The sequence below is a fragment of the Cornus florida genome, unplaced genomic scaffold (genome assembly GCF_030987335.1).
Source record: "Cornus florida cultivar Cherokee Brave unplaced genomic scaffold, ASM3098733v1 CherokeeBrave_3.0.0_Hap2_Chr02, whole genome shotgun sequence".
Lineage (NCBI taxonomy): Eukaryota > Viridiplantae > Streptophyta > Magnoliopsida > Cornales > Cornaceae > Cornus > Cornus florida.
In genome coordinates this window covers 22,946,067-23,090,245 of record NW_026775572.1, presented here as the reverse complement: position 1 = coordinate 23,090,245, position 144,179 = coordinate 22,946,067, and the positions used below count along the sequence as shown (strand labels likewise).

The following is a 144,179-nucleotide window of genomic DNA, read 5'->3' as shown; positions in this document are numbered from 1 at the left end:
TGCTCTAACCTACTATACATAGGTACATATTTTTGGTATATACATATAATTTTATGGTAATTTTAAATAGCGCCCCCCTTCAAAATTTCAAATTCTTCTAATTTCCTTTTGAAAGAAATTTTTTTTATATATATATATCCCTTCTTCAAGTATACAATATATTTTTCCTTTTCTAATTTTTGTTTCCTTTTTCAAAAAAATTCTTTTTTTACTTGTGTATAATTATGTATTTTTCTATTTTTTTTAACTTATTTCTTTTTATCGATGACATTTGTGATTGTATTTAATTAAAATATTATTAATTAATATTTTGATTCTTATATTTGTAACTATATTTTTTTTACAATATTTATTTAGCATATTATTTTAAAACTATTTTTTTTTTATTTGCCTTTTTGATTTAAAAAAATTATACTCCCTATTTGTCAAATTTATTAATTTTTTTTTTCCCAACAAGTGCATTGTGCCTCATCTGAACTAAAATCCTGGCTCCGCCTCTGCTTTCACATGAGAATTTCTTTTCTTTTTTTTTCCCCTGATTTGAACTTGTGACATTGGGATCACAATAAAGCAATTCATATATATATACCAGCCAAGGCATCAAGAAGTGTTGATTTGCCACATCCGGAAGGACCCTTTATAGCCAAGACCTCCCCGGGGCGAGCGTAGCCAGTGAGACCTTGAAGGATCGATCTGTTGCCATTTTTAACGTCGGCAACCATAACCCACAGGTCCTCCCATGTCAAGAAAACCCCGTTATCCTCCATATTGGTTTCAAAACTAGGGTTTTGCACTAAAACAGTACTACTACTTTCTACCTCTAGTGGGTTCCTCCTAATTTCTAAGCTAGTTTTCATAGATCTTGAGCTTATGCACTGCAGTTTACAGTTGCTAACATATTTTGGTCATGCATTGCATTTGCATGTCAAGATTGGCAAGGTTAGAGCATCTCCAATGGTAAAATGCTAAATTGAATGCCAAATCTATATTTTGACAGTGCTACAATGTCAAAATGCTACATTTTAGCAATTCTGCTCCAATGGTGCATTTCCTGCAAAATGCTATTTTTTGACACAACCACTATTCTTTTTCAACTACCATTCCCACCATTCATATTTACATCAATAATATTAATATTAGTCGCATTTCAAGTCAAGTTGTAGACATTAGAAAGAAATTAAAATTAAATCTAATTAAAAAGAAGTACAAATCTAAAATATCTGGTCAAAAAAGGAACCTAATTAATTTTTTTATAAATTTTTTTTTTTCTTTTTTGGAAATTTATAGATATATATATGTATATTATATATATTTGATTATATAATTATTAAAAATATGTATATTTTTAGGGCAAATCATTTCAGCCTCCCCAATTGCCTCCATCTCGTTCTAAAAAATTTTACTAGTTTACTCTCTTTCTCTCTCATCTTCAATTCTCATTCGCCGGCGTCAATTAAAGAAAGCTCTCATACGACTCACATCAATTTTTCGATACTATTCTCAATTTCGCAACTTCAAATGGAAACCCCATCATCAACCACAAGGGTCACAAGATCACAAGCCTTGGCTTCTGCAAACAGTAACAACAACATACCCATGTCGAGTAAGTGGTTCTCAATACTCTTTTTCTTTCAAAGATCAATAATAATCTTTACACACACAAACACATTACTTTGGATTGAAATTTTGAAGGGAAAATTGTAGAATATGAAAGGGTGTTTCAAAATCTCTCTCTCTCTCTCTCTCTCACACACACACACACACACAAATGAACTTTTGTATTGATTGAAAACTTTGGGTTGAAATTTTGAAGGGAAAATTGAAGAATCTAGGGTGTTTCAATATCATTCTCTCTCTTTCACACACACATATGAACTTCTTGTATTGATTGAAAACTTTGGGTTGAAATTTTGTAGGGAAAATCGAAGAATCTGAAAAGGGTGTTTCAAAATCAAGACAGAGAAGTTTGTAACAACCTGCTTTGATTGATATAACAAATGATTCGTCCATTGTTGGGCTTGCAATGGGAAGAAAAGCCCAGAAATTGCAAATATAGAAAGAGAGAGGGAGAGCAGAGGACGTCAGTACAGCTGTAAGAGAGCTACCAAAAAAATTTGGCAGCTGTTACATTTAAGAGGAAAATTGAGAATGTCAAAATTTGAGGGTTCAAATGAGAGTCCATTGGAGAGTTTTTTTTTTTTTACCCCCTCTCATATTTTAAGTTTAACAGCCCAATATAAAAGATCATTGGAGTTGCTCTTATATATATACTTTTTAAGTGCAAATGAAAATATATGAAGTTCATGTGAATGAAGGTGAGGCAAGAGAAAAGTGTGTCTGACGCCTGACAAGTAATTAAAGTGATGTGGATAAGACACTAATTATGTGAGAAATTGTACTGGTGTCAGATGATTGGTCTCCATCACTAAGGCCATCCAGTGAAGGCATCAAATTTGCCATCTCGTGTCATGGTCATGGTCTTGGAGCCTTGTTGCTGTTATGTGTGGGTCCCACTTCAGTTTTCTCTCTTCCCCTCTCTTTTATCGCGGGTCCTATACATTCTTTTTTGACTAACGGAGAATTAGGTGAATTCCAAAATCATGCAAGCCAGAAAGGAGAATCAAGCAACATGTGAACAATTGAAAAAAAAAAAAAAAAAAAAAAAAAAAAGTCATGAATATGAAGCATTCAATTCATTTCACATCAATAACTAAGAAAATTAACATGGTTCAGACACAAACATATATAAATAATTATTATTGCATTTTTACAATATTTCGAGTATACATGCATGCGAGTATCACAACATGCGTGATATATTATAGTTGATTCAGTTTAATGTACTACGACACTTTTTCTAAAATTATTGAAGCACAATACAAATTGTTAGGGCACAATTAAGAAAGTTTGTTTGAGTCGGGCTAGAAATGACACTTGTATTTAAGGTTAATGGAAAGAACCTTTGATTCAAACTCAAATTGGCAATTAAACTTGAATTGAAATTCATACTTAATTGACGAATAATAATAATCGTGTCAAGTTTAAATTTGATGAATGATAATTGTGTCGAGTTTAAATAGTCTTATCTTGACTTGAATGGAGTTCAATTTCAGGTGAATTGATTAGTTTAACTAATTTCAAGACCAACCTTGAAGGCTTTAACACATTTTTTTAGTTTAGATCAAGATTAATAAAGTGAAATAGTAATTATATATAAATCCAAACATTTTTAATATATATAAAAGAGTCAAGGTCACAAGTCAAGTCAATGGTTGTTGGAGCTCAACTTGTATACTAAACAAGCTTAAGAAACAAATTAATCATTTGTATAATTGTATTACTAGTATATTTTTCACTTTATGAATTAATTTTTTTATTAATTTGAATAAATATCGCATCAATTTGTAATCAAGTACTTCAATATCGACTACAAAATAGAGAGTAATCAAAAACGGAAACCCTCAATATCGACTATAAAATTGTATCACTACTAGATATTGAGGTTGGTAATCAAAGAATTTTGTAGTCGATATTGAGGTTGGTAAGCTAATGTCTGAAATTTGTGAGATAAGGTCGGAAATTGGTGTACTAAGGTCTGAGATTGGTGAGACAATGTGTGAAATTTGTGAGATAAGGTCTCAATTTGCAATGTTTGAAAAACCCCTTGGATTCATGAAGCTGCTTATCAATGCAAGTTTGTTTCTTGCATTTTTCTCAGTTGTATTCATTTTTTTGTCAGTTGTATATTGAAGGTGGTATGCCTTCAGTAATTATGTTTTGTAATGAATGATGTTCAGTTCTTAATGGAGTTATTAATGAATGATGGAGTTCTTTTGTAATGAATGAAGCTGCTATATGTTTTGCATTGACAAACTCTGCATTGACAAACTGCATTGACAAAAAATTCAGACCTATATGACAAACAACCCATAAATATGAACAATTTATACAAACAACCAATTGTCCACAAAACATACCTTATAAACAACCGAGTTACCCATACACATACCATATCATTTACCAATAAAATTCAGAGTTGTCCAAAAGTTATACCAAAAGTCAGTTGTCCAAAAGATATACCAAAAGCTATACCATATATCTGTCTATTCTTTTTGCACAACTGAGTTACCCACAAAGTAGTTAAACAACAAAAGTTTCATAAATTGTCCACAAAAAAAATATAGTTAACTGTATTATGGCTGTATCTTCAACTGCCTTCTTCTCCATCTTCAAGTGTCCCTTCCAGATTGGCTACTTCTTCCAGTACCTCTTCGAACTGCAAATTTGACTGCATTGGGTCTTCTTGGTTGATTTGATGTTACAGAGCCTTGTCTAGGTTGGTTGGTGCTTGCAATGCCTTTTCCTGCTTGATTTGACCTTGAGCTTGCATACCCTCTTCCAGCTTGGTTGGTGCTTTTTGATTGATTTGAGGTTGCACACTCTCTTCCAACTTGGTTGGTACTTGCAGTGGCTTTTCTACCTATATTCCTCATTGAGCTTTGACACCCAAATTGAGTAGCTGATGTAGGCCTCATCATCTGTGATTACAATTAAAATAAACTTAGTCTATTTAAGAAAAATAGAAATAAAGTTAAACCTCTTTTTTTAAAAAAAAAGTTATACCCCTCTGTTAAACTGGTAAAACTTGAACTTCCACTTCCAACTTGATTGCTTCTTGGTGTACTTGTATGTCCCTGCAAGTTCTTATATAGTGTCAAATAATGTCACAAGTTAAAGGGCATTAACTCTTCAGTTAATATTAAAAAAATTATAAGTGATTTACCTAGTTGGGTTGACCTACTTTGCATGTTCTCTTGTTGTGCCCAAATTCTTCACAGTGTGAGCATTGTAGGGATTTGCTCTTTCTAGCATCACTAGTTGTAGCTGCAGGCTCATCTGCATCTCTAGTCCTGGCTTTTTTTGGTCTGCCAGGCTTTTTCCTTGGAACTAGAGGTTCCACAGGGTTACAATGCACAGGAGTCCACATTCTCTGATCAGGTATTGGGTGAATCATACTAGAATGAGTTCTCATGTATGTTTCATTATAGAAATATGGATCACAGTACTGTTCAATATATGTTCTTTTGTGTGTTATGGCTACAGTTGCATGTTTGCATGGGAGGCCAGAAATCTGCCATCCTCTACAATCACATGACCTTGATCTAAGCTTCACTATATGTTTTCCTTCCTCATTTATGACTTCATACTCATCTTGCCCTGCTGGGGTAACATTACATGATCTAGACTCATCAATCAACTTATTAAATTTTTCCCTAATGTTTAGGGTCACCAATCCTACCCAAGTACTGGCCTTTTCAGCCCCCATTAGGAGTCTGCTCATCAATTTGCTCCTACTACCATCAAGCAGCACTAAAATATGTTTATACCTAAGCTTCCCAACCCAATTGTTGAATGACTCACTAAAATTATTAGTGACATGGTTACTCTTCACCTGGTCAGAAAATGCATGCCTTGACCACTTGTACACATCTATTCTTAAGACCCAATTATAAGCCTCTCTTGACACCTCCCTCATTTGCCTCATTGCCTCATTAAATGTGTAATCATTATAGGCTCTAGCTGCCTTCCAGAAAAAAGACTGCAAAAGCAATCATGGATACTTCTTTTTGAAGTTGTTATATAGATGTCTGCAACATAGCCTATGGGTTGCATATGGGAAAACAATCCTCATTGCTTGTTCAAGACCCTAAGCACAAGTAAAGCATAAATTAGATATATAAATTTCATGTAATTTATTAGATATAGAAATTACATGTAATAAATGAAGTTTTTATCTTTTGCTGATCTGACATGAAGCAGATATGTCTATCTTGACCAAGTTCAACAAATGTTTGCAACTCTTGAAGGAAGGATTTCCAATTTTCTTTCCCTTCATTCTCCACCACAGCCATAGCCAGTGGAAAATGGCCATTATTCCCATCAAGGGCTATAGCAAACAAGAGCACACCACCATAAAGGGTCTTTAGGTGACAACCATCCAATCCAATGAACCCCCTGCAACCATTCTTGAATCCATATTGCATAGCTTCTAAAGACATAAAAATTCTTTTAAATGTCATACTAGGCAAGTCCCTCTCAAGCTTCATGATACTACCAGGATTAGATTTGAAAATTTCATTAGCATACTTAGGAAGCAAAATGTATGCTTCTCCATGGTTTCCCTCTAACTCATCCATAACTTTCCTTTTAGCTCTGTATAGTTGCATGGGTCTTGCATCAACTTTGAATTGGCTCATCACTGTTGCATATAATGCATCAAGTGGAACCCCTGGATTGTCTTTTATACTCTACCCAAGCTTTTTACCAATCCATGTGGATGTTGCATCCCTCACAGTGCCACTCCTCACACAATTGTGTGGACCTCTAATTGTCTTGACTTGATAAGTTACTCTATCTACCAGACGGGAAGCATGTACCCTCCATAGACACCCCTCAACTGCACATCTTACAGTGACTTTTTGCTTCTCATTATTTACTCTTTTTATGTTACATCCCTCTTGGATACAAAAATTAACCAAAGTATCCCTAAAATGGTTCACATTAACAAATAGATGACCTTCTTCTAACTTAATCTTTCCATCCACACCTCTCTTAAATAGAATTCCCTTTAAACAGCTTGCATAGCACCTACCCCTTGTTGTTTCAGTTTTCTGTTGTTCAACATTTATCTCACACTCTTCTTCTTCCACATACATGTCATTATCAGATTCAGTACCAGGTTTATCTCCTGATTCATAGTCTGACATACCATCCTCACTGTGGTTCTTTTCTTCCTCCACATTCTTATTCACATCATCATTGTGAACTGGATTCTTACCCTTCCCACTATTTTCCCATTCCTCATCTTCAGAACTAAACCCAAATACATCACTATCATCTTCCAAATCATACTCATCCTCAGGCTGTCCTCCATTGTTCTCATTTACATTGGTCTCATTGTCTCTGACATTAGTGTCATTATTGTCATTAACATTACTGTCATCATTGTCATTCACATTACTGTCATCAAATGTCCTATCATCAAACTCCCTATCATCAAACTCCATGCTCTCAATTGAGGCAAATTCAGGACTTACAACAGTTACAGCCTTATCAATATACAAGTCTATCAATCTCTTACCAGCATTTACTTTAAACATCTCTAGCACATCTTTATCACTATCCACATTCATTCTAGCAGAAGACCTAGGAACAGCACAAGACAAAAACAGAGACAAAGGGACAGTAGTTGGAATATGAGATAAAGCTACTGCTGTTATATCTTTAACAAGATCAATAATGCTATAAAAATCCGGATCCACACCAGTTATAAAAGTTAAGTTCCACTTGTAGTGAACAGTAATATCATGAATTGATTCCATCGCTGTAACAATTAAAATTATAACAAAAATATAAATTATAAACACAAATTAACTAAATTTAACACAATCAATACAATGGAACAACTACTCCCAAATTACACATAATTTCAATTATAAAAGCCCTATTTACCTATATAGAGTTAACAATAAATAGAAAACAAAACCCTAAACAAATATATATAGAGTAATCAAAAACATATACTCTAAACTAAATACAGAATTATTCAAAAATACACACCCAAAAAACAGAGTATAAATTTTAACATAACCTAAACTAAATAGAGAGTAATCAAAAACAGAAACCCTCAATATCGACTACAAAATTCTTTTTACATACCTCAGACCACTTCAGATTCACATATGCGCAAACCCTAACTCGTTCTTTGCAAATACGAACTTGGATTTGTTGCCAAATATGGAAAGCGAACTCCTATGTTGATGCGATCTTTGGTTAATCCTTCACATGCAACAACCCTTACCCTTTGTTTTTTCGTTCTCTCTCTCTATCTCTCTCAGAGTGTTCACAATACACGGCACCACTTTGGTAAGGCAGATGAAAAGACCTGCGTTGGGAAACAGGCACAATTAATGCAAGTTTTCCCTCCAAATGAATCAATAGTCGTGTAACTGAGAAGCTGATGTCATGGGAGGGTAGTTTCGTCATTTCAGATGGCAAGGAGAGGGTATTTCAGTAATTTCGACAGCTCTGTTAGTCGATTTAACGGTCCGTCACAGATAAGGGAGGTCCGTGTAGGATATTTTAAAAAGTAGGGGAGGTCCGAGTAATTTCTGGAACAGGAAGGGTGCCGCCTGTAATTGTGGCAAACCATAGGGGAGGTCTGTGTAGGATATTTTAAATGCACCATTTCGACTACATCTACATGCCCACTTCTCCCACCAAAAAATAAAAAATAATAATGTCCGTGTTTGAGTTCTCTTTCTTTAATTTGTTCGGAAAAAATTAACCTACTTGATCAAGCAAATTAGAGTGAAAAAAAATTCAAATACAGACACATTTATTAAGAGAGCTGAACCCTCTAGTAAGTAGCCATTACCATACTGAAATTGTGGCATATAAGAATTTGGGACCTACTGGCACAAGATTCATGGGACATGACTGTAATACTAGAAGAACAAAATATAGATTAAACTTAGCCAATCTTCAAAGGATTGTGGCCCCTACTGAATGTGGACTAAGTACCTTTTTTTGTACATACATGATTTTCTATTTTTTAAATTAAAGTATCTTGGCTGCTAGACGGATCCAGAAAATAAGGTAAGGGGGCAATAATGAATTTTTTTAGTAACTTCAGGGGGCTAATAGTAATATTTTAAGGGTATATAGCTGAAAAAGAGTAAATTAGTAGGGTATATTAGTAATAAAAAAAAAAATCAGGGGTGGCAATTGATGTAGGTCCGTCCCTAGCTGCTACTACGTATGAATAATTTTTTCTTCTTTTTTTTTTTTTTTTTTTTTTTTTAAACACTTAATTGACACATTTTGAACATTCAACTAATATTTTTAGGATATTTGCTCAACACATTCTGCACATTTTACATAAAGATGGCAACAGAGTAGTTTGGAGTGGAGAATGCCATCTCCATGCCATCCCTTTTTAAAATAACTATTTTCATCCCAGTTCAAAACCAATTTGTTAAACTTGACGGAGGTAGGGCATAAAATATTTTCGTAATTGTATTATAAATCTAACGAAAGTAAATAATGAAAATAAAATTTTAAAACCAACTTCTGCGGAATGCACGATGACAATAGGAGCAAGTTTACACAATTGCGGAATGCATGCATTAGTTGGTGGAAATTAAGAATACATGAGTTTCTTGTTTTAAATTTAAGAAAAATGTTTTCAAAACATGACTAATGATGCAACATTTTAAAAAAAGAGATGTATCTGGTCAACATTGAATGTATACAATGAATAAATTTTTCTATATTATTTTTCAAAATTAAAAAAGATTTGCATATTCAATTATTAATTTGTCATTGGTGGCAAATATCACTTGTTGTCCTTGTCGAGTGATTAGTTATTACCAGCATGACTGTACATAATAACTGCAATCGTACTTAACTGTACACATGAGTCTAAGTTTCCAACTCTAGACTTTACTTGGTATTTGTGATGTGTCCGCCTCCCCGTCCTCCAGATTAATATCCTTGAGTTGCAGGTATGCAACTCGTTTCACCTGTTTCACCGGAAATTGTGATATGATAGCTTCCAGTATCGGTTTCCTTGCCGTTATTTCTGCTGTCTAAGAAGTTTGCTGAATTCTTTGGGCTGGGTTTGCCCTATTTGGGCTTGTATCCCCGTTTGGGTCGATTTTTGGCCAAAGAATTGGTTGTAATATCCTCTTATATATATATATATATATATATATATATATATATATATATATATATTCAATTGCTTTATTTTCCACACAAAAAAAAAAAAAAAAAAAAAAAAAACCACCTTATGGGGCTAAGCTTAAAAGCCTTAATTGCACCATTTTCACTTCATCAACGTGCCCACCTCTGATCAAAAAAAAAAATTTGTGTTCAAGTTCTCTTCCTTTAATTTGTTAGAACATACAAATTAAAGAGAAAAAGATTTAAATGTAGACACATTTATTATGAGCTCAACGCTCGACTTTTTAACAAAAAAAAAAAAAAAAAAAACTCAACGCTTGTAGGTGCAAAATTTCGCTCAACCAATAATGATTGAGAAAAATAAAACAACTCACTCAAAAACAACAGAAATAAATAAGAATAATGTATAGAGAAGTGTGGAATTGCTTGATCCTTTATTGGAGGTCTTAGCCTCTATTTATATACAAAAGATTGCAAAATTATGGTAGGACCCGCGTTGCTTGCCCTCCAATTCTTTCTATATAGCCATTCTTTTCTAATAGAGTTCTTTCCATTGTCGAATCTTCCATACATAGAAATTGCCTTGTACAGAACTTCCTATCCGAATTTTCCTTCTACAGTAAATCCTTCAAATGGTAGGATTTGTGCATTCTTGGGCTGAATATATTTTTGTCCGGCTGGGCTTGAATAACAGGCCGGATGGTAAATACTCATAAGCTGGGCTGATACTTCTTCTTGATTCGGCCTTGACGGAAGTTGGAGGACAAATTATAATGGTCTTGGGCTGTAAGTATGCTCAAATTGGGCTTGAACATGTTGGGCCTTAAATGGCCTTGGAATGTAGACATGTGTGGTGGTGATGTGTGCATTTTTTATTGGAGGGAGTTTTTTTCTCTCCACAACGCTCGACTAATTATGTTACCGAATAATTACTATTAAAAAAATGTGACATATAAGAATTTGGGACCTACATGCACAATTCATGGGACATGACCATAACACAAGAAGTTTACAGTGTTACGTTATCATACTGAAAATGTAGCATATAGAATTTGGGACCTACAGCCACCAGATTCATGGGACATGACTGTAATCCTAGGTGCACAAAATTTATCTTAAACTTTGCGAACCTTGGAAGGGTCGTGGACCCTATTGAATGTGGACTAAACACCTCCTTTTTTTTTGTTCATACATGATTTTTTATTTTTTAAATTAAAGTCCCTCGGCTGCTACCAAGTATGGTTAAATTTTTTTTTTTTTTTTTTAGAGACTTGATTGACGCATTTTGTTCAACACATTTTGCACACTTTATGTAAATATGGCAACAGTGTAATTTGGAGTGGAGAATACCATCTGCATACCATCCCTTTTTGAAATAACTATTCGCATCCCAGTACAAAACCAGTTTGTTAAACGAGAGGGAAGTGGGACATAAAATATTTTCGTAAGTGTATTATAAATCTAACAAAAATAATAAAAATAAAATTTTAACTACGATAATAATTCTTTTTTGTGTTATGTGAATAAAAACAAGATCCAAAATTTTAATTGAAACTTAAGACTTAATATTATTATCGGAACATCAATATATTATATAAAAAAGTTCTCAAATAAGAATAATACAAAAAAATATTTAGTGATTGAAATATAAAAATCATAAATATAAAAGAATATTTAGTGATTGAAATATAAAAAACTATAATTTGCTTAATATATAGCTAATATTATTGAGTATAAAATAAATATAAAAATAAAATTATAATTTATCACTATAAATAAGATAAGATAGGAGTTGCGTCACGTTTCCTCATCCCGGCAAGTTTTTAATCCCATCCCTAATTCTCAAAAATTATTTTATTTACTACCCTAGCAACCAAATAATTACACCGATATTTTTTTTTTTTGGGACATGGAAAAGATGTATCCTGTCATATAGTGGTTGGACTTTTCCAAATAATATGGAAAAGATGTGGTCCTTATAGATCGAGTTGTTGGCCTTTAATCGGTGTGCCCTTGCGTTTCAGTATGGCATACAAGGATTTAAGGCCCACCTGCCCACCATATTCATGGAGACATCATCACCCATATTAATGTAATGGTGTGATATTGTTTTTTTTTTTTTTTAGATAAAAATGGTGTGATATTGTTGCTAAGTGACAAAGGCTGGGTGTTTAGTGTCCCCACCCTATTGTTACAGAATTTACTTCCCTTCTCCTCTAATGTAACGTGTGAACGCCAATGCTTTTACCTAAAAATTTAAACCGTCGAGTAATTTTGTATATCACTTATTTATATTCAATTACTTTCTTATTTAGATATACGTCACGACTTTTTAAATCAGTCACTTGGCGTGACACCGAATCAAGGATTGAATTTGACTTTAATACCAACTGTAACGACTGGCTACTTGACCATTTATCCAAAAACTTAAGTGTTGTATACCCCTCCATTTATATTTAATCATTCTTCCATCTAAATTCAATGTAGGACAAATCTCTCCTTGTAACACCTAACTACTAACTTATTAACTATTGCCAGGATAAAATAAAAAAAATTATAAATAAAAAAAAAAAATTAGTGTTATTGTGATGAAGAAATTTTACATTATACTTTTTAAGGAACAAGTGTAAAAAATATTCCGAATCTTTTCACATTGTACAAAAATTAAAGGTGTTTTTTACACTTGACCCAACTAATTAACCCAGGCATATAAAAATTACATTATAATTCAGCTTTTTTGGTTCATGACTACCACTAGTTCTATTTCGGGAGAAAAACAAGCATGACATCTCATTAACCTTTTAAACCTGCTTAATTTAGGACCCACATCCTCCATAATCATGCCGACTATAGTACTATATATATCTTTCAACACTTCTCTTTACGTATATCTTTCAACATATCTCTTCACGTGTATATGTAATATTATGTCATAATTATCTAAAAACATTTAAAATTTTCTTCTTCGTTTAATCTCTTTACGCATGTATGCATTACCATGTCATTATTATATAGAAGGCATTTAAAATTTTCTTACTTTTTGAATTAGAAAATCAAACATATACATAGGAGTGTATGTATTTCTTGTCAAGGTATACATATAAAATTTAAAAAAAAATAAAAATTGTGCATTGCAAAGTACCAAACCTCCTCAAATTGTCAACATATATTTGTGTACTTGAAAGAAAAAAAGATAAATAAAAGAAGATAAATTACAATGACTTTTTCTGAACTTCTGGAGGGCGACATCTTAAATTTAGAATTAGAAAAAATTCAATTCAAATCTTGAATTGAATTTTTTCTAATTCCAAATTTAAATTAAACTGAATTTATTTTAATTTAAAATTTAAAGCATTCATTTCGTATTCCCAAATCCTTGAATTGAATTTTTTCTAATTCCAAATTTAAATTAAACTGAATTTATTTTAATTTAAAATTTAAAGCATTCATTTCGTATTCCCAAAATACAACATGAATTTCTTATTTTAAGTTTTAACATATTTGAAAGAAACATATTCTTCAAATCATGGCTAATCGTGCAACATTGAAAAGAGTGGTTGGGCTTTACTCTTCGTTTGAGTCCACTGGCCCAGTATACGGCCTATATGCCATATGAGAATCCCAGTATAACAATTTAAGGCTCACCTCCTCCCTACTAACTCACAACACAAACTCAAATCTGATTTACATCTCAAAGAACTAACATAAGCAAATATACCCATTTGCCCCTCAACAATAATTTCACACTATACCTAATTACATTAGAATTTGGGAAAACTTTGTGTACACTTGACATTGTAATTAGCATTTATTTATTTATTTATTATTATTATTATTATTATTTTTAGGTTAAATGATAATGGAACAGAGTTTGAGCTTTGACTAGTTAACTTGTTAAGTTAAAAAGCCAAACAAAGTTAAGCTCCAACTTATTAACATACTAACAGGTCAGTAGTCTAGCAATATCAGATTCTTATTTTTTAAAGAAAACTTAATGGTTCGAGTTTCGATAAAAGTATGTGTGTGTGAGTACCACCAACTAAGGAAAAATAAAATAAAATAAACAAATAAACAGAGATCATCAAATTCAGTTGACGGGTTATAGCAATTGCGCCTATTAATTCAACTAAAAAAGTTATTGAAATGAGTTCAAATGGAAGAAAAAAATCTGTTGATAACTGAATCCCAGTTTGTTGACTATTATTTATCAAATCTTGTTCTAGAATCTATTTTGATATTGTAGTCCATATAATTCCGTTCTATGACATATTTAGAATAATAGTAATCAGTGAAACAAAAATACTTGTACAAACCATTGAAACCGGACAGGGTCAAATAAAAATAATGAGATACTCGATTTAATTTTGCTTGACTAGAATAAAACTAATTAGATACTCGATTTGATTCGGCTTGACTAGATTCATTACAACATACCACAATTATCCTTGATCGTTGAAGTCTTAATCATACTATTCATTGAAGACAAAATTTTGGAAATTAGTCAACAATTCCACCGAACAAATTGAATTCCATCATGCAAAAAAGAGTGACTGCTTTTCACAAGGCTTGGAGCTTCCATAAAACATCAGTAACAAGATAGTTGAGTGAAATAGAATATCATAAAACATCAAATTTTAGCTACTTCCAACAAAAATCTAATTAACACTTACACATTGACAATCCGAGAAAAAAAAAATCACATTACAATTCAACTATATTTTCTTCATGTAGAGGTGTAAAATAGGATTTTTTTTTTTTTTTTTTTTTTTTTTTTTTTTTTTTTTTTTTGGAATGAAAAATTTGAAGTTTTTAAAAATTTTCATTTCACATTTTATTTCTTTTCTTACTATTTTCATATAACCAACGGAGTCTAAATCGCTTATTTTAAATTTAAATATTCTTTCCATTCTATAAAAAGTGCCGCTTTTAAAAAATTATGACTCTTACAAATTGAATTGACACAATTTTTTCGTTAGCCATATTTTTTTTTTTGAACCAAAGTAGTATGTTTTTAAGAAAAAATGTTTAGTCAAATCACGCGATTAATCGAAAAGATGTTATATTGTCTTTTCGTTTTAAGTCCCTGGGTCTAGGCCTAAATGCACGACTTCAGCATACCCCTAAGAAGAAAATTGACATTAAACTTTGTAAAGGAGTTGTGGGCCCACCTAAATATGGACTCATTCCACCGTGGTTGTCCATTAATTTCATGATTTTAAATTAAAGTCCATACTGACTCATTTAATTTTGTCGTCTACGTGAAAGTTAAATACCATATCATTAGCTTTATAATAGTCACAAATTTTCTCCAAAATTGAAGGGAGATTGATGGAATGTTCTTTCTCAAACTTAATAAAAATTGGATTTATGGAGAAAACAAAACTTAATAAAAAATGGTAGTTGATAATTGGTAGTACTACTAAATGAATTTAGTTTATTTACTAACAAAATTTTGGGATATTTGATATTTAAATCTTTTATGAGGATTATATTTTTGACCACTGATGTGGACTATTAAGGCAATAACAAATGAATACGGTCTTTTTTTATTATTATTATCAAATTAGAGATGGTGTGATAAGTGAATATGTACTTTATCATCTTTAATTCGATATTGCCAAAAAAAAAAAAAAATCTTTAATTCGATAAATAAATAGAATATATTCATTTATTATTGGTTAATATTATGCTTTGATCATCGAATAACTTTATAATATTTGTGTTTGTGTGGTCTAAGAAGCACTTTCGCACAACATTTGATGTTTCTCAAATGCACTCTCATACCTGGTAGGTTTGTTTGGTTTCCCTTTTTGTAGTATAAATTATAATACTTTATTGAGTAATACTATTGTGAGAGTGCTATCGCAAAAAGTCAAAAGAGCTCCCGCTTATAAGGCACACGATTCCTTTTTTAGGGATTTGGGAGAAAGGATTAATTAAGAAAGAATTTTTTGCAATAAGAAAACAAATACTAATAATTTTTTCTCTCTCTTTTTTCTCCACACACACACTCTCTCTCTCTCTCGGTTAACAACCTCAATCAATCCATCTCTCCTCTCTTGGTTAACCCTCAAAGAATCCGTCTCTTTCTCTCTCATAGTTAACCCTTTTTTTCTGTCAAAGAGTCTCTCCACCTGCATTCTATCCTTGGTTTCTCTCTCTATGCCAGTGAAGGTTTGATTTTCTCTAAGCTATGAATCAAAAGATTCTTAAACAGATTGACTTGTTTCCATTATCTCTTGATGAAGAAGAAGTTACAATGGATATGAAGGAGAGTGTGGAATGGTGTTTTTGTTGTCTTCTTGAGAAAGAGATAGGGAACGGATCCTGGCCGCGGTGTGCCGCACCACCGTCAAGCTTAAAGAGAGTGTGTGCATTTTAAAGCGAGGGCCAAGCCTTTTACATTTATAGAAGCCACCACTACCTTCACTAAAAATATAGCTAGGGCGAGTACGGATCGTCCCAAGGGATTGTGAGGATCGAACAAGGTCGTGGAATCGCTATTAGGGTTAGTAGGTCGAATGATCAAACAATCGATTGGTTGGTTGATTAGAGAGCAACTAGATTGAATTAAGTGATAATAAAAGAATGCAATTAAGAGTAAGTAAGAGAGAGAGAGAGATCTTGGGGTTTAGAGATCACCACCAAGCAATGCATTTCTATACAATTGAAAATGACTAATGAGGGCAAATGGTGTGTTGCAATATTGGTGTGTGTGTGTGTGTTTGGTTGATTCAACAAGTAAGGATGACTAGTTAAGCATGTATTGTCTAAATATCATGTGAATGACACAATATATCTAAGCAATAAAGCATATATTGTCTAAACAACATGTGAAAGGCACAATAGATCAAAACAAGTCATTAATCCTTTCATTAAGCTCACAATCCAAATACAACATAAGGATACAGACATATGCTACTTGCATTCAAAAGCTTGGATCATCAAACAACAAGTATGGATTGTCCTCCCATTTAACACTACACTACAACTACACTACTTGCATGAAAATAAACTAGGGGAGAGGCACAATCCATCAAGGAATAAGTATGAACCATCAAGAAAATCACAAGAGCATTACATTAAGCACTATGTTTTGACAATCTCTAAATCTATAGCATCAATACACATAGACATGCATCAATAACACAAAATCTAGAAATAAGCACATGAACATCTATTCTAGCATACATAGACATATGGATAGGATGAAATGATCAATTGGAAGCATTAAACCACATAAATCATTGAATAAACAAGATCTATATATGTCAAAGTGCCAAAATATCAATTACAACACTAATCCCTCAATAATACACAAGATTACGATATAGAAAGCATGCTAGGGGCGAACTCTAACCCCAAGAGGATGTCTAGCCACTCACGGTGATGTTGCTCCAACCTTCAAGAGCTAACTCCATGGAAGAGATTTACTCCTTGGTTGATGAAAAGTCTCCAATGGTGTCTCTAGCCTCTTCCTCTAAGCTTGCTCTCCAAGAGATGATATGATAATGATATTGGCTTTCTTTGTAAAAAGCAATCCTTATCCTTATATAGGTAGGTCAAATGACACCCAAAATGAGCTAGGTTCATGCACACAATATTCCCTAATGATTGGATAAAGGACAACTTTCAATGAGATGGAAATTTAACTTTTTCGCACTGGAGTAAGTTCGATCGATCGAACCTTGGACTTGGATCGATCGAACTGGCTAAGATCCATCGAACTTAGGCTAGATCGATCCAACTAGTTGAGCTTTTTGGGAATAGACAAAATCCGAGATATTTTGGGAAAATATTTTTGGGAAAAGGACAAAAGTGGTTAGTTGGTGATACAGTTGTGGATAAGATCAATCATTTGAATAAGAACAAAAGTGTTCGATCGATCGAAGGGTGGTGTTGGATCGATCGAACTTTTGGACTTTATGCTTTTGGGCCAATGGTTGGATCTCTCTTGAAGTACTGAGATCGATCATTATTTGATCGATCGAACCTTGAAGTTGGATCGATCGAACTTTGCTGCTTCCCACCTATGGCTTCATTTGCTTTCTTCTTTCTCCACTTTGCTCATTTCTTTGTTTAATCCCAGAATTGCTTCAATTAAGCTCTTATTTAGCAAAGTTAGCTTATTTTCAGGATAAGTGCCTGAAAATGGAAATAATACGAAATCAATCTAAAACGGTAAAGTAAGATAGATAAAGGTACTAGAATGCCTAAGCTTAAGGGGTTTAAATACGCACTTTTCAGTGCTCATCACACCCCTAAACTTAAATATTGCTAGTCCCTAGCAATAAACTAGAAAGTAGAGGAATGAAATGAACAACTATATAAGTATGAGTTTAGAAAACAATCAATGGATAACGCCACTTTCATAGGGAACACGATTGCACTTAGCATATGCAACAAGCCTTTTAAACCCCTAGGTTACCCCTAGTAGACGAGTGAAGTCTTGTGAGGGTTTCCAGAAATGGTACCCATAAACATTAAGCTCATTATTTCAAAAGAGGTACCAATATTGCAAACAAGCATTAGAGAAAACTACCTCAAGTATGCAATTTTTCAAACATTTCCAAGCAATCTCTCAAAATCTCAACATCAAGAAGCAAGTATGGTCCTCCACACATCAAGAAAATGATCATGCAAATCAAAACAACTCTAGAATTCTTTTGAGTGGACCGGCATCAAATGTGTTGCTATCTAAGCCAACTAAAGAATTAATCACATCCTTACCCTCAAGCTAGCACACAAATCTAGTACCGATCATCAAGACAAAAAATGGACCTTTTATTAAAGCTTTATTGTTCTAGGTGCGCTTATTCTTTTCACTCATATATATATATATATATATATATATATATATATATATATATATATATATATATATATATATATATCTAAGGATCAAAGATGGATGCATAGTGCAATGTGTTGATCTGTTAAGCTTTCTAGCGATTCATGAGGTCGAGCGTTAGGTCAATGACTCCCAAACCAGACGGCTTTAGGGAATTAGGCATTCAAATACCCCTACAGACTTACAAGCTCAAATCAACTAGGCTACAAATCAAGACAACAACCATCTAATCATTTCCCACTTCTCATCTTTTGGGAGAAGTTCTCACTTTTTTATTGCTTTTGCTTTTTCTTTTTTCTTTTTTTTTTTTCTTTTTTTTTTTAATTTTTAGCAAGTTCAATTATTAACCTAGAGTTTGGGCCCTCCACCTTCGGCACGAGAAGTTTAGTGCTTGATGAGGTTAGAATCCTGGCTTCTTAGTGAAAGGGGTTGTTATCCACTTTTATCAAGAATGAAAGCTTTCAATACACTACTAGCCCAATTGGGATATAACCAATTCAATAATTAACAAAGCATGTACCCCACAAATGAATGCTAGTGTGCGCCGGTGCTAGTGTAGAATCCTAGAATGAATCTCAAAGCAATTACAAAATCAAGATGATGTGGACCACAAGCACAAGTAAGATATCAATCTTTCGAAAAATTTACTCCTAAATGGCATTCATAAGACATACAATGAGTATTGGACTCTCAAGTCAAGCAATTTTTAAATTTTAAGCAATATAGTCCTCAAAAGATCAAAATCATAGGTAGATATGGACCAATCATAGAAATATCCCTCAAATACACAAGTCATGCTCAAAATTTTAAAATTAAAACTAACACTGCAAAACACCATTCCCCCCAAACTTAAATGGCACAATGTCCTCAATGTGCAAGAGAACAAGGGGAAGAGTATACCAGTGCAACTAAGGCATAGAATGATCGGGACTGAAGTATCTGAAGTGGGTGGCATGGCCCCCCCAAACTTGGGATGAACTGTGGTCCTGAAAATTGGCACTTGGATAAACTCATCAGATAACAAAATGGGATAATTAGTGCACAGTGGACATGCAAGTATAAATGGGATAAATAGATAAATAAATAAAAGAGGTATAAGGGTGGTCCTGAAAATTGGGTAGTACTCTCTCACTGAAGTCACTGTGATGCACCTGATGGAGTCAAATATACAGATATGAGAATATAATCATATGACATCCATAGCAAAAATAGATATATAAAATAGATAAAGTACAGGAACAACAAAAATATCAAAGCCCACAGACCGGCTGTAAAAATAATAATGTACAGTGACAAAAGTAAAGTATCAACAGGAGAGAGGGATTATGAGATAGAAGGAACTGGGAACTCAGGAGGATGAGGTAGGACAGGCAGGTCGGGCTCTGCGGATATCTCTGGATAGATCTTGGAACATGGTCGCGACATCCGTGCGGAAAGCAGCAAAATCAGCTCTGTGGGCTGTGAGATCAGCTCATATGGCAACAATAGTATCCTCAAGCGTCTGCAGACGCACTCCAAAGCCGGGGGTCAGATCTGGAGCCTTAGGCATAGAAGAGTCAGAAGAAAACTTCTGAGTCTGCTCCTGGTCGTGAATGGGCGACCTGGCTGAAGAGTACTGCTCTGCGTCGTCTGCAGGGCGCTCTAAGTCAATATCTATATGATCGGCAGCTGGATCGACTGGTGCGTCGTCCGCTGCGGGATCTGCTGCTGCCTGTGCCTGTGCCTGGGCCTCTGTCTGTGCCTCCTCCTAACATATTCAATGGTGTGGCCTTCCGATGAGGAATGGGTTTCCACAACACATTGTTGCTTAGGTGGGACATTAATAGGCATCTTTCCCTTCTCTCTTGCATTGAGAGTGCTTGCTATTTGCCCTACTTGGGTTTTTAACTTCGCAATAGATTGAGAGTGAGAATGAAGCAATTGAGTGTTAGCCTCTGAAGTGCCCAAAGCATTTAAAACTTTTTCTTCAAAGGCGGGACATCTAGTATTACCTTGGGAATAAGATTGGTTGGGAAAATAAGAATTAACAAATTAATTCCCTTGTGATTGATAAGGTCTATAACCTTGGGATCCTTTGTTTTAAAGTGGAGGTGGAATGTACTTCCCTTGAAAACCGCCTTGGGAAGGATTTGAGCCCTCTCCTTGGTTTTTCCAAGAGAAATTCGGATGATTCCTCCAACTTAGATTATAGTGAGTACCATAAGGATTGTTCCCTTAGTTCACAAAAGCTGTATTGACTTGTTCATTAGGTTCATTTTGCACTTGTTCATGAGGACAATGAGAAGTAGAATGAAGAACACTAGAACAAGTCATACATGTTTCATTTGATGCACGATGAGAATGGTTAGGGAAGGAAGATACTTGGTTAGTCGAGTTTTGGTTAATAAAAAATTGATCAAACCTTTGAGATAAAGACTTCATTTCGGCGGCTATTTCATTTGAATGGTCGACTTGACGTAAGCCAACACTCTTTATACCTTGTGAATTTCTACCATTGTTGGATGATAGTGTTCTATGCAAATAATTTTCACTCATGCTCTCATAAAGACGCCACACGTCATCCTCATGCCTATCAATGTATGAGCCACCCATGGAAGCATCAACCATACCCTTATAGTTGTCCGATAAGCTCTTAAAGAAGTATTGAACTAATTGCTATTTGGGCATATCATGATGTGGACACTTCCTAAGTAATTCATTGAAGCGTTCCTATACCTCATGAAACGTTTCTCCATCCCCATGTAAAAATTCTCGAATTGAGGTTCTCATGGCATTGGTCTTAGAAACCGGATAGTACTTCTTCAAGAACTCTTGTTGTATTTTTGCCCAAGAAATGATTGAAAAAGGCCTAAGATTGTTAAACCAATACTTTGCCTTATCTTTTAAGGTGAATAGAAAAAGTTTGAGTCTTAAAATGTAATACCCCTAATTTCAAAAGGATAGTCCTGGTATTTAATTTTTCAATTTATGTTTTTAATTGACTTATTTTTGAATTATTTGACGTACTTAACTTATTGGTATTATTTGAATTAATTCTTTGGTTTACTTGTTTTCTTTGATTTATTAAATTGTTGAATTCTCAGATTTATTTAGCTTACATTAAGTGCTATATCTTTGTGACTGATTTTATTATTTGTTTAATTGTTAATATTGCTTAAATTGTTTATTTAATTTTGTTGTTTTTTAATTGATTTATTTGTAATTGGTTTAATTATTTTAGAGGCAACTTAACTGTTTTTAATTATTAGGTTTTTGTTAATTTCATCGTGTTTTATTCTGAGCCGACCTGTGGGTGGTTTAGGATTAAGGTTAGGGTTTCAACTTAAGCCTATAAATACATATGTTTACGTCTGCCAAGGGTTTTTGTAAACCCTATTCACCATAGTCACGTATACAGTGATACAGAGGGTTGTGAGGGCAGAGAAACAGAGAGTGAGTAATTTACAGTCACGTATACAGTGGTACAGAGGGTTGTAAGGGCAGAGAAACAGAGAGTGAGTAATTTATAGAGAGGGCTTAGGAAGGCAGAGTAAGGAAAACTAAAACTCAGAGACGTGGATTCAGTGTTTCAACTTTGAAAGTTAAGGCAAGTCTCTGTTCTTGCTCTATCCCTTTAATTTGTGTTCTGTGCATGCTTAGGAAGACTCCAGGGATTAAACTAAGTTTTAATTACATCTTTTAAACATGTTTAATCAGAATATTGAAGCATTGAATAAATCCAGTTTCAATTGTTTTAACAGTTCAGTGTTGAACCTTATTATCGTTGCTTTAAAAGTTGATGTTTAATTAAATTCTAAGTTGTAGAATTCTACCTTGTGATTAATCTGGGATGAGGATGGAACCTTAATACATATAAAATAACTGTATTAAAGGTCTGGAAACCACCGGGGTCGGAGAAGACAAGCAATACAGGGGAAACGGCTCTAAAAGGAGTGAGAGACGGCTCTCAAAAGGAGGGAGCCGCCTCCCACAAAGCTAGAGCCGGCTCTCTAGGGTTGAGAGCCGGCTCTCAACAGCCTAGAGCGGGCTCCCAAGGGTGGGGAGCCGGCTCCCCTTGAATGGAGAAGGCTCTCCAAGTTTCAGAGCTTTCTCTCTCTTTTGTTTTTGCGCGTACTGAGTTTTAATGGACTGTTTGGCTGAGACTGAGTTTCTGAAACTATTTCAAGGCTACTGAATGATGTAATACACTGCTTAAGACTTATATATGAATTGAGAAGCAAGCTTATATCCAAGAATTTGGGATGGAATTAGCCTAGGTTTTAAAATAAACCTGTACGGGGTAAGGTTTGACATAAATTGATAATTACTCAATGTTTTAGTAAGTTGGTTTCTCTGCATGTCTTGGAGTTATAAATCATGTTTTGCAGCTGTGTTATAAGCATACTGTTGTTTAATAATATGCATGCTTAGTGGGGATTAACTGATGATTAAATCTATTATAAATTGTATCTACTATGACACTGTTTGGAGGAGTTGAGTGTATAGTTTTATTTTGCCATATTAGTGGACGGTAATTGGGATTCAAATTCTTATATTGGATGCATAATTTAGTTATACACATGTTAAACTGTAATTATGCAACTTTTGGAGTATGGTTGATTAGTATCTGATACTGTTTTCATCAACTGTGTTATCTGGAGGAGCTAAATGTAAAGTCTTTTTATTTATAACAAGAACTGTGATGGGATATCTAAATGTGATATTGGATGCATATATTGGTTGTGTACATGCTAAACTATATTTATGTTTATTCTGGGATGTGGTTAATAAGTAATTATACTGTGTTATTAACTACGGAAACTGGAGGATGGTATGCGCCGGTATGGGACGGTGTCATACTAGGTACGGATTAGTTCAGACACTAAGCCCTACCTAAATTTGGATTAAGGTATGGATTAATCATAAAGATTAAGTCCATCACCAACATATGTCATATCAATTGTGAATTGAATGATCCACTATGGTTTCAGGATGGATTTGTTATACATATATCAGACCACTACACAGGTGGATGGTATTATGTATTAGGAGGAGTACGGACTTTATATATATATTATATGGTGCCGTAGTATGAGCTTGAGTCTCATGACCATGGTTAGGGCGCGTATATCGCCTAGGATGGATAACTGGATATAGGTGTTGTTCCCTGGTAGGTCTAGGTACTCATGCCCACCTTAGGGTGCGTATTTGCATGTTGCCTTCTATTCAGGCTGAGACAAACCTACTGGACTAGCGAGCGTCCTATAGTGTGTACTATATACTTATATGGACTACTCTAGCTATTGTTGAGTCTTCCTAGGATGTATCTACGTATCGGATTACTGTTTGGATTGTAGTAGATCAGGACTTGCATGTGGGCCTGACCCACTTCCTTATTTTTCAGGTACTCGTCAGTTCCAGGGTTAGAGTTTGGACGTGCAGAGCAGATACAGCTATTCATTCCTCCGATTATGTAGGAGTTTTCTCTATGTTAGTTTTGGATTTTATTTTTATTATTTCAGTATCATTTGGAGAATTTAAATAAGGGGTCCAATGGATGGATTCCCGAGTTGTAAACTTATGGAGTTTTGGATTATCAGATTTTAAGTATTTAATTATAAAGGATTGTATTTCTAGATTCTTTCAGCTTATTTTTATTTGTATTTCGTATTTCATCTTATATTCTGTGTTCGATTTCATATTAATTGTTAGATATTCCCTCGGGTTCGGGCCTGGGCCTGATCAACCCGTGTCTCGGATCCGAGGGGTATCACATAAAACCTCTTCCGGTATGTCCGTATATTTTACTGTGGAACATACTTCAAGAAACTCATCCAAATGCTTGTAAGGTTCTTCACTTGAAAGTCCATGATAGTTAGGAAGCATTTGAATGGTTTATGGCTTAATTTCATAATGATGTGCTCTAAATGGAGACAATTAGATGCATGTAGGTGCATTATATTCATTAGGCACATAATGATCTCTTAAAGCAAGAGGTGAATTAGCTACTTAAGGTGCAACATGAACACCTTGGTTTTGAATTCCTTGATTGATGATGGGAGGTTGTGGAGCATACATTGGCCTTGGCATTCCATATGGAGCTTGGCCTTGTTGTTATGGTGGTTGGTGAATGTATAGCCTAGGCATGCCTAATGGTACTTGTATGTTCTCATTGTGCACATTGGAATGAAGAATACCTTGTTGGTCTATGTGACCAAGGTCCTCTACATTTTCTTCATTATGGCCTTCCATTGATAGATTGGTTCTATTTGAACTTCCTCTTCCCTTAGGATTTCTAACGATGGATTCAAGATGCAAATCAAGATGGACAAGAGTTGGTCTCAATGAACGACGTCCATGCATGCACAATGCAGAACACAAGAAGCACAAAGAATGACAAACACTATGCCTTCACAACAATTTCAATTAAACTTCTTCCAGAAACACTTAATTCATACTCCCATGCTTTAACAACAATGATGCAAGAACAAATAAGAACAAGCCTCCACGCGGGCCGACGACTTAACTAAGGGATTGAGTAAAGAATGTCTCACAAAGGTCCTTTAGCACTTCAACTCCAAATTTATAGCTTAGCTTAACAAAAAATTTTAAATTTTCAGCACTTTTCCTTACTTGCTTAGCTCCTTTGCTTGATGACTCCTTTCCAACAATGCACCTAGTTAAGTAAGATCAACACAATAAGTAACCAAAAAGAAAAATAAAAATAAAGTAAAGACACGATCAAAAGAGTACTAATCCTAATTGATTCCACAAATCCGACGTTGCCTAATCAAATCAATCAATCCTCAGCAACGGCACCAAAAACTTGCCGCGGTGTGTCGCACCACCGTCAAGCTTAAAGAGTGTGTGCATTTTAAGGCGAGGGCCAAGAGTTTTACATTTATAGAAGCCACTACTACCTTCACTAAAAATATAGCTAGGGCGAGTAGGGATCGTCCCAAGGGATTGTAAGGATCGAACAAGGTCGTGGAATCGCTATTAGGGTTAGTAGGTCGAGTGATCAAACAATTGATTGGTTGGTTGATTAGAGAGCAACTAGATTGAATTAAGTGATAACAAAAGAATGCAATTAAGAGTAAGTAAGAGAGAGAGAAAGATCTTGGGGTTTAGAGATCACCACCAAGCAATGCATTTCTATACCATTGACAAGTGACTAATGAGGGCAAATGGTGTGTTGCAATATTGGTGTGTGTGTGTGTGTTTGGTTGATTCAACAAGCAAGGATGACTAGTTAAGCATGTATTGTCTAAACATCATGTGAAGGGCACAATATATCTAAGCAATGAAGCATATATTGTCTAAACAACATGTGAAAGCCACAATAGATCAAAATAAGTCATTAATCCTTTCATTAAGCTCACAATCTAAATACAACACAAGGATAGAGACATATGCTACTTGCATTCAAAAGCTTGGATTATCAAACAACAAGCATGGATTATCCTCCCATTTAACACCACACTACAACTACACTACATCTACACTACTAGCATGAAAATAAACTAGGGGAGAGGCACAATCCATCAAGGAATAAGTATGAACCATCAAGAAAATCACAATAGCATTCCATTAAGCACTATGTTTTGACAATCTCTAAACCTATAGCATCAATACACATAGACATGCATCAATAACACAAAATCTAGAGACAACCACATGAACATCTATTCTAGCATACATAGACATATGGATAGAATGAAATGATCAATTGGAAGCATAAAACCACATAAATCATTGAATAAACAAGATCTATATATGTCAAAGTGTCAAAACATCAATTACAACACTAATCCCTCAATAAAACACAAGATTAAGATATAGAAAGCATGTTTGGGGCTAACTCTAGCCCCAAGAGGATGTCTAGCCACTCATGGTGATGTTGCTCCAACCCTCAAGGGCTAACTCCATGGATGAGATTTGCTCCTTGGTTGATGAAGAGTCTCCAATGGTGTCTCTAGCTTCTTCCTCTAAGCTTGCTCTCTAAGAGATGATATGATAATGATATTGGCTCCCCCTTGTAAAAAGTAATCCTTATCCTTATATAGGTAGGTCAAATGACACCCAAAATGAGTTGGGGTCGTGCACACAATATTCCCTAATGATTGGATAAAGGACAACTTTCAATGAGATGGAAATTTAACTTTTTCGCACTGGTGGAAGTTCGATCGATCGAACCTTGGACTTGGATCGATCGAACTAGCTGAGATCCATCGAACTTAGGTTGGATCGATCCAACTGGTTGAGCTTTTTGGGAAAAGACAAAATCTGAGATATTTTGGGAAGATATTTTTGGGAAAAAGGACAAAAGTGATTAATGGGTGATACAGCTGTGGATAAGATCAATCATTTGAATAAGGACAAAAGTGTTCAATCGATCGAAGAGTGGTGTTAGATCGATCGAACTTTTGGACTTTATGTTTTTAGGCCAAGGCTTGGATCTATCTTGAAGTACTGAGATCGGTTATTGTTCGATCGATCAAACCTTGGACTTGGATCAATCGAACTTTGCTGCTTCCCACATTTGGCTTTATTTGCTTTCTTCTTTCTCCACTTTACTCATTTCTTTATTTAATCCCAAAATTGCTTCAATTAAGCTCTTATTTGGCAGAGTTAGCTTATTTTCGGGATAAGTGTCTGAAAATGGAAATAATACAAAATCAATTTAAAACGGTAAAGTAAAATAGATAAAGGTACTAGAATGCCTAAGCTTAAGGGGTTTAAATACGCACTTTTCAGCGCTCATCAGATCCTTTCCAAGAAAAATTCTCTTCTAGTATTTACTGGTATTAATCCTACGACTACTAAGGCCACGTCAACTACTTCTTTGACTCACTAAATATATTAAAAGTTAGCATTTACTTAAAATATCTAACTATGTTAAATTACAGGTTTACCCACATTAAAAAAAACTTTTTTCTCTTTCTCGTCTCCTCCTTCTCTCTCCTATATATATAAATATATATATCAACTCTCTTCTTTACTGTTGAATCACTTTTTTATTTTTGTCAATTCCAATTAAAATTGATTATGATCCTTCAACTTGTATTTATATTCAATTTAGGAAATTTAATTATAGTTCTCCAATAAAATATATTTTAGATTTTGAACAGTTTTGTTGATTGCCGTCACCAAGCATTGGAATTATTAATTGATTCGAAGGCTTCAAGCTTGAGCAGTTTTGTTGATTGAAGGTTTGAGAGAGAGAGAGTTGTCAATGGCGGATCAAGAAAAGGAGCAAAGTGGGTCTGTTCTAGCCATGTGTGTGTATGTGTGTGTATATATATATATGTTATATATAGGAGAAAGAAGGAAAGACGAGAAAGAGGAAAAAAGTTTTTTTTTTTTTAATGTGGGTAAACCTATAATTTAACATAGTTAGATATTTTAAATAAATGCAGTAATTTTTAATATATTTAGTGAGTCAAAGAAGTAGTTGACGTGGCGTCTTAGTAGTCATAGGATTAATACCTGTAGATGTTAGGAGAGAATTTTTCTTGGAGAGGTTCCCGATTGGCTGAGGGTGTTAATCAAGAAAAAAAAAGAGAGAAAAAAATGATTATTTGTTTCCTTATTGCAAAAAATTATTTCTTAATTAATTCTCTTTCCTAAATTCCTAAAAAAGGAATCATGTGGCTTATAAGGGGGAGCTCTTTTGACTTTTTGTGAGAGCGCTCTCGCAATAGCATTACTCTACTTTATTTTTGAAAGAAAAGGAAAGAAGGAAGAAAAAAAAAAAAAAAAAAAAAAAAAGTAGACCATAAAAATACTTTTGGGAAAAAGGAAAAAAGTTGAATGGGCCTCCACTCAAGGCCCAATAATATTGATACAATGCCTAGTTCATTGTTAGAAATTACCAAACCTTGCATTACATGTCACATTGATTTAATAACTAGTTAACCACCAAATCTGATTTCTACCTCTAATAAGAGAAATTTTTATAAACAATTTAAGTGTAACCAGACTTAAATAAAACTCATTTTTGTTCACTTGATCATTTAATCAAGTCAAGCCCAAATCATTTTGGACTTAAATAAAACTCATTTATGGCCATTTGATCATTAATCAAGTCAAGCGCAAATAGTTTTTGACTCGCTCATTAGGGTTTGGGAAAAATAACTGTGAATTGTACATCATAATTCACAAGAAGTTTTTTTTTCCCTTAATAATAATGATACAGCATTTGGGCTAACCTTGTTAAGTTAAAAGAGCTAACAAAGTTAGCTTGAGCTTGGCGAGTAGCATCAACATTAAGCTTAATAATCAAAATTATCTAGGATTGAACATATTTTAATTTGACGAAGTCAAATAAAAGTAATTAAATATTAAATACTCAAGCCGGTTCTTCTTTAACTCGAAAGCATGATCAAAGTTTTTTTCAATTGTTGAAGTCCTAACCATAAAGACAATATTTCAAAAATTATTCATCTAAAAGTACTAAATTGACCTCTTGAATTTGAAATTGAATGAAATTTAGTACAAGGTTTATTCCAAATTTTCCAATTCCAAATCCAACTTTGTATCCTCCAATTTCAAATTCAAACCGCCGATTTAGTGCTTCCAAACACAATATCAACAATTTCAAGAAAAAAAAAAAGAAGAAGTAACTGCTTTTCACACCTTCTACTAAAACATCAGTTACAAGATAAGTGACAAATAGAAAAACATACAATATCAAAGATTAGCTACTTCCAACACAAATCTAATTAAAACATATTGACAATTGGATCAAAAAAGTTACATTATTATTCAGCTATTTTGCTTCATGTAGAGGTGTGGAATAGGGATTCACCACCACTTTTTCTGTTTTTCTTAGAAAAACAAACCTAACATCTCCAATTAAAGGCTTGAACCTTTTCAACAATCTTGATTATGCCAAAAGATCACATAGCCCAAATCAAAACATACTTCCAGCCATAAAATCAGTTCGAAAAAAGGCAAAAAAAAAAAAAAAAAAAAAAAAAGAAGAAGAAGAAGAAAAGTAAAAGAAAAATAATTCAGCTATTTTGCTTCATGAAGAGGTGTGGAATACGGATTCACCACCACCTTTTCGGTGTTCATGAGAAAAGCAAACCTGACATCTCCAATCAAAGGCTTGACCTTTTCGACAATCTTGACAATGCTCAAGAACAATAATTTATAGAACACCACCATTCCAAATAGGATAGCAAGATCAATCCACTTGGAGTATCCCATCTCTACCTGAAATATATCCCTCAAAATTTGGCCGCCATCAATAGTTTTAGGCCCTATTAATTGAGTATTAATAAAAATAAGTCCTTCAAACTCATTCTTGTACAAGCCACGATATGCATACTTGTGGAATGCAACGTAGTACATTGGGTACCTCCAGAAGAGCCCTGGAAGATCGTTTGGCAATCAGAAAACCCAACCACTCAACATCATCAGGCCTTGAATTCCAGTACCTATGATCAGCCCCATGAGGAAATTTGGCACCACACTTGAAACAATCATCATAAGGCTCTCCACCAATAACATACTCGCGAAAAGTACCAGAGTGAAGTAGATGAATTGATCATTTCCGCGCTGAAGTCCCACGAGATAATATATAATGGCTCCGGGAATCAAAGAGATGACAAGCAAGTATGCCATGGAAGAAAGTGTGTTGGCAATGGCAAATGCTGCAGCACCATAATGTCCGTTTAACCTTTCCTGGTCAAAAACCTAAGCATGGTAGAAAGATTGGTGTTTGATTAATTTGTTTGAAATTAGATTTTGATTTATAAATTGTTGGAACGAGTTTAATTCACCTTCATGTCCTCTATAAAGGAAGGAAAACCACCAATGGCCATGATAGTCAAGAAAAAAGCTACAAACATGAGCATTAAGCCTCTTGCCTAATTCATTCAAAGCATACAAATAGTTACATGTTCATTTGAAATTCAAAAACCAGAAAATTTTAGACTTAAAATAGTTATATATGACATGAGACTTACTTGAATGGAGTCATAATCAGAGCCCATATCATAGAAGACAGTACCTAAACCAAAACCCAATGCTATGTATATAGCAAGGCGCAACCAGTAGTAGCCTAGGTCACGAAACATGTTTATAAAATACCGCTCTGTAAGAACACGGCATTGGGTAGAGAAGCTAGCTTGGCTTCCCTTCTTCTCTATTGCTCCTCCACCCTAACAACATGCAAATATTATATATCCAATACATATAATTGTCATAAGTTTTTTTTTTGGTTTAATTTTCTTGTCCTATTTAAGTGAATTTGTTCAATATCTTACCTGTTTATGTATCTCAGCTATGTGTCCTCGAATTTGCTTGTAAGTATCAGATGATTTGGAAGAGTTTACTAGAACATCAATTACTTCCTCAGTTGTCATTTTTCCACCAACACCTTGTTCAATGTCCTAATAGTGAAATGTAGTATCAAAATTGAATCTCATAGATGTACAATATTAGGACAAAAAAAATAAATACACTCTCAATAATTGAGTGCCTAGTACCTACCTCATCAAAATCTGTGTTGATTGTTCTAAGGTAATGATCAGCTGGATTTTGCAGACTTGGGCATGGAAAACCAGTCATAGCCAAAAACTACTTTGGACCAAAAGTAGTAAAAGTCACTAGTCATTTCATTTTCGAATAGAATGTACACTATATGTAAACATTAAAGTTGTAAACTAACCTGATTTGCTGCATAAGATGGACCAAAGTACACTATTCTGCCCAAGGAGAGAAGACAGAGATAGTCAAAGAGCGCAAAGACCTCACTACTAGGCTGATGGATGGATGCTATGACTGTCATTCCATCTTGTTGTGCCAGTTTCACAATCCGGCTCATGACATAGTACGACGTAGCACTATCAAGACCACTTGTTGGCTTATCGAGGAAGAGAAGCTTTGGGAGCGTAAGAATCTCGATACAAAAGATCACTCTCCTCTTCTGGCCACCACTAAGGCCTTTGCTTCCCCAACCTCCTATTCTCGTGTTCATTGAATCCTGTAACCCCATCTCCCTAATTGTCTTCTCTGCTCTCTCCTTTTTCTCGGCACTTGACATTGAATTCGGCAATTGGAGATGAGCAGAGTAGTGCACAGCTTCTCCAACAGTTAAGGTCCATGTTAGAATGTCATCTTGTGTTACATATACCTAAATTGAGGAAAAGAAATTGTGAAACTATTAGATAAATGATCATTTTTCTATAACATGTATTGAATTATCTAAACTTGTACAAGATCGTGAGTTTAATTTTACTAGATTAGTCCTAAACATAGGTTTGTGCCCCCAAGGCTTATGGAGCATAAGCATGATTTGGAGCATAAGCCTTGTATGTACTCCTCCCCAAGAACATCGTAGAATGATTTCTCAGCAGCTTGAAGAGCCAAGCAGTCATGGTACACATTGAAATTGGGCACTACACTTGCCACAATCATCATCAGGCTCTCCACCAACATCATACAAGCGAAAAACACCAAAACAAAGTAGGTGAATTGTTCGTATTCTCTTTGAAGTCCGGTGAGGAAATAAGCAATTGATCCAAGAATCAGAAATATAAGTAACAAGTATGGCGTAGAAGAAATTGTGTTGCTGATAGCAAATGCACCGGAACCATAATGCCCATTTAATCTTTCTCTTTCAAATACCTGCAGGTTAGTGTCAAATAGATTTTAGGCATATATTTAACTAGTTTGAAGCATTTCACTAAGCTGAAATTAAAAGTTTTTAGGATTGAAGAATTTTGATGATTTTCACCTTCATATCCTCCACAAATGAAGGGAATCCACCAATGGCCATGAAAGTTAAGAATGAAGCACAAAACATAAGCATTGCACCTCTAGCCTGTAACAATGGAAACCATATACAATGATTAATTCAATCTAAAATTGATGATTAAACTGCATTGTGATCATCTAATGTTTTTACCTGTATTGAACTATAACTTGAGCCAACATTGTAGTAGATGGTGCCAAGACCTGCGGCCACTATGACATAGATACCAAGTCAAAGCCAATTGTAGCCAATATCACGAAACATGTTCACGAAAGACCTCCTCGTAAGAACCAGACATTGGGTAAGGAAATTAGCATGACTTCTTTTCATCAAAGCTCCACCTCCCTAAAAATGAACAATGTTTAATTTATTTAGTTAAGTACTTTTCTATTTATTTGTAAAATTGAAAAAGTAAGATGTAATATGATTTGTGAATTGTTTGCCGACCTGTTTGCATATGTCAGTTACCTGCCTTCTAACTTCTGGATAACTATTTGATGATTTATATGAGTTTATAAGAGTATTAATTGCTTCCTCAGTGTATATCTTCCCGGCGGAACCTTGTTCAATGTCTTGTGTCAAAATTGTAGGTCATTGAAGCTTGAAACTTATGAAATAAACTATTAAGACTTATTATAGCATGCTAAGAAAATACAAAATATATAATTACCTCATCGAAATCCTTGTTGATTGTTTTAAGAAAGTGATCGGCTGGATTCACAAGCGTTGGGCAAAGGAAGCCATTCAATGGAAAGAACTACATCACAAAGAATGTAAGAGGGATTAGTTGCATATACATGCAAATTATACAGCAATGCATTAGTGGACGGTCTACATAATTTCATACACTACTGTGTGTGAAATGATTATAACACACGTGTTGTACTGTAGAAGATTCTGACTCATATAAATAAACGCTTGTAATTACCTCATTTGCTGCGCTAGCAGGGCCAAAGTAAACGGTTTTTCCGGAAGAGAGTGTGAGATATATTTTATAATTAGCTAATTTCGTTGTCAAAACAAGTCCGATCGAGTTGTAATTTTTCTGTTCAAAATTTCAAAGATTGAAGATCGGATGCGGATTTGAAGAAGTACAAGTGTTCATGGGTTACTACACTCTGAGATAATGAGAACAACGCTCTAAGAAGGTTGAGAGGTAGTGAGAACAGTTAGGAAAGGTTCTGAAAGGTTCAGAATAACTTTAATTGCAAAATATTGTAAAATTTCAAGACTGCTCATCTTGAATCGGTTCAAGAGGGCTGAACCGGTTCAAGAATTCGTGGGATTCCTTACTGTCCATCTTGAACCAGTTCAAGATGGCTGAACCGGTTGAAGGACTTTTTGCAGCACTTGGATTTTAGTTTCCTTTTTACTGAAAGTTACCTTTTTGATTCCAACTTCCTTCCAAGTCCTATGCACGAAATTTATCATATTTTCTAAGGGATTTGGATTTTTTAAACTCTATATAAACCATGTCATATACATTGGTTGAGGTACGGCTTTAGGGAAAATTAATTCTATATTTAGAGAAAGTCGTTAGAGAGAAAGAAATTCAGAAAATCAAATTTGATTATTCTGAATTTATTTTTTAGAGCACACATATATATTCATGAGTGATATAGTTGTAGTGTTCTCTATCTCATCGGAATTAGAGCTGTATTGAAGATTAAAATATTCCAGATAATCAGCAGGATTTAATTCTTGTACAATCAAGTTCAGATCTTGAAGAACAGAAATAAATGCAGTCACACTTTGAAAGGGTTGGAGCATTCATGGAGTGCTATCTAATCTACCTGCTACTCTTCTACAAATATCAAGTGTCAGCCTAAGATCAATTTGCTGTTGGACGGGGAGTCGCAAAGCCAGAGGATCGTCAGCCATTGGTGTGGTATAGAATGATAGGGTGTGAGCCAGAGTCAAAGTTCGGTATACTTTGTTTCAAACATAGTGGATTGGTTTACTTTGGACTGCATAGTCCACGAGGTTTTTCCCATAACGTTTGACGTATTTTATCAACTGGGGTTTCCTCGCTAAAATCCTAGTTCAATCTCTCTAACTCTAACTTACTTTACTTTTCATATATTTGTGATTGTGGATGCATGTTTAAATTGGTCAGATAATCGAGTCAATCATAAATTGACCAAGTTGACCTAATAATCAGATCTAGGTCTTTAAGGGAGTTAATCATAATTAAAATCAACTGTTTGTTTCCGTACCCCGCGTAACTCTTATTTTCACAATTTGTATCAGATCGAGTTACTCGATATACCGAGTAGATCATAATTGTTGATTAATTGTTGATATTTGCATCATGTCTGAAAATTCATCTGTTGATGTGTTGCCTTTAACTTTTGTTTTTGATTATGTCACAAGCATGCAAATTGAGTGGTCCAAGTTTAAAAAGGATTTTGAAATTTTGTTAGAGAAATTGAATCTTGCAGAACTTGATAGGGATATTTATAAGTTAGAAATTTCTATCTCTAATAAAAATTTGGAAGAACTTGACTATAAGAATTTGAATCTTCTTCATAAAATTGATTTTCTAGAAAAGAAGCTTAATAAAACAAAACAGTCTTTTCAGAAAATTGATATTGACACTTGCAAAATTGAAAAGTTGAAAGGAGTGATTGGGAATGTTATGAGTAACAAAGATTTGGCATTAACTTCAAAGGATTTGTATTTTAAAAATTCAAAAGATGTTTTTGTGGAAATTGAAACCAAGCCTTGTGTTATTTCTAATTCTCCGAAACTTATTTCAACATGTCATTTTTGTGGAGAAAGAGGGCATATTAAGTATAAGTGTCAGAAAAGAAAAATTGAACTAGGAAAGAAATTGAAAAATCTAGAGAGTTCAAATTTGAGGAAGACGATGATTAGAACTGTTGAGCCTTGTGACACTTTGCCTATAACAATAGGGAAATCATTGCATAATGAATCTAAAATTGTTTGGGTAAATAAAGAGAATTTTAAATGTCTTGCCATGCACACAGCACTTAGAGCACTTGGTCTATGTGATTGGTACTTTGATAGTGGTTGCTCTAGGCATATGACAGGGGATAGAACATTGTTTACCACTTTTAAATAATGTTCAGTTTGTACTGTTACTTTTGGTGATGGTAAAGGTTCTACTGTAGGTGATAAAGGAAAGATCAAATTTTCAGGAATTGGGAAGTTAAAAAATGTTCTATATGTTAAAGGTTTAGCTGCTAATCTGTTGAGTATTAGTTAAATCTGTGATGAGGAGTTTCAAGTCAATTTTACTCAATAAGGGTGTTTTGTAACTAATGAAAGAGGTGAATGTATCTTGAAAAAAAGTAGAACTTCTGATAATTGCTATGTTGTGTTTTCAGATCCTTCACTAATGTGTTTTTCTGCAATTACTGATGAGGCTGTTTTATGGCATAAAAGACTTGGACATGTGAATTATAATGATTTAGTGAATTTGTCTAACAATGATCTTGTTCGAGATTTGTCTAAATTGAAGATGCCTAAGAATAAAATATGTGGTCCATGTCAGTTAGAAAAAAAAAAAAAAAAAAACTAGAGTGTCACATAAGAGACTTATTCATAGAGTCATTTCTCGACCTTTAGAATTGATTCATATGGATTTGATGGGTCGCATAACACCTGATAGCATTAGAGGAAAAAGATATATGCTTGTTATGGTTAATGATTTTTCTAAGTTAACTTTTTTTGTATATTTGAAAGATAAAGCTGATACTTTTGTGAATTTCAGGTCTATTTGCCAACTTATTCAAAATGAGAAGGGATATCGAATTAGAAGCGACAATGGAGGTAAATTCGAACCTAAGGAGTTTATTGAATATTGTGATAAGAATGGCATTAAGCATGAATTTTCAGCACCTAAAACACCACAACAGAATGGTGTAATGGAAAGGAAAAATAGAACAATTGCAGGTATGGCTCGTACTATGCTTCAGGAGAATAAGATTGTAAGTCACTTTTGGGCTGAATCGGTACGTACTGCTTGTCATATCCTAAATAGAGTTTATCTTAGGCCTGGAACTAACAAGACTTCATATGAATTGTGGTATGATAGAAAGCCCACTGTTAAATACTTTAGAGTCTTTGGAAGTAAATGTTATATCCTTAGAGATAGGGAACACTTAGGAAAATTTGACTCTAGAAGTGATGAAGGTGTGTTTTTGGGTTATTCACAAACTAGTCGGGCTTATAAGGTTTTTAATCATAGAACCAAAGTGGTTATGGAGTCTATAAATGTTGTATTTGATGATACAAAATCTAAGATAATCTCTCCTCAACTTGATGAAGAAGAAACTAATTTTAAAATCGTAGGAGAAAGGAAAAAACCTGCAATTCAAGAAGAAGAAAGAGTTAAGGATAAAGATGGAAAAAGTGAAAAGGGTGAAGAAGATAAGGATGAGGAATTAGAGGTCACTATTGATGAACCTATGGGAATTCCTGCACCATCTCTAGATATTCTCACATCTAGTAGTTCTAGAGTTAGATTGAGTCATCTAATTGATAATGTGATAGGTCTATGGGATAAGCATGGTACTAGGAGTACAGTCTGTGATGATGTAGGACACTCATGCATTGTAGATGATATTGTTCATTCATGTCACATGACTCAGTTTGAACCTAAGAATATTGCTGAAGCTCTTCAAAGTTCTGATTGGCTTATGGCTATGCAAGAAGAATTGTTTCAATTTGTGAAGAATGATGTTTGGGAACTAGTGCCTTGACCTAGTGATGTTAATATCATAGGAACCAAATGGATCTTTAAAAATAAACTTGATGAACATGGTCTTGTGATGAGAAATAAAGCTAGATTAGTTGCACAAGGATACACTCAAGTTGAAGGAATTGATTTTGATAAGACTTTTGCACCTGTTGCTAGACTTGAGTCTATTCGACTTCTTTTTGCTCTTGCATGTCACTTTAAATTCAAATTGTTTCAAATGGATGTTAAAAGTGCTTTTTTAAATGGTATTTTGCAGGAAGAAGTTTATGTAGCACAACCAAAAGGTTTTATTGATCCACATAATCCTGATTTTGTTTTTCATCTTAAAAAGGCTCTATATGGTTTAAATCAAGCACCTAAAGCATGAAATGATAAGTTGACTTCTTATTTATTACACAAGGTCTTCAGAAGAGAAGGAGTGGATAAAACGTTGTTTATTTTCAGGAAAGGAAAAGATTTTCTTGTTGCTCAAATATATGTGGATGATATTAGTTTTTGTGCTACTTGTGATAACCTTGTTCATACTTTTTCTAAAGATATGAGTAAAACTTTTGAAATGAGCATGGTTGGTGAACTGACTTTCTTTTTAGGTCTCCAAGTGAAACAACTTGATGATGGGATTTTCATATCTCAATCAAAATATGCAAAGGAGCTAGTTAAGAAGTTTGGTATGAAAGATTCAAAGCATATTCAAACTCCTATGAGTACTTCATCCAAATTGGATAGAGACTCTGATCCTAACAAGGTTGATCATTTCTTGTATAAGAGTATGATTGGTAGCTTGTTGTATTTGGCAGCAACTAGGCCAGATATTTCATTTAGTGTAGGTGTTTGTGCTAGGTATCAAGCTGATCCTAGAGAACAACATATTCTTGCAGTCAAGCGCATTATTTGTTATGTCAATAGTACATTGAACTATGAATTGCGTTATTCTTCTAAGTCTAACTCTGAGATTGCAGGCTATACTGATGCTGATTGGGCTGGAAACAAGGATGAAAGAAAAAGTACTTCAGGTGGTTGTTTCTATGTTAGTACTAATCTTGTTTCATGGTACAGCAAGAAGCAAAATTGCATATCTTTATCATCTTGTGAGGCTGAATACATTGCTGCTAGAACTTCTTGTACACAATTGTTTTGGATGAAATAGATGCTTCTGGATTATGGAGTTGATCAAGGTACTATTTCTATCTTTTGTAATAATACTAGTATAATTAATATTTCAAAGAATCCAGTTTTGCATTCTAGGACTAAGCACATTGACATTCGACATCACTTTCTTAGGGAACTTATTGAACAAAATGTCGTGCCTTTGGAAAAAGTGCATACTGATTAGAATTTGGCTGATATTCTCACTAAACCATTAGATGCTCCTAAGTTTTCTCATTTTAGGAAATCTATTGGTGTCTGTTGTCTTGATTAGATGCATTGCAAAGACATAGTCTAGAAAGGATTTACATACATATCTTGAGAGTCTAGATTATGTTTTTGGAAAGTTAAGCAAACTATATTGATTGAGTATATTGAACACAAGGAGATTAATGACACATGGATTATTTGTGAAAATCATACAATGGCTATGAATTGATAAAATTGGTTTTGCTTACTTATTTTGTATAGTAAATGAATCATTGATAGTACATTTATTTGAGATGTCATTGTTTTGGTCAAAGATAATGTTGATATGATTGATCATTGTCTTGAAATTTAAATTTGATTTATGTGTTTTAGACCAAAAGAGTGAAAAAAATTGAAAAACAGTTTGGAATGAAAAAGTTTTTGAAAAAGACAAAATATTTGATGTTTAGAAAAAGGTGAGATAGAAATGGCTACCTTTGGGATTTGTCCAAATGCTACCTTGACTCGAAACAAATGGGAATAAGGGAAAGAGCTGGCTACCCATAAGCGTGAAAGCCGCCGATGTGCAAAAAGAAAAATGGAGCACAAAGAGAGATATAAAAAAAAATGTCTTTTGCACATGTTGATTGTTTGATTTCTAAGGATATGTAATATCATTGATTTATTATCTGAAATCTGAACAATTGATAGATCATATATTTTTGGAATTTGGTGGTGATTTTACTACACTTACAAAGTTTGTGGAACTTAAAAGAATTGTTCTTAGTTATTTCTGTTGATACATATAATCTTGTGGAGTTTACAATCTCATTGATTTCAATTTACAAGATTTATATGGTTGGTTGCTTCCTTGAGACCCTTGTTAATTTGTGACAAAAAGGGGGAGATAATTTAAGAGTTGAGATATTATCAATCAATGTAATTTACTTTCCTGCTTGGGTAGATTGCTGAATTGTTTTAGGGTTTTGTCACGAAATTGCCAAAGGGGGAGATTGTGAGACATATTTTATAATTGGCTAATTTCGTTGTCAAAACAAGTCCGATCGAGTTGTAATTTTTCTGTTCAAAAATTGAAGATTGGATACGGATTTGAAGAAGTACAAGTGTTCATGGGTTACTACACTCCGAGATGATGAGAACAACGCTCTAAGAAGGTTGAAAGGTAGTGAGAATAGTTATGAAGGGTTCTGGAAGGTTCAGAACAACTTTAATTGCAAAATATTGCAAAATTTCAAGATTGCTCATCTTGAACCGCTTCAAGAGGGCTGAACCGGTTCAAGAATTCATGGGATTCCTTATTGTCCATCTTTGAACCAGTTCAAGATGGCTGAATTGGTTCAAGGACTTTTTGCAGCACTTGGATTTTAGTTTCTTTTTTGCTGAATGTTACATTTTTGATTCCAACTTCCTTCCAAGTCCTATGCACGAAATTTATCATATTTTCTAAGGGATTAGATTTTTTAAACTCTATATAAACCATGTCATATACATTGGTTGAGATACGGCTTTAGGGAAAATCAATTCTATATTTAGAGAAAGCCGTTAAAGAGAGAGAAATTCAGAAAATCAAATTTGATTATTCTGAATTTATTTTTTAGAGCACACATATATATTCATGAGTCATTTAGTTGTAGTGTTCTCTATCTCATCGGAATTGGAGGTGTATTGAAGATTCAGATATTCCAGATGATCAGCAGGATTTAATTATTCTACAATCAAATTCAGATCTTGAAGAACAGAAGTAAATGCAGTCACACTTTGAAAGGGTTGAAGCATTCGTGGAGTGCTGTCTGATCTACCTACTACTCTTCTACAAATATCAAGTGTTAACCTTAGATCAAGTTGCTGTTGGACGGGGAGTCGCAAAGCTAGAGGATCGTCAGCTGTTGGTGTGGTGTAGAATGATAGGATGTGAGCCAGAGTCAAAATTCGGTATACTTTGTTTCAAATATAGTGGATTGGTTTACTTTGGACTGTATGGTCCATGAGGTTTTTCCTATAACAGTTGACGTATTTAATCAACTGGGGTTTCCTCGCTAAAATCTTGGTGCAATCTCTCTAACTCTAACTTGCTTTACTTTTCATATATTTGTGATTGTGGATGCATGTTTAAATTGGTCAGATAATCTAGTCAATTATAAATTGAGTAAGTTGACCTAATAATCAGATCTAGGTCATTAAGGGAATTAATCACAATTAAAATCAACTGTTTGTTTCTGCACCCCGCGTAACTCTTATTTTCACAGAGAGAAGACACAGATTGTGGAAGAGAGCGAAGACTTCACTGCTCGGCTGATGAATAGAAATGGTGACAATCTTTCCATCCTGCTGATCGAGCTTTGTAATTCGTTTCATGACATAGTATGACACGGCACTATTAAGCCCGCTCGTTGGTTCATCAAGGAAGAGAAGCTTTGGGCGTGTTAGGATCTCTATGCATATGCTAACTCTCCTCTTTTGTCCACCACTAATACCCTTAGTACCCCATCCTCCAATCCTTGTGTTCACACAGTCTTGCAATCCCATCTCTCTTATGGTCATTTCTTCTCTGTCCCTCTTCTTAGATTTGGACATGGAGTTTGGTAGTTGGAGCTGAGTAGAGTAGTACACTGCTTCTCTGACGGTTAAGGTTGTTATTAAGGTATCATCTTGTGTGACATAAGCCTGTATGGGTAAAAAGCAAATGAAAAATAAATAGTCTAGATATTTAGGGGAGTTATTCATAAACAATTTATGATCGATTTGTGGAAAGACGGTCTCCAGCGGATCTAAATATTCATAAATATAGACTTGTATATTAATACGAGTCAAGTTTATGCTATATTTTTCGAGCTAGTAACGACAAATGAGCTGAGCCTAAGTTCATTTGCAACACTATTAAGATTTGTATAACCATATTGATTATTCTTCATGGTCAACAAATCAATTAAGAAAATGTTTAGATCTTAATCTTTTTCCTTACCAAGGTTCCATAAACCAATGATTGTTTGCAACCATTAATCAAACGAGCCTAATCTCCCGCCAATATGAGTTAAAGTCATGGTGTTTTTAGATACCGTAGAACCATCAACATACTGTAACACTTGTCTAAAAATAGCTCATAATTTTATTTTATTAGGTAAATACATTTCACACCCACAAATGTCTATTATGGACTCGAATATCTCACTATTTCTTTGTAGAATGAGAAATTATACTAAGCTAAATTAATGACCTACTAAGAAAAATATCTCATAACTAATAGTAGATCAAAGTTATATATTTTTAACAAATACACATGTTTACTCATATAGTACATCTTATGACTGTTTATAAATCAGTAAATCACTGTCACTTTCGGTTTATATTCGAAAGTAACAAAAAAACAAGTCATTTGTAAAGAAAAACTAGTGATAAAATTCAACAAAACACCAAAAGAGTAATAATAGACTAATCAATATTCTGTGATGATAAAAGTTTTTTGTTTTCATAAAATGTAAATTTGTGGCTATCATTGGATACGTTGGTGAATTTTTTTTTTTTTTTTTTTTCCAATTTTGTCTTGTTAAGGCATGAAGCGCTCAATAATTTTATTTGTTGATTATCAGATCTAGAAAGACAGAGAGAGACAAAGATATAATATGAAAGAATATATTGAATTGATTTAAAATGATACAAAGGAGGACATATAAATAGGCTTGCCTATAACGGCTATTTAATATAATATATTATTATATATTAACATTCTCCTCAAACTTAAGGTGGTTGAGCAGAAACCAACTTGAATTTGGAGTAAAAAACAGGAGCGGAAGGCGATATCAAAGTTGTGAAGATCCGATACGTGGAGGTGCTTAGAAGCACATGATAGACCACTTACGGCAAGTGTGGTAGCCTTGAGAGAGCTCTTGAAAGCTAATATTTGAGTGGAATTTACCACTTGAGAAACGCACGAATGCGTATAATAGAGCGGGATTACCGCTTGATAGAGTGTTATAACCACTTGAGATGCGCACAGGCGCATAAAGACCACTTTATGGCAAATGTGGTAGCCATGAGCTTTTGAAAGCTAATATTTGAGTGGAATTATAGAGTGGAATTACCACTTGAGGTGACGAAACTGTAAAGTTTCGACACACTGAGGTGTTTAAGAGCATAACGAAAGTGGGATTACCACTTAAGGTACACGAAGGCACATGACAGAGTGTTTGGAAGCACGTGATAGAATTGTCGATGATAGAGTGTTTGGAAGCGCATGATAGAGCCAGATCAATGCCGAGAAACTAGGAGGACTGTACTCCGAAAATTGGAACTGGTCGGAATACGCTCCCTCGGGATATCAGGAGCATTTAGAACTTAAATCTAAACTGGACCAAGGCTGAACTGAACAGGGCCGAATATCGATCTAGACCAAAATTAAACTGGGATGGATATTGAACTGGGCCGATTCTGAAAAATTGGGTTTGGAATAGTCCAAACAAGGAATTATATATATATTTGGTTAATTTTATGGCAGACAGGTGAGCCTGCCAACACTTTTGATTGATGGATAAAAGATCCGCACCACTTCACCACGCTTATTTGCTCTCTCCTATCTTCTTCCGATACATGTGTGGAGAGAAAATTCCGCTCCAATAAAAGTCATCCATATAGCCACAATATAAGTCATATTTTTAATCTCTTGGTGGGTTACAACAGCCCAACCCTGTTCAAGCCCAAATTAAATCACTAACAGCCCAAGATCGCCTTATTTGAACTTCTAGCCGTTAATAAAGTCAGCTGGACCAAGTTACATTCAGCCCAGATTTGTTTATAGACAGAACTAGTCCTACCAAATAAAGGATCCTTCATACAAGGAAGTTTTACAGCAAGAGAAATCTGGCATAGAAAGGAGTATAGAAGGAAACAACATTATAGGAAAGAACATTGTATATGAAATGTACTAAAGGGCAAGCAATGCGAGTCCAACTATAATTCTACCACGTTTTTGCATATAAATAGAGGCCTAAACCTCCAATAAAGATCATAGCGCATTATACGCTTTTCTCTGAGTATTCTTATTGCTTATTATTATTATTTTAAGTGAGTTGTATTATTTCTTTTAATTTCTTTTATAGAGAGAAATTTTAAACCTACAATGATTAATAAAGTAAAAAATAGGAATGGGAAAGATAATAATTTGAGAGAAAAAAAAAAAGAAAGGAAGAGAGAGAGTGGTGAGTGGTTGAGTAAAAAATGGGAAAAGGGAATAAGGGGATTGCGGACAAAATTTTACAGAGAGAGAAAGTTTTCTCTCTAAGGGTGTGTTTGGTAGGGGTGATTTGGAGGAATAGGGAGAGAAAAGAAAAGAAAGGATAAGGTGGGAGCATGTTTGGGTGAATTAAGCAGAGAGAAAAGAGAAGAGGGGAGAGATACAAAGGGGTAACTATTCTTTCTTATCCCTCATTTGGTTTCTCTCCTAATTTGAGAAGATAGGGAGAGAAAGGATAGTGGAGTAAGTGATTAATTGGTAATATCAAAAATACACTCCACAAATTAATATACAAAAAAACTATTCCATTTATGTCCCAAACAAAAATAACTATCCATTCTTTTCTAAAAGGGTAAGACATTAATTTAGTTACTATCATTTCTTTTCTTTTATCTCCTCTATCTTATCCAAACAAAAATAACTATCATTTCGTTTCTTTTCTCCCGTATCTATCTAAACACGAATAGAAATTATTACTATCCTTTTTTTTTCTTTTCTCCTAACTAATACTTTATATTTTCTTATCTTTTCTTTCCTATCTATCCAAACACCCTAAGTGAGAGAAAAGGTGACTTGGAGAGAAAATCTAGAGAGAGAGAATTCGAATGAGATGGAAACTATTGAAGATAGGCAGACTTGGGTTGAGAGGAAGGCGAGAATCCAGAACCAGAAGTAAGAGAGAGAAAGATGAGAGAGAAACAATCCTAGAATTGTTGAGATCGGGTCGGCGATGAAGTGGAGGCTGACGATATGGGTTGGCGATAAATGATTCACTGAACCATCAAAGAGTTTTCAGACCGGGGGAGACAGCGACAAAGAGGGCGATGAGGTTGATCGGGTCGGCGATGAACGGCGGAGGCAGCAATGACAAGATAGAGCTCGGCGATGCGGCTCGACTGATGGAGTGCTCAGCTGAGTGAAGAGGTTGGCGGTGGCGATAGAGATCGACTTCGGCTAGGCAGATAAGATCGATGGTGACGGCGGCAGAGCTCTGTGGCAGCAGAGATCCGTGGTGGCACCGGCGATTTCGGCCTCGGATGGCGACAATGCTCGGATGCTATCGGCTGTGATGGATGTTGTTTGGTGCAACGGCGGTGATGGCTATGAGATGGTGATGGGCTAGGCTGCGGCAGCTCAGATGGAGCCGATCGGTTATAAGTTCGGTAGTAATGACCGGCGAACAACGTGGTTCTCCGGTGGGCGACGGGGATCTGAGCTGATGGTTGGCGCAACGGTGGTTCAGTTCGTCGGGGCAATGGTAATATATATATATATAAAAAATATGGCGGGGCAGTGGTTCAGTGGAAATTGAGAGATCCAGCAAAGAGCAGAGATCCGGTACGTTAAGGTTTTGGACCGCCGTTGGAGATGAGGCTTCTGCCGCCATCTTCGACGGTGACTCTGATATCATGTTAACTATCGCATATAGAAAGACAGAAAAAGACAAAGATATAATATGAAAGTTGATTATCAGATATAGAAAGACAAAAAGAGACAGATATATAATATGAAATAATATATTGAATTCATTTAAAATGATAAAAAAAGGATATATAAATAAATAGGCTTGCCTATAAGGACTATATTTACTCTTACAACGATTATATAATATAATATATTATTATATGTTAACATTACTTAAGCTCGATAGTAAGTCAAAAAAAATTTTCTAAAAAAACCTTGAAGTGATTATGAAACAAAATGTATGAGTGAGAGAAAAAGCTGGGACAAGCAATAAGAGTGCAACATGTGAATCAACAGGACGCAGTTAAGAGAAATGTGTGTGGACAAGCAATTGATGGGGATATGAAGCCAATTATATAGTGACACATTGAAGAAGATGACTAACTTCAAATTTGATGAATAATCGTGTCAATTCGTTAATTAAAATACTTTTATCTGGGCTCAAATGGAGCTCAATGTCTTGTTTAACAAATTTCAAACTTGGAAAATAAAAATATATATCTTGTACGAAGAACTAAAAAATAAATAAATAAAGGGTTTGATATCAATGGATTTCATCGAAATTAAGGATTAGTTATTTGAAAAAAGAAGTATGATGGAATTGCTATATTTATTTGATTTTAAATTTTCTTTGAAAATTCTATAAATTCCATATTTATAATACAATTAGTTATTTTATTTTTCTTTTTTCTTTTTTGTTTCTTTTTTTTTTAGTATTTATTATTTTTTATTTTAACACACTCACTATTTCAAAGCCTCCCCTTTGCTAGGCCGTTTGAAATAAATGCGTGCATTCACTTTCACTAAAATAAGTTATTTTTTTAATTTTAACACACTCACTATTTTGAAACCGGTTCAGTAAAAAGAATTTTAGAAGCTGAGAGCTCCCCAAACAGGGCCTTAGTCTTTTGCTACTCCGTATAAGTTTAATGCTATTTTTGAGCCATCACAAAGTCTACTATGATGACAATAGGAGCCATTAGTTTACACAGTTGAATATTAAAATTTAAAACCTACTTTCACGGCCGAATGCATGCATTAGCCCGTGGAAATTAAGAATACATCAGTTTCTTATTTTAAATTTAAAAATTTTTTTTAAGAAAAATGTTTTCAAAACATGCCTAATGATGCAACATTTAAAAAACAGAAGTATCTTGTCAACATTGAATGTACACCTAGATGAATAAATTTTTCTACATTACTTTCAAAATTAACAAAGACTTCCATTTCTATTGATTTGTCTTTGTTAATAGATAGCACTTATTGTCCTTGTTCAGTAATTAAGTCTTATTAGCATGACTGTACATAATAACTGCAATTGTCCTTGCGATGTGTCGTGTGTTGTTACTTATGGGCCTAAACTTAAATGCACCATTTTGACTTTATATACATGGACCAAAAAATAAATAATAGTAATAATGTCAGTGTTTGAGTTCTCTTCATTTAGTTTGTTAAATAAATAAATAAATATTCAAATGCAGATACATTTATTAAGAGAGCTTAACACTCTTATAATTACGTCACCGAATAATATCCACTAACCATTATCATATTAAAAATGTGGCATATAAGAATTTGAAACCTAGGAACACAAGATTCATGGGACATGACTGGTAATAGTAGAAGAACAAAATTTATATTAAGTTTTGCGAACCTTGAAAGGGTCGTGGCCCCTACTGAATGTGGGCTAAATACTTTTTTTGTACATACATGATTTTCTATTTTATTAATATATTTAGAATATTTGGTGAGCACATTTTGAACACTTTACATGTAAATGACACCATGACACTTATTATGAAATACTATTCTCACTTTTTATAAAACGAAAAAAAATATTAATATGTCTTTGTTCGTGAATAGCACTTATTACCATTTGAAAACATCATATTGTACAGCAGATGACTGTACATAATAATTGCAATTGTATTTAACTGTATACATGACTTTACTTTCTATTTGTGATGTTCGTAACGACTTATGATGTGTTATAGAAGTTGTGATGTGTCCAACTCTAGATTTTACTTGCTATTTGTGATGTGTCCTTTGTAACAACTTATGATGTGTTACAGAAGTTGTGATGTGTCCTTCTGTAACAACTTATGATGTGGCACAGAAGTTGTGATGTGTCCAATTCTAAACTTTACTTGCTATTTGTGATGTGTCCTTCTGTAACAACTCATGGGCCTAAGCTTAAATGCACCATTTTGACTTCATCTAGATGCCCACCCACTAAAAAATAGAAAATAATAAATAATAATAATATCCGTGTTTGAATTTTCTTTCTTTAATTTGTTAGGAAAAAATTACACTATTTGATCAAGTAAACAAATTAAAAAATAAAATAAAATTTAAATATAGACACATTTATTAAGAGAGCTGAAAACTCTACTAACTGGTCCCCAAATTATACCCACTAACCATTATCATACTAAAAATGTGGCATATAGGAATTTGAGACCTGCAGGCACAAACATGATTTTCTATTTTTTAAATTAAAGTCCCTTGGCTGCTACTAAGTATGGATATTTTTTCTTATTTCAGACATTTCATTGACACATTTTGAACATTTGACTAATGTATTTGAAATATTTGATCAACACATTCTCACATTTTACATAAAGAGCAACAAAGTAGTTAGGAGTGGTGAATACCTTCTCCATACTATCCCTTTTTAAAATATTCCCATCCCAATCCAAAACCAATTTATTAAACGAGACGGAGGTAGGGCACGATATAGTGAGTTTTGTAAAGTTCTTTCGTAATTGTATTATAAATCTAAAATAAATAATAAAAATAAAATTTTAACTAATGTAATAATTCTTTTGCGTTATGTAAATAAAAATAAGATCCAACTTTTTAATTGAAACTTGAGACTTAATATTATTGTCGGAACATCAATATAATACATAAAAGTTCTCAAGTAAGAATAATATAAAAAAATATTTAGTGATTGGAATATAAAAATTTAGAATTTGCTTAATATATAATTAATATTATTGAATATAAAATAAATATAAAGACAAAATTATAATTTATTACTACAAACAAGATGAGAACATGTAATCTTCTCCCACAAGTTTTTAATTACCACCCGCTCCAATACCATTTTAATTACCACCCTACCAACCATTTAATTACACCGATATTATTTATTTAATTTATGCGACATGGAAAAGATGTACCATGGCATATAGTGGTTGGACTTTCCCTAATAAAGTTAAATAGTATGGAAAAGATGTATGTGGTCCTTAAAGAGTTGTTGGCCTTCAATCGGTGTCCTTTCGTTTCAGTCTATGATCCTAGCCTTAAAATGATGTTTTCCGACTTTACCAAATACGTCTACGTCCTACAATTAGAGACCATGTTACCATTATACTCCGAATGCGTGGCATACAAGGATTTAAGGCCCATCACCCACATGCCATATTAGTGTAATTGTGTGGTCGCGTTGCTCATGATAAAAGGTCACACCTTTTTTAATAAATTCTCCGAATTTATTACATTTTAATAGTCACTTCAATATTTTTTATAGTCACGTTAACATTTTAAAATCTCAAAATTTTAACTATTAAATATATTTCAATAGTGCATTTTCACTCTTCAAAAATATTAATATTTAATATCTTTTAAATTATTAATATAATTAATTTTTTAACTTTTTCGTAAAAGCTATATTTTTAAAACAGCTATATCATACAAAAATTTTAAACAACACAATATTTATTACTAAAAATAATACGATACGATATGAATTTAAACAATACGATAAAAATAAAAAAATAATATAATAAGACATGAATTTAAAAATAATAATAATAATACAATACCATTATTAAAATCAAGTAAGAAATACATAGCAACTAAGAAAAATATAACAATCATATGGAATGTTTGAGATAATCTTATGGAAAGCTTGAATTACCGCGTGAGCATATAAATGTTAATATTTCATTTTGGCGTTCAATTAGCCATGCTTTCCCGACTTGTGTTGGCATCGATTCTAGATTTTTTTGCATGATTAACATTTCTTCAGCTCTTTGTTTGTTTTCAATATCTCCTAGTTTGCTTTGAAGCTCGAGTTGTCTGGTCTTTTCTTTATCTACTTTGCATGCCTCTCGTGCTATTTGAGCAGCATCAAGACCTTCAAATTTAGATTGATAAAGGGCTATTGCATGTTCAAATTTACTAATGAAATCATTCTAAATTTGATTAGAAAATGGGTTGGATATGAGGTAAATAAAGTAAGGGTTGATGTATTTATAGAAGAAAAATGAAAGGTATTTTTTTAAAAAATAAAATATATATATATAATTATTTTTTAAAAAAAATTCAAAAAATAGGTTTTTGTGCCAATATAATTGTTAAGGCATTATTTGGGTTAACCAAACAGTGCCTAAAATGGCTATATGTAATATTTTAAAAAGTAATTTTTTTTAAAAAAAAAACACTTTTCTCTATTTTTTTTTAACTTTTTTTGTCCAAAAAATCTTTTAAGGCACTGTTTGTGTTAGCCAAACAGTGCCTTAACGACTCTTTGGTTCAATTATTTTGAGGAAAAAAAAAAAAAAAAAGACTAGAAGAAGCCAAAAATCTTTCGGCTTTTTTTTTTTTTTTTTTTCAGGCAAACATACCCTTAAGAATAGTATTCTGAGCTAAAACATTGTTCTGGGTCTAAATAAAAAAATAAAAACAAAACTGATGCGGGCTCTCATGCCAAGCACATGGTTCACCAAAAAAGTCGCGGTTTTCAGCGACCTATTCCACGACCCATTGGGTGGGGCGTAATTTTTGGCAATGCTATTGGAGAAAGCAAAATTAGGCTCAGGATCGCTGAATTTGATACCATTGAACCTGCTCTTAGTGCTCTTCACCCTCAGTTCGATTCCCAACTAGTAACATTCTAATCATTGTTAGAATAAGACCAAAAAAAAAAATTTAATGCACTGTAAGAAAAAATTTACATTATACTTATTGAACATTTGGATAGTCAAAATATCAGTGCTTTTCATGATTTTTCTACTTCTTAAATTAAAGTACATACATTATTTACTCATTGGCCCTATAATAGTCACAATTTTTCTCCCACCAGAGATTGATGCCATTTTGTCATTTTTCTTTAGCGAGACTCAAACTTTCAACCTCTAACCTTTCTGTCAGATTTAAACCTAAATAAAATTCTGACCATATGTCATAAAAGAAAAAATGCTGTAAGATATCTTATAGTAAATAATACACGACCGATACAAGAGACAAAATAACTTTTTATCTGTAACTATAATAATAGATATTAAAGGAAGAGGGATCATACCATTGAACTACTGGCCCTTTGGTGATTGATGACATGTTCTTCTTCAAACTTAATAAAAAATGAATTTATTGAAAAAAAAAAATTTGGATTTATTTTCTTCGATCAAAAAAATTGTGGGATGTTTGATCATTTGAATAACTTTGTAGTAATTGAGAATGTTCCTAAAACAAATTTCACAGCTTCCATGAAATCAAATTTGCAAGCTCAGGTCACATTGATTTAACAACTAGTTAGCCACCAAATCTGACTAAAAAACTCATTCATGGTAAACACTGAGTTATTCAAGAGTTTCACTAGCAACATATGTAGTACGGATTTTGACATGATTTGACACGGATATATTACGTTAAATTTTTAAAAAAATAAGACACGAGTACGGTATGGACACGACTATATAATACTATATTTTTATTTTTATTTACTCTAGTATTATAAAACTTTAATTCATTTATAATTTCTATACTAAGAGTTGCTATGAAATGAATTAAAAAATGAAATTATTTTATTATCGTAATGATTTTTATATCATATATACCATTATTTTACTATTTTGTTATGATAATATTCATATTATTTTCAAGATTATTGTTTAGACTTGTATTAGAAATATCCAGGAAATGTACGTAAAGTATCGAAAAAGTATCCAGAAAGTGTCGGCAAAGTGTCCGAAATAATAAAATTAATTTTTATTTGTGAACATGTATACGAAGTGTCGGACACGTATTCGAGAAGTGTCCAAGAAGTGTCGGTGTCCAACACAAGTACGACTCTTTCGTAAAAATATTCGTACTTTCTAGTTAACAACACATTGAATTCATATAGACACGAGTTATAAGATAATTAATTGAAATAGAAAATAATAATAATAATAAATAAATAAAAATAAAAAATAAAATCACGCAATATCAAAGTTTAGCTAGTTCTAACCCATACATATTGACAATTCAATAATAATAATAATAAATTATTTACGTTATAATTCAACTATAGGTAAAGTGCAATAAACCCCCATGTACTATTAGACAATTGCATAAAACCCCCCTGAATTAAGCATTGCCCTCCCTGAACTATTAAAAAGTTGCATTTAAGGACAAAATTAAAAGTCACCGTCAGAGTTAACCAGAAATAGAAGATTACCATTTTAACCTATGATCAAACGAGGCTATTTTATTGTTTTATTAAATGTTGTTGTTGATATGGCAAAATCTAACCTCAATATTCAATAGGACTATGCCAGCATATCACCATATATATCACAAACACTACCTAACACTACTTCATGTTAGCAGCCAAACACCTCTTTATGCTATTTCTCTATCTAGTCTCTACTCTCTCCCTTTGCACACTATCTTTATCCGACAACGGATGAATCGCTGACCAATCGCAACCTCCGTCAATTGAACCAGACAATGACCATCACCGGCGACAACCGCCGCCAACTCCGAATATTTTGATTGGACCCTGATTTAGAGAAGTGAAGCTCTGGATTTTGCCGAACGTCAATCAATCGACCTACAACTCTATCTTACCTCTCCCCACAATAATTCTAAATCTGGAATTCCACGCCTCCGACTCCAATCTTTAACACCTGAGTAATTAACTTCTCCTTGTAAAACTCTTCGACGCGCAACGGCCACGTCACAAACAAAATGCCAGTTGCGACACCAATTGGAGAACTTGAATTTGGAGAAGAATAGAATGATGATCCATGGTTTAGCTTCTTAAAAGGCCTTTATTCAGCTATATATATATTGCGATAAGGGCAGTCGGCCATGAAAAGTGCCCTCTGTTGAGTAGTGGTGAGGGGAGACGATATTGCGCCGGCGTTGGTGCCGGTGGAAACTGGCCGAAGAGAAAAAATTTGGAGGCACGTCAAAGAAAGAAACAAATAGGTGATTTAGATTATTGATCTTGTGATCGAAGGTGCAGATGAAGTCGATAGTATTTCATTTTTGTGAAGGGATCCATGTGATAGGTCTTAGGTCTCTGTAACTATATACACACACACACACACACACACACATATATATGACTTATATATTTATTTCCTCTCTGTATCACAATTTTAAGAGTGATGTTACTGATTGTTGAATGGTTGGAGAATGTTTACAGAGAATAGACCTCCATGAGAGAGATGGCGTTAGGGAAGGAAGTTAATGGGGAACAAGCTATGGTTAACTGTAGACTGAAAAATGGTTCAATTTGGGGATTATAAGGGTTAAATTGCCATTTTCAAATTGCAACATAGGCCGTGTGCGCATTTCACAGACAGAAATTGAAATAGTTTATTGCAAAAATTGAAATAGTTTAGAGGGTTTATTGTAAAAATAGAAGTTCGCCCGCCGGGGGGGGGGGGGGGTGTTAGAGAGAGAGAGTAAAGTGTAGGGGGTTTTTTTTGCACTTTACCCTTCAATTATTTTGTTTGATGTAGAGGTGTGGAATGTGGATTCACCACCACTAGTTTTGTTTTGTGAAAACAAGCATCACATCTTATTGACCTTTTCAACATGCTTAATTTAGGACCCACATGCTCCATAATCACGCAATACTATATGTCCTCCAACACGTCTCTTCAGGGGTGTATCTAATACTGTCATAATTACCCCACAAATATTTAACTTTTTCTTCTTTTAGTCCCTCCACGTGGGTATGTGTTATCATTATATTGAGAGCATTTAAATTATACTGATAATAAAACAAATGACAGGAAAATTATACTAGAGACTTTCTTCATGTAGAGGTGTAGCGGAAGGATTCACCATGACTTGTTTCTTCTGTTTTGGTGCCATAGACATGAATGCCCTAATAGCAGGTGTTTGACCTTAAGGACTCCATCCAAAGACAATCTAGAGGTTTTGATGATAACAAACCATTAATGGTATTTAAGAATTAATGTTTACATTAAGTGTTATAGATGATTTACATTCAAAGAAGAACCTCAATGAAGATCATAAAGACCATTCCAAGTGTTCTATTGATCAAAATCACATTTATGGAAAACAAAAGAGAAAAAGACTTGAAATTGCAAGGAAAGATGGATTGGATTACAACAAGCAATAAAGCAAGTCAAAGAAAGCAAGAAAACAAGACTACCTTAAACCCTACACGATCATGGACAAAGCATGAAGAAATGGGTAAATAAGATGGTGAGTGTTTAGGATTCAATGTCAAAGTATTTATGAATCCATTTGAAACTCATCTCTATAGGACTATGCATATCATATCATCATTTATATGTTCCTATATATATTCGCAATAAACTATGCAATTCATTCATATATAATTACACATGAAGTCATTGCTAAAGAATGAGTTAGTTCAAGCTTGCATAAACTTTGAACGAACTCATCACTTTATGCTAGAAATGGTAAGACTATGCACATCAATTCTATAATTCATAGTGGTCAACAATTGAGGCATGAGAGACCTTCATTACCATGAGTTGGTAACGGACATTAGGACCCCACAATGTGCGTCATGAAAAATTATATTTTTAGCTAAGTGTAAAAAATAAATTTTTGAAATAATGATTATTTTAAAATAATTTTTCCCGGTAATAACTCCTTACACTTCAAATAGCCTAAACTGATTTTATCAGAATTTTTGACCAAGCCTACATTGGTCTACATACGAATTCATTTTTACCAAAACTGTCAGAAATTCAAATTTATACTAAAACTGAATTTTTACATTTTAATTTAGTTAGATTTCAATTTTCTTATATTTTTTATTGAATCCAAATGAGGGGTACTTCCTTATTTTCATTGTAAACTTAAAATAAATGGACATTTAAATCTGTAGAAAAACTGTTTCATCTGTTAACTTAGAACAAAACCTCTGAAGCAGCAATTTCATTTTAGCTGACCGAAATGTATAGGCAAATTGAACCGAATGACAGGTTATTGCGCAGTGGCCATGACAGTTCGAGAGACATAACCGGCAGACCAGTTTGCCATTTTAGACGATCGAAATGAAGCACTCAGTAGATCTTATCTCATTTCGAACGACTGAAGTAAACTTTATTTCAGTTTGGTCGATCGATGTAAGTCCAAATTTGATTCAAACGGCTATTTTGCCTTTAACTCCATGCACAACAGCTATATTTTTAAATAGTTGCATCAACTTCGGGATTAAGTATTGCTACCATAGAGAAACATCATATAGCATCCAAAGAGCTTTTGTTCTTGTATTTATACATCCTATATCATTAGAAGAGTATTGTGCTTCAATCTATTCATATATATACTCTAGAGTGAGCTAAAAGTTATATATCAAATCTGTGAGAGATATCTTTGTACAGAAATTCTGATATTCAAATTTGTTGTAAAGCTTAAAAGAAGGTGTTCTCTTAGCAAATGAAGAAGATGCAAGTTAGCTTCAATTTGTAAGGGTTGGTGTGACCCAAAGGAAGACTAAGGGAAGGTTGTTCTCTTAGCAAGTTGAAGTAAGGAGTTGTTTCATGTAAAGGTTTGTTCTCCACCCGTATGAAGGTGTACTAGTGGATTGGGAAGTCTCAAGAGGGGTCTTGAGCCGAATAGGAGTTTTCGAACTTCACTAAAATCGCCGTATGAATGTTTGCAAATATCTCTTCCCTTATCTCCATTATATTTATGCTATTAATTCCTTATGTCTATATATTGATTATTGCATAATTATTATAAGGTTTTTAGTAAATTTGTAAAATTGAAAATTGGCCATTGTATGCCATTGACTCTATTCACCCCCCTCTGGAGTTAATACTTGAGCAACAACAAGCTTAACCTTCTCAACCATTTTCACCATAATGAAGAAAACCAACCTATAGAGAACCAACATCCCAAACAAAACAACAAGGTCAATCCAATTAGAGTAACCTATTTCCATTTGAAATGTCTTTCTCAGAATATATTCACTAGTGATGGTGTGTGTTGATTTGCCTTCACTACTACGAAATTTGAGTCCTTCAAACTCATTTTTATATTAATCCTTGATATGAATATTTGTGGTAGGCAATGTAATATAAAAGGTATCTCCAGAATATGTCAGGAAGATCATTTGGTAACCTAAAGAACCCTCCACCTAATATAAGTAGCCCTTATAACCCTGCACCAGTTATTATGCCCATTAGGAAATTGGGCACTACACTTGCCACGATCATCATTAAGCTCCCAACCAATATCATACAAGAGAAAAACACCAAAGCAAAGTCCATGATTTGTTCGTATTGTCTTTGAAGCCCGGCGAGGAAATAAGCAATTGATCCGGGAATCAGTGATATAAGCAATAAGTATGGCACAAAAGAAAGTGTGTTGCTGATAGCAAATGCACCTGAACCATAATGCCCATTTAATCTTTCTCATTCGAATACCTGCAGGTTATTATCAAATAGATTTTAGGCATTGCATTCAACTAGTTTGAAACATTTCACTAAGAAACAAAAAGTTTTTAGGATTAAAGAATTATGATGATTTTCACCTTCATATCCTCCACAAACGAAGGGAATCCACCAATTGCCATGAATGTTAAGAATGAAGCACAAAACATAAACATTGCACCTCTAGCCTAAAACAATAGGAACCATATACAATGATTAATTTAGGCTTATGCTAATATATAATTAATTATCAAATTACATTGTGATCATTTCATGTTCTTACCTGTATTGAAGCATAACTTGAGCCAACATTGTAATAGATTGTGCCAAGACAAAAGGCTATTATGACATAGATACCAAGTCGCAGCCAATAGTAGCCAAGATCACGATACATGTTCACGAAAGACCTCGTGAGAACGAGACATTGGGTAAGGAAATTAGCATGGCTTCTTTTCATCAAAGCTCCACCTCCCTGAAAATGCACTTATATATACTATCATTCTATGGCAGTGGTATGTACACTTGAACATGAGCAATGTTTGATTAATTTAGTTATGTAATTGTCTATGTATTTGACAATTTGAAAGAAGTAAAAATATCTTATGATCAATGAATTGTTTGCTGACCTGTTTGCATATTTCAGCTACCTACCTTCGAACTTTTGAAAAACTATTAGATGATTTATATGAGTTTATAAGAGCAATAATTGCTTCCTCTCTGCATATTTTTCCTGCTGGATAATCGTTTCACACATAGTAGTATGTGAAATTACCTAAACTATCCAATGCAGTACTGTATAGTTTGCATAAATATATATATATATATATATATATATATATGCAACTAATTCATCACACTTGCATTCTTTATGATGTAGTTTTTTGCATTGAATGGCTTCCCTTGCGCGACCCTTGTGAACCCTACTTATCACTTTCTTAGAACAACCAACAAGGATTTTGATGACGTAATTATATATTTTGTATTTTCTTAGCACAATTTAACGAGTCTTAATACTAAATTATTTAAGTTTAAAGCTTCAATGACCAATAATTTTAATAAATTGTTAGTTATCGTTGATACAGGACATTGAACAAGGTTCAACAGGAAACATATGCAGAGAGGAAACAATTATTGCTCTTATAAACTCATATAAATCATCTAATAGTTTTTCAGAAGTTCGAAGGTAGGTAGCTGAAATATGCAAACAGGTCAGCAAACAATTCACCGATCATAGGATATTTTTACTTCCTTCAAATTGCCAAATACATAGACAATTACATAACTAAATTGATCAAACATTGATTATGTTCAAGTGTACATACCACTGCCATAGAATGATAGTATATATAAGTGCATTTTCAAGGAGGTGGAACTTTGATGAAAAGAAACCATGCTAATTTCCTTACCCAATGTCTCGTTCTCACAAGAAGGTCTTTCGTGAATATTGGTGTTGTGCCGTCCCAAACCCAAAATTTGTGCACCAAAAGATAATGGTGTAGAGTTATGATGAATGTGGCCAAGTTTTACATTTAGAAATTGCCACTACTACCCTTCACTAAAAATATAGTTAGGGCAAGTAGGGATCGTCCCAAGGGATTGGTGGGTCGTATTAGGTTGTGGAATCGAGTTTAGGGTTAATAAGTCGAGTGATCAAAAGATTGATTGGTGGTTGAATTACACTAAGATGCAATTTAAACTAAAGTAGGTAATTAATTATAATAGAGAGAAAATAAGAGAGAGATCTTGGGGTTTAGAGATCACCACTAAGTATAACTTTTCTACACCCCTAATGAATGATTAATGAGGGGGAAAACATGTATTGCAACATAGTGTATGTGTGTGGTTGTTTCAACAAGCATAGATGACAAAGTAAGCATATATTGTCTAAGCAACATGGTAGATAACACAATATATCAAACTAAGCCATTAATCCTTTCTTTAAGCTCACAATCCAAACACATCACAAGATTAGAGATATGTGCTACTTACTTTCATAAGTATGGAATATCAAACAACAAGCATGAATTATTCTCCCATTTAACACCTAAACTACAACTACACTACAATTAAGCTAATGACATGAAATTAAACTAAGTAAACTAAGGGAGAGGCACAATCCATCAAGAAATGAGTATGAACCATCAAATAAACCACAAGAGCATTCCATTAAGTACTATGTCTTGACAATCTCTAGATCTATAACATTAATACACATAGACATGCATCAATAACACAAGAAATAGAGACAAACACATAAACATCTATTCTAACATACATAGACATATGGATAGAATGAAATGATCAATTGGAAGTATTAAATCACACAAATCATTGAATAAACAAGATCTATGTATATAAAACTGTCAAAACATGCATTACAATACAAATCCTCTCAAAAATACATAAATTAAGATATAGAAAGCATGCTTAGGGCTAACTCTAGTCCCGAGAGGATGTCTAGCCACTTATAGATGATGTCTTCCAACCCTCAAAGGCTAACTCCATAGTAGAGATTGCTCCTCTTCTTGGTTGGTGGAAGAACTCCAAGCTTATGTCTCTAACCTCCTTCTTTCTTTTTTTCCTCACTAAGAATATGAAAATTGTGTCTCTATCTACTCTCTAGTATATGCTCTCAAAAAGTGGCTCATATTCCTTATATAGGTAGGTTAAATATCACCCCAAATAAGCTGGGCTGCTCGTACACCAATATTCCTTCCAATGATTGGATATGAGACAACTTTTAATGAGCTGGAAATTGAATTTTCTAGGGCTTTGGGAAGTTCGATCGATCGAACTTGTGGTGAGATCGATCGAACATGGCTGAGATCTATCGAATTTAAGCTAGATCGATCCTCTATGGCGACGCCTTTTTGAATAAAAACAAATCTGAGATATTTTGAAGATATTTTTGGGAAAGAGACAAATGTGGTAGGTAAGGTGATACAAGTGGATAAGATGGAATCTTTTCAATCGATCAGAATAAAGTTGAATCAATCGAACTTTGTGGGATCTTTGGATAGGGACAAGAGAGCTTGGATCCATCTTGGAATGCTGAGATCGATGAACTTTCGATCGATTGAATATTTTCTGAAATTAATCGAACTTGCTAAATTTCCACCACTTGCTTCCTTTTGCTCCCACTTTGCTCCTTTCTTTGATTCATCTCAAGATTGCTTTAATTATGCTCTTATTTAGCTGAGTTAGCTTATTTTGGGGATAAGTACCTGAAAATGAAAATAATACAAAATCAAGCTAAAGCGGGAAAATAAGATAGATAAAAGTTCCAGAACACCTAAGCTTAAGGGGTTTAAATGCGCACTTTTCAGCGCTCATCATACCCCCAAACTTAAATATTGCTAGTCCCTAGTAATGAACTAGAAAGTAAAGGAATGAAATGAACAATTATACAACTATGAACTAGAAAATAATAAATAGATAACGCCACTTTTGTAGGGAACACGATTACATTTAGCATATGCAACAAGCCTTTTAAACCCCAAGTTACCCCTAGTGGACGAGTGAAGTCTCGTGAGGGTTTCCAGAAATGATACCCACAAACATTAAGCTCATTCTTTCAAAAGAGGCACCAATATTGCAAACAAGTATTGGGAGAAAACTACCTCAAGTATGCAATTTTTCAAACATTTCCAAACAATCTCCTAAAATTTCAACATCAAGCAAACAAGTATGGTCCTCCACACATCAAGAAAATGATCATGCAAATCAAAACAACTCTAAAATCCCTTTTGAGTGGACCGGCATCAAGTATGTTGCTATATTAGCCAACTAAAGAAATGATCACATCCTTACCCTCAAACTAGCACACAAATATAATACCGATCATCAAGACAAAGAGTGGATCTTTTATTAAAGCTTTATTGTTCTAAGTGTGCTTATTCTTTTCACTCGAATTTTTTTTTTTTTTTTTTTTTTTTAAGATCAAAAATGGAAGTATGGTGCAATGTGTTGATCTATTAAGCTTTCTAACGATCCATGAGGTCGAGCGTTAGGTCAATGACTCCCAAACCAGGATCAAAAATAGAAGCATGGTGCAATATGTTGATTTATTAAGCTTTCTAACGATCCATGAGGTCGAGCGTTAGGTCAATGACTCCCAAACCAGACGGCTTTAGGGCACTAGGTGTTTAAACACACCTAAGGACTTACAAGTTCAAATCAACTAGGCTACAAATCAAAACAACCTCTATCTAATCATTTCCCACTTCTCACCTTTGGGAGAAGTCCTCACTTTTTATTACTTTTGCAAATTTTTTTTTTTTTTTTAGTTCAATTATTAACCTAGAGTTTGGGCCCTCCACCTTTCGGCGCGGAAATTCAGTGCTTGATAAGGCTAGAATCCCGGCTATTTAGTGAAAAGGGGTTGTTATCCACCTTTATCAAGAATGAAAACTTTCAATACACTACTAGCCCAATTACCAATTCAATAATTAACAAAGCATGTACCCCACAAATGAATACTAGTGTGCACCTATGCTAGTGTAGAATACTAAAGTGAATCTCAAAACAATCATAAGATCAGAATGATGTGGACTACAAGTGCAAGCATGATATCAATCTTTCGAAAAATTTACTCTTAAATGGCATCCACAAGGTATAGAAGGAGTATTGGACTCTCAAGTCAAGCAATTTTTAAATTTTAAGCAATATAGTCCTCAAAAGATCAAAATCATAGCTAGTTATGAACCAATCATAAAAAATTCCTCAAATACACAAGTCATACTAAAATTTTTGAATTGAGAGCAAATACTGTAATTAACACCATTACACCCCCCCCCCCCAAACTTAAATAGCATAATGTCCTCAATATGCAAAGAAAACAAAGGTAAGAGTATACCAGTGCAACTATAGCAAAGAATAGTCGGGACAGAAGTATCCAAAGTAGGTGGCATAGCCCCCCCAAACTTGGGATGAACTGTGGTCCTGAAAATTTGGCACTTGGATAAAATTCATCAGATAACAAAAAGGGATAATAACAGTGCACAGTGGACATGCAAGTGTAAATGGGATAGCAACTGAAAATAGAGAGGTATAAGAGTGGTCCTGAAAATTTTGGGCAGTACTCTCTCTCACTAAAGTCACTGGGATGCACCTGATGGAGTCAGTCACAGACAGATATATCAATAAAAGAATATGACATCCAAGAGATCATGGATAAAATAGAAAAATAAAATAAAGTACAGTACATCCAATGAGATATCAAGGCCAACAAACTGGCCGCAAAAATAATATAACAGTATAAAAAATATGCAGATATCATAAATATATAAGAGGAGTAAGAAGACATGGAAATTATGAAGAGGAGGTAGGACGAGCAGGGCGTGCTCCGTAGATGTCTCTGGATAAATCACGTAATGCAGCTATGACATCCGTACGGAGTGAAGTAATGTCAGCTCGGATAAAGACTACGGCATCCTCTAAAGCCTGGATGCACTCTCCAAAGCCGAGTGTCTGTGCTGGAGCCTCAGGTATCGCTGGAGCTAAAGAATGATGATCCTAAGCCTACTCCTCATCCTGAATGGGCGACGCAACCGGAGAGTGATGCTCCTAATCCTCTGCGAGCTGCTCTAAGTCAATATCCATGTGCATGGTAGGCGGATCGACTGGTATATCGTCCGCCGCCTGTTCTGCTACTGCTGCCACTACCTGCTCCAAATCCTCTCTCTCTAGCTCCTCAACTACCTCGACAGCGTCGTCCTGTAGGCTCTTTGATAAGAGCCTGGTATAAGAGCCTGGTAGCTCTTATCCCGATCCTTCTTCTTGAATGAACAGGCCCCAAACTCAGTACGCTCCCGTGGCTGGAAAGGATAGCGCTGGTCTCTCAAAATCTGTGTGATAAGATGACCGAATGGGAGATACTTAGCCCTTTTGGGCTTGGGCTTGCTGATATAGTCAACATACATCTTCATCATAACGCTCCAGGTGAGCACAGGAATGGATATCCAATGCCCTGTATAGAAGGCATATAAAGCTGTCAGAAAGTCTTTGCGTCTCTGTATCTTGTAGCCGGCCATGAAAACATTTCGGTATAGCACCGAATCGAAGAACCACAGGTCGTCTGGCAGATAAGTCCGGGTGGCGAAAGTTTCGCCACTGGCATCGTGACCTGTGAGTGCAACGGCTATGTCTGCATAGGAGGGCCTTCATAGAGTATGATAGGTATCCTGGAGATCGGGAGGGCAGACGTTTGGACAATGGCAGGATCTGGAAAGAGTGTCCACCGTGATACTGATAGGGTGGCCGTCAATGGTAGTCCGCAGCTCCGCCAGGCTACTCGAGGCAGGTCGGAGGTTCTAGAAGAACATTCGGACCAACCTCGGGTATACTGGGTATGTAACAGAGGCTAGTATAGCTGAAATGCCCCTCCAATCTATATCGTTATATGCTGCTCTAGTAAGAACAGACCGAGAGAAGTAGTCTATGTCAAAGACCGACTCGTGCGCCACTCGAAGGCATGAGTATCTAGGTAATGGCCGGTCTAAGTGCTGGGCTGGCTGAGCTGGTGGTGGTGATGAGATGGTATGTGTTTAGCTTCAGCGTCAGCCTATGGAGAGGATGCCTCAGCTGAAAACTGTAGTCGACTGTTAGATGGAGACTGAGGTGGAGTGGACTCTGCTAGCTCCTCCTGAATATGATAGGGCTCTGGCTCAGACTCATGAATGGGGTCCTGGGCGTGAGATGGACCTGCCTCGTCGTCCAATCTCCACCTGGCCCTGCGGTGATAGTGTCCACGAGCAACAGTCTTTACCCTAGCCATGGCCTATAAAATAAAAGGAAAACTTGCAAAAAGGAAGTCAGTGCCGGTATAAAGAATTAAAGCACAATTGATAGAATCATGTATGTCAAATAAGATAGACAAAACAGATAAGGAACATGAATCTATGCAAGTGACAAGGAATAAGTGACATGATGTGAAGCATGCTAGACAGTATAAGTATGGAATGTATCCCATGTAGAAAACACAGGCATTGGGCATGTATGAGATAGCATGAAACACAAGAGATGATGTGTGATATGTGTGAAGTACATCTGTGAAGTTCGATCGATTACAAAAATGTGAGATCGATCTGTTACAGATCGATCTGAGAAAAAGTTCGATTGATTGAACTGCGAGATGAAACTCGAAAAGTCACAGATCTGTGACGTGGATGGCACGGGGGCCTCACAAACAAGCTTGTGAGCCCCTCTAAAAACAAATCAACAAATACGGTCACTTTCCATGGCCTGTGACCCCCAAAATCGAAATTAAAATCAAGATATATAAAACCTATATATACATATATATACACATATATACATAGCTTCAAGCTTCATCAATGGCAAGATTCATCTTCAAAGCACCTTAGATCTAACATTTAGAGCATGGATTCATGAAATTAGAGCTTGAAATCAAAAGTGGGGGTTTGGATCTTACCTCAAACCGAGATGAGATGAGATGAAGATGAGATTTGAGATCCGAGATGAAGTGGAGAGATTCGAGGTGAGATGGAGTTGCCGGAAGGGTTCGCCGGAATAGAGAAGTAAGTTGCAGCGGCGAGGGACGAAGGAGAGGGTGTTAGATCGATCTGTGGTATCGATCTAACAACCCTAGATTTGATTTTTAAAAACAAATTGTTTTTTAAGCTTTTGAAATTTTTTTTTTTTTTTTTTTTTTTTTGAAAAAACAAAAATAAAAACAAAAATAAAACAAAATAAAATATATATAATTAATTATTTCAAATTTAAAATTCAAAACAAAAAAATCAAACTTAAAACACTAAATCAAAGAACAAAGATCAATCTCTCCAAGATCGATCGAAGAATGACTCCGATCGACCGAACATGCAAAAATTTGCAGACATGTTCGATCGATGGGACAGAGAGCCTTTTGATGCAGGTTGGATATAGGTTCAAAAATTTTCTAAGTGTTGAGACTGCAGATCGATCCAAGATGAAGTTGAATTGATCGAAGAGCTAAAGATCGATCTAGGAACAAGTTCGAACGATGGGACAGAGAACTGAAATATGCAGGTTTTCTTCGAACGATTGGACAGAGAGGTGATTGGATGCAGGTATGGAGTTCGATCGATCGAACCTCCTTGGAGATCGATTGAACTTATACAAAATGCTTATTTTCAACATGAAAGTGCATACAATCCTAATCACAGTTCCTAGCAATGTTTATGATCCTAAAACAAATATTAAGATTTCGCAAGAAATGAAATTTAAAATAGAAATGAGGGAGGAATAGGGTTGTGACACCCTACGAAATGTACTAATCTTTAACATCTCTAGCAAGACGTTAGGCTCTTTTAGCCCGGGTCAAACATCTTGTAGTGTATCCTCTCCTTAATGGGGTGATAAGTGCTTTGAACTCTACCAAACAAATGATTCCCTAGGTAACTTGTTGGATTACGCTCAAAAGAATTTTTTGGTCCTTGGTCACAATGATCTTTGGGCTTCCATGCCCTTTCAAAACAAAATTTTGGAACAACTTTCTTGGAATTCGGGATTGAAAATGGACTTTTTGAAATTTTGGTTTCACACAAAGACTCTATTCCTTCACATTCAAGATTATGATATTTCTCTACAACATTCACTTCTTCATGCTTATCAAATGAATTGGAGTTCGGATTGAAGATATTCAACTTCACCTTCATGTGGTCAAATGAGATCTTCATTATCCCAGTCCTACAATTAATGTTGGCATTCGCGATTACCAAAAAAGGACAGCCAAGGATAACGGGAATTTGGCTCTTAGGATTCGAGACCGATTTCGTGTCAACGACAACGAAATCAACGAGGAAGAAGAATTTATCAATCTTAATCAATACGTCCTCAATGATACCCCTAGGCTTTTTGATGGATCGGTCAGCAAGTTGCAAAACCACCGACGTCAGTTTCAAGTCTCCTAAGCCTAATTTGACATATAACGAGTATGGAAGAAGATTAACACTTGCTCCTAAGTCAAGAAGAGCCCGATTAATGATATGATCTCCAATGATGCATGAAGTGGTAGGTGAACCGAGGTCTTTAAACTTCAAAAAAGTGTTATGCTGCAAAATTGAGCTTACTTGCTCGGTTAAGACCACTTTCCTAGGTGCTTGGCTTTTGTTCTTCTTCTTTTGGGTGCATAAGTCTTTCAAAAACTTGGCATAAGTCGGAATTTGCTTGATTGCATCCAAAAGTGGAAGATTCACTTTCACTTGCCTAAACACATCCATAATTTCATTTGTTTTAGCCTTTTGCTTGTCAATTGAAATTGATCCTTTTAAGGCATCCGAGAATAGAGCTCTTGGCTCAAAAACCTTTTCAAAAATTTTCTTTGAAGTCTCTTCAGCACAAGAAGTTTTGAAATCATTTTGCAAATTTATCTTTTCAAAATCACCTTTCAAATCATTTTTCAAGATATTCTCATTTGAAAAATCATGCATATACAATGAAGGAGAAATAAGATGAGAAACGGGACGGGTGTCAACTTATGGTTGCACCGGTTTACTCTCTTCATTGGATATACCCACTTGGTTATCCACAATCTTCCTACTTCTTAAGGTAGTCACCGCATGGACATGCTCTATTGTGTGACCTTCCGATGAAGAATGAGTCTCCACAACACATTGTTACTTTTGTGGGGCATTCAAAGGCATTTTCCCTTTCTCTCTAGCATTTAAAGTACTAGCTATTTGCCCTACTTGGGTTTCTAGCTTAGCAATGGATTGAGAATAAGAATAAAGCAATTGAGTATTCACCTCTAGAGTGCCTAAAGCGGTCAAAACTTTCTCTTCGAAAGCGGGACTCCAAACATTTCCTTGAGAATATAATGGTTGATTAGGAAAATGAGAATTAGAAAATTGATTTCCTTGTGATTGAAATGGTATATATCCTTGGGAACCTTGGCTTTGCATTGGAGGTGGAACATACTTCCATTGGAAACCACCTTCGGAAGGGTTTGAACCTTCCCCTTGGTTTCTCCAAGAGAAATTCAGGTGATTCCTCAAACTAAGATTATAATGATTGCCATAAGGATTATTCCCTTAATTAACAAAAGTTGCATTGATTTGTTCATGATGCTCATTTTGCATATGTCCATGGGGACAATTGGAAGTAGAATGTAAAACACTTGAACAAGTCATACATGTCTCATTGGATGCATGATGGGAATGGTTAGGGACAGGAGATACTTGATTTGTCAAGTTTTGGTTGATCAAGAATTGATCGAACCTTTGAGATAAGAATTTCATCTCGGCAGCTATTTCATTAGAATGGTCGACTTGATGTAATCCAACACTCTTCCTTCCACTTCAATTCCTACCATTCTTGGAAGATAAAGTTCGATGCAAAGAATTTTCACTCATGCTCTCATAAAGACGCCACACGTCATCCTCATGACTATCAATGTAAGAGCCACCCATGGAAGCATCAACCATGCCCTTATAATTGTCTGGTAAGCTCTCAAAGAAATATTTAACTAATTGCCATTTGGGCATGTCATGATGTGGACACTTCCTAAGCAATTCATTGAATCTTTCCCATACCTCATGGAACGTTTCCCCATCCCTGTGTGAAAACTCTCGAATTGAGGTTCTCATAGCATTGGTCTTAAAAACCGGACAATACTTCTTCAAGAACTCTTGTTGCATTTCTGCCCAAGAAGTTCTTGAAAAAGGCCTAAGATTGTTAAACCAATATTTTGCCTTATCTTTAAGGGTAAATGGAAAAAGTTTAAGCCTTAAAACCTCTTCCGGCATGTCCATGTATCTCACAATGGAACATACTTCAGGAAACTCATCCAAATGCTTGTAAGGTTCTTCATTTAGAAGTCCATGATAGTTAGGAAGCATTTGAATGGTTTGTGGTTTGATCTCATAGTGGTGTGCTCTAAATGGCGGCAATTGAATGCATGTAGGTGCATTGTATTCATTAGGCACGTAGTGATCTCTTAAAGCAATCGGAGGATTAGCAATTGGAGGTACAACATAGGTACCTTAATTGCCTTGAATGATAGGAAGTGATGGAGCATAGATTGGCCTTGGCATTCCCAATGGAACTTGGCCTTGTTGTTGTGGTGGGTGAATGAATGGCCTTAGCATGCCTAATGGTACTTGCACGTTATCATGATGCACATTTGGGTGGAGGATGCCTTGTTGGTTTATGTGACCAAAGTCCTCCACATGGTCCTCATTATGTCCTTCTATTGATAAAATGGATTGACTAGAACTTCCTCTACCCCTAGGTTTTCGAACAACAGATTCAAAATGAAAATTTAGAGGGACAAGAGTAGGTTTCAATGATCTACGACCATGCATGCACAACAAAACACAATAAGCAATAAGCAATAAACAAACACTTCACTTTCGCAACAAATCAACAATCAACAAACTTCCTCCACATAGAATGTTCCCATACTCCCATGCTATCAACAATATGAAAAGAAAAGTAAATTGCCTCCACGTGGGCTCACGATTTATTTAAGAATTGAAATACAAGCCTCCACGCGAGACGACGATTTAACTAGAGATTGAGTTAAGAAGGAACTCACAAAGAGTCCTTTAGCACTTCAATTCAATTTTCAATTTTAGCCTTGCAAAATTTTTAAATTTTAGCTTTTTCCTTGCTTTTGCTTAGCTCCTTGTTTGAAATGCTCCTTTGCTCACCTTCTTTTCAATGCACCTAGTCAAACAAGAACCAACACAATAAGTAACCAAAATGAAAATGAAAACAAAGTAAAAACACGATCAAAAGAGTACTAATTCCTAATTGATTCCACAAATACGACGTTGCCTTCAATCAACTCCCCGGCAACAGTGCCAAAAACTTGGTATTGTGCCGTCCCAAACCCAAAGTTTGTGCACCAAAAGATAATGGTGTAGAGTTATGATAAATGTGGCCAAGTTTTACATTTAGAAATTGCCACTACTACCTTTCACTAAAAATATAGTTAGGGAAATTAGGGATCGTCCCAAGAGATTGGTAAGTCGTATTAGGTTGTGGAATCGATATTAGAGTTAATAAGTCGAGTGATCAAAAGATTGGTTGGTGATTGAATTACACTAAGATGCAATTTAAATTAAAATAGGTAATTAAATATAATGAAGAGAAAATAAGGGAGAGATCTTGGGGTTTAGAGATCACCCATAAGCATAGCTTTTCTACACCCTTAATAAATGATTAATGATGAGAAAAACATGTATTACAACATAGTGTGTGTGTGTGTGTGTGTGATTGTTTTAACAAGCATAGATGACAAATTAAACATATATTATCTAAGCAACATGGTGGATAGCACAATATATCAAATTAAGCCATTAATCCGTTCTTTAAGCTCACAATCCAAATACATCACAAGGTTAGAGATATATATTACTTGCTTTCATAAGTATGGAATATCAAACAACAAACATGGATTGTCCTCCCATTTAACACATAAACTACGACTACACTACAATTAAGCTAATGACATGAAATTAAACTAAGTAAACTAAGGGAGAGGCACAATCCATCAAGAAATGAATATGAACCATCAAATAAACCACAAGAGCATTTCATTAAGTACTACGTCTTGACAATCTCTAAATCTATAGCATTAATACACATAGGCATGCATCAATAACATAAGAAATAGAGACAAACACATGAACATCTATTCTAGCATACATAGACATATGGATAGAATGAAATGATCAATTATAAGTATTAAACCACACAAATTATTGAATAAACAAGATCTATGTATATAAAAGTGTCAAAACATGTATCACAATACAAATTCCCTCAAAAATACATAAATCAAGATATAAAAAGCATGCTTAGGGCTAACTCTAGCCCCGAGAGAATGTCTAGCCACTCATAGATGGTGTCCTCCAACCCTCAAGGGCTAATTCCATGGTAGAGATTGCTCATCTTCTTGGTTGGTGAAAGAACTCCAAGCTTATTTCTCTAGCCTTCTTCTTTCTTTTCTTCCTCACTAAAAATATAGAAATTATGTCTCTATCTACTCTCTAGTATATACTCTCAAAAAGTGGCTCATATTCCTTATATAGGTAGGTTAAATATCACCCCAAATGAGCTAGACTCGTACACTAATATTCCTTCCAATGATTGGATATGAGACAACTTTTAATGAGCTGGAAATTGAATTTTCTAGGGCTTTGGGAAGTTCGATTGATCGAACTTATAGTGAGATTGATCGAACATGGCTGAAATCTATCGAATTTAAGCTGGATCGATCCTCTATGGCAGCGCCTTTTTAGATAAAAACAAATCTGAGATATTTTGAAGATATTTTTGGGAAAGAGACAAATGCAGTAGATAGGGTGGTACAAGTGGATAAGATGGAATCTTTTCAATTGATCAGAATAAAGTTGAATCGATCGAACTTTGTGGAATCTTTAGATAGGGACAAAAGAGCTTGGATCCATCTTGGAATGCTGAGATTGATGAACTTTCGATTGATCGAATATTTTCTGAAATCGATCGAACTTGCTGAATTTCCACCACTTGCTTCCTTTTGCTCCCACTTTGCTCATTTCTTTGATTCATCTCAAGATTGCTTCAATTATGCTCTTATTTAGCTGAGTTAGCTTATTTTGGGGATAAGTACCTGAAAATGGAAATAATACAAAATCAATCTAAAGCGGAAAAATAAGATAGATAAAGATTCCAGAACACCTAAGCTTAAGGGATTTAAATGCGCACTTTTCAGCGCTCATCAAACATGTATCGTGATCTTGGCTACTACTGGCTGCGACTTGATATCTATGTCATAATAGCCTTATGTCTTGGCACAATCTACTACAATGTTGGCTCAAGTTATGCTTCAATACAGGTAAAAACATGAGATGATCACAATGGAATTTGATCATTAATTGTATATTAACATAAGCCTAAATTAATCATTGTCTATGTTCCCATTGTTTCAGGCTTTAGGTGCAATGCTTATGTTTTGTGCTTCATTCTTAACATTCATGGCAATTGGTGGATTCCCTTCATTTGTGGAGGATATGAAGGTGAAAATCATCATAATTCTTCAATCCTAAAAACTTTTAGTTTCTTGGTGATATGCTTCAAACTAGTTGAATGCAATGCCTAAAATCTATTTGATAAAAACCTGCAGGTATTCGAACGAGAGATTAATGGGCATTATGGTTCAGGTGCATTTGCTATCGGCAACACATTTTCTTCTATGCCATACTTGTTGTTTATATCACTAATTCCTTAAGAGAAAAAAGATATTTTACAAAATTAAAGTATGTGAGACAAACTATTGTAGCATTAGTCAAAATTATGTAAAAATGAAAAAAATAAAATTATCAAGCTTTTGAAACTTCAAGAGGACAATAAAGTTAAAATGAAGACAAAATCATTAATGCATGTGCTCAAAACCCCTCCCCCAGCCTACTTAAAAAAAAAAAAAAAAAAAAAAAAAAAAAAAAGAGGAAAGAATGCAATGATTTGCTTTACCAAATATAAGTGAACGGTGATATATAAGTTTTAATAGTTACACTAATTTCCCTTCTGAACAATTATAACAATAGTGAACAGTGATATATAAGTTTAGTGGTTATAATGATTTCCCTTCTAAATAAATAGTAAACAATAAGGATAAACGTTTTTATTGTATTAGGTTAGGGGCGGCCAGACCGAGGCCTAAATCCCACAAGGGGTCTGCTGCGTATCCTGAAGTGGGAAATGGTCTAAGAAAGTCTCTTTTACTATATGAAATACCTTATTTCAAGACCGTGTAGGATTATACAAAAAGCGAGAAAGCTGAAATAGGCTTCTACGATAGCATCGCAAAGAAGAAAAGAAAGGTCACTGTACGCGTCTGTCTTGGAGAAAGATAGAAGAAAGACACAAGTGACAACAACACTAAACTTTATTCAGCAGAGAGGCAATTTATAGCAATGCAAGTTGTAGAGCTACTGAAAAAGATATAACCAGAGGCGTCCACATACGTATATAGGCAACAACTATTTCATTACTAATATCATGTATATGGATGGGCTTAAAGAAATATATTGTCAAGTCTTTAGGGGCTTAGAACCGCCACTCATAATCATATATAAGTTTATTAAAATGAATATCAAACCACTATTAAAAGAGGGAGAAAAGCAAACACAAACTGGAGAAGAGCAATGGGTATGGGAAAATGAAATGATTGCAGAGCCCATTCCAGAAGAGGCATTAAGAAACTTATTATAGTCTATGATGACAAAAGATGTCAGAAACAAAAAAGAGAAGGCAAAATGGCAGAACATACAGGAAATTCTATATTGTGATTCGGAATATATAAAAGTAGTAGGAAGTGGAACACAGCATGATCAGAAATGGAACAAATATGTGAAGCGACTTAGGAGATGGGATTTTCACCCTATATAAATATGCTGAACCTGACCAGTTGACTGAAGAAAGGACCTATGAGAAGGAAGGTTAATGATGACACGTGTCCATGTAATGTACCCAGTTTGCCGAATCACTCTCAGCTTCCACGTTAGCCTCAGCCACAGGCGCAGAGGGGGGAAATTCCCAATGTTTCTACACGCCCAATATATAAGTTCAATACAATAACAAACAAGCTACATGAATGTTTATCATTTTTGCACTTAAAATAAATTTAAATTAAGAAAATAATCATTGTAATGAGTAATTGATCATAATAACTGTAAAATTCCCAAATTCTCAGAACTATTCGTACCAAGAACCATCAAAAATTTGAATCAGATTCCCATTTGGAAATTTTACAAACCCTAAATTCAATCTTATTTTGTCTCCTTAAGCCCAAAAAAAAAAAAAAAAAAAAAAAAAATTGGAGTTAAAGACTACTATTACAAGATCATATCATAGGAAAACTTAACTAATTTAGGAGAGAACAACAAAAAATTGATAGAGATTGACAGGCTGCGCACCAACATACCTTTTCTTCCAAAACAGTATAGATAGATCGAAGCTGAGGTTGTAGATTATGCGCTCAAGAATAAAGGTAGGGAGAGATAGGCAACTGAAAATACATAGGAAGGATTAGAAACTCAAAATCCTCAAAATCCTTAAATCCCTGAACACAACATGAAAACCTTAAAATCCCCTAATTGTAAATCAATTTCCTAATAGAAGAGTGAGAATTCTTACCAGTAATGGATAGATCAAGTGAAAATGTGAATGATTGAAGAGAACGATAGATATGGCCGCTAACCTGTTTGGATGTTGCTGTGGAAGGAGGAGGGTCGTGTTACGAGAGAGTGGAAAAAGATAAGAGAATTATGTGTGAGTGGCGTTACTGGCGTATCAATAGGAAAACCAAGGAGGCCCAGCATCCAATGGGAAAAAGGCGCGTCATTTTCCTTTGTCGAAATATCAAAGCGCGAAACTTTGGCGCTTCCGTGTATTTAACCAAAAGAACAAAAAAAAGTTTAAATATAAAGAATGTTATCACAAAAAAATTTACAATTTTTTTAACAAATATTTAAATATATAAAACTTCTTATAAGCAATTTAAATAAATAAATAAATTATTTTTTGAAATAGTTTGATATGTATTACAGGTGTCAAACAAATAAAACTAATTTTCAGATATTTAAATAATTATAGTCTCTAATTATACACAATTTTGTTTTTAATATATTGATTTTCCATTAATTTAGAAAATTTAGATTCTATATAGGATGGTTAAATTTGATAGAAAATATAAATATTTGAAAAAGTGTCTAAAGAAATTCGTTTTCAAAATTGTTTGGTACTATATCAATTATTGTGTGTATAACACAGGCACTCATCATATGGAATGTTTAATTATGTGTTGAATGATGTGTTGTGATTGAGTATCCTTATATGGACTAAAATTCATGTTTTATAAGCTTACCATGCTAGATTATTGTTGAATAAAAGCATGTGTATATTTTTTTATATTTACTTGTAAAGCATGCTATGTGATTTAAGTTGAATTAATTGTATGAAAATGAGTATTGGTATGGTATAAAAAGGTATGATGCATTTCATGCATAAGAATTGGGTAAGGAAAATGGGAAAGTTATTTTGAAATGGAATGAAAAAGGTTTTGGGAAAAAGTTTTAAAAGGGTTTGCGAAAACTCGTTCGTCTAAGAGTTGCCTAGGGACCGCAGCATTAGTGTGGCCTAGAGGAAACTAAGAAGATTTTCCTAACGTGGTTGAGTTACCTAAACCCAAATGACGCCATGGAGTTGCTACAGGTCAAGGCCAGTTAGCCAATCCTTCTTTCGTGCCGCCATGGAATTGTCATGGGACGGGTTACACTAACGGTTTGAAAATGATGACGGAAAAAGTTTTGAAAATGGGGAGCGACATTGCATTCCATATCATTGCATGGTTCGTTTATGACTTGGATTACTGTTATTGATGTTATGGTTATTTTTTTTTTTTCCCGGAAATAGCATGATCCCGATTCTTTTTCCAAATCCTTGTTTGGATTCACGGGGTCACAAGAAGTGTGTCTTAGGCACCTCCTACTGAGCCATTGTGCTCACCCCTTTATTATTAATTTTTTTTAGGATACGGAAAGGAGGTAGCGAACGACCATCTACCACAAGATTAGACGGGATTGGAGATTTATATTTTACTATTTTTGTTTTAGAACCTTAATATTTTATAAATATAAATCTTGACTATTCTGTAAAACTTTAGTATAATTTGTATAATGTTGTAAATTATGAACTTTTGATTTCAGCTGTACTTCATGGATTGTAAATTGATGTAATTAGAGTATGTTCATTGTAAAGGAGTATGGGACTAGGTAGTGGACTTGCACTTCCATGTTTTTTTAAAGGAATTGGAGGAACGAGACTCTTTTTATATATATATTGTTATTTTGGGAATGTTTTATATTATTTGCATTGTGCGTTAGGACATGATATATTAGTTTATGGTCAAGTGAGGCCATTACATTTTTTTTATACATTTCAATAGGTTGTGATAGGACCATTTTTAGTAAGGGTCATGCTAAATTTTTATTTTTATTTTTTTTATGACTGGTATCATTTTGGATCATTACAAAACTTATATTATTGTACACTTTTACGTTGATCCATTTATTGAGTCAAATGAACATAAGTGGAATTATTATGTTTTATTTAATTTATTAATGTTTCTACATTTGGTTTTGTTTAATTATGTCTAATAAAGTACCATTAAGTCTTATTCTCAATAACACCAATTTAAGTTTATTATTTATCTAGCTATTATAAAACTTATATTATTGTGCCATATTACCTTAATTAATGACTAAAAAGGACATAGGTAGGATTACTATGTTTAATTATTTGACTATATTAACGGATTTGTGGCGACCTTGTGGGCAGGTATGTGTGAGGTGGCACCAGTAGGCTACCACATTAGGCAAGCTACAGGTGCACAATCCCACATCACCTGGATATGGATGGAACACGTGGTATACATAGATTCAACACCCTTTTATGATATAATGTGTTTTAAATGCGTAATAGTTACGAACCCACCAGAACTCCAGAATTAAGCATACTTAACCTGGAGTAGTATCAGGATGGGTGATCTCCTAAGAAGACGTTAACCCCAAAGGGGGTGATTATGGCGACTTTGTGGTCGGGTGTATATACCACATTGGGAGAGCTACAGGTGCATAATCTCACATCGCCTAGGTGTGGATGAGGTAAGTGTTATATGTAAATTCAATACCCTTCTATGACACAACGTGTTTTAAAATAGTGAACTCATCAGAACTCCAGAATTAAGTGTGCTTAACCTAGAGTAGTACCTAAAAGTGGACAGTATTGTGTGTTTTAAAACCGTGATGGCCGTGAACCTATCAAAACTCCAGAGTTAAGTGTGTTTAACCTGGAGTAGTACTCAAAAGCGGACAATATTATATCTGGCTAGGGTGAGGGTTATTTTAGGATTCATATCTTTAAGAATTAAAATCCTGAAATTACTAGTAATTAAAAAAAAATTACAATTAAGTTCTACTTTTGAGATATTTTTTCCATTTAATTCCTAAATTTCTAAATATTTTATTTATATCCTTTCTAAATAGAAGTAAAATTTTGTAGTTGTAAATTTATTAAAGATTTGATATATGATCTATATTTTTTATTCTACCTTTAAGTTTTAATTAAATAAAATTGCAGTATGAAATTAAATATTATTAATTTAATTTAAATTCAATATAAGAATGTTTGGTACCTTTTTTTTTTTTTTTCTAATCTGAATGACAAAGAGTGAAATTTAAAAAGGGTCAACTTTAAGATCGAAAATGTCATTTTGGAGCTTTATTAACAATTAATTTGCTTATTTAGGTGGGGATATAGTATTTCAAGACTCATTATGTAAGGAATTACAAATAAATAAATAATAATAACCAACAAATATATGAATTACGTGGCAAAAGGATTCCCAATTGCCACAAAAACAAATTGGTTGTAAAAATGACATTTTGCCACAATGGCAAAAAATTCGTGGCAAAAAATATTATTTTGCCACGAAGAAAACATCGTTGCAAATTACTAATAGATTTTCCACAAAAATAGTTACATGGCAAAAGAGCTTACCTTAGCCACGATTGATAATTCGTGGCAAAATCAATCTTTTAGCCACGAGAAAAAAACTTCGTGTCAAAATAACATTTTTGTCACGAAAATAACAGCATGACAAATTGTTAAGTGATTCGCCACGAAAATATATACGTGACAAAAAGAACATACAATTGCCACGAATTAAAATTCGGGGCAAAAATAGCATTTTGCCACAATTTTGTATGTCGTCCCTAATTCGTCGTGGCAAAATTGATATTTTGTCATAAAATTTTAGGTCATTGCTAATATTCGTGGCAAAAACCTAATATTTGCCACGAAAAAGTTACTTTGTAGCAATTACCGAAATTTAGCCATAAGAATTTAATTTTGTGGCAAAACACTACTTTTTGCCACAAAATTTTACGCATGACAAAAAATTCGTGGCAAGAAGCCAAATTTATTGTAATGGATTGTTTATAAGTCTATTTCACTTTACTTTCTATTCAAAGTAACAAGAAAAACTGAATATAAAATTCAACAAAATGCCAAAGAATAATTGACTAATCATTCTCGGATCATTAATTTTTTTGCTTTTTTATCATGTATATTTGTGGCCATCATTTGGCAGGTAGATGAAGAGCTCAATAAATTCTTTAAGCTCAATAATAAGTTGAATAATTAAAAAAAAAACACAATGTATGAGTAAGAGAAAACATTGACGAATTTGAATTTAAAATTGATCAACATTAATACTTGCTTCGAGTCTCCTTTTTACACAAAAAAATAAATAAATAAATAAATAATATTTTTAAAAAAATATTTTACATCAAAGCAAAACTTAACGTAAAACATGTGTCATTCGAATATTATCTGGTGTACAGAGTCTTAGGGTTAGTTTGGTGCAATGGAAAATGGAGGAAAGGGAAGGGAAGGTGATGGAGGGGGATTAAAAATTTGTGTTTTGCAAAAATTGTTGGAAGGAAAGGGAAGGGTTTGGACGGTTAACACAAGGTTTGAACAGTGTTTTGCTTATCCTCCCAAAAATGGGAGGAAAAGGAAGGAAAGTGAAGGGGAGGGTTGATTTATTATTTGTGATGCCTAATTTGCCCTCAAGATTACATATACATACAGGTTAGCAGTTGCAGAGAGAGTGAGATACGGCGGGCCGGCGGCTGAAGCTTAAGAACGGCGAGCCTGAACTGGAACAGCGGCGATGGAAACTGAGATATAGGTTTTGATTTTTGATTCTTGCAGACAAATAGATAAACTGAAAGATTTGGGTTTTGAACTTCTGATTCTTGTAGTGCACAGAGAGAGAGAGAGGGAAAGTACAGAGTTGAGAACGAGATTAGAGATGGAGGCGAGATTGGGGAGGCTGAAATGATTTGCCCTATTTTTTTTTTTTTTTTTGGCCCATCATGGCCTGATATAGGAGGAGACAATATATATATATATATGGCGACGAGATTAGGGAGGTTGAAATGATTTGCCCTATATTTTTTTTTTTTGCCCATCATGGCCTGGTATAGGAAGAGACAGTATATATATATATATATATATATATATACATCTTTTAAAATATGAAAAGGTATAATAGTCAATTTATTAAAATAATTCCCTTTTCTTTCTTTTCCTTTCTTTTTCCAAGCATGATTATTACCCTTCCCTTCATTTTCCTTTATTAATCAACCAAACACAACAGGAAATTAAAATTATCATTTCCTTCCCTTTCCTTCATAACTAGTGTTATCCTTTTTTTTCAAACCCACCATACCAAACATAGCCTTAATTATCTTCACATACAGAAAATAAAAAAAAAACTGTTTTCTTGATTTAAACTTTGTGACATTCAAATCACAATGAAGCAATTCATATGTATATATATATGTATGTAATAGTACTAATGAGAGAACATATATATATATATACACACACACACACACCAGCCAAGGCATCAAGAAGTGTTGATTTGCCACAGCCGGAAGGACCCATGATAGCCAAGACCTCCCCGGGCGTGGCGTAGCCGATGAGACCTTGAAGGATGGATCTGCTGCCATTTCTTCCATCTGCAACCGTAACCCACAGGTCCTCCCATGTCAAGAAAACCCCATCATCCTCCATAGTGGTTTCAACTCTAGGGTTTTGCGCTACCTCTAGTGGGTTCCTCCTAATTTCTGAGCTAGTTTTCATAGATCTTGAGATCATGCACTGCAGTTCACAGTTGCTAACATGAGCATTCTGCATGGTGATAAATATTTACTAGACTACTAGTATATATATAGACATACAAGAGAGAGAGATATTTTTGGCAAGGTTATATATAGACTTTTTAAGTGCAAATGAAAATAATGTGAATGAAGGTGAGGCAAGAGAAAAAATGTATGACAACTGACAAGTAAATTTAAATTTTCAAAAATACCCCCTAATAAATGTCCGTCTGTCCAAACCATCTTCTTCTTTCTTCTCCCACCAGCCACCAAACCAAACATCGTGACAAGGGGAAAAATTGATTGAAGTAACTAAAAAATCATATATTACAGATTATCCAACAAACTACCTCAAATATGTGTGTGTGTGTATATATATATATATATATATATATATATATATATAATATTAAGTGAGGAAACCGAAGACAGAATTGAATATCAACAATATAATTTTTTTTTTTTACAATTTTTTTTTTTTTTTACAATCAACAATATAATCAAAAAGATGAATTACAAGGAGACAAAAAAATAACGCAACAATAAATCACAATTATGAACATGAATGATCCAAATAACACAAATGATAATGTGTGTGTAACTATTTTTATTTGGTAATCTCAATTCATCTTTCATAAAGGTATATTCTTGAAAATATAAACTTAGAATTTGATCAACTATTCTAAATGAGAAAATCCAATATATAGTTATTATAGCAAGAAGAGATCATCGGAAACAAAACAAAATACCCACAAAAAGACGGTGACTCCAAAAAAAATTTGGCTCGAAATAGCACCAGATTTAATTAGACTCCCAATGGGTGTTGACAACGTCGGTTTGTCCTTGAAGCTCAGGCTCTTCTGCAACTTCTCAAGCATCAGCGCGTCTTTACCACCTGATGATCGACGATAGTGACGATCAAGGAAAACTCTAACAAAGGCGAAGATGGTAGTTGCAGGTTCCATCAACGCGACTATCGTTTGTCTTAAAATGGCACAAAACGTATTGATTTCAATATTATGAGTCTAGTCTTTCACCCTCGTTATTGTATTATAATTTGATATTTCGCTAATTTGTATTGTGAATGACATGGCATTCTGCTGATGGATCATGGAAAACAGATGGAATACCATATATGATATGTAGATGTGTATATGCCCGTGTCACTGTGTTCTGATTTGGTTTATAAATTTCTCTCCTTTTTGATAGCAAAAAATATGTATATGTGACTTATTTCAAAATTCTGTATAATACGTAATAGTTGTGACTCTTTTGATTGTGTATTGTGTGATATCTTCCATTATATTTGATGTAATAACACAAAGTTTGATCTTCCACGCTCTTTTCACAATTTTAAATACTTAATCAATTGATTTTGTCATTATTTAATGTACTAATAATTAAGGGTGGAAAATTACGACACGACAGGACACGACAACACGACACGAACATGACACAAGTTAAAACGGTTTGAATTTGGCATAAACGGGTTTGGGTCATAAAAAGGGTCGATACGATTAACCCGTTTACTTAATCGTGTCGGGTTATGGTTGAGGGGTTCAACCTATATAACCTATTTATGACCCATTTAACTCAACATGTTATAATCGTGAATAAGACTTATGTAATATGTTACTTGTTTAAACCCAATTACTATAAATAGTTAAGTCATTTCAACATAAACCTTATATATGCCTTATAATTTATTATTATTTTTTTTTGAATATTTGGGTTAATTATAACAAATTTTTTCTATTATTTAGTATCTGATTAAATATTAAATGTCTCGTTTTGATAAACAGGTTATTAAACGGGTTAATACCTTTACCTGTTTAATAAACGGGTTGGGTTAGTATTGAGGATTCTTGACACGATTATTAAATGGGTTGGATTTGGGTTTACCTATTTAGTATAATACCTTTACATGACATGACACGAATACGAATTGTCACCCCTTATAATAATAGAGGTAGTGAGAGAATGAGAGAAGGGGGTGTAAAAATGTCTTTTTAAACATTAAATAATCTTTTATTGAGTCAATCCAAAGTTAAATGGAAATAATGTCTTTTTGTATGCAAAAAGTGATTTAACACAACTGAAAAATAACTTTTGGAATATAAGTAAAAAAATGACAAAATATTTTTAATGTGAGTGATAAGAATTTTCAAAAGATATTTCAATGTAATATTTGACCAAACCTGAAAGGGTGTCAGTGAAATTAACCCAATTATTAATGCACAATAATAATTGTTAGGGCACAATTAAGAAATTTTGTTTAAATGCAGCTAAAAATGACACCCTTTTTTAAGGTTAAACAAGCCTCAACTGGAATGAACTTTTGATAATTCAAACTCGAATTGACAATTAAATTCGAATTGTTGTCAGAGTTAAGTTTAAATTTAATGAATAGTAATCGTGTGAAGTTTAAATAATCTTATCTTGATTCAAATGGAGTTCAATTTCATTTCGATTGATTAGTTTAACAAATTTCAAGACCGACCCTTGAAGGCATTTTTTTGTTTAGGTTCAAGATTATTAAAGTGAAATAGTAATTATATATAAATCCAAACATTTTTAATATATATAAAAGAGTCAAGTTCACAAGTCATGTCAACGGTTGTTGAAGCTCAACTTGTATACTAAACTAGCTTAATCTTTTGTATAATTGAAGCTCAACTTGTATACTAAACTAGCTTAATCTTTTGTATAATTGTATTATATTTTTCACTTTATGAATTAATTTTTTTATTTGAATAGATATCTCATCAATTTGTAATCAAGTACTTCTCTTAGTTCTCTAATTCAATAGGATATGAAGGTATAGTATTATTTGACCATGTTGTATAAGGATTGGTAAGTGGACATCAATTTATTCCAAAAAAATGTATTTTAACAATTTTGCACTATAATTCTTAAATGAATCACAATTTAAAGCGAACATGTGTCATCAAATTTTCCCTCTTTAACACTTTTACATTAATATAAATTAAATATTAAAGCCACCATTCGCCAAATGCATGTGAAAATTAAAATAACCCTGAATTAATATTTCTTGAATTAAAAATTGCAAAAAAAATATAATTTAAACTTCAAAATGTAATTTTTTTTTAATTTTAAATTCAATATTAAGTATGAATTGAGTTTTAGATTTAAAATTAGATAAAATTTAATTTAAAATTTTAATTAATTTTCTAATGATGCGACATGGAAAAGCTGTATCTTGAGAAGTTATGGCAGAGTCGTTAGGCTGACCCAGTAGGTATGTCATATGAATGGGGTCAAAAAGTTGTAGCTCTGTCCATATATATTGATGGAGTGGTTTGGATTGACTAGGTATGTCCTTTCGTTTGAGTTCATGTGCCACTCTTAAATACAGTAAAAATAAAATTTAAAGGCGCTTCTGTTGAAATATAAAGATAGTAAGGATAAGAAATTCTGTCACTTTTCTACGTTCGGTTGACTGATGCAAATATGGTTTGGTCCATCTATTACACATATAGATTTTTTATATATATTTTATGTGTATATATGTAATTTTTTTTATACAATGTCTCCTAAAATTATTAGTTTTTAAAATTATTTCTTATTTTAAATTTTTTTTTTTCTAATTTACTCTTTAAATTCCTTAAAAAAGTTAAAATTTTCTTATTAAATTAAATTATAATTATTTCCTTTTTAAGTTGTTATTATTTTTTTATATATACTTTTTTTTCCCTTTTTTATATTTTTTTTACCTACTACCCCTTTAAATAAATTTTTTTTCTTAACATTTTATTCCCTGAACTAAAATTCTGGCTCTGCCATTTCGTACAGATTCGTCTTCTAATCGTTACTATGGGCATACATAATTGAAGATGCAAGAAATTTTCCCACTTATATCAGAAAGAGTAATTCTACACTTTAAAATTTTTCAACCCCTTTTCCCTCTACTTACAGCCTATTTATAAACTGTTATAGCCTTTCTAGATATTTTCTAACTAACTTCCTGAGCTGGGCCGTTCTTCTGGGCTTCTCTTTACTTTGGGCTCAGCTCATTTCTTGCAAAAACTGGGCTTTCCCCTCATCCGAAATGATCCTGGGCTTGATTAATTAAGGTTCAGCTTAGAATGGTAGTCCTTATCCGACCCACTTGTGACCACCTGGATCGTACCCGCCCTAGGTTATTTTGGGTATTCTCATCTGCCCCTATAATCTCCTCCTAATTAATTAGGGTTGGATTATCGAAAGGGCTTAATTATGACATGACGGCTCGAAGTGATGACGTGAGGAAGTGAACAGTTGGCTCAAAGATTAATGCTTCGAGATCTGCTGCATCATCTTCAACACAACCCCTTGTAGGTCGAACCAGTTTTACTTTAAAAACCTGACTTCTTATCTTTTGCCCTTCTTCAAGCTTTCTCTTCTTTTTCCTCTAGTGTCATTACCTTCGATTACTTCTGTCATCTACCTGTATTTTCCGGCGAGCTTCCCTTGTTTTCTCCGGCGATTTTTCCTGTTGCGATTTGACTTTCGCTTTGTGACCGAACATTCTGCAAAACTCCCTTCTCAAGGTCAGTTCCTTACTTTTGCTGCTCTATTTTTAGAGGAAAAGGTCTTTGCGCTTTAAAAAATTTCCTTCTTTCTTTTAGCATGGCCCTTCTTAACTTGAATGTTATTCGTTCGAAAAATAATATCCCAAATGATGTCTCTCTCAAGGTTTATCCCGTGGATCTATATGAGAGCACCGGTGAGGGTCTCCTTCCTGGGGAGATTCTCTCTTCAGCTCTTTATCTGAACGTAATCAGATTCCTTCTACACCCATTCTTCTGTTATGTTTTCAACAAATTGGGGTTCCCCTATTCAGGTTAACCCTAATTTCCTTAGGGTGATTTCAGTCCTTCTAATTTTGAATCGGGATAGAGGTTTTGATTTAGATATCATAGACCTTTTCCTTTGCTACCGAATCATTAAAACCAGAAGCGATGAACCATATTTCCACTTACATCCTATCAAGAAACGTTCCATCTGTACTAACAAGCTCTCATTCGAAAAGGGCTAGAAGAGCAACCTAATTGGGGTCAGTGGAAATTGGCAAACTCCTATTGCTCAGACTTTCCCAATCCCAACCACTTTCGGAGAGTGCTCTGTCCTTTAATTTAAAAAGTTTAAGACTCATCCTTCTAACGGTCATTGTGAATCATGTCTTCCTCGTTTCTATACTTTTCTTTGTCGGTGCCTTCGAATAAATCATGATGAGTTAGTTTACAGCGTTTGTAGGGCCAGACTTGACATTCTGAAGGAAAAAGTCCATAGCAACCTTCCTTCAATTGCTGACTTGTTCACCCCTAAAAACCTTTCTGACATATCGATTTTGGGGTCCACAATGGATAGCATACAACTTCCTTCCTTCAGCAGGAGAAGACGTTCTGCTTCGACTCCTTCAGCTGCGCCAACCCCTACAGTGACCACCTCAGCTACTCCTATTATGGCTCTAGCCACCGAGCATCCAACCGTTGAACTCGCTGTATCTACCTCTGCTGAAGTTCAGCCTGCTGTGCCGATCAATGAACGATCTGACATTCTGACTAAGGCTCCCCCAAATGGTGCTCAGGATGTTGAGGATTCCTCTCAGAGCAGTGGTGGATCTCCTCCTGCCAAGGCTGGTGTTTCAGTGAAGAGCTTGAGAAAAAGACCAATGCCCAAAGGTGGTCTTGATCAGAATGACATTCTGTGATACACCTCGGATCCGAGACACGGGTTGATCAGGCTCAGGCCTAAACCCGAGGGAATATCAAACAATTAATATTTAAAACGAACACGGAATACAAAATGAACTAAGAAATAAATAAAAGCTGAAAGAAATCTAAAATGGAATCCTTTAAAAATTAAGAACTTAAAATCCAAAACCTCCAATCGTTTAAACAACTCGAGAATCCAATCATTGGTCCCTTAATACGAAAATCCAAACTGAAGTATAAATAATAAAAACATCAAAACGAAACCATAGAGAGAAGTCCTACGTCGTCGTAAGAGTGAATAGAAATATCTGCTCAGCACGATCAGGTCTAAGTCTGGAACTGACGAGTACCTGAAAAATATAAGTGGGTCAGGCCCACGAACAAGTTCTAACCTACTACAATCCAAGCAGAACCTCGATACGCATATACATCCTAAGCAACTCAACAATAGCTAATAGTCCGTACGTAAGTATATCCACACTACAGGACTCTCACTGGACCATGGAGAGGGTCTCAACCTGAATAGAAGGTAATATGGGAAAACGCACCCAAAGGTGGGCATGAATACCTAGACCTAACAGGGTATACCTCAATCTCTCATATCCAGCTATGCATCCTACTGCATATATGCATCCTACTGCATATATGCTCCCTAACCAACGACTCTGAGACTCAAGCTCATATCGCGGTACTATAAAAATATATTTAAAGTCCTATCATATCCATCCATAAGAAATCTAGTTAGTCATTCAGCTTGTGCAGCTTCTTTGACTTAACATAGATAACAAGCAATCCAGTTAGTCATTCAGCTTGTGCAGCTTCTTTGACTTAAGTATAAGTAGGATTTATTTTATAATCCATTCCCCTATTCCGTGTAGGCAGGATTTAGTATTTTGAACTATTCCAAACCTAGACATGCCACCGTCCTATACCGGTGCATGTAATCCAACATCCAGCAGTTGATAAAACAAGTAATAACTGTAGTTATCAACTATTTCATATATCCAATAATTGATAATAAAATATTAGATATAAACATCAATGGTTCCATATTAAGCATGGTAAAATTATATAAGTTAACAGGCTTAATCAATTCCACATCGCAAAGTCCATTAATTGATTCAACGGAACATATACGTAAAATAATTTATTCCAAGTAAAGACAACAGAATATATATTTCATAGGCTTAGTTTTATAATACTGGAACATACTTGATTCTTTAAAAGAAACCATCCACAAGAAGTGTTATCCTACAATGCAGCAACTTCAAATCCTTTCCTCCCAGAAACAACTTAATTCCAAATAATCTTATTAGAATCTATAAATTCACCAGCCTATTTTTATAACACATAGGCAGAATCAACTGAGAAAATATTTATTAAGATTGCTATTTTAAAATTTAAACAACTCCAAGTTCCATCCAAAGACAGTAGCTAATTATTTCAACCATGACTACTGTCGAACTAAAACACAAGGTTGCTTTATTCTACATAAATCTTTTATCAGAGATTTTAATCCAACCTAGAACATATCCAAACACCCCAATATAGGTTCTACCAGAATCTAAAAATCCCAAAATCCAAACCCTGTAGCCCAGAACTCGCAAAAACTAAAAAAAAACTGAAAAACCCCAAAGGAGCCTGCTCCAACCAAGTTAGAGCCGCCTCCAAACAAGATGGAGCCGCCTCCAAACCAGTTGGAGCTGCCTCCAAGACACTTTGAGCCAGCTCCATGATTCCATGGAGCCACCTCCTTCCTCCTCTCTTCCTATCTGTTTGTTTTCTTCAACTGCGACTTCTCCGGTGACGTCCAGTTTTATCAGTCCTCAACTTTAATGGTTTCTACTGATTAAAATTAAGTTCCAATGCCCCAAATATTTTAAAACCATTAATCTTAAATCCACTCTAATTAGAATAGAAAAATTCAAGGAAGAAATAAAACAAACAAATACGAATCATGCAAACATATACAGTTGCAGATGAACCTAAACATGCAAACCAGATTAACATTAATACTTTCCAGTGTGTTACAGACTAACTCACTCTTTATATAGCAATTTACATGAATTATAAATCCAGTTACGTAAATTATTTTATGAGTTACATAACGAAAGATTATAAATCAAGCAGTACAACTCATAGCTACGGTCAGTTTAAACAACAGAGATATGAAAACCAGTTTACTTTGAATCTTTATAAATTCCTGGAGTTTCTTTAAACATGCAAAAAACACGAGTCAACGGAATAGAGTTATGATTAGAACTTGCCTTACACCGACGTCTTCCTCAATTCTCCGGTGAAACCTCTGTTTGCCCTTTCTGTTTCTTCCCAGACTTCTCCAAACTTCTCTCTGCCTTTACTATATCATGTATATGGTTCTAAAACCTTAGGCAGACCCTTAAGGATGTATTTATAAGCCACCCATAAACCTAACCCTTAGTGTGATATAATACAGAGACTAAGTCGGCTAACTTAATATAGAAACCCTAAGGAAATCCCACTAACGTAATTCACAATTAAACCAGTATAATAAATTAATTAATACTTAACTAAACCATATTACAATTTATTCAATTGCAGGAAACAATAATTTCTACAAAATAATTAATTCTATTTACAGAAACAAATAATACTATTTAAAGAAACAATTACTTCACAATTACAATTAAGTCAATTAAACTATTAAATAAACACATATGCACTTAAATAATTTAAAATTCAATTTAACCAATAAATTAAATACTAATTAAAATCCAATTAATAAAAATAATAAGCAACTATACTATTAAATAAACACATACGCACCTAAACAATTAAAAATGCAAGTTAAACAATAAATTAAATACCAGGACTATCCTTTTGAAATTATGGGTATTACATTCTTCCCCCCTAACAAAAAGAATTCCGTCCTCAGAATTCGCTCTTACCTTCTTCCAAAATTTTAGGAAACTAGAGCTGGCTCTAGGGACATTGGAGGCGGCTCCTTTAAAAAAAGGAGTCGGCTCTTTTTTTTTTTTAAAGAGCCTGCTCCATCAAATTTTTATTTTTATTTTTATGTTCAGCGATTATTTTTGGCTTCGGGGCTTAAATCTTGAAACATTCAGGTTCAGTTAGAGACTGTATTAGGGATAATCAGAGGTGTCCTAGGTTTTATTAAAACCTTCAAAAGAAGATTAAGGCAAAATAAAACAATTGGTGTTTATAATTCAACAGTAGACAATGATCAAATAAATTGGTTTATTGTTTCTGAATGGAGAGGGTTTTTTAATTGCTTAATCTTAGGATTGAAATTCTCATGGAGGTTATTATTGTTAGCATGTTCCAGTAACCTTGTATAAGCATGCAGATTTACAAATCTCTATTTTTCTTGTTGTGGATAAATTGATAGTTACACGTACTGGGTGGGTTGTCAATTGTAGGAATTTGTTAAAGTAGATTTAAATCAGCATGCTAGTATATACTTTGCTCTATCATGCTTAGTAGGGATTAATTGATGTTACGTGTGTGTTATGAATCATCAATTATTGGACCTTGGAAAGTAGTAACCATAAGCCTGTTAATTTATAAAATTTCATAATGCTTAATATGGAATAATTGATGCCTATATTTAATATTTAATTATCAATTAAGGAATTCATGGATTAGTTGGTATTTACATTTATATTTGTATTGTCAACTGCTGGACGATGGATTACATGCACCGGTATGGGACGGTGGCACGTCTAGGTTTGGTTTAGCTCAAATTGTTAAGTCCTACCTATTTTGGAATAAGGGTACGGATTATAAAATAGAATCATCCTTATATGTAAGTCTGTGCGGCTGAACAAGCTGAACGACTAATAGGATTTCTTATGGGTGGATAGGACCGGACTTTAAATATATTTTTATGGTACCGCGATATGAGTTTGAGTCTCAGAGTTGACGGTTAGGGAGCGTATATGCAGTAGGATGCGTAGCTGGCTATGTTGGTTGAGGTATACCTTGTCAAGCTTAGGTAGTCATTCCCACTCAGGTGCGTTTTGCATGTTGCCTTCTACTCAGGTTGAGACCCTCATCATAGTCTAGTGAGAGTCCCATAGTATGGATATATATATATACGGTTTATATAGCTATTGTTGAATTGATTAGAATGTATATGTGTATCGAGCCTCTGCTCAGATTGTAGTAGGATAGAACTTGTTCATGGGCCGGACCCACTTCTATTTTTCAGGTACTCGTCAGTTCTAGACTTAGACCTGATCGTGCGGAGCAGAGATTACTACTCATTCTTACGACGACGTAGGACTTCTCTCCATAATTTCGTTTTGGATGTTCTTTTAATTATAGCATTATATGTAACATGTAAACTTTTATTGATGTGTTGAAAAGACACTAATACTAGAAATTTGATCCATATTGACATATTTGAAATGAGCTAATTATATTAAAGAAGGAAAGTGATATGTTATTATTTTACTCATGATACTAATTTTTATCCTTGAAAGCTCATTTTTGAAAGCTCTTAAATAAAGAAATGAATGTTTGAGAAAGTAATGATTGCAGCTGAATTTCAGATTGATAAAAAAAGATTCTAAGGAAATTCTGGCAATTATTATTTGCCTATAAAGTTCTTAATTTGAACTTTTGACATGATGGATCTTAGGAAAGCTGGTGTGATTGTGTAAATCAAAGTGTGGGGCCTCAACATCGTAATCTAATTTTATTAATTAATTTTGAAAGGTTCAAAATCTTATCAGATGCTGCAATCTTTGTTTGATCCCAGATCAGAGTCAGTTTGTAATCAAGGTAGTGCAGAGAATCAACTTGAATTCTCAAATTATTAGTGGTCTTTATGATGTGATGAACTGCACCAAGGCAAACACAACTTGTTATCAAGTACAAAAATAATTTGGGAATAGATCATTGAATGTCTCTTATGAGAATATAGAGGTACTTGCAGAGTACTAAAGATCATGGGTCGGATTATTACAAATACCTAGCCGTTCTTTGCTATGGATGCTCAGAGTCCGTATCAACTTGGATCTTTACCATGGGTGGAGTTATGATTTCTTGGAAATCAAAATGGTGGACTTGATAACTCATTCCTCGATGGAATCTGAGTTTTATTGCACTTTTTCTACTAGAGAGGAAGTTGACTGGGTAAAGATCTTACTGGAGGGTATTCCAATACGAAGTAAGCCTATAACGCCCTTGAAATATTTTCGTGACAATAAGGTTGTGATGCTTCAAGCTCACAACGAGTGTTAAAATGGAAAGTCCATACATGGACAGTTGAAGCACAATCATCTGAAAGAGATCCTGGAAAATGGATTGTCATAATTTGGTATATATATCCACTATCGAAAGACATGTGAAGGGACCTAATGTCCAAGGCCAAATCTAATTTGGCATATCCACTGTCGAAAGACATGTGAAGGGACCTTGTGTCCAAGACATTGAAAGGGATGGAACTAAAGCCTGTAATTGAATAAGTTGTATTGTTGTGGGAACCCAACCCAGTGATATTTCTCCTGGGTTCAATGAGAAAAACAAGTAACATAACAACTTTTGTGAGCACATCAATGTTCCTTTCCCTATGATGTGATGTGGGTGCTCAATCCTGTAACCGAGAATGTTGGGATTTAGATCTCTTAATGAATCTATAAATCAATTTTCAATTGAAGTGTAGAGGATCACTTATGATAGATTCACTGACTAACCTTTGAGGAGACTGAGACTTTTACATAATCACTCTTGATAGATTCACCGATTTATCTTACAACGAGGAGGATGAGATTAAATTCTCTTAATGAGTCCATAACCGGTATTCGGTTGGAGTGTGTAAGGTCACTCTTGATGGGCACACCGATCTGAGTGTGGAAGTAGGGCCACTTCTATAGGATCCAGACAGGTTTGATTCTTAACGACGCTCAGAAGTATGGATTCCGGACACATGGCCGAAACATGTCAAGCTTTAGTACTTTATCTCCGAACAGAAGTGTGTGTATAGTATTTCTTATTCATCAACGTGGTTCTTGGTTCAAGACATCGTTCACCAAGTTCCTAGATGAAATGAAGGGTACTTACATTAGGTAATGGTTCAAGTCCGAAAGACACCATTATTGATACACATGACTGTACCGATCAACAAATAAAGAAACTTGAAATAAGTGGGGGATTGTTGGAGTTATGTTTCAAATTAATTTAGTAACTCTATATTTATGAAGACAAAGTATTGATTTTACAAACTTTAAACTTAAGTTTTCACCTGATGCATTTAATCTACTATATTAATATGTTATTTATGAGTAAAGTTTAAAGTTACATTAAATATAATTAATGTCTTCTAAATATACTAGTATAAATAGAAAACCTACATAGCCTACAATATATACATTCTCAATACAAGTAAGAGAGAAAAAAAGATTTGAAAAAGTGTTTTCAAACTATTGACTTTGAGTGTGTGAGTTTCATATTTTCTGTTGATCGGACGGAGATAAATACATAGGTTCATGAAGAAGAAGTATAACCTTCATGGATATACAGATTTGATATCTGGGCTTAGTTGAATCCCGGAGATAGTGCTACTATTTGTCTTTCGTTGCACGTAGGAGAGGCTTTAACTATCTTCATGTGATACCCCCAGATTTTCGGATGCGGGTTGGCCAGGCCCATGCCCGATTACCCGAGGATATCAAACCAATTAGCAATAATCGAACACAGAATAATTATATCAAAAGAGATAAATAAAATTTGCTGAAATGAAAACTAAAAGAGTAATCCAATATTTGAAAACCTCAGAATAAATAACTTCATTGATAAATAAGATATTTCAGATACAACTGATTCACCACGAACACATATCATTCTCCAACTTATACAACTTGGGAATCCATCCAGTGGACCCTTAAAATAACCCACTGAACTCAAAAGACTGGAAACAAAACCCAAGTTTAAACACAAAATATATTCCAATGTCATCGGTGGAGTGAACAACTATATCTGCTCAACACGATTAAGCTCTGCAGCCTGGAACTGACGAACACCTGTAAAGAATAATAGAAGAGTGGGTCAGGCCCACGAGCAAGTTCTAATCTAGCTGCAATCCATACAGTGACCCGATACGCAGATACAACGTAGATACCTCACAATATCTATCTAGTCCATACATATATATATCCACATTATGGGACATTCACTGAACTACAATAGGGGTCTCAACCTGAATAGAAGGCAACATGCGAAAACGCACCCAAAGGTGGGCATGAGTACCTAGACCTAACAGGGTACACCTCAACCTACTATAGCTAGCTACGCATCCACTGCATATACGCGTCCTAACCAACGAGTCTGAGACTCAAGCTCATCTCGTGGTACCATAACCATATATTTAAAGTCCATTCAAATCCATCCATAAGAACTCCAATAAATCGTTCAGCTTATTCAGCTGTACAGACTTATATAAGAGATCCAGTAAGTCGTTCAGTTTATTCAACTGCACAGACTTAAATATAAGGAGAATTATGTTTTTATAATTCGTACCCTTCTTCCCAAAATAGGTAGGACTGAGTATTTTGTATCAGTCTGTCCCTAGTATGTCACCGTCCCATACCGGTACATCCAATCCACAAAATCCATATAATTGATAGAACAGGCAAAGCTGTTCACCAATTAAAATCCATAAGGTAGGAATTAGCATTTTGAGCTAAACCATATCTAGTATGCCACCGTCCCATACCGGTGCATACAATCCTCCATATCCATGTAAATTACAAGGCATAAATAATAAGTGCGTAATTTATAGTCCAAAACCAACCATCCATATCGCTGCAGAATAATATTTAGTATTTCAACAACTTAAAACCAAAACCATGTAAATTACAGACTATGAATGATAGTACAGCAATTTAAAATCCAAAACCAATATCCAATTAATTGCAGCAGATTTTTAAATGTTTCAGCAATTTAAATCCAAGCGTTAAACCATATAGTTGCAAGAAGCAATTAATAATTCAGCAACTAACATCCAGAGAATGCATAGATCACCTCTAATATACCAATGACTCTATCATGCATTTAGAATAAATTCTATAATCATATTATAGTCCAATAAATTACTAAATTAATTTAAGCAATTTAATTCCTTCCATCCGACAACAGGGTACTAAGTTGTATACTTATATTTTGTTTTATCGTTTAGCCAGAGCCATGCACTATGCCCTAGGTCCAATCTATTAATTTAAAAGACTTAACTGTGCTTTTAAACTTAATTTAGAATCATTATATAACACCTTAAATTGTCAAATTAAAACTAGACAATTAATTTCCTTCCAGCCGTTAACCGACGCGTAGGGGTTAAATAGCACACTATTAATTCCATTAATATAAAGAGGGTATTTTATGCCATTCAAGACCTTAATTACATCTTAGAATAATTATTGAAAACCCCCATTAATGTTTCAAAACTGTTCATGAACCCAAGTGCTCCAACAGTAAAGTTTTTACGCCTTAAAAATAAATCAAAAATGAATTTCAGAAAAGAGCCTGCTCAAAGTTTCTAAGGAGCAGGCTCTTAGAGCCTTTTTTATGCATGGAGCCGGCTCCATGGATCCTTGGAGCCGGCTCTATGGTCGGTGGGAGACGTCTCTCTCCTCCGTGAAGCCGTCTCTTTCCCCCTCTGCAAGCTTCAATCCGTTCCTGCTCTGTTTCACCTCTGGTCTATTCCTAACACTCAATTGGTATTTAAATCTGATCTTGGGAGTTTAATTAACATCCAGTAGCATCCCATTAGTTTGTTACAATATTTGAAATCAATTGCAGAGATTTAAACAAAGCCATTAAACTAAGATGATTAAATTACAATACTGAAACTAATTGGTAGGATCAGTTCTAATCCATCCCCTCTGTCCTTCATTACCCCTGAACTTAGGAGTCCTATAACATCCCATTAACATCCCCATAGTTTGTTTACAGTAAACAAAAACAAGTACAGTACACCAAATACAATAGAACTATCATGCTTTAAAGAACGGAACTGGAAACAGTCATGCAAAAATTATATCAGTTTTAATTTCCACACAAACATACCATTAATATAGCATACAATAATATGAAGTTCCAGTTAATGATTTGTTAAATCCTAGAGGCTACCTAGGTGCACAGAACATAAGCCAGAGGGAAGGAGGAAGATCAGAACTTGCCTCTGTAATTGTTGGTCTGCTTTACTCTATTCTGGCCACACTGAAATACTGCTTAGCCTCCTATTACTTCTGTTCTTCCCTTCTCCTAGGTCTGACCTTGAAGCTTCAGTCGAAAAGCTCACAAACTTGTTCTGTTCTCTCAAAACCTCACTCTGTATCTCTCTGTGTTTTGATACGTGAATAGGGTTCTCCAACCCTTCCTTCAGATTATAACCGTATATCTATAGGCATAGATAAAACCTAATTCTAATGATAATCTAATACAGAAAACCTAGATTAAACCCTAATCGGCCATAGGATAAAACCCACGTTATAACCCTTGTCTGCTTCCAACTATTGGACCTCTTAACAGAAAACCTAAATAATTATTAATGTAATCCAACAAAATTTAATTAACTTATTATATTAAAATTAAAATTACTAAATTACTTCAACTAATGAAAAAAAATACCAAACACATTTAAATAAAATAAAACAATTCAAAAACACCATAAAACAATTAATGCAAGTATACCTCCATAATTAAACAATTAAACCACAATTAAATCAAATAACAAAGTCAAACAATTACACACTTAAACAACTAGTCACATAAAAATGAAATAAAAATACCTGAAATTCCAATTTTATCCTTTTTAAAACTAAGGGTATTACACTTCAAGAAACGATTACGCGCCTCTAAGCCTCGATACTCACTATTTTAATATATTAGTTCCAACAGATTCTTTATTCAAGGACCCCCTTACCTCATTTATTTTCTATAAGGGTTTCTGGACTCCCAAAGATATTGAAATTCAAAACAAAATGACCTTCGGTGAGATGTATCAGTGGTTCCCTGCAGCTGCTGTCGAGGTAGCTCTTCCTCCCCTTGTAATATATATATATATATATATATATATATATATATATATATATATATATATTATTTTAATCATTTGATGGTTAAACTGACCAGAACATTCTTTCCCTTGTGCAGACTCTATTTGGGATGTTTACCTTTCAGAAAACCATTGAGGTTCTGAACAAAAAGCTTAAATCCCTTTTTGTTGGCCTTAAGAGATCTGTTGAATCAGAGAATTTGCTCGAAGCTAAGAACATTGAGCTCCTGGCTAAGCTGAACGAGTCAAAGAAGGAAATGTCTAATCTGAAGGCTGAGAGGGACGTTCTGAGGACTAAAAGAGACGCTCTTAAAGCTGAACAGGATTATCTTCAGGATGAAGCTGATGTTTTGAAGATTGAGAAGAACGTTGCCCTGACTGAAAGAAATGCACTGAGGGTTGAAAAGGGTAACCTTTAGCGTGCTCTGATTGCTGAACGGTTTCAAATTCAAAAGAGAAGTTCTCGAATGAACACTCTTCTTTGCTGAATGTCATTGGCAAAGTGGATTGGTGGCATGAGGGCTCTCCATGCCCGTTTTTCCAGAATAAGTGCTTTCAGGTATGCTGAAGGGTACAGAGACGGCTTCATTGACCGTTCTCCCCCTGAGGGAGAATCTAGCACTTGTGCTAGTCCTGACAAGCTGGACGCTTCTCTGGATATCAGTCTACCAAGCAACTACCAAGATCCACCCTCTGATCCTGCTAAAAACATCTTCATTGAATGCAAAGAGATTGCAGCTTCAGGGACTGCTTCGCCCTTTCACCCTCTAAATGTTCCTCCCATCACCACCATTGTACCTTCCACATTAGTCGCTTCTGACAGAACTTCATTGCCTGAAAAGGTCATTCATTTTGACTCTCCATCCAGGGATAGTGGTGCCGTCAATGGTGAAGAGAACAACAACCTTAAAACTGGTAATGATGGGGAAGGCAACAGACCCGGGCTAGAAGAAGAAACTACAGACTAGTTTTCTGCTAATCGTTGTAGTGTTTTTTAAAAAAAAAAAAAAAAAAAAAAAAAAAAATTAACCCATGTACTTCAAGAATTTACCTTATGATGAATGGAATGGTATTTTTGTTTTGCAAAGATTCTGTTCTTCAACTTATCCTTGACTGAGTGAATGGCTTGATTCTTCTATTTGATTCTTACAAGTGTCTGTCGTTCAGCTTAGAGTGCCACCTGGCATTTTTGGGCAAGTGCTTAGCGTTCGGCTAATAGTGTCACTTGCCACTTATCTTGCTGAGTGCTTGGCATTCGGCTAGAATGTCACTTGTCACTTGGCACGCTTTTTAAGCAAGTATTTGGCGTTCGACTAATAGTGCCACTTGCCACTTATCTTACTGAGTGCTTGGCGCTCGGCTATAATGCCACTTGCCACTTGGCACATTTTTTAGGCAAGTGTTTAGCGTTCGGCTAATAGTGCCACTTGCCACTTATCTTGCTGAGTGCTTAGCGCTCGACTATAATGCCACTTGGCACATTTTTTAGGCAAATGCTACTTATCTTGCTGAGTTTTTGGCGCTCGGCCATAATGCCACTTGCCACTTAGCACATTTTTTAGGCAAATGTTTGGCGTTCGGCTAATAGTGCCACTTGCCACTTATCTTGCTGAGTGCTTGACGCTCGGCCATAATGCCACTTGCCACTTGGCACACTATTTAAGCAAGTGTTTGGTTCAACCCAATTTTGAAACTGAATGAACTCTTTTTATAAATCTTTGAAAAGTTTGTACACTTGCATGAATATGAACCTCAAATGAGTATTACTCAAAACTTAATTCAACTTCTATTGGTAGTACCCTTTTAGTGATGTGGCATTCCACGGCTTACTGACCAACCTTCCAGCCATAGTCTCTAAAACGTATGCCCCCTTTCCTATGACTTCTGCCACACTGTATGGTCCTTCCCATGGTGACATCATCTTTTTGACAATCCCTACCTTCTTTTTTAGAACTAGATTACCAAGTGCAAAGTCTCTGTGCTTTATCCTTTTGTTGTGACTATTCATTAGTGTCTGCTGGTAGGATGCAAGCCTTATTGCCACTGCATCTCTTTTTTCCTCCAGCAGATTGAGGTTAAATCTTAACATATTGTCGTTCTGCTCCTGATTCCACACTAGGCTCCTAACAGTTGGAACCAAGCGCTCAATCGGTATTACCGCTTCAGTACCATACGCCATCGCGAATGGGCTTTCTCCGATCGGTCGCCTTGGGGTTGTTCTGTAGTGCCACAGAACATTGGGGAGCTCATCTAACTATTTACCTTTCTCATTTTCAAGCTTTTTCTTAATACAAACAAAGATTGTTCTATTCGTGATTTCAGCTTGGCCATTTGCCTGCGGATGGTTGATTGTTGCCAATTTTTGATTAATTCCATACTCTTCAAGCAACTCTTTCAATTACTTGTTGTCAAGATTAGTCCCGTTGTCCATGACGATCGACCTTAGCACACTAAAGCGACAAATAATATTGCTCCAAATGAAGCGTCTTACATGAGTTTGGGTTACGCTAGGATACGACTCTGCCTCCACCCACTTAGTAAAGTAGTTTGTTGCCAGCAGAACGTACTTGTTCTGCGACCTGGCGGTCGGCAGAGGGTCAACCACATCCATCCCTCACTGTGCAAAAGGCCATGGTTTGGCCATTACGTGCAGATCTTCAGGTGGTTGGTGGATCAATGGTCCGAACCTCTAACACTTATCGCATCTTCTGGAAAATTCTTCTACATCTCATGACATGTTCGACCAGAAATACCCTTATGTCATCACTTTATGCGCCAGAGACCTCCCTTCTGAATGATTGCCACACTCACCCTCATGGATGGTGCGCAAGATCTCCCTAGCTTTTAGTAACATTTGATCTGATCTTCCTCGCATCATCTTATCATTTTGACAACACACCATCCCTTATAAAAACCAGAATTGGATCAATCCAGCTTGGTTCATATGGTATAACATTGACTTGCCGAGGGCCCAAGCGAGACGGTTTCTCAAAAATGAATGGCTGAGTCAGCACATCAACCGGTATTACCCTAGCCAGTGTCTTTCCAGAACTTGATGTACTACAAGCCAATCGATCAGTATCTTCATTGTATTCCCTCGGCAACTGAGCGAATTTAATCTGGTTGAAATATTTTGCCTCACGGAGAATGGCAGATCGGTATGCCTCCATAGTCTCATCTCTGGTTTCATACTCCCCATTCACTTGCTGAATGATCAGTTGTGAGTCACTACAAGCAACAAGATTCTTGATCTATAACTCTTTGGCTAACTTCAATCCAGCCAGTAATGTTTCGTAGTCAGCCTCATTATTGGTTGCGCTGAACTCTAGTCCGATCGCTTGGCTCAGCGTGGTGCCCTCTAGCATTTGGAGCTTGATCCCACTCCTTGCTCCCATTTGATTTGAAGAGCCATCAACAAAGAGTTTCCACAAAGAGTCTCCACAATCTTCCTCCAAATCTTCTGAATCACACTCTAGAAGGAAATCAGCTACTACTTGACCCTTGACGGCCGTTCTGGGTTCGTATGCTATGTTAAATGAGCTCAACTCGATGGCCCACTTTGATATCCTGCCTGACAGATATGGCTTATGTAGAATCATCCTTATGGGAAATGTAGTCAGAACAACAATAGGATGGGATTCACAATAATGCCTAAGTTTCCTCTTCGCATTTACCAATGATAAGATCATTCGTTCGGCCTTTGAATACCTTCTTTCTGGCTCGGCTATCATTTTGCTAACATAAAACACTGGGTACTGCTTTCCTTCTTTACAACGGATCAGAACGGCACTTGTTGCAATACTGGACACACCAAGGTACATAAAAAGTTTTTCACCTGGTTCAGGAGCAGATAAGACTGGAGGGTTCCGCATATATTCCTTCAAGCTGGTCAGCGCTTGTCGTTGTTCGTCCCCCAAGACCTGTCTTCCATGGCTTCGTATTGTATCAAAAAATGGCTTATAGCGATCTGACAGCTTAGAAATAATCCGACTTAGCGCGGCTACTCGACCTGTGAGCACTTGTACCTCTTTCACCGTTTTTGGTTCTGCGTTTTTTATAAGAGCTTGTGCTTGGGTTGGGCTAGCCTCTATTCCTCTGTGATTAACCAAATGCCCCAAGAATTGACCAGAGCTCTCGCTGAACGAGCATTTGGTTGGATTGAGCCTCATTTTATATTTCCTTAGCACACCGAATACGTCTCGCAAATGCTCAAGGTGATCATCCTTCTTCTTACTCTTTACCACCGTGTCATTAATATAAGTTTCTACAGTCTTCCCCATTTGATTTTTAAAAATCTTGCTGATCAGCCTCTGATAAGTAGCTCCAACATTCTTTAGCCCGAACGGCATGACTTTGTAGCAATAGGTTCCTCGCTCGGTGACAAAAGAGGTTTTTTCTTTATCAATCGGGTCCATAAGGATCTGATTGTATCCTGAGTAAGTATCCAGGAAGGTTAGCCGTTCGTATCCAGTGGTGGCATCCACCATTTAATCAATCTTTGGCAGCGGAAAACTATCCTTCGGGCAGGCTTTGTTCAGATTTGTGAAGTCAATACACACTTTCCATTTCCCATTCTTCTTCTGCACAGCCACAACATTGGAGAGCCAAGACGGATACTAAACTTCTCTGATGAACCCTGCATCCAGCAGACGATTAATCTCTTCAGCAATGATTAGGTTGCGCTCTGGGGCAAACCTTCTCTGCTTCTGCCTTACTAGCTTGGCGTTCGGGTCCACGTTGAGGGAATGGCAGGACACGGATGGGCTGATCCCTAGCATGTCTGAATGGCTCCAAGCGAACACGTCTGCATTCTGAGTCAAGAAATCAATTAACCCTTGTTTCTCCCCCTCTGCAAGTTTGGAGCCCACTCGTGTAGTTTGGTCTGGCTTCTCACGATCGATCTGCGCTTTAACTAGAGGTTCTTCGGTCTGGGCTGAAAGCTCTTCCTCCTCATTTTGTTTGGGTGGAGGTTCCTGTAATTGTTATCTTGGGCTAGCAGACCTGATGGGTGTTTTTCCTTTTCCAGCAGATTTCAAGGTTACAAAATAACATTCCTAGGCCGCGACCTGGTCTCCATGGATATCAATCACTCTATTCCCATCGGGGCCCAAACATCTCATCACTTGATGGAGAGTCGATGGAATACCTTAGACCCTGTGTATCCACCCTCTTCCCGTCAAAAGGTTGTAAGATGGATGGATCTCAACGACCACAAAGCTCTCTGTCAGAACTCTTTCAGCAGCCTGCACTGTCAAATCCACCATACCAATGGGCTTCACTCGTTTCCCATCAAACCCCAGCAACGGATTTCCCGTGGGTTTGAGCTTTTTTGGCTTGATCTCGAGCCAGTCAAACGTTACCCTGGGCATGACATTCGCACTGCTCCCTGGGTCAATCAGAACTCACTGTACCAGGCACTCTGCAACCGTTAAACTGATGACCAATGGATCTTCATAAGGGGTCTGAACGCGCAACAGGTCCGTTCTTTTAAACTTTATTTATGTAGATGTACTCTGCTGGTGCAGAGCATGCATACTGCCTATCCTCCTCTTCATTTGTGCTTGGCGGAGGCGTATCCTGAGCAGCTCTTCTGACTCTGCTATTTGCTCAGGTTGGCTATGAATTGCATTAATAATCCGAACGGGTTAAGCGCTGTGGTAATTCGGCTTCTGATTTTTCTTGACTTGCTCAGCCGGTCGGCTCTGCTCCTATGCTAGCCCCTAAACGTATCCAGCGAACTCACCCCTTGTGATCAGCATCTCCATTTGCCTCTTTAAGTTCCTGCATTCATTAGTCTGATGACCAAAGTCACTGTGGAAAGCACAATGTTTAGATTGGTCTCTCAGCTCGAGAGGTTACCTAATTGGTAATGGAAGGCGAAACTTATCTTTGTTTTCTTGATACAGCCTTACCAGAGTTACTTTGAGTGGAGTAACCAACTCTTCATCTCTGGGCCTCTTCTCCACCTTCCAAGAGTTCTGACGCTATGGTGGAACTTGTTTTTGCCGGATCTTGGTTTTGGACTTTTCTTCTATTGAATAATCGGCATCTTCCTTGTATTGGCTGCTTCTTCTTCCTCTAAATGCACGAAACCGTCAGTTCTCTCATTCAGCTCGTCTATGGTCTTTGGCGTATTAACCACCAAACTCATGTAGAACGATGTCCCTCAGTTCATTGCTAGCTTGAATGCTTGGACCACTATGGAGGGGTAACACTCCATTACCATACTCTTGACGAGGTTGAACCTGGTGAGGAAAGTTTGGAGTTGCTCGTCTTCGTGCTACTTCATTGTAAACAGGTTTGAGACGTCTTTGGCTGGGCGCTTGTTCCCATAGTATTGGCTTAGAACTTGTCACACAAGTCTTGGAAGCTTGCGACTGAGCCTTTGGCCAAATTCTTGAACCAGTTGAGCGCTGGTCCGATCAGGCTTGTAGAAAAAGCACTTACACATCAGAGGATCATTCTCCGTGTTCAGACCCATCTTCAACTGGATATGGTAAACATGATTAACCAGATCGGTCGTTCCATCGAACAGGATGAACACTGGCATAGAAAATTTCCTCGAATTCGGAGCGTTCAGAATCTCATAAGTAAACGGCGAATTAACCGTTCGTGTTGACGAACGGAGGGCCTTGTTCTCCTGTGGAAGCTTTGCGAAGATCCTCTGATCTGCAGATCTACCGTTGGGAACTCTGTAATCATACGTAGCCATTGAAGGCCGATAAGGCGGATCGAACGACATTTCCTCCGTGAGCTCGTTCTGCCATGGCAACATAGCTCTGTGATGTCCAGACTCCATGGCTTCTTCATGCCTGATCCGCTCATGATGCGGATCAGGATGAATTGATCCTTCTCGGTCCTCCACTCAATGAGCCGGTAAATCGCCTGGCTCGATCTCCTCACGGTGTTGATCCACGTAATTGTTCCGTTCTTGTTCCTCCTGGTGAACAACATCAGGTGGCAAAGTGCGCTCCCCTACTGGAAGTGGCCGTGGAATCACCGAAGCCTCCCGATGCTCTATTCCAGCGCGCAACTCTACATTCTCTCTTTTCAGAGCTTCGATCATGTTCATCAACTCATCTAGCTTTGTCTGGTGGCCATTCTCCAGTGGATTTGAGCTCTCTTCTTAGATCATCATTCTTGATCAAAGCAAAGTCATTAACCGCAATTTGTAATCAAATCTGAGCTTCGCTGATGCGAGCGTACTAGATCTACACTTGAATTAGCTGAATCCCGATCTCGATTGGCCGGATCTGAACTGCTCTTGCGGTGAGTTTGTCTAATTCAGCGATCTAAACAAATCTCAACTGTGTAAATCAACTCAACAAGCATAGATCAGGACTGCATAGATCAGACTCTAGTCTCTCGGAAACAACTGGAATCAAGACTCTGCAAGATAAATCATAATATCTATGATCTGGATCCAGCTTTCAATGTTCCAGCTCCTCCGATTTGAACTAGCCTTGATCAAATCTGCCTTTATCAAACTCAGATTAATCTTCGTCGTTTCCCACAGACAGTGCCATTGAAGATGTAAGAAATTTTCTCTCTCATATCAGAAAGAGTAATTCTACACTTCAAAATTTTTCAACCCCTTTTCCCTTTACTTACAGCCTATTTATAGACTGTTACAGCCTTTCTAGATATTTTCTAACTAACTTCCTGAGCTGGGCCGTTCTTTTGGGCTTCTCTTTACTTTGGGCTCAGCTCATTCCTTGCAAAAACTGGGCTTTCCACTCACCCGAAATGATCCTGGGCTTGATTAATTAAGGTTCAGCTTAGAATGGTAGTCCTTATCCGACCCACTTGTGACCACCTGGATCGTACCCGGCCCAGGTTATTTTTGGTATCCTCAATAATATAGGGCCAAAGTGGTTAACTGCATTTTTTTCTCTACTCTCTACCTCCATTGGGTCCTTCCTAATTTCTGAGGTGGTTTTCATAGATATTGTGCAGTTCACATTTGCTAACATGAACCTGCATGGTGATATATATATATTCAGTATACACATATAGACTTAGAGAAGTGATAAGATTATTTTGGCGTGTGTGTATATGTATAGACCTTTTAAGCGCAAAATGTAAGTGCAGTGTCAAAAAATATCAAAGTACTGCACGTGAATCAACGTGATGCCAGAGAAAAGTGTCAGCACAAGAAATTAATTAAAAACTGAGAAAATATGAAACTGGTTGTATAAACACACATTGAAGAAGAAGTAGAAGAAGATGAAGTTCCTCCAAAATATATAATGTTGGTCTAATTAATTAATGGGCTCAAACGTTTTTCTCGCTAATATGTTTATTACGCCATTCAAATCCATTCACATCTGAAAATTAAAAGCGTTCACATGCAAACATAATTAATTCGAATATAGTTCAAGTAGTGTTTTGCACTCCACCCATAATTGTATTATATTTTTCACTTTCTGAATTAATTTTTTTTTTTTTTTTTTAATTTTAAGTAGAGATATCTCATCAAATTGTATTTAAGTACTTTTCTAATTTAATAGGATATGACGCTATAGTATTATTTGTCTATGTTGCGTAAGAGTTGGTAACGGAACATCAATTATTCGAAAGTCCATTTTAACAATTTTGCATTATAATTTTTAAATCAGAATTTAAAGCAAATAGGTGTTAACAAATTTTCTTTCTTTTTGCACTAATGTAAATTAAATTTTAAAATCAACTCTCACCGAATGCATTTAGAGTAATTGGGCTTTTCTCGGTATGCCTATATGGTGGTTGGGCTTTACTGGGTATGTCCTTTTCGATTCAGTCCATGTGCCCAATCTTCAGTGGTAACGAATTCAACAATATGCCTAATGCTTACATGAGAGGGTCAGAGCATTTAACCAAGGGTGGACAAATAATTCATGAATTTTCGAATTCGATCTGATTCGTACAGATTGGATCGGATTGTTACACCCACGAATCGGTAATGAATTCAAAAAAAATGAATCCGTAACTCACTAATCGGATCACGGATTGAGTTGTTAAAAATCCTATCCAATCCGATCCGTGAAATATATAGATATATATTTTCAAATAATATATTAGTTAATTTAATTAGTTAATGGATTCTAAGGCTGTATTAGTTAATAATTATATAAATTGATATAAATAAATTAAAATTTTATCTATTAGGTTATGGTTAAAAGACAAATAAATAATAAATAATAATAAAATAAATAATAAATAATAATAGATAATTTAGATGAAATTCAATCCGCGGATTCAACCCGATCCAATTCGTTATTATACGGACCCAATCCGATCCATTACGTGGAATAACGGATCGGTGATAGATTAAGATTTGCCTAATTTGTTGGGAGTGCATCGGATTAAGATTGATGCTTAATCCAATCCGATCTGTGGCCACCCCTACATTTAACATTATAATCGTGTCGTACTTAAAAAGTAATAAAATAATACTATAAATGAACAATAATTGTTAAATTTTCACTTATTATAAATTTTCTCTTTAATATTAAGTGCATTGAATTTATATAATTTTTAAAGCATCTACAGATATTTATATAAAGTCTCTTTGTCTCTAAGTTTAAAAATATAGTAAAGTGCAATAAATTCAGTGAATTTGTTAGTAGAAAAAGTAAATTTCACACACACACACACACACACACACACACACACACACACACATATATATATATATATATATATATATATATATATTTATTTGGTAAGGTACAGAGATACTCTTTGAGGTTTGGGGTAAGGCCATGCAGATTAAAATTTGCCTATTTTTAGACAACCACACTTCCTTGTGAAATTTGCAATCCAAATAGAGCCTTAAAACATGTGAAAAGTCCATTTTACCCTTCACTATTTTATTAATTTTAATTATAAAATATCAAAATAATTAAATAACCAAATTATCTTCAGCACCCAATCAATCCTACAACCTTACAACCAAATTCTGGCACCACCCCCACACCAAAATCCACAACCACCACCATTCCCACCCCAAACCACCGCCACCATCTCCACCCCAACAACCACCCCTGCGTATTCCGGCATTATTTAGCACTGATACCACCACTATCCCCATGTCCACTCTCACAACCACCACCATTAACTCATTACCTACAATAAAATCAACACTACAACCCTCACTTAATCACTACCATCACATTTGCCGCACTTACCTCATCTGCAATTATGGGATCCATGGATTCCAGCAACCCCATCGATTTTGGCAGCGATCTGCAGATTGTCCTCACCAGCGAGTTGATCCGCAGCAACGGGAACGGCCTGCTGTAGGGCCGGCAATTTGCGGCAGCGACGTTATGGTGGCTGACAATATGCAGCGACGACGGCGACAATATCCATTCACCATCGCCACACTTATCTCATCAGCGACTATGGGGCTCTATAAGTCGATAGAATCGAAGACAAACCGTGGATCTAGAGTCGGCCAGTCGTTGATGTAGAGGCGGAGGTTGACGATGACGCCAACAGTAGAGGAGAGGCGGCTCGCCGTCGTTGTCGCTGCTCGTCACCGCCTTGTATGTGTGTGTGTGTGTGTGTTGGTGTTGGGGCGAAGAAAGAGAGAATGGAGAGGAGAGAAGAAAAGAAATGGTTATAGGACAGAAAAGTCATTTCAACATTCAAATTAGTCAATATAAAAGTCAAAGGGTAAAAATGTTAATATATTACCATTGGGATGTATTTGATAGCTGTATCTAACTTGAAAGGGGTGTCATTGTCCCAAGATTGGGTAAGTTGTATCTTGGTGTCCTTTTGGCAAACCCCACATGGTGTTGCTGTACTTTTTTTTTTTTTTTTTTGCACTTTACCCTATATTATATCATTTTTATATAAATTTTAAGTTTCTAGTACATAAAACCACTCCAACTTGAAGCAAAAAAAATAGTAATTCCATAATTAATCCTTTTAACCAGGATGCAATATCAATACATATATCATATAAACAAGATTTGTAACCTAATGAGGGAGGAGAACCTCCCCATCATGATATGATTAGACTATAATATTAATATATTATAAAAGGGCACGTGATCCGGTAATATCATGACACATCAACCGCAACCGTAAGAATGATGTCTCTCTCTCCATACAGCTAAGAAAATTATACTACCAGACTTTCTTTATGTAAAGGTGTAGTAGTGGGATTCACTATGATTTGTGTCTTCTGCTTTGGTGCCACAGACATGAATGCCCTAATAGCAGGCTTAACCTTCTCAACCATCTTGATCATAATGAAGAAAATCAACCTATAGAGAACCAGCATTCCTAACAAAATGGCAAGGTTAATCCACTTGGAGTAACCTATTTCCACTTGAAATCTCTCTTTTAGAATATTCACCAGTGATTTTGTGTGTCGCTCCGGTTTCACTACTAGGAAATTTGAGTCCTTCAAACTCATTTTTATACAATCCTTGATATGCATACTTGTGGAAGGCAATGTAGTATAAAGGGTATCTCCAGAATGTGTCAGGAAGATCATTTGGTAACCTAAAAAACCCTCTACCCAATATCAGTAGCCCTTGTAACCCTGCACCAGTTATTATGACCATTAGGAAATTGGGCACTACACTTGCCACAATCATCATTAGGCTCTCCACCAACATCATACAAGCGAACATCACCGAAACAAAGTAGGTGAATTGTTCGTATCCTCTTTGAAGTCCAGTGAGGAAATAAGCAATTGATCCAGGAATCAGTGATATGAGTAACAAGTATGGCGTAGAAGAAATTGTGTTGCCGATAGCAAATGCACTGAACCATAATGCCCATTTAATCTTTCTCTTCCAAACACCTGCAAGTTAGTGTCAAATAGATTTTAGGCACATATTCAACTAGTTTCAAGCATTTCACTAAACTAAAATTAAAAGTTTTTAGGATTGAAGAATTTTGATGATTTCACCTTCATATCCTCCACAAATGAAGGGAATCCACCAATGGCCATGAAGGTTAAGAATGAAGCACAAAACATAAGCATTGCACCTCTAGCCTATAACAATGGAAACCATATACAATGATTAATTCAATCTACAATTGATGATTAAACTGCATTGTGATCATCTAATGTTTTTACTTGTATTGAACTATAACTTAAGCCAACATTGTAGTAGATGGTGCCAAGACCTGCGGCAACTATGACATAGATACCAAGTCGAAGCCAGTAGTAGCCAAGATCACGAAACATGTTCACGAAAGACCTCCTCGTAAGAACCAGGCATTGGGTAAGGAAATTAGCATGACTTCTTTTCATCAAAGCTCCACCTCCCAAAAAATGAACAATGTTTAATTAATTTAGTTAAGTACTTTTCTATTTATTTGTAAATTTTAAAAAGTAAGATGAATATGATTTGTGAATTGTTTGCTAACCTGTTTGCAAATTTCAGCTACTTGCCTTCTAACTTCTGGATAACTATTTGATGATTTATATGAGTTTATAAGAGTATTAATTGTTTCCTCAGTGCATATCTTCCCGGCTGAACCTTGTTCAATGTCCTGTGTCAAAATTGTTGGTCATTGAATTTTGAAACGTATGAAATAAACTATTAAGACTTATTATAGCGTGCTAAGAAAATACAAAATATATAATTACCTCATCGAAATCCTTGTTGATTGTTTTAAGAAAGTGATCGGCTGGATTCATAACCGTTAAGCAAGGGAAGCCATTCAATGCAAAGAACTACATCACAAAGAATGTAAGAGGGATTAGTTGCATATACATGCAAATTATACAGCAATGCAATATTGGATGGTCCAGATAATTTCATACATTACTGTGTGTGAAATGATTATAACACGCCTGCTGTACTACAGAAGATTCTGACTCATATAAATAAACGCTTGCAATTACCCCATTTGTTGCGCTAGCAGGGCCAAAGTAGACGGTTTTGCCGAAAGAGAGAAGACACAAATTGTGGAAGAGAGCAAAGACTTCATTGCTCGGCTGATGAATGGAAGTGATGACAGTCCTTCCATCCTGCTGATCGAGCTCTGCAATTCGTTTCATGACATAGTATGACGCAGCGCTGTCAAGCCAGCTCGTTGGTTCATCAAGGAAGAGAAGCTTTGGGCATGTCAGGATCTCTATACATATGCTAACTCTACTTTTTTGTCCACCACTAATGCCTTTGGCACCCCATCCTCCGATCCTCGTATTCACACAGTCTTGCAAGCCCATCTCTCTTATGGTCATTTATGCCCTCTCCCTCTTCTCAAATTTGGACATGGAGTTTGGTAGTTGGAATTGAGCAGAGTAATACACTGTTTCTCTAATGGTTAAGGTTGTTATTAAGGTATCATCTTGTGTGACATATGGGTAAAATGCAAATGAAAAATAATTAGTCTAGATTTTTAGGGGAGTTATTCATAAACAATTTGTGATCAATTTGTGGAAAAACAGTCTCCCGTGGATCAAAATATTCATAAATATAGACTTATATATTATTACGAGTCGAGTTTGTACTATGGTTTTTGAGCTATAGTAATGATCTCAAACTAAACCACAAATAAATGAGTCGAGCCTAAGTTCATTTGCAACGCTATTAAGATTTGTATAACCATATTGATTATTCTTTATGGTTTACAAATCAATCAAGAAAATGTTTAGATCTTAATCTTTTTCCTTACCGAGGTTCCATAAGCCAGTGCTTGTTTGCAACCATTAATCAAAATCTGGCCGGCTTGCCTTGTGTTCGAGCCTAATCTCCCTGCAATATGAGTTAAAGTCATGGTGTTTTTAGATACTGTAGAACCATCAATTACTGTAACACTTGTCTAAAAATAGCTCATAATTTTATTTTATTAGGTAAATACATTTCACATTCACAAATGTTTAGTATGGACTCGAATATCTCACTTTTTCTTTAAAGAATGAGAAATTATACTAGCTTAATTAACAACCTAGCGAGAAAAATATCTCATAATTGGTAGATCAAAGTTATACAAGTATAGTTTAACAAATACACATGTTTACTCATAAAGTACATCGTATGACTGTTTGTAAATCACTGTCACTTTTGGTCTATATTCGAAGTAATAAAAAACAAGTCATTTGAAAAGAAAAACTAGAGATAAAATTCAACAAAACACCAAAAGAGTAATAGACTAATCAATCTCCGATGATGAAAGTTTTTTGTTTTCATACGATGTAAATTTGTGGCTATCATTGGATACGTTGGTGATTTTTTTTTTCCTTCCAATTTTGTCTTGTTAAGGCATGAACCGCTCAATTAATAATTTTATTGAAGCTCGATAATAAGTCAATTTTTTTTTTTAAAAAAAACCTTGAACTGATGATGAAACAAAATGTATGAGTGAGGGAAAAAGTTGGTCCATTTGAATTTAAAATTGATCAACAATGCTTGCTTTAACCTAAAGTGCCATGTTTTTTAAACTATGACACGTGTATTAGTATAATATTTAATAAGCTTATTTAATTTTTGATCGTCATACTGGTACATCAATCATAAGAATTTTAAAGTTGAAGAGTTTGAATGAAATAAAAATTTTAAATCTTTCATTTTATAGTGTATCCATTTATCCATTGAATGTAAAATTTAGGACTTTTCATTTTGTTCAAACTCTTACTCACGTGAAAGTACTAAAAAAAAAGAAGAAGAAACTTGGAAAGTATACCGGCTAAGGCGTCAAGAAGGGTTGATTTGCCACAGCCAGAAGGACCCATGATAGCCAAGACCTCCCCAGGGCGAGCGTAGCCGGTGAGATCTTGAATGATGGATCTGCTGCCATTTTTTCTGTCGGCAACCGTAACCCACAAGTCCTCCTATGTCAAGAAAACCCCATCATCCTCCATCTTGGTTTCAACTCTAGGGCTTTGCACTACCTCTAGTGGGTTCCTCCTAGTTTACGAGCTAGTTTCCATAGATCTCGAGCTTATGCACTGCAGTTCACTATTGCTAACATGAGCCTGCATGATGATATATATATTTTTTATATTTAGGCTTGAGAGAGAGAGTGTGTGTGGTAAATATTTTGAGCATGCTGCTTTGTCAATATTGGCCAGTGTATATACAGACTTTTTTTACTTCAATTTGGAAAGTGAAGTCACAAAAAAATAAAAAAACAAAAATGCACAACATGTGAATATCAATCAACATGAGCCAATTACATAGTGACACATTGAAGAAGATGACTGGTATCATCTTGGTCTAATGGGGCTCAAGCGTGATTCTCGTTTCACATCAGTGTAACCGAGGAAACATTGTTCACACATACACACACACACACATGTAATTAATTTACATATTGCTTTTTTACAATATTTGTGGTTTACATGCATTCAAGTGTCATATCAATTCCTATTCAGTATATTTGGAGTGATAAAACTGTAAAGGGAGAGAATCCAAACGGCTGAAAATCACCTATAGTGAAATAGTATGTCATTTACTCTATTTTAAAATAAGTGATCTAAAAATAATAACATCACTCATATTTGGGATGCATAGTAAAAAAATATTGGGATACACAGTAAGAAAATGTTAGGATACACCTTACGAAAATATTGGGATGTACTTTTACTTACAAAAATGAAGAAAATGAATTACTGTGCAACTGGAGGTGATTCTTGTCCAATCCAAACTCAATCGTTTTAGTGTAGTATGACAATTTCTAAAATTATTAAGCACAATACAGATTATCGGGTATGTCGTGCCATGTCGGTTTCGTTAGGTGGACGCATATATTCCTTTGCATACACGGTAATAATAACATTACAAAATGCCTTCAAACATTTAATGGCAGTGCTCTCGCCGATTTTAATATACTCATCATAGTGATTGGTTGCACAACCATATGCGAGTATACGAACAACAGTTGTCATCTTCTGTATAGAAGACAACTCTAGACGACCAGTCGTATCATTTTTTTGAATAAAGTAGTCATCATAAGCTTTAACATCATTAAGGATACGAAGAAAAAGTTCTCGTCGCATCCTGAATCGCCTGTGAAAGTACTTCAGTGGATATGTACAATTCTCGTTGAAGTAGTCATTTACTAGCTGATAATGGCTTCCCTCTCGGTCATGATGAATGTACCGTTTCTCATTACGGACTTGAAATACTTACTCAACTATCTCTGGCCTCACTGAATTCATAATCTCATAGAATTCGTCTTGATCCTGTTGAATCAACGCGCCAATAGGGTCATCTTCCGAAGAGGATGATGAGGAAGATGAAGAATTAGAGTCTGACAAAGGAAAAGCTTGTGATGACGAAGCCATTGGAATTTCAAATTGAAAAAGATGAATAATGATATTTTGTTACAATGGAGAGAGATGAATGTAGTGATGATTTTCAGATGAGCAAATGAGTATTCCTTATATAACATGAAAAATATAGCCGTTAAAAATATAACCGTTACGAATACAGCCGATAGAAATATAGCCGTTTAGGAAAAATGAAAAATATAGATATATATATATTAAATTTTTTTTTTTTTTTTTTTGAGAGCGAAAATTCGGAGAGCCTGATAGAGTGCATGTTTCTGGAGAACTAAAGCTGCTGACGTGGCTCTTAAAATTGTTGATATGACTCTTGAAAAAACTGATGAGGCATTTTTAAAAAGCCGAAATCCGAAGAGACTGGTGCAGACAGCCTTAAGAGCTACAAACAAGCCTTATAAGTCAAATCTGAGCTATCAATTAAACTTGAATTGAAATTCAAACTTAATGAGAAATTTTGAGTTGACAACTTCAAATTTGATGAATAATCGTGTCAATTTGTTAATTAAAATACTTTTATCGGGCTCAAATGGAGCTTAATGTCTAGCTTAGCAAATTTCAAGCTTGAAAAAAAAAAAAATAATAAATAAATAAATTTTTGTACGAAGAACTAAAAAATAAATAAATAAAGGGTTCGAAATTAAGGACCAGTTCTTCGAAAAAAGAAGTATGATGAAATTGCTATATTTATTTGATTTTAAATTTTCTTTGAAAATTCTATAAATTCCATATTTATAATACAATTAGTTATTTTGTTTTTCTTTTTTTTTTTTAGATTTTATTTTACCACTCTCACTATTTTAAAGCCTCCCCTTTGCTAGGCCTTTTGAAATAAATGTGTGCATTCACTTTCACTAAAATGAGTGTAGTTTGGATCAAGATCAACTCCAGTTGCATAGTGCAACCATTTCCACCATTTGAAACAAGTTGCTGAGAATGTGCCACATCAATTAAAAAAATTGGATAACTAATTTTTTACCACCCCTGTAAATATTGTATTTCATATATATATAAACTTTAAATATTATTTCTAAAATACGCACGGCTGTCTCCCTTTTTCTCTCTAAAAGCTACCCTCGGTTGTCTCCCTTTTTCTCTCTAAAAGCTACCCTCGGTTGTCTCCCTTTCTCTCTTGATAAGTGCTTAAATGTTGCACATTTCAGCACCTAAGCTAGGGTATTTCAGTCTTTGAATCTATCTTAATTTCATGTTTTAGTCCTAATTTATGTTTATATGTATTTCAGGGCAATAAAGTTAAAATGAGCTAATAATGGTCCATTAAAGCCTTTTTAGAGTCAAGCAAAGATATTCAGAAAAAGTTCAGAAAATGGCAAAAAGGAGGTCGCAGCCCATTGCTCGTATAGTGTGTTTATTCTTCAAAAGCGGTCAATCTCAGGCCTTTGATGATGTTCCCAAAGATGAAGAAGCAAACTAATGAGCTCGGGGCTAAAATGGAGCTAAATAGGGCTTAAAGGAAATTTCCAACTCTGGGAGGATCGATCCCCCAGGGTGGGGGATCGATCCCCCAGGACTTGGCAATATTACAGATTTTTTTTTATTATTTGGGCTTATTTTGTGAACTATTGGGCTTTAATAGGGTTGTTACTTAAGGCCCAGTGAGCCATTAGATTAGGGTTAGTATTTATTTATTAGAATTATTAAGTTTTTTTTAAAGGATTATTCTGTATCGTATTTTTATTCTCTCTGGAAAACACGAAGAAGAAAAAGTTAGGGTTCTTGAGAAAAGCTCAGAGAAGAAGAAGAGGAGCCGGATGAATCAAAGGATGAGGCTTGTTGACATCTTGCATCCATCAACCATGAGTGGCTGATTCTTCAACTTAGGGTTGGATAAACCCTAAGCATGTAACCTAATTCTTAACTCTTAACTTTTGGGGATTAATTTGTGTAATTTATGTTATAGCCTTGATATATATATATTAATTCTTTCATTTAATTGTCTATGTCAATTTCATATTGTCTTATATGTTTTTGAATGATAATCAATTTCTACACTCGATTTCTTTGTGACTTGAATCTTGTGATGGCTATACATTGTATTAATTAAATGTAATTGTGTTTTGATTTGATGGAAATTGCTTTTATTAGATGGGTTGTACTACAAAATTAGGTTAATGTCTTGTCTAAATAGTTTAATTTCAGGCTTAGTTAGTTTAATTTAAAGTTAATTAATTTAATTGCAATTTAATTCCTAGGTAAGTAGACAATCCATACTAGTGCTTGAAATCCATACTTATTGTCACAATTGCATTACCCTCTAGATTAATGTGTGTTGAAATTGTAACTTAAATTGATGAATCATGCTTTGAATTGGTAAATTACACTACACTTAGTTTAATTATCATTAGTTAGTTGATTCATGCTTGAAATTGATGGTTTATACTTTTTATTGCAATTATTAGCCACATTCTAGATTATACATTTTTATTCCCCAATTAGTTAAAAGTTAATGAGTTAGGAAATGTGCTTAGTGGTGAATCCTACACCCTAAGTCTCTTTCCAATCTTTTATACTCTACTCTTTATTTACATTATTAAGTTTAAATTAGTCTAATCACAAAACCAAACCTTTTTAGCAATCACATAAGCACTAAAGTAGAATTCAATTCTGAAAAATCTATAATTGTTTAGATCTCTTGGGACGATCCCTGCTCACTTCATACTCCATAGTATAAGTGTTTAGTGGTTTTATAAATTTTAAAATATGGTGCCCACTTGACATTATTTCTAAACCTAAAGTGTTGTGCATTATTTTGTGCACATGCTCGGTCGCACCATAGTTTTGGCGCCGTTGCCGAGGATCTAACGGTTTTCAAAAGAATTGAATTAGACATTAGTTCTTTGTTGATTGTTTACTTTTAAGTCATTTTAATTTTTATTTTCTCATTTGATTTTTCAATTAGGTACTTGAAGCAAAGTGGAGCAAACGCTGGACTTGGAAGCAATTAAAAAAAAAATTTGAAGTTGCTTAAGGACCATTTGTAAGTTTCTCTTTAATTTTTGTGCTTAATTGTTTACTATCTTACATGCTTTGGACAGCCCAATTGGAGGCTTAAATTGAATTGTTTTATTTTTAAGTCCAAGCATACCTTCTTGTAGAAGGCATCGACCCGTGTGGCGGCATTTATTTGTTTTAAGTGCATTGATATTATTGAGGAGTTTGGGAACATCGTATGTGGAGGTCGAAATTTTGAAATGTTGGTGTGTTAACTTGTTCTAGTGCATGCATGGTCGTAGATCACTTAATCGTCTTCTTGCTCCTGTAAATCAAAATCTCGAAATTTTTCTTCGGCGTTTAAGAAGTAGTACTAGGGATAGTCATCTTAATCTTTCAAATTTTGATCTTCCATCACCTTTAATGGAAGACCCAATAGATCCAATTGAAGATCCCATTGTAGATCTTGGTCATGTGGATCATAATGGTATGCACCACCCACCACAAGTTCATATTGTGGAAACTCGAGGTGTGCATCCACCCTTGGGAATGCCACAACCAGTTAATCATGCGGTGCAACAACCTAATCTAGGGATGCCAAGGCCAAATGTTGTTCCCCCAATTGGTGAGCAACAACAACAATATGTTCAAATGGCATACCCTCAACAAGGTCAAATGGCATATCATCAACAAGGTCAAATGCCATATCCTCCTCTCAATCCTCTCAATCCTCCTCTCAATCCTCTCAATCCTCCAATGGTCCTTAGGGATCGTTACACTCCAAATCAATATAATGCACCCACTTGCATTCAATTGCCAAATTTCCGTGCTCATCATTATGAGATTAAGGCTTCTACCATTAACATGTGCCCCCTTTTCTATGGGTTGAGCAATGAAGAGCCTTATAAACATTTAGATGAGTTCTTAGAAGTTTGTTCCACCGTGAAAATCACGGATGTTCTGGAAGAAGTCCTAAAAATGAAGCTTTTCCCTTTCATTCTTCGGGATAAAGCTAAATATTGGTTTAACAACTTGCGGCCAAATACAATCACCTCTTGGGCACAATTGCAACAAGAGTTCCTAAAGAAGTATTACCCCGCAAGTCGAACCGATGCCATGAGAACTTCCATTCGTGAATTTAAACAACAAGAAGGAGAACCCCTTCATGAAGCATGGGAACGTTTGAATGACTTGCTACGGAAATGTCCATATCATGACATTCCTAAGTGGCAATTAGTTCAATCTTTCTTTTCAAGTTTATCCGATGCCAATAAGGGTATTGTTGATGCTTCTTATGGCGGAAGCTACATAGAAAGAAATGAAGATGAAATTTGGCTTCTTTTTGAAAAAATGAGTGAAAACTCAATGCATAGATCTTCATCTTCTAGGGGTGGTCACCTAGCAAATATGGGAGGAAAGAAAGCTCTAAATCAAATAGACTCTTCCATGGAAATTGCCGCTGAGGTCAAAAATCTTACTCAAAGATTTGATAAATTCCTTTTGAATCAAGGTCCGGTAATTCAATCTTATTCTCATCCTTCCAATGAAATGTGCATGACTTGTTCTAGTTACACTCACCATACTTCAAATTGCCCTCTTGGACAAGTCATACCAAGTGAGTCTCAAGAACAAACAAATGCAGCTTTCATTCATCAAGGGAACAACCCTTATTCCAATACTTACAATCCGGGGTGGAAAAATCATCCTAACTTTGCATGGAGAAATCAAGGAGACGGTGCAAACCCTCCTCAAAATCAAGGTTACCAAGCAAAATATGTTCCCCCACATCTCCAAAATCAAAATCAGAATTCTCAAGGTTACCGTTCTTCATTCTATCCTCAGAATGTGAATCAATACTCTCAACCTCAAGCATCAAATTCTCAATCCTATTCTCAACCTCAAGCATCAAATTCTTAATCTTACTCTAATCCAAATCAAGCGCCTCCTAAAAGTTCCGCTTTTGAGGACAAGGTTTTGCAAGCCTTACGTGATTTTCGAAAAGATAATCAATTGTTTCATTCTCACTCTCAATCAATTGCAAAGCTTGAAGCTCAAATTGGGCAATTAGCTAATTCTTTAAATGTGAGAGAGAAAGGTAAGTTTCCTAGTCAAACTGAGACCAATCCTAAGGGGCAATTTATGGCGCAAGCAAGTCCTTCATCAGAATTTTCTGGAAATGAGCAAGTTCAAGCAATTACTACCTTGAGGAGTGGTAGGAAAGTTGATAATAAGGTAGAGGTACCTAAGGAGGATAATGAACTGAAGCAACCAAGTGGTAACATCCGTCCCATTCTAAATCCTATTCATATTTCTTTGGATGCTAGTGGTTCCAAAATGGACATTCCGTCATCTTCATCACAATTTCCCCAATTAGAGAAGCCTTATGAGCCAAAAGCTCCATTTCCTGAAGCTTTGAAAGAGACTTCATCATTTGGGAGACAAGAAGGGAAAATTCATGATATGATGGAAGTGTTTAAACAAGTAAAAATCAATCTTCCTCTTCTAGATGCAATTAGGCAAATTCCATCATATGCAAAGTTCTTGAAGGACTTGTGCACACAAAAGAGGAAGAGTAAGGGAAGGGACCTTAAGAAAGTGTTTTTAACAGAACAAGTGAGTTCCATCATTCTGTCTAACACTCCTCCTAAGTTCAAGGATTCGGGTGCTCTGAACATTTCTTGTGTTATTGGAAACCAAGAGGTTCGTAGAGCTCTCCTTGATTTAGGTGCAAGTATCAATCTCATTCCATACTCTGTTTACTTGCAGTTAGGGTTAGGGGACTTGAAGCCAACATCGGTAGTAATCCAACTAGCCGATAGATCAATTAAGAAACCAAGGGGAATTGTTGAGGATATTCTAATTAAGGTTGATAAATTTTATTTCCCGGTTGATTTTATGGTACTAGATACTGAGCCAGTCCCTAATCTCACCAATCACATTCCAGTCATCCTAGGAAGGCCATTCCTTGCCACTGCCAATGCCACCATTAATTGTAGATCCGGCATTATGGACATCTCTTTTGGCAACATGATGGTTAAACTTAATGTTTTCAATGCAAGTCAACATCCCACAGATGAAGACGAGTGTTTCTTAGTAGATGTCTTAGATGAAACCATAGAGGAGATTCTTCCCTCTATTCTCTCTAAGGACCCTCTTGAGGCGTGCCTTTGCGAAATGTTTGAAAGTTATGGTTTTGACACAGAAGGATCCATAAGTGAGGTGAATACTTTAATGGAATCTGTGGCCACTTTGGATTACCCACCTTGGAAAAGCAAGAAAGAACCTCTTCCTTCACTCTCTAGTACTCCACCAGTTCTATCTCTCATCTCTCCTCATATTCTTGAGCTTAAGCCCCTTCCATCAAATCTGAAATACACCTTCTTAGGCCCAAAAGAGACTCTTCCGGTCATCATTGCTTCCAATCTTGAAAATGACCACGAGAATGATCTTTTGGAAGTGCTTAAAGCTAACAAAGAAGCCATTGGATGGACTGTGGCTGACTTAAAAGGCATTGACCCTTCTATTTGTATGCATCGCATACACATGGAAGAGGATGAAAAGCCATTTAGGGATGCTCAAAGGAGATTGAACCCAAATATGAAGGAAGTTGTCATGAAGGAGGTTGTGAAACTTCTAGATGCGGGAATCATTTATCCTATCTCTGATTCCAAATGGGTTAGTCCAACTCAAGTGGTTCCTAAAAAGTCAGGAATCACAGTTGTTGAAAATGCTAAGGGTGATCTCATTTCGAAACGCACCGCCACTTCATGGCGTGTTTGCATAGATTACCGAAAGCTGAATTCTGCCACTAGGAAGGACCATTTTCCATTGCCTTTCATTGACCAAATCTTAGAAAGATTGGCTGGGCAACAATACTATTGCTTCCTAGATGGTTATTCGGGGTACAATCAAGTGGCCCTAGATCCATTGGATCAAGAAAAGACCACATTCACATGTCCTTTCGGTACATTTGCTTATCGATGGATGCATTTCGGATTATGCAATGCTCCTGCCACTTTCCAAAGGTGTATGATGTCAATTTTTTCGGACATGGTGGAGAAGTATTTAGAAGTCTTCATGGATGACTTCTCAGTTTTTGGGTCCTCATTTGATTCGTGTCTCCAAAATCTCAAAAAAGTGCTTCAAAGATGTCGTAAGACTAATCTTGTGTTAAGTTGGGAAAAGAGCCATTTCATGGTTCAAGAAGGAATCGTGCTTGGACATGTCATCTCTAAAAGAGGAATAGAAGTAGATAGAGCGAAAGTTGAGCTAATTTCTGAATTGTCTCCACCTACTACGGTGAGAGAAATCCGTTCCTTTCTAGGACATGCCGGTTTTTATCGCCGGTTCATCAAAGACTTTAGCAAAATTGCTAGACCCTTGTGCAACCTTCTTGCCAAGGAGACTCCATTTGTCTTTGATGAAGCATGCCTAAATGCTTTTCATCAACTTCGCACTCTTCTATCATCCGCTCCCATCATGCAACCTCCAAATTGGTCATTACCATTTGAGATTATGTGTGATGCTTCCGACTTCGCAATGGGTGCTGTTTTGGGGCAAAGGGTAGGTAAACTACCATATGCTATATACTATGCGAGTAAGACTTTCTCAGGTGCCCAATTGAACTATACTACCACCGAGAAAGAGTTACTTGCCGTAATATATGCCCTTGATAAATTTCGGTCATATCTCTTAGGATCCAAGGTAATTGTGTTTTCCGATCATGCCGCTCTTAGGCATCTTTTAATGAAAAAGGAAACCAAACCTCGCTTAATAAGATGGATCCTACTTCTTCAAGAATTTGACTTTGAAATCAAGGATAAAAAGGGCTCCGACAATGTCGTTGCCGATCATCTGTCTAGATTAATGGTTGAATCTTCTCCAAATCTTGAAATTCATGAATCATTTCCGGATGAACAACTCTTTCAAATCTCAAATGGGACGTTGCCTTGGTTTACCGACATTGTTAATTATCTTGTAACCGGCAAACTTCCCATTACTTGGTCAAAACAAGAAAAGGACCGATTCTTTGCTACCATCCGGAAATACTATTGGGAAGATCCCATTCTGTTTCGTTATTGCCCGGATCAAATCATAAGAAGATGTGTGTCAGAAAGTGAAGTTTCGAGCGTCCTTGTGTTTTGTCACACACTTGCTTGTGGTGGGCATTTCAGTGGAAAAAAGACCGCTTTGAAGGTTCTTCAAAGTGGGCTCTTCTGGTCCACTATCCACCGAGATGCCTATAACTTTTGCAAGGTGTGTGTTCGGTGCCAAAAGTTGGGATCAATGTCAAAAAGAGACATGATGCCCTTATCTTCAGTCTTCGTTGTTGAAATCTTCGATGTATGGGGCATAGACTTTATGGGACCATTTCCAATGTCTTATGGCTTTCAATACATCCTCGTTGCCGTTGATTATGTTTCAAAATGGGTTGAGGCTTGTGCTACCAAAACGAATGACCACTCCGTGGTAATTGCATTCGTTAAATAAAATATCTTTGCTCGTTTTGGTATGCCAAGGGCTATGATAAGTGATGGAGGAAAACATTTCTGTAATCAATTCTTGAAACAACTTTTCTTGAAATACTCCGTCACACATAAAGTGGCCACTCCCTACCATCCCCAAACAAGTGGGCAAGTCGAGGTGTCAAATAGGGAAATCAAGCATATTCTTGAGAAAACTGTCAATCCGACCCGAAAAGATTGGTCAAGAAAATTGAACGATACTTTGTGGGCTTACCGGACAGCTTACAAGACTCCAATAGGCATGTCTCCATATAGACTTGTTTATGGGAAGCCTTGCCATCTTCCGGTTGAGCTAGAACACAAAGCACTTTGGGCAATAAAAAGGCTCAACTTTGATCTTGATAAGGCTGGAAAGGATCGTTTACTCCAACTCAATGAGCTAGAGGAATTGAGAAATGATGCCTATGATAGTTCAAAAATTTACAAGGCAAGGACAAAAGCATTTCATGATAAACATATTGTGAAAAAGTCCTTTGAAGCCGGTCAAAAGGCTTGGTTATTCAACTCTAGGCTCAAATTTTTCCCTGGAAAGCTTCGAACCAAATGGGAAGGCCCTTATCAAATTATCTCCGTCTCACCTCATGGGGCGGTTGAAAGTGTTGGGATTAAAATGTTGGGATGCACCTCAGGAAAGTGTTGGGATTCACCTTAAGAAAATGTTAGAATGCACTTTACAAATAAGTTGGGATGTTTGTACAAAAATGTTGGGATGTACGTTAGGAAAATGTTGTGATGCAACAATTTACGAATACATTGGGATATATGTTACGAAAATATTAGAAAATTGTTGTGATGCAGTTGGGAAATTGTTGTGATGCAGCAAATGAGGATAATTTGGGATACAACTATAATTTTCAGATTTTATTTTCAAGGAAATCCTCTTATTTCCATAAGAATGGCAAAAACAAAGAAATCATATAATTTTCAGATTTTATTTTCAATAAAATCCTTTTATTTTTATAAGAATGACAGAAACAAAGAAATCATACCTCTTGCTTCGATTTGGAGACGTCTGATCTAACCTTCAATTTGGAAATAGAATCGCTTATTCTATTTTGAAATAAAGCCTCTTCCAGCTTCTATTAGAAAAGAAATCAAAATCCATTTGGAAAGAAATCAAATTCTAAACTGGGTTGATTGATATTTTGGGAGAGAAGAATGGTAGCTGGGTGACGGGATTTCAATTTTATTTCAAATGGGTTGCTGAAATGAAGGAGGAAGGAAAGAAGAGTATATTTGAATAATGTATACATATATATATATACACAAAAATTCTGTATAAAGCAAATATAATTTTTTTACCCACGATGATAAGTACTATTGATTTACAAAAATGGAGCAAATAGTTGCACTATTACACGGAAGTAATTTCCCCTTGTGTAGTCTTTTGCTACTCTGTAAAAGTTTAATGCTAGTTTTGAGCCGTCACAAAGTCTACTATGATGACAATAGGAGCCATTAGTTTACACAGTTGAGTCTACCATGATGACAATAGGAGCCATTAGTTTACACAGTTGAAAATTAAAATTTTAAACCTACTTTCGCCGAATGCATGGATTAGCTGGTGGAAATTAACAATACATGAATTTCTTGTTTTAAATTTAAAAAAATGTTTTCAAAACATGACTAATGATGCAACATTTAAAAATATATATATATATCTTGTCAACATTGAATGTACATCTAAATAAATAAGTTTTTCTATACTATTTTCGTCCTATATTAATTATTGATTTAAAAAATTTTGACTTACTATTACTTTTTATTTTTGAGTTATTTAAAATCATTTTTAGTTGTATTCCTTTTATATATTTATATACTATCTATATTTCTTATGAAATATCTATTTTAATAACTTTAATTCACAAAAATTGTGAATCAAAATTTTTGAAATGAACAATTAATATAAAATGTCCAGATATTTTTACTTTTCAAAATTAACAAAGATTTGCATATCTATTAATTTGTCTTTGTTGATAAATAGCACTTATTGTCCTTATCCATTGGTTAGGTCTTACCAGCATCACACAAAGTCTACTATGTACTTTTTTTTTTCTTATTTATTTATTTATTTATTTTTTTAACCAAAACTGCAATGTACTTGACTGTACATATTTGTGATGTGTTCTCCTGTAACAACTTATGGGCCTAAAGCTTAAATGCACCATTTTAACTTCATCTAGATGCCCACCCACCAAAAAATAGAAAATAAAATATAATAATATCAGTGTTTGAATTTTCTTCCTTTAATTTGTGAAGAAATAATTTACTTACTAAGCAAATTAAAAAAAAAAAAAAAAATTCAAATACAAGACACATTTAGAGCTGAGCACTCGACTTACTCCGTCACAAAATAATACCTACTAACCATTATCATATTGAAAATGTGGCGTATAAGAATTTGAGACCTACATGCACAAGATTCATGGAACATGACTGGTAATACTAGAAGAACAAAATTTATATTAAACTTTGTGAACCTTGAAAGGATCGTGGCCCCAACTGAATGTGGACTAAATACCTTTTTTTTTTTTGTACATACATGATTTTCTATTTTTTATATTAGAGTGGCTGCTACTAAGTATGAATAATTTTTCTTATTTCACATATTTTGAACATTTTATTAATACATTTTGGTACACTTTACATAAATATGGCAACAGAGTAGTTTGGAGTGGAGAATACCATCTCCATACCATCCCTTTTTAAAATAACTATTCTTATTCAAGTCCAAAACCAATTTATTAAACGGGACGGAGTTGGGATAAAATATTTTCGTAATTGTATTATAAATTTAACAAAAAAAATTAAAAAAAACAAAATTTCAACTATGATAATAATTCTTTGTGTCATGTGAATAAAAATAAGATCCAACTTTTTAATTGGAACTTGAGACTTAATATTATTATCGAAATATCAATTTAATATATTAAAGTTCTCAAATAAGAATAATTAAAAAAAATATCTAATGATTGGAATATAAAAAATTAGAATTTGCTTAATATATAATTAATATTATTAAATAAAAAATAAATATAAAAATAAAATTATAATTATAAACAAGATAAGGACTGTGTGACTTTTCCTCATCTCGCAAATTTTAAATCCTAACCCTTATTCTCGCTCCAAAACAACCCTTTAATTACACCGAAATTTTATTTTTATTTTTATGCGACATGGAAAAGATGTATCATGTCACATACTGGTTGGACTTTCCTCAATATGTCAATAGTATGGAAAAAGATGTATGTGGTCCTTACGTCAATAGTATGTGGTCCTTATGCCTTAAATCCTTGAAAAAATAAAATAAAAAATAAAAATAGTATGGAAAAAGATGTATGTGGTCTTATGTTCCGACTTTACCAATATGCGTACGTCCTACAATTAGAGACCATTTACCATTTACCATTTATACTGCGAATGTGTGGCATGCAAAGATTTAAGGCCCACGTGCCCCCATATTCATGGAAATATCATCACCCATATTAGTATACTTGTTAGGGAAAAATTAACTCCCTCCAATCAATTCAACTATCGATTATTATTGAGAGTTAAATTCTTCTTTTATTACACGTAGCGGTTCATTACACACAGTAGAAGGATCATCACAAACTTATATTAAGATAACAATCATACACGTTAATGCACAATATTTTATATAGTTCACCTAATTTTAGAGTTAGGTCCATGAAAGAGAAAAATTTCACTATTATAAATCAAGGAAAAGAATATTCATTTAGTCACTCATCATCTATACATTCGGAAATTACATATACTCTTCCCTCTTCTCACAATACTCACCCTTGAACCTTTTATATTTTTTCTCTCTTCTCTCTCTCTCTAAAGCTCTCACACCCATCTTTATTTATAGAGTCTTTAAACTTAATTCTTTGTTGGACAAGTATTCCTCAACTTGTCTATAAGAAGTTACTATAATGATCAAAACTCTAAAAAAAAAACATAATAGGATATATTTTTCTCTATAACTTTCAATTTTTCAAAACGAAAAAAAAAAATAAATTTTTTATACTTAAATTTTGAGCCACAAACCCAACAGTAACAAGGTATGATGGTGTTGGCTTGAGTGATAAAGGCCAAACCTTTAGTGCTCTTCACCCTCTCGTCCAACCAGAGTAGAGTTTGATTCCTAACTACCGTTGGAAACGGCATTAGAAAACGCAAACTTTGGAAGAATTTTTAAAAGATTCCGCTAAAAATTTTTTGCGAATCTATTGACGAGCGAGTTCCTCTCTGCGAGGAGATGAACGTGGTATATTCATTTTCTCAAATCCGTTTCCGGGTGAATGAGAAATTGACTCCAAAGTAAGTGATTTATAAAGCCTAAATGGGTGTGAATAAAGTGGGAAATGCTTGTCCCACATCGAAAAAGTAGCAAAGCAACCTTGAGTATATATATGTCTAGTATGGGATTTGGGTTTGGGCCCAAGGGCACCCAAGTTTTTAAGAGGGGGAGGACCTAGGCTAGCCTGGATCCGAACCAACTACCACACGCTCGCGCCGCCCGTCGGGTCCGGTCCGGTCCGGGCTAGGGCGGGGTTTGATTGTGAAATGGGTTTAACTTTTTACACAAAGTTGGACTGGGCCTGTGTGGTTATTTTATTTACTGGACTTATTTAAGTGGGCTAGGCTGCCGAAGTTTGCTTGCTGGGCTTAATCTGTTTTGGGTTTAAAAACCACCAACAGATTTTTAATTTTGATTGGTCAACAATGGTTGCACCCATTCAGAATAGGCACCAACAAGCCTATAAATACCCATCATTGGGTTCATTTCAATTCACACCAATTCAGAAATCTTCTTCTCTTCTTCTGAATTTCTTCTTCTAATTCTTCTTTGTTCAGTTCAGCCACTGGTTTGGGTTCAACTTAAACTGGTTTGGATTGGGTTCGAACCTTGGTTTCCAAGTTTGGGTTCAATCTTGGTCTCCGAGTTAGGGTTCAATCCTAGTCTCCGAGTCTGAGTTCAACAGAGAGTACTACACCGAGCCGGTTCGCCTATTCCATTGGTTTGAAGTGCTACTACCAAAGGAAGAAAAGTCGTTGTATCCTGGGAGATAGACGCCGAAGAGTCCGTTAGCACCGTAGCGGGGCGTATCTGTCTTAAGGCTATAGAATTAAATTCTAGCCTCGACTTTATCAGGTTCTTTTATAGTTTTGTTATTTTTGATATTAAACTATATAAATATATATATATAGATTATTATAAATATTATACTTACAAATAATATTTAAATAAATTATACTATAGTATATGATACATTATTTGATCAACAATCTTAAAACAGATAACTTTATAATATAGTAATAATTAATTAATTATTATTGTTGTTATAATTATTATAATTTGACTCGTGGTCTGTATATCAATATATAACAGACAAATGGCAAGTACGAGTATTACCGTGCCTAATGTTCCCGTTAGTCATGGGGAGAAGCCCGAAAAATTCAACGGGACGGAGTTTAAAAGGTGGCAACAGAAAATGATGTTCTACCTTACAACTCTGAATCTAAGCAAGTATCTGACTGAGACTGCTCCAGTGTTAGATGAGGGTGATATAGACATTACCAAGCTTGGAGCTGTTGATACATGGAAGCATGGAGACTTCCTATGCAAGAACTACATCCTCAATGGATTGGACAACACCTTATATAATGTGTACAGTCCAATAAATACTGCTAAAGAGCTTTGGGAGTCGTTAGACAAAAAGTATAAAACAGAGGATGCTGGATTGAAGAAATTCGTGGTTGGACGATTTCTGGACTTCAAAATGATAGACTCCAAGATAGTCGTGAGCCAAGTGCAGGAGCTCCAGCTGATCCTACATGAGATACATGCTGAGAAGATGACATTGAGTGAATCCTTTCAAGTAGCTTCAATCATTGAAAAGCTGCCACCTATTTGGAAAGATTTCAAAAATTACTTGAAGCATAAGCGCAAGGAAATGGGGCTCGAAGACTTAATTGTTAGGCTGAGAATTGAAGAAGATAATCGTACATCTGAAAAGAGAGCCGGAAATTCTTCAATAGTGTCAAAGGCAAATGTAGTGGAAGCATGACAGAAAAATAAGAAGAGGAAGCACTCTGGAGAAGGTCCTAGCCAAGGAAACTACAAGAAGTTCACTGGGAAGTGTTTCATATGCGGCAAGCTAAGACACCGAGCTAAAGATTGTCGTAACCGCAAAACACATCATAACCCCAAGAAGAAGACCACTAAGGTACACATAGCTGAAGAAGATAAGTTGACAGCTGATGTATCAGAGTTAAATCTTTCAGCTGTGGTTTCTGAAATTAACCTGGTAAGCAACAACAGAGAATGGTGGGTGGACACAGGAGCTACTCGTCATGTTTGCTCTGAAAAGAGGATGTTCACTACCTATGAAACTATAAATAATGAAGAACAACTCTACATGGGGAATTCTTCTACTGCAGAGGTTGAAGGACAAGGAAAAATCAAGCTACTAATGACCTCAGGGAAAGAGCTCACTCTTAATAATATGCTGTATGTACCAGACATCAGGAAGAACTTGGTCTCTGGGTTACTACTAAGCAAGAATGGGTTCAAGCTGGTCTTTGTATCTGATAAGTTTGTGCTGACTAAGAATGGGGTGTATGTGGGCAAAGGGTATCTAAATAATGGACTATTTAAGTTCAATGTAATGACTGTTGTACCCAAAGCTATTAATGATAATAATAAAGCTAGTGCTTCTTCTGCTTATATTATTGACTCATCTGATATATGGCATGGTAGGTTAGGATATGTTAATTATGATACTATTCGTATATTAATTAACATGGAATCTATACCTAAATTTAATATTGATTTAAATAAAAAATGCCAAACATGTGTAGAAGCAAAATTGACTAGAACCTCATTTCACTCCATAGAGCGAAGTACTGAACCTCTAGTATTAATTCACAGTGATATCTGTGACTTTAAATCTGTGCCAACTAGAGGTGAGAAAAAGTATTTCGTTACTTTTATTAATACTGCACAAGATATTGTTATGTATACTTGTTAAGAAGTAAAGATGAAGCCTTGGAAATGTTTAAACATTACAAGAATGAGGTTGAGAATCAACTTGGAAAAAAGATAAAGATGTTTAGAAGTGATAGAGGTGGTGAATACGAAGTACCATTCGCTGACATTTGCTCAGAACATGGTATTATTTACCAAACTACCGCTCCTTATTCACCTCAACAGAACGGTGTTGCTGAACGCAAAAATCGTACCTTAAAAGAAATGATGAATGCTATGTTGATAAGTTCTGGTTTAACCCAGAATTTGTGGGGGGAAGCTTTGCTCTCTGCTAATTATGTTCTCAACAAGGTACCTCAAAAGAAATCAAATGTGACACCTTATGAATTATGGAAAGGTCAAAAACCTTCCTATAAATTCTTAAAAGTGTGGGGGTGTTTAGCTAAGGTTGCGGTTCCTACTCCTAAGAAAGTTAAGATAAGACCAAAAACCTTTGATGGTATTTTCATAGGCTATGCACAGAATAGTAGCGCATATCGTTTTCTTGTGTATAAATCAAACATTCCTGATATCCATGTCAATACAATTATTGAGTCAAGGAATGCTTATTTCTTTGAGGATATATTTCCATGCAAAAATCCTCTTAAAAGAAATTATGATACTGCTAATAGCAATATACAAGAGAATATAGACCAAGAGTCTATAGATGATGAAAATGAGGAAGAACCTAGACATAGCAAAAGAGCTAGAACGTCTAAGTCATTCGGTCCTGATTTTTTGACATATATATTGGAGAATGAGCCACAAAGCTACAAGGAAGCTATGTCTTCTCCTGAAGCTAATTTATGGAAAGAAGCCATAAATAGTGAAATTGAATTCATCATGCAAAATCATACTTGGGAGCTGGTAGATCTTCCTCCTGGTACCAAACCTTTAGGGTATAAGTGGATTTTCAAGAGGAAGATGAAGCCTGATGGTTCAATTGAAAAATATAAAGCCCGACTTGTTGCTAAGGGATACAGGCAAAAAGAAGGCTTGGATTATTTTGATACATATTCACCAGTCACAAGAATAACATGCATTAGATTGTTACTAGCTATTGCAGCACTGCAAAACTTAGAAATACATCAAATGGATGTTAAGACTGCCTTATTAAATGGTGAATTAGAGGAGGAAATCTATATGGAACAACCTGAAGGGTTTATAGTTCCAGGAAAAGAAAAGAAGGTGTGCAAACTTGTAAAATCCTTATATGGATTAAAACAAACACCTAAACAATGGCATGAAAAATTTGACAAAGTGATGTTGTCAAATGGTTTTAAAATTAATGAGTGTGATAAATGTGTGTATGTGAAAAACACTCAAAATGGATATGTCATTGTGTGCCTATATGTGGATGATATGCTAATAATGGGTAGTAATGATGTTATAATCAAAACTACTAAAAAGATGTTGACCAAAAATTTTGATATGAAAGATTTAGGCATAGCTGAAGTCATACTAGGAATTAAGATTTCTAGAACATCAGATGGTCTAGTATTATCTCAATCTCACTATATTGAGAAAATATTAGAAAAGTTTAATAAAAGGGATAATAGTCTTGTAAAGACTCCTGTTGATGTAAATCTTCATTTATCGAAAAATACTGGTCCTAGCATATCACAACTTGAGTATTCTCGCATTATAGGAAGCTTAATGTATTTGACGAATTGCACACGACCAGACATAGCATACTCAGTTAATAAATTGAGTAGATATACTAGTAATCCAGGAAAGAACCATTGGACTGCAATAATTAGGGTTCTAAGGTATTTAAAATATACTATAAGTTATGGATTACATTATTCTAGATATCCAACAGTACTTGAAGGATACAGTGATGCTAATTGGATATCAGATACAAAGGATTCTAAATCCACAAGTGGCTATGTCTTTACTATTGGAGGAGGTGTCATATCTTGGAAATCTTCAAAACAAACTTGTATTGCCAGATCCACTATGGAATCTGAATTTATTGCTTTGGATAAAGCTGGTGAAGAAGCTGAGTGGCTTCGTAATTTCTTAGAAGATATTCCAAATTGGCCTAAACCGGTGCCCGCTATATGTATACATTGTGATAGTCAATCAGCAATTGGAAGGGCACAAAGTAATATGTACAATGGTAAGTCTCGACATATACGTCGACGACATAATACCGTTAGACAATTGCTCTCAAGTGGGATAATCTCAATAGATTATATCAGGTCAAAAGATAATTTAGCGGATCCGTTTACAAAAGGTTTGACAAGAGAGCAAGTGTATAGTTCATCGAGGGGAATGGGATTAAAGCCGAAAGCTAACGAGTCATCTTAATGGAAACCCAACCTAGTTGACTGGAGATCCGAAGATCTAGGTTCAAAGGGACAACAGAAATTCTGAATGGCTCACCAGAAGCACTGGGAAGATTCAATCTTCTACCTATTTCTATGATGAGACAGTGTTACCTACAGCGATGAGTAGGATAAGCTATGCTTTTAATGACTCTTATACCTTGAAAATTCAAGTGGGGTATGGTAGGATACTCTTAATAAGAAGTCACCTATATGAGTGTGAAGTGGGGCCGCTTCTATGAGAACTTCTAAGGCTAAGCTTTCTAGAGCGCTCATGAAATACCAGGCGTTGTTCAGGGCCATATGAACACAACCGTGAGAACCGACTTTGTGTGGGAAGGAATTGTGTGTTTGCTATTGTCTTGGTTTACATCAACGGCTGAACAGTTCAAGACATAATGTTCACTGGTTAGCCAGTAAATCCGATAGTAATACATTAGGGAAGGTTCAAGGCCAAAAGCTATCTATCCCGATGCAGTAACTTTCCAATAGTACTCTCTATAGTGTCTGTATCTTCTCCTTTTGTAATCTGCGCAAATTTTCATTCATGTGGGGGATTGTTGGAAACGGCATTAGAAAACGCAAACTTTGGAAGGATTTTTAAAAGATTCCGCTAAGAATTTTTTGCGAATCTATTGACGAGCGCGTTCCTCTCTGCGAGGAGATGAACGTGGTATATTCATTTTCTCAAATCCGTTTCCGGGTGAATGAGAAATTGGCTCCAAAGTAAGTGATTTATAAAGCCTAAATGGGTGTGAATAAAGTGGGAAATGCTTGTCCCACATCGAAAAAGTAGCAAAGCAACCTTGAGTATATATATGTCTAGTATGTGATTTGGGTTTGGGCCCAAGGGCACCCAAGTTTTTAAGAGGGGGAGGACCTAGGCTAGACTGGATTCGAACCAACTACCACGCGCGTGCCACCCGACCCGACCCGACCCGGTCCGGGCTAGGGTGGGGCGGGGTTTGATTGTGAAATGGGTTTAACTTTTTACACAAAGTTGGACTGGGCCTGTGTGGTTATTTTATTTAAGTGGGCTGGGCGCTTAATCTGTTTTGATTTTAAAAACCAACAGATTTTTAATTTTGATTGGTCAACAATGGTTGCACCCATTCAGAATAGGCACCAACAAGCCTATAAATACCCATCATTGGGTTCATTTCAATTCACACCAATTCAGAAATCTTCTTCTCTTCTTCTGAATTTCTTCTTCTAATTTTTCTTTAAACTGGTTTGGATTGGGTTCGAACCTTGGTTTCCAAGTTTGGGTTCAATCTTGGTCTCCGAGTTAGGGTTCAATCCTGGTCTCCGAGTCTGAGTTCAACAGAGAGTACTACACCGAGCCGGTTCGCCTATTCCATTGGTTTGAAGTGCTACTACCAAAGGAAGAAAAGTCGTTGTATCCTAGGAGATAGACGCCGAAGAGTCCGTTAGCACCGTAGTGGGGCGTATCTGTCTTAAGGCTATAAAATTAAATTCTAGCCTCGACTTTATCAGGTTCTTTTATAGTTTTGTTATTTTTGATATTAAACTATATAAATATATATATATAGATTATTATAAATATTATACTTACAAATAATATTTAAATAAATTATACTATAGTATATGATACATTATTTGATCAACAACTACTAACATATTAATCATTGTCAGGATAAGAAAAAAGAGAGAGAAAAAAAAAGAAAAGTTTCTTAAAGTAAATTACATACATTATTGACTCATTGGTTTTCATGATTTTTCTACTTTCTTAAATTAAATTACATACATTATTGACTCATTGGCCATTGGCCCTGTAATAGTCACAATTTTTCTCCCACTAAAGATTGATGCCATTTTTCTTTAGCTAGACTCAAACTTTCAACCTCCAACCTTTCTTTAGCTAGATTCCAAACTTTCAAATTTTTCTGTTTGTTTTTAATTTCTATACTAAGAGTTGTTATAAAATGAATTAAAAAATAAAATTATGTCGTTGTAATGATTTTTATATCATATATATTATTATTTCAATACTTTACTGTGATAATATTCATATTATTTTTAAGATTATTGGATAGACTTACGTTAGAAATGTTTACAAAGTGTAGGTAAAATATCGACGAAGTGTCCGAAGTAATAAAATTAATTTTTATTTATGAACATGTATATGAAATGTTAGACACGTATTTGAAGTGTTTTCAAGAAATATGAATGTCCGACATTAGTACGACTCTTAATTACCAACACATTGAATTCATTCAAGAAGTAACAACTGCTTTTCACATGCCTGAAGCTTCTATTAAACACGAGTTACAAGATAATTAATTGAAATAGAAAAAAATTCATACAATATCAAAGTTTAGCTAGTTCTAACCCACACATGTTGACAATTCAATAATAAAAATAAAAAAAATAAAAAAAATTAATTACATTATAATTCAGCTATTGTGCTTCATGTAGAGGTGTGGAATGTGGATTCACCACCACTAGTTCTGTTTTCCGAGGAAAACAAGCATGACATCTCATTGACCTTTTCAACCTGCTTAATTTAGGACCCACATGCTCCATAATCATGTAGTACCATATATCCTCCAACACGTCTCTATACTGTCATAATATTCCTTCACGTGGGTCTGTGACACATACTATGTGTTAGTCCCTTCACGTGGGTATTTACTCATTTATATTTAAATTTTTCTTATTTTTAGTCCCTTCACGTGGGTATTTTTCTCATAGGTACTTTTATCATTATATTGGAAGCATTTAAATTTTTCTTATTTTTCGAATTAGAAAGATTTGACCAAAAAAAAAAATTAGAAAGATCAAACATATATACAAGTGTGTGAATTTTTTTGTCACTGTATGCATATAAAATAAAAATAAAAATAAAAATAAAAATTGAACATTGCAGAGTACCAAACCTCCTCAAATTGTCAACATATATTTGTACAATTGGAATATATATATATATATATATATATATATATATATTACTGTGGCTTTTTTTGAGCTTCTGGAGGGTGTAATTGGCATCTTAAATTCAGAAGTAGAAAAAATTCAATTCAAATCTTGAATTAAATTTTCTCAAATTCTAAATTTAAATTAACCTGAATTTATTTCAATTTAAAATTTAAAGCATTGATTTCATATTTTCAAATACAACATGAATTTTCTTATTTTAAGTTTTAACATTTTTGAAACAAACATATATCTTCAAATCATGTCTAATCGTGCAACATAGAAAACATGTATCGCTGTCCTTAAAGAGTGGTTGGGCGGCTTTACTCTTCGTTTGAGTCCATGGGCCCATTATACGGCCAAATCTGATTTCTATCTCCAAGAACTAGCACAAGTAAATATACCTATTTGCCCCTCGACAATAATTTCACACTTTAGAATTTGGGAAAACTATTTGTACACTTAACATTGTAATTAGCAGATAGTTTTTTTTTTTTTTTTTTTTTTTTTTGGGTAAAATGATAATGAAACAGAGTTTGAGCTTTGACTTGTTAAGTTAAAAAGCCAAACAAAGTTGAGCTTAGGCTTGATGAATATCATCAAGTTTAGTAGAAAGACTAAATTTTTTAACGTGAACATACTTCAATTTAACAGAATCGAATAAAAATAATGAAATATTTGATTTGATTATGCTTGACTATAATAAAAGTAATGAGATACTCGATTTAATTATGTTCGACTATAATAAAAGTAATTAGATATTCGATTTGATTTAACTTGATTAGATTCATTGTAACTAAGCACAATTATCCTCAACCGTTGAAGTCTTAACAATACTTTTCATTGAAGACAAAATTTTGGAAATTAGTCAACAATTCCACAAAATAAATTGAATTCCATCGTGCAAAAAGGAATGACTGCTTTTCACAAGACCTTGGAGCTTACATAAAACACCAGTGACAAGATATTTGAGTGAAATAGAATATCATAAAACATCAAATTTTAGCTACTTCCAACAAAAATCTAATTAACCCTTACATATTGATAACCCGATAAAAAAAAAATCACATTACAATTCAATTATATTTTCTTCATGTAAAGGAGTGAAAAAGGGTTTTTTTTTTTTTTGGGTAGGAAAATTTTATAAGTTTTTTAAAATATTCATTTTGTTTTTTATTTCTTTTATTACTATTTTCAAATAATCCAACGGTGTTTAAATTAAGTCACATAGAGCGGAAGCGAATTTGAAAGCGGAAGCATGAGGACGACAAAATTAAGTTATGAGCAATGGGAATTTAAGCAAGAGCGCGCGAAGTATGAGAGTGAAAACACACTCAAAATATGAAAGCAACATCTATTGATAAAAATTGTGTGGCTTAAAGTCTAAGTCGCTTATTTCAAATTTAAATATATTTTTTTAGAAAAATGTTTCATCAAATCACGAGTAATCGAAAAGATGTTATATTGTCCTTTCGTTTAAAGTCCATGGGTAGGTTTAAATGCACGACTTCACCATACCCCTACGAAGAAGAAAATTTACATTAAACTTTGTAAACCCTGAAAGGAGTTGTGGGCCCACCTAAATATGGACTCATTCAACCTTTGTTGTCCATTAATTTCATGGCCGCATAATAATTTTCATGATTTTCAAATTCTTAAATTAAAGTCAATACTGAGTCGTTTTACATGTTTAATTTTGTCATCTAGGTGAAAGTTAAATATACCATTAGCTTTATAATAGTCACAAATTTTCTCCCAAATTGAAGGGAGACTGATGGCATGTTCTTTCTAACTTAATAAAAATTGGATTTTTCAAGGAAAAAAAAAATATAAAAAATGGTAATTGATTATTGGTACTACAAAATGAATTTAGTTTATTCACTAACAAAATTTTGGGACATTTGATATTTAGGTCCTCATTGGTGAGTGTTGGGGGAGAAATTCACGCGGTCCAATACGGCACCGTTTTTCTATAAAGAAAATAGTAGAAGATCGATGAAACTTGACGGCACCGGTGTGGTGTCTGCCAAGAGCTCTCCGATGATCAAGTCAGTCACCGGAGGTCTAAAAGAAAGACATGGATTTAATAATCATTTTTTGTCGTACCTTTATTGACCGGTAGGATCTCATTCTTATAGCCGCTTTCCCTTAATTCATTTGCGAGATCAGAGGAGATCGTTTGTTGCCATATTTGTCGGGGATATGATTTACTCCTTTGACTTTCTCAAATTGTGTCAAGGTTATCCTTACCCTGTTGAACCACGTCGTCTTTCATTATACTGTCATTATCCTGGATAAGAAATGTCATTATTTTTATCCAATGGAAATCTTTATCTTTGATAATTAAATATTATAGTTCGAAAGTAGAAAAGGTCTGGCGGCTGGTCAATACTTAGTTGCCTCTATCTTTAGGTTAAGGTAGGTTTATTTTTCCCTATCAGTGAGAATTACAGAGATGGATCTAGAAATTCATATGGGGGGCAAATTTATACAGAGAAATTTTTTCATAATTTCAGTGGGAGCTATTTCAAAATTTTATGGATATAAATGCAAAAAAATACAAATTTAGGGGTATAAAATGCAATAACAAAAAGCTACCCCACTGAGCCCACAATACATCCGTGCCTGCACTGTCCTCACCGCTAATGTGGACTAATAACAAATGGACACATCTTCTTTCATTATTAAATTAGAAATGTGTATGTACGCTCTATTATTTTCGATTTAATAAGTGAATATGTACTCATCTTAGATTTGATAATTAAATAGGACATATCTATTTTTTATTAGTCTACGTCAGTGATTAGGTCTTTCCTTATGAAAGCCTGAGTATTTTTCTTTGATAATTGAATAAAGTTCGTAATGTTTGTTAATTTCCTTAAGCAGATGCCACAGCTAGTATTTGTGTGGTCTAAGAAACAAGAAATTATTCATTGCAATAGTTGTAAAGATGACGTAGTGTAACAGACAACTATAAATACTCCACCAAAGTAAAGTGGACTTACAACATAATCAAAAAGCTAATATATGTGTTTTGATGGAGTGTTTGTAGCCGTCCGTTACACCACGTCATCGTTTCAATGATTGCAATGAGTAATTTTTTCATAAGAAGCACTTTCACACACAATTTGATGTTTCTTCAATGCACTCTCATACCTAGTAGGTTTGTTTGGTTTCGATTTTTGTAGTATAAATTGTGATACTTTATTTTTGAGAGAAAGGAAGAAAATAAAAGAAGAAAAAGGTAGACCATAAAAATACTTTTGGAAAAAAGGAAAATAGTTGAATGGGCTTCCACTTAAGGCCCAATAATACTTTTGGAAAAAAGGAAAATATTTGAATGGGCCTCCACTCAAGGCCCAATAATATTGATACTCTTCATAAAGTTATATCCTATCTTAATTTCAAGACAATCCTATCTAGAGGTGCACACGGTTCCGCTCGGAACCGAAACCAGAACCGTTCACAACGGTTCTTAAAAAACGGAACTGGAACCGGAACCGAAACCAAATCCGGTTCGGTTCCATGAGAACCGTTGACCATGAGTTGGCTGACAGGGGCTGAAGCTTGCCAACCCTAACTGGAACAACAGCGATTGAAACTGAAAGATATGGGTTTTGATTTTTTGAACAATCTGAAATGATATGCCGATATGGGTTTTGAACTTTTGATTCTTGCAGATAGATCTGAAATATATGGGTTGTGAACTTCTAATTCTTGTAGATTTTGTAGTTTACAGTTGCACAGAGAGAGAGGGCAAGTTTAGCAGTGATTAAATCGAAGTTTCCTATTCATTTGGACATGATTTTTGGGAAAAATCAGTGAATATTATAGAAAATATATACGTATATATACGTATATACGTATATATATTTATATAAAATGAAGAAAGATTTAGAGGAGATCTTACCTTTTGATGTGGATGTTTATTCAACAAAACTAGCGATTTGTGTGCTTAATCCATTATCTATTAGGATGAGTGGAACAAGCATTTTCGTTCTGATTTCAAGTTCTCTTAAATGTGCTACATAACTAGTGATTTGTGGTGCAGACTTCCTTATTTCTTAGTTCTTACCCTACCTCTGCATATCATTTTTTGCATTGATTGTGACTATTGCTTGCAGTTGCCGCCGGGGGGGGGGGGGGGGGGGGGGGGGGGGGAGGGCAAGTTCAGAGTCAAGAGAATAGAGATGGAGCTAGATGAATTTTGCAGATTTCCCACGTGAATTGAGGATTGGGATTGGGAATTTTGGATTTGTGTTTTGTTTTGTGGATTAGTTTTACGCACATGGCTGCTTGTTGGCCTTAGTTTAGAATAACGAATTAAATATATAATTATATATATATATATGGTTCCGGTTCTTACCGATTCCCACGGGCTGGAATTGGAACCGGAACCATACACTCACGGTTTTGAAAATAGAAACCAGAACCGAAACCGTGAGAACCGGAAAAAACGGTTCCGGTTCCGATTCCCCGGTTCCGGTTCTTTTGTGCACCCCTAATCCTATCAATCATTGCATGCCTAGTCCATTGTTAGAAATTACCAAACCTTCATTACATGTCACATTGATTTAATAACTAGTTAACCACCAAATCTGATTTCTACCTCTAAGAGCTTGAACAACCTCTCAACAATAATTCCACGCACTGAACCGAAATATTTATAAACAATTTACGTGTAGCCCACTTAAATAAAACTCATTTTGTTAATCAAGTCAAGCCCAAATAATTTTGGACTTAAATAAAACTCATTTATGGCTATTTGATCATTATTATTAATCAAGTCAAGCGCAAATAATTTTTGACTCGCTTATTAGGGTTTGGGAAAAATAACTGTGAATTGTACATCTTAATTCACAACAAGTTTTTTTTTTTTTTTTTCTTTTTCTTCTTAATAATAATGATACAGCATTTGAGCTAACCTTGTGAAGTTAAAAGAGCTAACAAAGTTAAAGAGGCGAGTAGCATCAAATTAAGCTTAATAACCAAAATTCTCTAGGCTTGAACATATTTTAATTTGACAAAGTCGAATAAAAGCAATTAAATATTAAATATTCAAGCTTGTTCATCTTTAACTCATAGTTTTTTTCAACCTTTGAAGTCCTAACCATAAAGACAATATTTCGAAAATTATTCATCTGAAAGTACTTAATTGACTCCTTGAATTTGGAATTTGATGAAATTTAGTATAAAGTTTATTCCAATTCCAAATCCAACTCTATATCCTCCAATTTCAAATTCAAACCGCCGATTTAGTGCTTCCAAATACAACATCAACAATTTCAGAGGCAAGACATTAAATTCACGCAAAAAAGTAAGAACTGCTTTTCACACCTTCTATTAAACATTAGTTACAAGATAAGTGACAAATAGAAGATTATACAATATCAAAGATTAGCTACTTCCAACACAAATCTAATTAATACATATTGACAATTCGTTCAAAAAATGTCACATTATTATTCAGCTATTATGCTTCATGTAGGGGTATCCAATAGGGATTCACCACCACTTTTTATGTTTTTATGAGAAAAACAAACCTAACATCTCCAATTAAGGCTTGACCTTTTCAACAATCTGGATTATGCCAAAAGATTACATAGCCCAAACCAAAACATACTTCCAACCATAAAATCAGTTCGCAAAAAAGAATTAAAAAAAAAAAAAGAAGAAAAAACCTTGAGAACGTTCATACCTATGCAAGTCCTTATGCTTATATTGAGGAGATAATGATATTTCTTTACTGGCTAGGCATTGGACCTCAAATATATGAATAAAATTTAGAGGCAACAATCCATAATGCAATCCCCATTTATTTAGACTACCTAAAACTTTTCCAAACCATCACTCTACAATTTTTCAATCACGTTTAATAAATAAAGGTGTCTACCAAAATCAAACTAAGCTAAGCATTTTCCCGGATAGAACATATTCCAATTTGATGTAGTCGAATAAAAGTAATTAAATATTTGAATTAGTTCAATTTAACTCGATTTATGATAACCCTAATCAGTGTTTTTCTCAACCGTTCAAGTCCTAACTAAACTTCTCATAAAGAGCCAAAAAAAAAAAAAAAAAAAACTTCTCATAAAGGCAAAACTTCGAAAACTATTCAACAGTTTCACAAGCAGCACCATTAATTCATGCAAAAAGACAAGACTGCCCTTCACAGGCTTGGAGCTTCTTACAAGATAGTTAAGTGAAATACAAAAATCATACAATACCAAAGTTAATCTACCTCCAACAAAAATCTAATTAACCCATACATATTGACAATTCGCTCAAAATTACATAATATTTCAGCTATTTTACTTCATGTAGAGGTGTGGAATAAGGATTCACCACCACTTTTTCTGTTTTTCTGAGAAAAACAAACCTCACATCTCCAATCAAAGGCTTGACCTTTTCGACAATCTTGACAATGCCCAAGAATAATAATTTATACAACACCACCATTCCAAATAGGATACCAAGATCAATCCACTTGGAGTACCCCATCTCTACTTGAAATACATCCCTCAAAATTATGGCGCCATCAATAGTTTTAGGCCCTACTAATTGAGTATTAGTAAAACTAAGTCGTTCAAACTCATTCTTGTACAATCCTTGATATGCATACTTGTGGAATGCAACGTAGTACATTGGGTACCTCCAGAAGAGCCCCGGAAGATCGTTTGGCAATCGGAAAAACCCACCACTCAACATCATCAGGCCTTGAATTCCAGCACCTATGATCAGCCCCATAAGGAAATTTGGCACCACACTTGCAACAATCATCATAAGGCTCTCCACCAACAACATACACGCGAAAAGTAGTAGAGTGAAGTAGATGAATTGTTCATTTCCGCGCTGAAGTCCCACGAGATAATATATAATGGCTCCGGGAATCAAAGAGATGACAAGCAAGTATGCCATGGAAGAAAGTGTGTTGGCAATGGCAAATGTTGCAGCACCATAATGTCCGTTTAGTCTTTCCCGGTCAAAAACCTAAGCATGGTAGAAAGATTGGTGTTTGATTAATTTGTTTGAAATTAGATTTTGATTTATAAATTGTTGGAACGAGTTTAATTCACCTTCATGTCCTCTACGAAGGAAGGAAAACCACCAATGGCCATGATGGTCAAGAAGGAAGCTACAAACATGAGCATTGAGCCTCTTGCCTAATTCATTCAAAGCAAACAAATAGTTACATGTTCATTTGCAATTCAAAAACCAGAAAATTTTAGACTAAAAATAGTTATGACATGAGACTTACTTGAATGGAGTCATAATCGGAGCCCATATCATAGAAGACAGTACCTAAACCAAAACCCAGTGCAATGTATATAGCAAGGCGCAACCAGTAGTAGCCTAGGTCACGAAACATGTTTATAAAAGACCGCTCTGTAAGAACACGGCATTGGGTAAAGAAGCTAGCTTGGCTTCCCTTCTTCTCTATTGCTCCTCCACCCTAACAACATGCATATATTATATATCCAATACATATAATTGTCATAAGTATTTTTGGGTTTAATTTTGTTGTCCTATTTAAATGAATTTGTTCAATATCTTACCAGTGGCATAGCAGTATCAGCCTCTTACTTTCCAAAGGGAGGTCAGGGGTTTAAATTTCGGAAAAGACATGTGTGTGTGAGTAACAACTAGGAAAAAAAAAAAAAAATTGTTCAATATCTTACCTGTCTATGTATCTCAGCTATGTGTCCTCGAATTTGCTTGCAAGTATCAAATGATTTGGAAGAGTTTACAAGAACATCAATTACTTCCTCAGTTGTCATTTTTCCACCAACACCTTGTTCAATGTCCTAATGGTGAAATGTGGTATCAAAATTAAATCTCATACATGTACAATATTAGGAAAAAAAAACTCTCAATAATTGAGTACCTAGCACCTACCTCATCAAAATCTGTGTTGATTGTTCTAAGGTAATGATCAGCTGGATTTTGCAGACTTGGGCATGGAAAACCATTCACAGCAAAAAACTAATTTGGACCAAAAGTAGTAAAAGTCACTAGTCATTTCATTTTTGAATAGAATGTCCACTATACGTAAACACTGAAGTTGTGAACTAACCTGATTTGCTGCATAAGATGGACCAAAGTACACTGTTCTGCCCAAGGAGAGAAGACAGAGATAGTCGAAGAGCGCAAAGACCTCACTACTAGGCTGATGGATGGATGCTATGACTGTCATTCCATCTTGTTGTGCGAGTTTCACAATCCGGCTCATGACATAGTACGACGCAGCACTATCAAGGCCACTTGTTGGCTCATCGAGGAAGAGAAGCTTTGGGCGCGTTAAAATCTCCATACAAATGCTCACTCTCCTCTTCTGGCCACCACTGAGGCCTTTGCTTCCCCAACCTCCTATTCTCGTGTTCATTGAATCCTGCAACCCCATCTCCCTAATTGTCTTCTCTGCTCTCTCCTTTTTCTCGGCACTTGACATTGAATTCGGCAATTGGAGATGAGCAGAGTAGTGCACAGCCTCTCCAACAGTTAAGGTCCATGTTAGAATGTCATCTTGTGTTACATATGCCTAAATTGAGGAAAAGCAATTGTGAAACTATTAGATAAATGATCATTTTTCTATAATATGTGTTGTGTTGAATTATCTAAACTTGTACAAGTTCATGAGTTTAATTTTACTGCATTGGTCCTAAACATAGGTTTGCTTAGATTTTTAAATTAAGACCCCATTTTTTAGCTGTTTTTGTTTTTGGGCTGTTACAGTGTCGATTTTGGCAACAAAAGTATGTTTGGTGCAGCCTTATTTTATTTTATACAGTGCTAAAACATTTCGTGAACAGTGACCCAAAACCAAAATACCAAAAAATTATTTTTTCTTGTTTTGACAACTATTATGGTTTTTGACATTTGTTCATGGCCAAAACCATAACGGTTGTCAAAATATTGTTTTTGTTTTAGCCAAAACATCGTTTCCAAACGTGTTTTCGATTTTTTTTCAAAACATTCCTACAACAAAAATATTGTTTCTGTTTTAGCCAAAAACAGAACGCCTAAAACAAAACGTATACCAAATGGGTCCTAAGCTTTTAATAATGTGGGTTAAAATACCCTAAAAATGGGTAGAACTCAATTGAAGGAAGTGGTTTCATACTGATGTGCCATATGCTAGGTGCAGCTTATGACCATTGATTAGAACTTCTCCAGCTTGCCTTGTGTTTGACCCTAACCTCCCTGCAATATGTATATGAATCCCCTGTTAACAAAAAAGGAAGGGTAAAACAATATCTAGAGAGAGAAGGACAAAAGTGGAAAATTATTCAAATATTTTTGATTATTAATTTTTAATTCAAATATTATCTTTATATATGAGCCCCTGTTAGAAAAAAGGAAGGGTAAAAAAAATAATAATAATAACAATAAAATAAAATAAAGGAGAGGACAAAAAGGAAAAAATTATTCACACATCTTCTCGACATTGCATAGGGTTAAAAGTTTACGAGAATTCTAGACTACCGTGCTGCAGGACAACAAAAGATCCTTGTTCAGTGCATCAACATCACAAATAATATTGAAACGTAAAGTAGTAAATTCATAAATTGGAAATTTTTAGGGATTGATTCAGTTCACGGATTAGGATTTCAAAATTTTCAATTCAATTTAGTTTATGAATTTGATCCAATTCGATACTACTATATTTCTTAATATATAAAATATAGTAAGCTTTTTTTAACACTAAACTTAATATTTTACATATTGAATCAGTTGGATAAGATTAATTTCAATTTTCATCAAACCGTTTCCATCCATGAAATGAATGAAAGTCACATCAAGACACTAAACGGTTGGCTATGAAAAATAACATGTTCCTGCTGGTTTATCTCCCTATGTTTGGGGAGTGATTGAATTGAAGACTCCAAGGTTCATCAACCTTAGTCAGGGCAGAGCTAGCATGTGCCCGGGCAGCTGCCTCCCTGTCCCATGCTCGTCCACTAGAATTTTTTTTTTTTGATACATAAATTTGTAAAAATTGATAAAATGCTCTCTTATAACTAATAAAATGACTTCTCTATCTCTGAATATACTAAATTATATTTTATTTTATGAGTATAATTTATAAAAATACCTCCATAAAATTTATAAAGTATCCCCCATGAGAGTATTTATTTTTAAAAATGTCTTTAATTCTTTATTCATTTTTCCTTCTTATTCTTTAAATTTCTTTTTGTCATCTTCAAAAAAACTTGCATTCTCTTTCTTCAATTAAAACTTATTTTTCCTCCAAAATTCTCCCATAATTTATGTGCAATAACCTCTCTCTCTCTCTCTCTCTCTTTTCATTTTTTATTTACTTATTCTATTGCACTGTTGTTACAATATTATATTTTCGACATGTTTGGAAAAAAATTATTTTGTCAATGTTAACATGTCCCCTGAACCAAATTTCTGGCTCTGCCCCTGACCTTAGAGCTCTACACTACACAACCTGTAAACTTTTTCAATAAGGACTTGCAAAGAAGCTAAATTCATTCATTTCTTATTTGCAAACATTCATTTCTTACTTGCAAACAATATTTGATTTCCCTTGGTTACCTTTTTTTTTTCTTTTTCCTTCCAATACCCTCCAACCAAGCTGGGGCTTAGGAGGATTGCACTCCATTTTTCCATAAATGCATCCCATTTTGAAGTAAAATGACATTAATGTCCTTAACAAGAGAATCAAATATTAGGAGAATTTTTTTCATGTGTATTAAGAAAAGAAAAAGAAAATAGAATAGGAAGGGTAATTATCAAAACAAAAAAGAAGAAGAACAATGCCACTATGCCTGTATCACCTCTCAAAATTCAGCAACTTTAATAGATTCATTTGAAAAATGATTTGTTCATTCAACACTGAAAATCACAAGCATGGAGTTTGCCATTTAAAGATGAAAATATATAATTTCAAGGAAATAATGTAATGGCCCGTAAAACTCTCACTTGGAAGTTGACAGTTCCAAATGATATTGGAACTATTACTAAGTTTATTATTATGAGTAAGTTGTCTGGTGCCGACCAAGAATATTAATAAGTTTATTATTATTAATAATTTGTTTGGTAGATGCCGGCTAAAAATTATGAGGTGTTCTAAGAAGGCCAACGGGATCATTGTAGACCAAAAATAATTATATTTTTTATGAAAATTTGTTATATGTTTCTTTTAGTAACCTGCAGGAACTTCAGCTAATTTAATCCCAAGTGTACTTTGTGAATTCAAGAAGGGTGGTCTTGCCTTAGACCGTTCGAAAAAAGAGAAGGGTGGTCTTGCAGGAACCAACTATACATGTGGTGTTATTCAACTAATTCAAAGATGGCCAAACATTCCCTAGTTTAATTATGCAATACACAAAACTATATATCAAATATGATAAGGTTTCAATTTAATCAATAAAAAAATAAATATGCATGTCACAATCATATATATTTATATACTTAATTACCAGCCAAAGCATCAAGAAGGGTGGACTTGCCGGAGCCAGAAGGGCCCATGACGGCCAAGACCTCCCCGGGACGAGCGCAGCCGGTGACACCTTGAAGGATGGATTTAGTACCATGTTTGCCATTTGAAACAGTCACCCAGAGGTCCTCCCATGTCAAAAACACAGCACCACTTCCCTGCAACATCCGAACTTGTTGCTGATCATAGGTGCTATCATTATGTAAAATGGCATGGACGTGTTCTTGCTCGACAATTTCGGAATCTGGGAGTGTCTCATTGTTGTTGTTTTGGAACCTATTTGATTGATCAAACAGTGCTGCTAAAGAAGCCATGCAAAACCTTGGCGGTGAAGTTGAGAGAGAGATATCATGCAAAGACAAAATAGGAGGTTAGTGTAAGTGACAAATTCAAGGAAATATTAGTCTTGATATAAAAAAGAGTCCGAGAACAGTATAAAAAAATCTTCTCGGATTTGAAATGTCTTTTCACCCATTTATGGTTTGACTAAAGAGAGACGGCCAATCATATGAAAAGTGAAGTGATTACTCCAAAAGATCAGCTTAGTAATGCCAAATTAATGCGATGATAATCTTGTCAATCAAACTTAAGTCTTACCTTTCAACTAAAAAGAGACTAATCTCAAAAAGAAAGAGAAACCACACCAACTTTGGAAGAATGTGACATTAGAAGATAATGGATTCGGAGCACAGTCATGTAATCATTTTTAATAGGTATCGTATTTACGTTTTGAGCATGTTTTTATTCTCACACTTTACTCGCATTCTCGTTCAAATTCTCACTGTTTATAACTTAATTCTGTCGTTCTCACCCTCCCGCTCTTGAATCCGCTTTCGCTGCTGCTCCCGCTTTAGTTTAAAGGTATGAATTTTTTTCAATTTTGATATATAAGAAAAGTACCAATTTGGTCTTTGAACTTTGCTTTAGATGGCAGTATTCCTACAAGTTAGGCTACAACACTCCCTTATATTTTCCTCTCCGTCTTGCCATTTTAATCTTTGATGTTGGAGTATATGTTTTCTCATAAGGTTTTCAGTGTCGGCAAAGTTCAAGAAAGAAATTTGACAGGAGAGAATTCGTGTCTATTCTATTACTATAATTTTTGAAAATATATAAAATAGTGCCCATGAATTTTCTCCATCCATTATATTTTATATATGTTTGCTAATATTATAGATAACCTATGCAAAATAACATGTTCCTAAATCCTAATGTTTCAGCTACCTTAGTGCTTAACATACATACCATAACCAGTCATCTCATTCATTATTTAAGGGCTTGTTTGGTATACTTTAATGAAATAGAAATGCTAAGTAATGAAATGAAAATGAGGAAGGAATGGTATAAACATTCTTATTTCATTGTTTGGTTTTGAAAATGTAATGATGCAAGAATAGAATGAATATTATCATTTTAGTGTTTTGTTAAACTATCTTAAAACTAAGAAATGATTAATTTTTCCAAAATACTCAACTCGATCACTCACATTAATAATCATTTTATATCAATTAATAAATATTTTTTATATTAATAGATAAATATTAAAATACTCAAACTCTTTATACTTTAATAATAATATAGATTTGGTCTTATTCAAAGTTTATTTAAATTTTTTGATTGCTAAAAGTTTACAAGACTATTGAAATGAATGGAAGGGGCCACAGTCACACCAGTAGTACCTATGGAAAATAACATGTTCCTAAATCCTAATGTTTCAACTACCTATTTATGGAAAGTTATTGAACTGCTCATGACTCAAAAGGGTCATCAACTCTTAGTGCTTAACATACATACATACATAACCTGTCATCTTCTTCATTAATTAAGGGCTTGTTTGGTACACCTTAAGAATGAAATTAAAATGAGAATAATTATTCTTATTTCATTGTTTGGTTTTAAAAATGTAACGAAGAAATGGAATGAATATTACCATTTCAGTGTTTTGTTAAACCTTCTTAAAACAAAAAACGATATGATTTTTTTTCAAAATAGTCATCTCAATAACTCACATTAATCTAAAAAAAAAAAATGCTTGTTGTATTAAATAGAAACTGAAACAAAAACAAAATAATAATAAAAAAAAAAAAAAAAAATTGCTCTGTTGTTCAATTTGTATGTATGTACTGAAGAACCAAAAATTTAGGATACCAAAAATCCAAATTGTGCTTATTTCATTATGGATGATGAAATATTGTTATATGTACCTTGTGGTGTGGGGCAGTTAATCCCAGGTCCCAACCATTGAAGGAATGTTTGCCATTTGAAACTGATGATACAATAATTTAATTATGTGAAATTTCATGGACTTGTCACTTGTCCTGGTTTGAGTGATGTCACAAGTTCAGAATCTGGGTATATCTCATTATTGAAGTTGTAAGGGAGAGAACCCAACCATATGCACATTAAAGAGAGTCGTCCAAAAGATC

The 144,179-nt window shown here is 34.9% G+C and overlaps 2 protein-coding genes, 1 long non-coding RNA gene, 1 other non-coding gene and 4 pseudogenes across 5 annotated transcripts; 1 reads left to right on the top strand and 7 right to left on the bottom strand.

Moving 5' to 3' along the window:
• Window positions 1-4,229: 4,229 nt before the first annotated feature.
• Window positions 4,230-6,257, bottom strand: LOC132295849 (uncharacterized). Its single transcript, XM_059794121.1, has 3 exons — window positions 5,774-6,257; window positions 4,802-5,580; window positions 4,230-4,538 (listed from the first exon to the last, which is right to left on the bottom strand). Exons 1-3 carry the CDS (start codon window positions 6,255-6,257, stop codon window positions 4,230-4,232), a joined length of 1,572 nt encoding a protein of 523 aa, XP_059650104.1.
• A 22,794-nt stretch (window positions 6,258-29,051) lies between these two features.
• LOC132295848 (ABC transporter G family member 1-like) lies at window positions 29,052-77,514 on the bottom strand (annotated as a pseudogene).
• LOC132294258 (ABC transporter G family member 1-like) lies at window positions 53,418-56,604 on the bottom strand (annotated as a pseudogene).
• On the top strand, window positions 66,262-66,360 carry LOC132297924 (small nucleolar RNA R71; annotated as a pseudogene).
• LOC132294259 (uncharacterized) lies at window positions 68,461-72,059 on the bottom strand. Its single transcript, XR_009478021.1, has 3 exons — window positions 71,902-72,059; window positions 71,690-71,773; window positions 68,461-69,376 (listed from the first exon to the last, which is right to left on the bottom strand). It is a non-coding gene; the product is annotated as an uncharacterized LOC132294259 (long non-coding RNA).
• A 26,313-nt stretch (window positions 77,515-103,827) lies between the features above and the next one.
• LOC132295847 (ABC transporter G family member 1-like) lies at window positions 103,828-109,512 on the bottom strand (annotated as a pseudogene).
• Window positions 109,513-113,577: 4,065 nt separating this feature from the next.
• On the bottom strand, window positions 113,578-113,684 carry LOC132297921 (small nucleolar RNA R71). Its single transcript, XR_009479456.1, has one exon. It is a non-coding gene; the product is annotated as a small nucleolar RNA R71 (small nucleolar RNA).
• Window positions 113,685-136,411: 22,727 nt separating this feature from the next.
• On the bottom strand, window positions 136,412-142,223 carry LOC132294257 (ABC transporter G family member 1-like). Of its 2 annotated transcripts, none has more exons than XM_059792044.1 (8): window positions 141,737-142,223; window positions 139,411-139,490; window positions 138,364-138,828; window positions 138,186-138,272; window positions 137,969-138,094; window positions 137,548-137,742; window positions 137,366-137,452; window positions 136,412-137,279 (listed from the first exon to the last, which is right to left on the bottom strand). In XM_059792044.1, the coding sequence occupies exons 1-8, from the start codon at window positions 142,065-142,067 to the stop codon at window positions 136,596-136,598; spliced, it is 2,055 nt and encodes a 684-aa protein (XP_059648027.1). In that variant the 5' UTR covers window positions 142,068-142,223; the 3' UTR covers window positions 136,412-136,595. The 2 variants fall into 2 exon arrangements, with proteins under 2 accessions (XP_059648027.1, XP_059648028.1); XM_059792045.1 differs by having other exon boundaries at window positions 139,411-139,512; window positions 141,737-141,876.
• Window positions 142,224-144,179: the final 1,956 nt, after the last annotated feature.

Bases quoted from the DNA above. Each gene is read 5' to 3' on its own strand.
- LOC132295849 (XM_059794121.1), bottom strand. From the start codon at position 6,257: ATGAGCCAATTCAAAGTTGATGCAAGACCCATGCAACTATACAGAGCT. The intron at 5,581-5,773 runs GTAATTTCTATA...TCTGGAAGGCAG, and splicing joins AAAAACTTCATTTATTACAT to CTAGAGCCTATAATGATTAC. The intron at 4,539-4,801 runs GTAGGTCAACCC...TTGTAATCACAG, and splicing joins ACAACAAGAGAACATGCAAA to ATGATGAGGCCTACATCAGC.
- LOC132294257 (XM_059792044.1), bottom strand. From the start codon at position 142,067: ATGGCTTCTTTAGCAGCACTGTTTGATCAATCAAATAGGTTCCAAAAC. The intron at 138,829-139,410 runs GTATGAAACCAC...TCCTCAATTTAG, and splicing joins ACCTAGCATATGGCACATCA to GCATATGTAACACAAGATGA. The intron at 137,453-137,547 runs GTAAGTCTCATG...TGAATGAATTAG, and splicing joins CCGATTATGACTCCATTCAA to GCAAGAGGCTCAATGCTCAT.